Genomic DNA, 144,179 nt, shown 5'->3' on the forward strand with positions numbered 1-144,179 from the left:
GTAGCTCTGTATTTCGGACATAGACAGGTATAGTCAGTCTAGGCATTTTATGCTTAAAAATCATAGGTTGTAGAAGAACCCAGAGAACATGTGAATCTATCAGGTTTGACTAATAGATTGAGAAAAGTTGTAAAATTCAGTGAATTATATGTGTAACATTATTATTTTTTTTGGAAACATTTTTAAGTGGAGTGCTTATTAAAGGCAAGGAGAGTGTTAATAAAGAGCTTAGCTGGCTAGATTAGAGTAAAGAAATTGTCTCTCCCCATCTGTCCTAATTAGCTTATCTCTCCTGCTTTCATAGCATGCTGGTTATTTCAGAAAAGAAGTGAGAGGTACTTTGAAAGGACACCATTTTTATTTAGCCAATTTATAATGATTTTGGAATGGTTGTCAGTTTTTGAACGTAAACTGTTAAACATTAGACCTTTTCTGTAACAATTGGTTACTGGAAGTTTCAGGCCTTTGGGTGCTCAATTAAGGATTTTGGCCTCTTTCTTTTGGTTTTGGCTCAAATGATTATGTTTCCTCATTTTGGGAAGATTTCTCTGGGTATTCTGATATTTGTCCTGATAGAAGGAAACCTTCCGTCATTAACAGGTATTTAAAAATCTACATTATTTTTTTTCTTTAGATCTGCAGTATATTTTCTCTAAAAATAATATTATTTGATATGACTGCTGTAAGAAATTGAATCAAATATTACTCTAGTCTTTGATACTGCTTCATTTAAACTGTATGAAAATCTCTCCAGTAATATTGGTTTTCCTCTTCATTAGTAATTCTTGGTTCAGAGCTTACTTCCTCTTATTTCTTGTGTTGAAATTGGATGTATACTTGATTTCAATAACTAACAATCTTGAAATAAAGGACTAGGAATTAAATGGAGGAAAAATTGAATGCTTTACTTCTCCCTTCCTTAAGCACACATGTCTAAAATTTGAGCATTGAGTTCAAAATCCAAATGTGGTGCAAATGTCAGTTTTTCTTCATTTGTTACCTTTCATTCTATGTCTCCATTCATCATCAGAAGCTTTGTTTATGCTTTCACTCTGTAGCACAAACCTACTTATCTTTAGAAGAGAGCCAAGAACCCAAGAGTACAGTTTCTTTTCTCCTGGCCGACTCAGAATCCACAGACTCTTCTCTATCTATCAAAAAGAAACAACCTATGGACCACAGAGAAACTGAGAGACAGTGGTTGCTCAGAAGAAAGCGATCTACTCTGTTTCCTAATGGTGTGAAAACCTGCCCAGATGAAAATGTTACAGAGGCTATGGCAAACCATGTGAAATATTTTAAAGTCCGAGGTAAGCAAACATTCAAACCCTTGGGCTCCATGATAAAATTCAAACATAGTTCTAAAACAGTTGTTGTATTTGAACATTATAGTTCAAAATTTTTGATGCTTTGGATAGAGACTAAGCCAAATATTGTCTTTCTACTAGCCATGGAAAAAAGACTTGCTAAGAGTATGGTATTTATACAGCTTCAGAGGAAAGTTTACATTATTTTAAGAGAGGACATGGTTTAAAATTTTTGAAGCACTTCAAAAATACCAGTTTATGTTGCTGGATAAATTAATTATAACTTTTACTTCTGCATTACAGTAATTTGTCTAAATACACCCACAAAAGATATTAACTAAGATATACTTACCTATTTGGCTAATTAGTTATTTTATATACATGGAAATATGATCAATTTCTATATTTTATAGTTTAGCCATTCTACAGATTGAAGCTGATTCTAGTTGGTATACACAAAACTTTTTACCTCTCAAATGGTGGCACTTCTCACAATGGACCCTAAAGCAACAAAACTAGGAGTTTATTTTTATTTTTATTTATTTTCATTTTTAAAAATTAATTTTTATTGGAGTATAGTTGCTTTACAATGTCGTGTTAGTTTTTTCTGTACAGCAAAGTGAATACGTATGCATATATCCCCTCTTTTTTGGATTTCCTTCCCATTTAGGTCACCACAGAGCATTGAGTAGAGTTTCCTGTGCTACACAGTAGGTTCTCATTAGTTATCTATTTTATACATAGTAATGTATATGTGTCAATCCCAATCTCCCAATTCATCCCACTCCCCCGTCCCCCTTGGTGTCCATACATTTGTTTTCTACATCTGTGTCTCTATTTCTGCTTTGCAAATAAGTTCATCTGTATCATTTTTGTAGATTCCACATATAAGCAATATTATACGATATTTGTTTTTCTCTTTCTGACTTACTTCACTCTGTATGACAATCTCTAGGTCCATCCATGTCTCTGCAAATGGCACTATTTCATTCCTTTTTATGGCTGAGTAATATTCCATTGTATATATATATATCTACCACATCTTCTTTATACATTCCTCTGTTGATGGACATTTAAGTTGCTTCCATGTCCTGGCTATTGTAAATAGTGCTGCAGCGAACATTGTGGTACATGTATCTTTTTGAATTATGGTTTTCTCCAGGTGTATGCTCAGGAGTGGGATTGCTGGGTCATATGGTAGTTCTATTTGTAGTTTTTTAAGGAACCTCCATACAGTTCTCCATAGTGGCTGTATCAGTTTACATTCCCACCGACAGTATAAGAGGGTTCCCTTTTCTCCACACTCTCAGCAGCATTTATTGTTTGTAGATTTTTTGATGATGGCCATTCTGACTGGTGTGAGGTGATGCCTCATTGTAGTTTTGATTTGCATTTCTCTGATAATTAGTGATGTTGAGCATCTTTTCATGTGTTTGTTGGCCATCTGTATATCTTCTTTGGAGAAATGTCTATTTAGGTCTTCCGCCCATTTTTTGATTAGGTTGTTTGTTTTCTCGATATTGAGCTTCATGAGCTATTTGTATATTTTGGAGATTAATCCCTTGTCCGTTGTTTTGTTTGCAATTTTTTTTTCTCATTCTGAGGGTTGTCGTTTCGTCTTGTTTATGGCTTCCTTTGCTGTGCAAAAGCTTTTAAGTTTCATTAGTTCCCTTTTGTTCATTTTTGTTTTTATTTTCATTACTCTAGGAGGTGGGTCAAAAAAGATCTTGCTGCGATTTATGTCAAAGAGTGTTTTGCCTATGTTTTCCTCTAAGAGTTTTATAGTGTCTGGCTTTACATTCAGGTCTTGAATCCATTTTGAGTTTATTTTTGTGTATGGTGTTAGGGAGTGTTCTATTTTCATTCTTTTACATGTAGCTGTCCAGTTTTCCCAGCACCACTTATTGAAGAGACTGTCTTTTCTCCACTGTATGTTCTTGCCTCCTTTGTCATATATTAGGTGACCATAGGTGTGTGGGTTTATCTCTGGGCTTTCTGTCCTGTTCCATTGATCTATATTTCTGTTTTTGTGCCTGTACCATACTGTCTTGATTACTATAGCTTTGTAGTATAGTTGGAAGTCCAGGAGCCTGATTCCTCCAGCTCCATTTTTCTTTTTCAGGATTGCTTTGGCTCTTTGGGGTCTTTTGTGTTTCCATACAAATTGTAAAAGTTTTTGTTCTAATTCTGTGAAAAATGCCATTGGTAATTTGATAGGGATTGCACTGAATCTGTAGATTGCTTTGGGCTATACAGTCATTTTCACAATATTGATTCTTCCAATCCAAGAACATGCTATATCTCTCCATCTGTTTGTGTCATCTTTGATTTTCTTCATCAATATCTTATAGTTTTCTGAGTACAGGTCTTTTGCCTCCTTAGATAGGTTTATTCCTAGGTATTTTATTCTTTTTGATGTGATGGTAAATGGGATTGTTTCCTTAATTTCTCTTTCTGATCTTTCATTGTTAGTGTTTAGGAATGCAAGAGATTTCTGTGCATTAATTTTGTAACCTGCAACTTTACCAAATTCACTGATTAGCTATAGTAGTTTCCTGGTGGCGTCTTCAGGATTTTCTACGTATAGTATCATGTCATCTGCAAACAGCAACAGTTTTACTTCTTTTCCAATTTTTATTCCTTTTATTTCTTTTTCTTCTCTGATTGCTGTCTCTAGGACTTCCAAAACTGTGTTGGATAATAGTGGTGAGAGTGGACATCCTTGTCCTCTTCCTGATCTTAGAGGAAACGCTTCAGTTTTTCACTATTGAGAATGATGTTTGCTGTGGGTTTGTTGTATATGGCCTTTATTATGTTGAGGTAGGTTCCCTCTATGCCCACTTTCTGGAGAATTTTTATCATAAATCAGTGTTGAATTTTGTGAAAAGCTTTTTCTGCATCTATTGAGATGATCATATGGTTTTTATTCTTCAGTTTGTTAATATGGTGTATCACATTGTTTGATTTGCATATACTGAAGAATCCTTCCATCCCTGGGATAAATCCCACTTGATCATGGTGTATGATCCTTTTAATGTGTTGTTGGGTTCAGTTTGCTAGTATTTTGCTGAGGATTTTTGTGTCCATGTTCATCAGTGCTTTGGCCTGTAATTTTCTTATTTTGTGATATCTTTGTCTGGTTTTGATATCAGGGTGATGGTGGCCTCGTAGAAAGCTTGGGACTGTTCCTCTGTAATATTTTGGAACAGTTTCAGAAGGACAGGTGTTAGCTCTTCTCTAAATGTTTGATAGAATTCTCTTGTGAATCCATCTGGTCCTGGACTTTTGTTTGTTGGAAGACTTTTTACTTTATATTGAAGTATAGTTGATTAATAATGTTGTGTTAGTTTCAGGTGTACAGCAGAGTGATTCAGTTATACATATACATGTATCTATTCTTTTTTCAAATTCTTTTCCCATTTAGGTTGTTACATAATTATTTTATTTTCAATTAAACAGTGTTATCCTTGATCTCATACCCTTTTATTATATTAATTCATTCTCTGTTCCTTACATTTACTAACTAGAATTGCTTAATTGACCATAATATGTCCCTTAGATATTTGAAGGATTCCCAGACTTTGCTTTTTGCTGCTCAAGAGCCAATAAAAAGCCATAATATGGATGTGATGCTAGTAATTAAAGTGGATATAGATAATGAAATGATAGTGAAATCAAGCTTGTTCATTCATGCTTGTATTCAACAAATGTTTATTGATCATTTACTATTTTCCATGGACTGGGCTATATAAACCTTCAGTCTGAGCTGCCACTTTGTCTTCTTCTTTATTTTCCTCTATCTTATCCTTTCTGTCCTCCTTCCTTATCAAAGCAAATGCTTTTAAAATAAAAAATTTAATATCAGATATTACATATATTTATATGTTTGATTTTTTAGTTTCTTAAAGTGGCACAGTATGTTAGAACTTTTTTTTTCAGAGTGTATTTATATCTCTTGGTTGTATTTTGGGACTATCAAACTTACTAAGCAATAAGCTTTTCTTTCACTTTTTAAATGGAAATCCATTGACCTGGCCTTTTGTGAGTAGGGCATATGCCAGAAGTGGGAAATTCCAAAGAAAGTGGGAAGAGAAAAAGGAACTGAAGATGAATGAGAATGAGTGTGTAATTTATCAAAATATGATTTCTACTACCTGGATTTTTATGTAATATTACTTTAAAATAGGTAAGAATACCTAGATAGCCTCTGGTTGAATAGTGAAGAGGAAATAACCAATCATTTAAGGAATATGATTATGCCTTTTAATTTCTTTGCCCTTGTGTTTATACATTCAAGAGACGCTATTGAAAAAGAAGCCAACCAAAAGAAAAATAAAGCATTCCTTGAATAATTGACTTTAAAATACAGATTCTGTGAATGAGATCATTGGAAAGGGACCTCAAAGCTAAAATGATTGACACAGCACATCAAGATTGTAACAGTGTTGATATAGCTGTTACTGTCATGATAAAGAGTAAATATTTTATTTGTTATGTTTTGAAATTTAGGAAAAATGAATATTTCAACATAGGTCTTGATTTTGAAGAGATTTGGAAGAGATAATTGGATTATGCCCTTAGAACCAATTGTTTGGAGATTGGAGGAAAAGATCCACTCACTGTCCAACCAGAGATCTTTGGTCTTTCCACCAAGCTAATTCAGTGTAATGGTTTGCCCAATTTTTCCTTTGTAGATAATTTGTTACCAGTTGCTAGTTGGTATAACACATTTGAAAAATATCTCCATTTAAGCAAGAAGCAACTGAGTTTAACCTAATCATTTGTGAAATTAAAGAGATATTTAGGGTGCTTGGAGTAGGAAGTAACAGTATCCCCCTTTAAAAAATTATATTAGTAGTTGGACCTTTTAAAATATAGCGTTAAAAGGAAACCATGAACAAGACAAAAAGACAACCCTCAGAATGGGAGAAAATATTTGCAAATGAAGCAACTGACAAAGGATTAGTCTCCAAAATTTACAAGCAGCTCATGCAGCTCAATATCAAAAAAACAAAGCAACCCAATCCAAAAATGGGCAGAAGACCTAAATAGACATTACTCCAAAGAAGATATACAGAGAGCCAACAAACACATGAAAGGATGCTCAACATCACTAATTATTAGAGAAATGCAAATCAAAACTACAATGAGGTATCACCTCACACCAGTCAGAATGGCCATCATCAAAAAATCTACAAACAATAAATGCTGGAGAGGGTGTGGAGAAAAGGGAACCCTCTTGCACTGTTGGTGGGAATGTAGATTGGTACAGCCACTATGGAGAATAGTATGGAGGTTCCTTAAAAAACTAAAAATAGAACTAACCTACGACCCAGCAATCCCACCACTGGGCTTATACGCTGAGAAAACCATAATTCAAAAAGAATCATGTACCACAATGTTCATTGCAGCTCTATTTACAATAGCCAGGACATGGAAGCAACCTAAGTGTCCATCGACAGATGAATGGATAAAGAAGATGGGCACATATATACAATGGAATATTACTCAGCCATATAAAGAAACGAAATTGAGTTACTTGTGGTGAGGTGGATGGACCTAGAGTCTGTCATACAGAGTGAAGTAAGTCAGAAAGAGAAAAACGAATACCGTGTGCTAGCATGTATATATGGAATCTAAAAAAAAAGAAAAAAAAAAGAAGTGGTTCTGAAGAACCTAGGGGCAGGACAGGAATAAAGACACAGATGTAGAGAATGGACTTGAGGACACAGGGAGGGGGAAGGGTAAGCTGGGACGAAGTGAGAGAGTGGCATTGACATACATACACTACCAAGTGTAAAATAGCTAGTGGGAAGCAGCTGTATAGCACAGGGAGATCAACTTGGTGCCCTGTGACCACCTAGAGGAGTGGGATAGGGAGGGTGGGAGAGAGACACAAGAGGGAGGAGATAATGGGGATATATGTATATGTATAGCTGATTCACTTTGTTATACAGCAGAAACTAACACACCATTGTAAAGCAATTATACTCCAATAAAGATGTTAAAAAGAAATATATGGCTTTATTAGGTTATACACTGGTGAATTATAAACTGCACATACTTAAAGCATAGCATTTGATTAGTTTTGACAAAGGTATTTATCCTTGGAGTTATCACTACAATCAAGATAATGAATTTGTCAATTACCTCCAAACATTTTCTCATGTGCCTTTATAATCCCTTCCTCCCTCAGCACCTCCCTTGACCTCAGTGCTGAGGCAACCACTAACCTGTTTTCTATTACTATGTATCGTTTGCATTTTCTACACTTTTATATATGTATGTCTTCATACTGTGTACTCTTTTTTTTTTTTTTTTTGTCTAGCTTCTTTTACTCAGTTTGTTTTGAGACTCATCCATGATTTTTTTGTGTATCAGTAGTTTGTTACCATTTACTGTTGGGTATTATTCCATTTTATGGATATACTGCATCTTGGGATATTTGGGTGGTTTTCAGTTATTGGTGATTACGAAGAAAGCTGTCATGAACATTTTTGTACAATTTTTTGTGTGAACATATGCTTTTTATATCTCTTGGTTAATAGGAGTGTAGTGGGTGAGTCACATGATAGCTCTATGTTTAACTTTTTAAGAAATTGCCAAAACTGTTTTCCAGTGTAGTCGTACCAAGAGCTGTATATTGGGATTCCAATTTTTCCACATCTGTGCAACGCTTGGTATAGTCAGTCTTTTTAAACTGTAACCATTCTAGTAGATATGAAGTAACACCTTATTGTGGTTTTAACTTGCATTTTCTTGATGGCTAATGATGTTGAGCACTTTTTCATGTGCTCATCTGCCATTTGTATATCTTTTTTGGTGAAGAGTCTATTTGAATATTTTGCTCCTTTAAAAAAATAATAAGATTGTTTGTTCTATTATTGAGTTGTAAGTGTTCTTTATGTGTTCCAAATATCAGTTCTTTGTCAGATATATGTTTTGCATAAATTTTCTTCCAGTGTTTGGTTTGTCTTTTTATTTTCTTAACAATGTCTTTTGAGGAACAGAAGTTTTAAATTTTGATAAAGTCCAGTTTATCAGGTTTTTTTTGCATCATGCTTGCTTTTGGTGTTGGATCTAAATTTGCTTAGCTCAGAATCACAAAGACTTTCTCCTGTTTTTTTCTGATAGAAATTTTATAATTTTTAGGTTTTACATTCAGGTCTATGATCTACTTTGAGTTAATTTTTGTATTTGATGTATATGGATCAAAGTTAAATTTTTTTGCTTTTTCATAGCCAGTTGTTACGGCATCATTTATTAAAAAGATTATCTTTTCTTGCCGCTGAACCTTTGTTGAAAGTCAGTCTTCTGTATATGATGGGTCTATTACTTCACTTTTCATTCTCTTACACAGATCTCTTTGTCTGTTTTTATGCCAGTACCTAATTGTCTTGATTACTGTAAGCTTTATAATAAGTCTTTGAATAAGATAGTGCAAGTCCTTCAACTTTGTTCTTTTTTAAATTTGTTTGGTTGTGCTAGGTCCTTTGTCTTCCATATAAATATTATAATCATCTTGCCAATTTGTACACAAGAGGCTACTGGGATTTTGATTGGGATTGTGTTGAATTTATTGATCAATTTGCGAAGAATTATAACCTTAGCAATATTGACTCTTCTGATCTGTGGATATATCCCTCCATTTATTTAGATCTCTGTCAGTTTCTCTCAACAGTGTTTTGTAATTTTCAGTGTATAGATCTTTTTTTTTTAATAAATTTATTTATTTATTTTTGGCTGTGTTGGGTCTTCGTTGTTGCGTGCGGCTTTCTCTAGTTGCGGCGAGTGGGGGCTACTCTTCGTAGCGGTGCGCAGGCTTGTCCTTGCAGTGGCTTCTCTTGTTGCGGAGCACGGGCTCTAGGCACGCAGGTTCAGTAGTTGTGGCTCGCAGGCTTAGTTGCTCTGCGGCATGTGGGGTCTTCCCGGACCAGGGCTTGAACCCGTGTCCCCTGCATTGGCAGGCGGATTCTTAACCACTGCACCACCAGGGAAGTCCCAGTGTATAGACCTTACACATCTTTTTATCAGATTTATTTCACTTTTTTCATGCTATTGTTAACACTATTTTAAAAAAATTTGGTCTCTGATTGTTCTTTGCTAGCATATAGACATACAACTGATTTATGTGTATTGATCTTTTATTCTGTAACTTTGTTAAAATCACTTATTAGTTCTAGTAGCTTCTTAATATATTCCTTAAGGTTTTCTACATGGGTGATTATTTCATCTGCAAATAAAGATATAGTTTTACTTCTTGTGTTCCAATTTGTATGCCTTTTATTTCTTTTTCTTGCCTTATTGCACCAAATTAACTGTTCCTCATGCTTTGGGCTCCATGATTCTGAAAGGAAATTATATTACCCTAAAAAAAAGCCTTTGCTCCATTCTAGATTTCTGTGTACTAGATAAGATGCACAGCCTGAGTCCTAGTAACAGGATTAAAGACAGATTAAGTGCCGCCGGCATTTCCTTCTTCAGAATATTGTCATTACATTTACCCTTCCTCCACCCGTTTCCAGGACAAGTTTCTCTGCCAGAAGAGAGGCTTTTGTAGATTAGTTATCTTCTCAAAAATAGAAAGTTATCTCCAGTGGTATCTAAAGGCTACATGAAAATCATTTGACAAGGATAGGACTTCTGAACAAATAGGCCAAATAGTGAAGTATGTGGCGTTTGTCTGTGGTGGAGTTTTGCCCTCCTTAGTACCTCTTTCCTTGAAATAGTGCTGATTTTGCTCTTGTCTGTACAGCCTGTACTGTCCTATCTAGGTTTCCCCTCTCTGAGCTGCATGAATACTCCAGACTACCCCCCAATTCTCCTCCTGTATCAGAATGTAAGTGTTTTGAATTCTATTATTCCCAACTGGAAAACCATTGGATAAATTAAGGATGTGCAGTTGATCCTTGAACAACATGGGTTTGAAATGTGAGGGTCCCCTTCTACTCACATTTTTTTTCAGTAAATACATACTGCAGTGTTATATGATCCAGGGTTGGTTAAATATGTGGATGTTCAACCGTGGATAAGGAGGGCTAACTGTAAAGTTATATGTGAATTGACTGCAGAGGGTCTGTGCCCCTAACTGCCACATTATTCAAAGGTCAACTGTATTACCTTTTTGGAGGGAATTGCATTTTTTATAGTTTTATTGAGATATAATTAACATACCAATTAATTCATTTAATGTATAGAATTCAGTGGTTTTCCAGTATATTCACAGAAACGAGTAACTATCATCACACTCAGTTTAAGAACATTTCATCACCTCAAAAAAAACCCTCACCCTTTAGATATCACTTTCTTATCACTCTGTCTCCCCGTCCCCTCCCCCCAGGACTAAGCAACCACTAATCTACGTTCTGTCTCTATAGAATTGCCTATTCTGGATTTGTCATATAAATGAGAGAATATAATATATGGTCTTTTGTGACTGGCTTCTTTTACTTAGCATAATGTTTTCAAGGTTCATCCATCTTGTAGCATGTATGAGTAGTTTATTTTTTATGGCCAAATAATAACACTCTATTGTATGGATATACCACTTTTGGTTTATCCATTTGTCAGCTGATGGGTATTTGGGTTGTTTTCATTTCTCTTGGGTGTATATCTAAGAGTAGAATTTCTGAGTCATATATTTAACCACATGAGGAATTTCCTGATTGTTTTCCAAAGTAGATGTACCGGGCCCACCAGCAGTGTATGAAGGTTCTGGTTTCTCCACATCTTTGCCAGCACTATAATTTCCTTAAAAAAAAAAAATTACAACCGTCCTAATAGGTGTGAAGTGGCATCTTGTGGTTTTGATTTGCATTTGTTTAATGACTAATAATGTTGAGCATCCTTTTATATGCTTCTTGGATTTGAATATCTTCTTTCAAAGAATGTCTTTAAATCCTTTGCCTTTTAAAAATTTGGGTTATCTTGTTTTCATTGAGTCGTAAGCATTCTTTATATATTCTCAATACAAATCCCTTATCACACAAATGATTTGAAAGTATTTTCATTTTCTTGATGGTGTCTTTCACAAAAGACAAAAGGTCTTTTTTTCACCATGCACAAAAGGTTTTGATTTTGATGAAGTCCTTTTATCTATTTGTTATTCTTTTGCAAAACTGTTTATGCTATCCTGGGTCCCTTGCAATTTCATATGAATTTTAGAATTAGCTTGTTAATGTCTGTAAAGAAACCAGGGTTCTGATAGGATTGCATTGAGTCTGCAGATCATTTTGAACATACAGTTGGCCCTCTGTATCTGTGGGTTCTGCATCCACAGATTCAACCAACTGTGGATTTAGAATTGCCGTGTACACACTGCTATATTTAAAATGGATAACCAACAAAGACCCACTGTATAACACAGGGAACTGTGCTCAATATTATGTAACAACCTAAATGGGAAAAGAATTTGAAAAAGAATAGATACATGTATATGTATAACAGAATCACTTTGCTTTACACCTGAAACCAACACAACATTGTTAATCAATTATACTCCAGTATAAAATAAAAAGTTTAAAAACAAACAAAAAACAAACAAAAAAAACACTTGAAAAAAAATTCCAGAAAGTTCCAAAAAGCAGAACTTGATTTTGCCGTGTGCTGGCAACTATTTACACAGCATTTACATTGTATTAGTTATTATAAGTAATCTAGAGGTGATTTAACATATACGGGGGGGTGTGCTTAGGTTACATGCAAATACTACACCATTTTATATAAAGGAATTGAGTATCTGAGGGTTTTGGTATCTGCAGGGGTTGGGGGTTTAACAATTAAATTAAATCTTCCAATTCATGAACATAGAAAGTTTTTCCATTTATTTATGTCGTCTTTAATTTTTTTTCAACAGTGTTTCTTGGTTTTCAGAGTATAAGTTTTGTACGTTGTTAAATTTATTCCTAAGTGTTTTATTATTTTTGATGCTTTTGTAAATGGAATTGTTTTCTTAGGCTCATTTTTTGTTTGTTCATTGCTAGTGTATAGACATACAACTGATTTATATGTATTGATCTTGTGTCCTGACACCTTGCTAAACTTGTTTATTAGTTCTGTAAGTTTTTAAGTGGATTTCTTAGGAGATTTTTTCAGGAAATGACATTCCCCAGAGCATAATTTGTAGGAGGCAGCTTATGCTATTCTTCTGTGAATTCATGAGAGATGCCAAGGGAAGGCCTGCTATGAAACCTGGTATGATTTCTACACTTCTGGATGCCCCAGCTGCATTTTTTCCTCACACAATAATGTTTTTCTAAGATTTTATGAAAATATTTTAAACATATAAAGTAGTTGAAAGAATAGTTTAGTGAACACCGTAGTCTTACCACCTAGCTCTACAGTTAACATTTTATATTTGCTTTATCACATATCTATCTATCCAACCATCCTATTTCTTAGATGTATTTCATAAATTAAAGATATCATTTCATTTCCCTGTAGAACTTCAGCATGAATATCATTAACTAGAGCTTAATATTTGTTTACTTTTCTGAAGGTGGAATTTACATAGAGTGAAATGCGTAAATCTTAAGAATACCATTTGGTGAGTTTTGACTAATGCACACATTGGTGTAATCCAAACCTCTCTTAAATTTGGGGATAGTGCCACCACAGAAAGTTCCCTTATTCCCCTTCCAAGACAGTCCTCCCTTCTCAACCCCAACTACCAGGTGACCCCTCTTCTAATTTTTTTAAACCATAGCTTAGTTTCACCTATCTACGACTTTATATAAGTAGAATAGTATGAACTCTTTTGTGTAAGGCTTCTTTGACTCAGCCTTTTGAGATTCATTCATACTTTTGCATGAATTAATAATTTGTTCCTTTTGATTCCATTATGTGACCGTATGTTTGTTTATTTTCCTGTTGATGGATGCCTGGGTTGTTTTCTTTTTTAAGTTATTATGAATAAAGCTGCTCTACCATTGAACATAAGTCTTTCTGTGGATATGTGCTTACGTCTCGCTTGAAGGAATACCTAGGAGGGGGGTTACTGGGTCATAGGTTTGGTGTATATTTAGTTATAGAAGAAACTACCAGTACTTTTTCCAAAATGGTTGTACTATTTTTCATTCTTGCCAAAAATGAGGGTTGTGTGTGTTCCACATTCTCGCCAAAATTTGATACTGTCAATGTAAAAAATTTTAGCCTCTCTGGTTCATGTGTGGGTGGTTCAATTTCCATTTCTCTGAAGAATGAATGACATTGCACTTTTTCACATACTCGTTGACTCTTTGTATCTCGTCCTTTGTAAAGTGTCTGCTTCAGTCTCTTACATATTTTAAAAATTGGATTGTTTGCCTTTTTGTTAGGGAGTTGTAGAAATCCTTTAAATATCCTAAATACCAGTTCTTTGTCAGATATATGTATTTTGAATATTTTCTGCCAGCGGTATGGCTTACTTATTCATTTTTATTAATAGAATCTTTGTTGAGCAGAAGTTTTTAGTTTTGATGAATTCTAATATCAGTTTTTTGTTTTTTCTTTTATAGTTGTTGCTTTCTGAGTCCTGTCTATGAAATCTTTGCTTATCTTCAGGTCATGTATATATTCTTCTGTGTTTTCTTTTAGGACCTTCAAAGTGTTAGCTTTCATATTTCAAATTATTTTATTATGTATATTGTGAAGACGTTATTGAGATTTATTTTTTCTCATAGATATATAGTTATTTGGTCTCACAGTACTTTTAATACTTTCTTTGAATCACCTCATTTCATAACCAGATCTTGTAGATATTCGCTCTTCGTTTGTTTTTACCAACCCAGACTTTCATCTTTGCATTGTCTTCTGGTGTGTACTAAGCTGTCATTTGGAAGTTTAAAGAGGAAGAAAGGGAAAACTTGAATCTACAAGTGGTCACCTCTGCCTCAGCCAGTCTCTGTTGGAGTCTTCTGTATGCTGTAGGGTCAAAAATTCTAAAGAACAGGATTAAGGATGTAGTTAGTTCACTGAAAAAGAAACTAAGTTTGCAACCAAAGGTTCATTCAATTTAACCCTGAAAAATCAGTTGATAGAGAAACTTTCAATATTCATATATTTTAATCTCTGTTAAAGCCTAAGAGCTTTTTTTAGTCTGAGACTCTTCTTCCATCAAATAACTGTTAGACAACCAGAATCCAATATGATAATAACATTTAATATTCATGTAGCACTATGTAGTTTATAAAATACTCTCACAGATAAATTAAATAAAGCAGTTACTATTCATCTCATTACAAAAGAGAGATGAGTACATTGAAATGTTGACTGGCTAGGTCAGTTACTCTCGGTTATCAAGCTAGTACACAGTGAGGCTAGGGCTAGAATTGAGATCCTTCTCACTCAGTGAGTTCAGGGCCTCTATCTCGATACGCTGGTGGATTAGCATTCAGTCCTCTTGAGATGAAAAATAATTTCCTTGATCTCTGTCCACTTAAATCCGTCTTTCTCCCTTACCACCCTCTTCCTCTTCTCTCTCATCCCATCTGTTGTGCGCAGTGCCCTGCATCAGGACACTGAAATGGTTACAGGATAGCAATACACTTAGTGCTGTATAAAATGTGCAGACAGCCTGTTTAGTGTCCTTTCTGAGTTGATGCTTTGAAATAACTTAGCAGATACATTAAATTAGCTTTCATTTTAATACAGCAGTATGTTTCTTCTGAATATCATTTTTCTTTTTAGTTCTCACATCTTTTTTTTTTTTTTTTTTTTAGAGTAGCAAGTATTAAATTTATTTATTTATTTATTTATGGCTGTGTTGGGTCTTCGTTTCTGTGCGAGGGCTTCCTCTACCTGTGGCAAGCGGGGGCCACTCTTCATCGCGGTGCGCGGGCCTCTCACCATCGCGGCCTCCCTTGTTGCGGAGCACAGGCTCCAGACGCGCAGGCTCAGTAATTGTGGCTCACGGGCCCAGTTGCTCCGCGGCATGTGGGATCTTCCCAGACCAGGGCTCGAACCCGTATCCCCTGCATTGGCAGGCAGACTCTCAACCACTGTGCCACCAGGGAAACCCCCATCTCACATCTTTTTAAAAATGAATAGATTTTATTTTTTGGAGAAGTTTTAGGTCTACAGAAAAATTGAGCAGAAAATCCAGAGTTACGTATACTGCCACCCTTACACACACACACACACACACACACACACACACACACACACACACACACACACACACTTTTACCCTCTTATTGTGAGAACCCCAAAGTGCTTCCTGTAAAAATACCTCTCTGTTTGTTTTTCAGTATGCCAGGAAGCTGTCTGGGAAGCCTTCAGGACTTTTTGGGATCGACTTCCTGGGCGTGAAGAATATCATTACTGGATGAATTTGTGTGAGGATGGAATCACAACTATATTTGAAATGGGCACACATTTTAGTCAGTCTGTGGAACATAGAAGCTTAATTATGAAGGTAAATGTAGTAACAAGGGAAGAAATTACTGGACTGTTGTAGAAGCGCGTATACATAGCTCAGGCCTAAAGGAAGAAAGAGCAAATGCCAAATCCCTGCATTACTCTTTTTTGTTGAATTAGGTTGTTCACGTGACCTACCACAGGGTGGCTTAGTCTTTGTATCCCTAGCTCTGGCCATTATAATAAGCATTGTTAACCCAGCAAGAGCCTCACGCTTGTTTATAAATGTAAATATTTGGAAATAATACTCAGCAAAGATTTAGGCTAAGAATATAAATCTGTCAGAGTCAAACATTCTTGCCAGGGTTTTTCATCTTATCAATTCAGAGTGGTGCAAGCGACTCTAATTAAGATAGAGGATATAGGTCATTGGATAAATGTTTAGTAAAGTATAAATGTGATTCTAATTAATGAATTTGCTTACTTGTTTTCCTTGTTTTAGATTTAGTTTGCTCTTAGCAAAGGATAAATAAGCATGCATATAGACACATTTTCTGCCCACCTTCCCCTTTTCATGTTGCATGCATGTATTCATGACAAGAGAATGAAACTGTTTAGATATATGTGGTAGATTGCTTATGCTGTGTGATAGGCCCTTTATATCCTTCTTCCTTTTGTTCAAGTCCTACATGTCCTCAGCTCAGATGTAACCTCCGTTGTGAGGAATCAACCCCCAGCCTAGCAGATTTAGCTCCCATAATCCTTTGAACTCCATAATTCTTTATTCATTCTTTAATGTTGTACTTCTTACATTTTATTATTATTAGTTGTATATGTATATGTGGGCCAATATATCAGAAGAGTAGAATTGACAAGAGACCAGACTGGAGGGGTGGATAACTTAACAAGTTTATAGTTGATAGGAAACCATTGAAGGGTTGTAAGTAGGTAAGTCATGGGGGCTGATTGGACAGTTTTGAATTGTAAAACGGTTATTATGGTTTCTATACGCCCTGTGATAGATTAGAGGGGACAAGATGAGCAGAGATCAGTCACGACTCCAGGGCCGAGGGGATGAGAGTCCTAACTAGACCATGAGATAGAGAAAGGGAGCACAGGGGATATAAATAGGAAAAAGATTAGTAGGACTCTGTGATGGGTTGGATGGGAGTGGGATAGGATGAAGGAATGGCCCGGGAAGCCTCCCAGCTTCTAGCTTGGATGACTACCACTGAGAACTCAGGCAGAGAAGCAGCTTGTAGATGCTGACAGGGAGAGTGAGTTTGCTTTTTAATGTGTTGTTTTGAGCCATTTGTGAAATGTGAATTGCTTGATATTTAGGTATGAAGCCAAGAAGAGTGGTCTGGGTTATAAATACAGCTCTAGGGATCACCAGCCTTGAGGTAGTAATTGAAATCATAAGAGTGGCTGAGAACGTTACTTAAGCAATCTCTGGCTGTCCAAAATCTGAAGGAAGCTTGATTTTACCTTTTTTTTTTCTTAAATTGAAATATAGTTGATTTACAATGTTGTGTTGATTTCTGCTGTACAGCAAAGTGATTCAGTTTTACATATATATACATTCTGGGGTTTTTTTAGCTTGATTTTAAATGTAACAACAACTGTTTACACATAGGTGGTGAATTTATGTGGTTGACACCCTTTATCAGAACTCAGAATGCCAGCATTTGTACAAAGAACCACCATGCTGGCCTATAAAATTTTAAAGCTAATAGTATAACCTGATAAAATGATGATTTTGCTATATGCTTATATGTATCTTGAGAGAGATTAATTAAAGGAAATAAAATCACAGTTGAAGCTGCTGGATGGTTGAAATTAAAAAAGAAAAAAAAAGAGTGGCTGAGATTATTCTAGGGGAGTCTGTATAGTAAGAGCCATGAGTTATTTATAAATATTTTGGGAATTATTTAGAGTAATAGTCTCTCCATTTTACAGATAGGAAATTGAGGCCCAGCACCAGAGAGATTTTGGGATTTACCTCCATAGCTAAGAAAGAGAAAATGGAATTCTTCTGATTCCAAATTAGTGTTCTTTTTATCGTATTGGTCTCAAAATAAAACCACTAATTTAGAGGAAACTTGGAGACAATTTGCTTTGGAATGCCCCAGAGGAATAATCCAACTATTTATCAGACAATTTATCTTTTTGTCTGAATTCTGGAGAATCAGATTTCATAGTTATTTTATCCATATGATTATATTGGTCTATGATGAGAGTTTCTATAAATGTATTAGATCACAAAACAGTTTGGTTCTAAGTCCATGGAAGGTTAATGTAAAACTCTACCAATCTCTTACCTGTAGATCTTTTTGGAATGATTAGCAGGTGAAGTCTGTTAATCTTTGCCCATTAAGACAGCACAGGGACTTGAGTGTCGGGACATTCTTGCAGTCACAAAACAAACTTGGCATCATTAGTACCTTGCTTTAACTAGTTCTCTAGCCATAGAGAATAATAACATAGATTCTGTGTTAAGGCATTAGTGTTCTAGATGCAATACGTTTTGTTTACTGCTTATTAACTATCATTAATTCACATGGTCATTTTTATATCTTTGTTTTCCTTAGAAACTGTCACACACAAAGGAAACTGTAAGCAGGTGAGTGTCTTTTTTCCCTAAGTTCATGCTTGGCAACAGACATGTATCATACCTACTCCCAGACTCATCCCACATTTGATGATTCCTTCCTGTTTTCTTGCCAGTTCCTGCAATGACCAGGCCTGTGGGTAAGTCTCAAATGCTTTTCCTCATCTTGAGGCCACTCCCTTTCCCAGATGACCTCTGCAGCCACTGTGCTAGTTTACTGTCTGACCTTCCCAGGAGCCAGACTTGGTCCTCTCTCTTGGGTGAGAAAATAGATTTTTGGAAATGGAATACCAAATGATCTACTCTTGTTGAGGCTTACAGGCTAATGATAATATTTATCTAAAATGGTACACTTTAGTGGAGGGTAGTTTACTAAATGATGGGTTGTGGTGTGGGTCACTTTATTGTGTAATGATGATTATGATGTTGAAGCGTAGGAATAGCACAACCTTGATGAATCCTCCAGTGGTATGAGTCTTGGCTCTGTGGGCCTTTGGGCTTAGGATTAAGGTCATTTCTGGCTCCTGAACAGTAGCAGGACAAAGCAGATCATGGAAGGTGAGGGATTTTGAGCCTACAGGGACTAAAGATTTCCAATTCTATCCATACTCAAAATATCTAGATTATGCCGGCATGTAGGTGATTTTTTTTTGAAAAACATCACTAGGGCACGCAATTCAGGTCAGAGTCCAGAATTTTGCCTCAAATTAGATGGAAGGACAGATTGAAAAACCGACTAGGTGAGTCAGTGTCCAGAGGTCTAGCCTGGGCAGCAGAGTCCAGGCAAAAGCACAGCTGGAGTACACCTGTGGGTTGTAGTGGGGTATATGTAAATTTTAAATCAAACATGAGTAAACAGGAGGAAAGTGGGACTCCTTGTGGTCTCATTTCGTACAGCTAACAGTACCACTGAGTCTCTGCTGGGGCCTGGGATTGAGCTTCTGCTTAGATGTGGGGCCATGTGGTGCTTTAAATGTGGGTTCTTCACCTCTGAGAGCCAGAGCTCGGAGGTTACTTGTGATTGCCATTGCAACATGCAATGCAGTAGACTAAATAATCTTGTGGGTCTTACCAGTGCCAGTAATCTTCATGGTTGTACGCAATAAAAATGATAGCACATCTTACATATCTTGTATGGTTAAGAAGTATATAAAAACCATAATAAATATGGCTCTTAACCTGGAAGAAGCCTTGGAGTTTACCTGTGAAAATAGACATTGGAAAGATTGTAGCTTGTGAGTTATTATAAAGTGGTGGAAGGAAGGTTATCTGAAATAGGATGGAAAGTTGTAACACCATATGTGGATTGGTGTCATAACACATAACACATGAGGTGAACAGAGGTAGCTGGAAGATGTTTGAGGTGTAGTTTGTGTATTCCTACGTAGCTCACTTCAACTGGGTGCAGTTTTCTTCATTCACCTACTATTTCTTGTAATGAAATTGTGTATGTGTAGAGGAGAAATTCTTATTATGCTTAGTTTTCCTGATGTGTTAATCATGTTGAAACATTCATAAATAAACATCATAGAGAACTGACTGTGTCACCTATTTTTATTGATAAGGCACTGTATGTCCTAGATATACGAGGAGACTCAAAATACTATGCACCATCCTTAGAAAATAGGGCATGAGTAAAAATAGCAATACAGATGAACAAAAATATAACTAAATCTTGAGAATTTAAAAGTTGGTATCCTTCCCGTGAAAGTAGAGCAGACCAGGTCAGGGTGGGATGAAAAGTTGTGGTACTTGCTGAAATGGTACTTGCTGAAATGAGGGGACCTGGAGTTAGGTAACACTGGGAGTGAAACCATGGGAGTGGTGTAGGAATTCACTAAGCCCCTCTTTCTTTAAGCTGAATATTAGAGTCATCCCTTAAAACCCTTAATTTTCCCATCACTTTTCTATATTTAAATTTATTTTTATGATTTTCTTGAGATTACTCTCATTTTCTGTGTTGAGATTCTTGTACTAGTTTTCTATTTCTGCTGCAACAAATTACCACAAGCTTTGGTAGCTTAAAAAAACACAAATTTATCTTACAGTTGTGTAGTTCAAAAGTTTGACATGAGTCTCAAGGTGTTGGCAGGTCTGCGTTACCTTTCTGGAGGCTATAGGGGAGAATCTGTTTTCTTGCGGGTTTTAGCTTCTAGAGGCTGCCCACACTCGTTGACTTATGACCCCCTTCCATCTTCAAAGTTAGCAGTGGCTGGTCGAGACTTTCTCATATTCTATCACTCTGACACTCTTCTGCCTCCTTCTTCCACATTTACATTGGGCCTACCTGGATAAACCAGGATACGCCCTCTTCCTTAAGGCCAGCTGATTAGCAACCTTAATTCCATCTGCTACCTTAATTCCCCTTTGCATGTAACCTAACATAGTCACAGGTTCTGTGGATTAGAATGTGGACATCTTTGGGAGACCATTATTCTGCTTACCACAATACTTGTCTGTAATTTAAATTGCTTCTTCTGCATGAACTCTAACCTATCTGCTAACATATGGCTTGTACCAAATAGTCAGCTGTGTACCAATTTAACCTTCCCCCTACTATCATCTGGCAAGTCTATTAAAAAAAAAGCATTTTCCACCTTACTCAGGACCTCACATCCCATCTTACCTTTTAGACATCAACCTGTCATTGTTTTTCTCTCTCTCTCCTGAGTCTTCAACTTCTCCTGTTACTAACTGCTCATTAGCATTTAAACATGCTCAAGTGTTCCCAGGTTACCTGTTTTACAAAAAGCCCTCCTCCAGCACTTGTCTCCAGCCAGACATCTTGAAAACATCTCCCCTTAGCTCCAGTCGTAATTTATTGAAATACATTCTCCATCCCCTTTTCTCTTTCTTCTCCTTCTGGAATCCCTATTATGCATAGATTGGCATGCTTTTTATTATCCCATAGGTCTCTTATTTTGCTTTCATTTTTTTCATTTGTTTTTCTGTCTGCTGTTTTGATTGGGTAATTTCCATTATTCTGTCTTCCAGATCACTTCTTTCTTCTGCATTATTCATTCTGCTGTTCATTGCCTTTAGCTCAGCTTTTGTCTCAACAAATGAATTTTCTCATTTTTCTTGGTTCCTCCTTATAGTTTCTAGTTCCTTTTTACAGTAATCTGAATTTCTGTCGATAACCTTTCTTAATTCCTTCAGCATTTTCATTACCTCCTTTTTGAACTCAGTGTCTATTAGACTGAAGAGGTCTGTTTCATTGTTTGTTCCTTCAGGGGAATTCTCTTGGTCTTTTAATTGGGAGTGGTTCCTCTGCTTCTTCATTTTACTTATATTTCTCTCATTCTGTGAGTTTAGGAAAAACAATTATCTACTGTAGTCTTGGAGGGCTATTTATATGCGGGATCATCCCTGCATAGCTCGTGTGGGTTTAATATTTTTTTGGTGTGAGGGCTGTTTTTGGTTTGAATGCTTGCCGTCTCTTTCCTCAGCATGTGCTGTCCTTTATCCCCTTGATAGAGGGTGTGCAGGTGCGTGGCCCTACCCACATGCTCTGAGGAAGGCGGGGGCAGCGGGTCTGAGCCGCCTCTCGAGTCCAAGATGGCAGCAGCAGCTCGCACCTGGAGCTCGTGTAGGTGGTGCCCTGCTGCAGAGAAAGAAGCTTCTATGGCGGTCCCACCCCTCTCCTTGTGCGCTTCCCAACAATGGCACCTTGCCTCTGTGGTGCGCCCCCCAAAAATGGCACCTTGCCTCTTTTCCTAATGCCTCTGCATATAATATTTTATTTAGTTTTCATCAGCACCCTTGTGAAGTAGGTGGGGCAGGAGGTGTTCCTATTTTAGAGATTAGTTCTTGAGGCCCAGAGCAACTGAGGTATTTTCCCAAGTTATACACAAAGTTGGTGATACATCTGGGACTAGAACCCAGGATTCCTAACTCCTTGCCTTATGTTCTTCTGTTGTCACATGCTCGTTACAGTTAACAGATTCTAGAGCAAAGCAAAGTGTAGCAAATTGTAAAGGGGAGTAGTAATCTAGATATGAAAGTACTGTTGGCTTGTTTCACTGTATTTTTAAACATATATTCCATGTGGCTATGATATCTTTTGACACAATTCCATCTGAATTCCACTGACGTGATTAGGTAGTAGTTGTGAGGAATAAATTATGAGCTGGATAAACTGAGAAAATGAGACAGTAGGGGATTGTTTGCTACTGGTATTAAGCTAAAGGTCTTAGCTGACCAACTTCAAATTTGTGGGTTGGCCTAGAAATGAGGCATTTCTGTCTCCAAACCCAATACTACTCTGTGTTCTAGTTCTGTTGTGAGTCACATTTTAGGGTATCCCTGCAGGAGGCACACCTAATGAGAAAATGTGAAAGGATTCTTGTTACTGTCTTTTGAAGGAAGTGTGGGGGGATGAGGGATTAAGTGTTAGAGTGTTAGACAAACGATTTGAGTTACTGAGAGTTGCCTACTTACCATCATTAAAATAATGTTATTTTGAATTTAGTAAGTGAAATCTAGTTCTACTGAAGTGAGCAGATTTCTCCATTCTTAGTGTTTACTTAGAGAATTAGCTTAAATTTGATTTTAATTTGGGGCGCAATTTGACCAACCCCAGATGAGGTCTGGTTTCTCTGCCATGCCACCCCAACTTCCTATTCTAGCTAATGTAGTATTGTGCTTTGTTTTACTTTGACCTCTTTGCTCTTCATACTTGATTGCTCTCCAGCTTTGACTGGGTTTCCCTTCCTCTTTCTTGGTCCTTACACATTTTGACTTTTAGGTCTTTTAGTTTATGTACACCACTATCATTAAGACCAAGTAAAACCATCTTGGTTGCTCTTCTAGGGAATATGGGTCACATAAAGTCCATGTGATGTGGAATTAATGTGGGTAGGAGTGAGGTTTCTGGAATCAAATGGGCCGATTTTACATCACAGCTCCTTCATTGGCTAGCTGTGTGACCCTGAGCAAATTCTTAATCTCTTCTATCCTTAGTTTCCTCATATGCATAAATGGGGATAATAGTGTCTTCCTTTTAAGATTGATGCCAGAATTAAGTGAGTTAACCAAGATAAAGCACTTAACACAATGCTTGACACGATAAATTTAATTGTAGTCATTCTTGCTATTATTATCATTAAAAATCGAACTGGATATGGTTAGGAATTTTAGGTATGGCCTTGGGTCATCAAGTCTTTGTGTGACCCTGAGAAAATTGCTTTACCATTTGCACCTTGATTTTTCATCTATAAAGTGAAGGTATTGGGAGGGATTCTGCCTTGTGGACAGTTGATAAATCCTATTCAAGCCTGATGATGTTAATGTCTCTTCCAAATGCATCTGAATCCTAGTATTTTAAGCTCCATCTCCTGAAACCCAAGAAGCCTCTTGGTGCTTTTTCATCATCCAGGTCTTCCTCTACTCATCATTCATCAAAATGACTTATCCAGATGTCCTATTCCTTTAGGTTCTTTTGGATGACAGCTCACTTAGTAAGCAGTTTCCTGCAAGTGGATGAAAAATAACCAATAGTGATAGGTTTGGTGTACTGGTTTAATATGTTATTCTTTCTAGATAGTATTTCTAAAACCAGAAGAATCCTTATGGGGAGATTTTTTTTTAACCTATATTTCTCAAATTTTCTACCAAAGCCTGGGGCTTTAGGGAACATGGCCCTAGTTGACTCCCTCACTCCAATTCCAGTCATGAAATGGCTTTGAAACTATCATATTTTATCTTAATATTCATTTAAACTCTATATTCTACTCTATAGCCACCCTTGTTTTAATATTAAGATGTTTTAAATTCCATATCAGTTTTTACTTAGCTCCCTGCCTATGCTTCTACTTTTGAGTAAAAAATTGATGCTTCAAGATGTGTGCCATGTTTATCTGATGGCTGTGAGCAACCTGCCCCCCGCCCCACCATGATCTAGTTTAGAGCAGCGGGACAATTTAAAGGAGTGGTTCTGAAGTGAAGATGGGACTCACTGAGACATTATCAAGTCTGAGAGGGAGACATTTTGACTGTGATAAAGTCTCCTTCGAAAGCTGACTTGCGGAAAGTTGAAGAGAGTTTTCAATTACTATAATTTAAATTGTATATTTTGGGGGTATATGGAAATTTGGACTTGCAGAAACCCACCTTCTTTTCTTTAGAGCAAGGGCTTTCTCAGATTATCCTCTGATCTCTTCTGATCTTTGCTTGCAGCTGCAGGGCAACATGGTTAAAAGATAGTCGGGGGACCTGAAACCTGAGAGCAATGTGGCCTATAGCAAATCATTTCTCTAAGCTTGACTTGTTTTATATTAAAAAGTTTTATGACTCTGTGATCTCTCCAATGAGATGAGATTTGGGCTTATATGTTTGCCTTAGCAGCCAGTGCTTTCGTGTCTGTACTACTTGTTGAGTTTGTAATCATGTATTTGTTATCTGTTTTCTATTAGATGGTAACCTTCATAGACCATGGGTGTTTTGTTCAAAACTGTATGTCAAGTGCCTTCTACACTACACTGGTTGGCCAATAGTATTTATTTATTTATTCCCAAAATATCTATTCAGTGCCTACTAAGTGGTAGGTTCTTTTTTAGGGTGGAGATACAGCATGAATATGGCAGGTAAGGTCCCTAATCTCATGGAGTTTAGATTCTTGAGGCAGTCTTATTCAATAGAAATTTCTGTGATGATGGACATGTTCTGGGCTGTCCAATAAAGTAGCCATTAGCCACATGTGACTGTTGAACACTTGAAATGTGGCTAGTGTGGATAAAGTTCTGAATTTTAAACTTTAATTTTAAATTAATTTAAATTGCCACATGCGTCCACTGGCTACCATATTAGACAATGCCATTCTAGAGGATTAGGGCGTGGACAGAGATCAAAAAGTAGATAAATAAATGAGCAGAATAATTTCCCATAGTGATAAGAACTGAGAAGAAATGAAACAGTGTTATGAAATAGTAAGTAAGGGAGTACTTTATGTAGGGTGATTCTAGTTGAGTAGCATCAAAAAATGTAAAATAAATCAATTGTAAAGACTATTTTTTTTTTTTTTTTAATTTGCTACTCAGTACTTTGGTTTGGGAATCCTTGTTTGGAGATCTGGTGAATCCTTTTTGGAAAACAAACCCCAAAATAACCCCTCACATTTCTATCATTTAATAACTCCAAACAATTTTTTTCCTAGCCCTGAATTGTCATCTCCAGTTCCTGTTGGTGATACGTCAACATTGGGAGGTATGCTTTTGTGCCTTTATTCACTTTTCTTCTAAAATTTATTATTTAATTGAAAGGAAGCAAATTTTTCAGCTCACATTTTAAAAATACCATGTGTTTCTCTCTCTGTGTTGTTTAAGAATCTCAAGAAAAATTAATTCTTTTTTCACTTATTTTATGGCATTATGATGTGGGTACTTAAGAATCTTTAATTATTAAGTATAATACAAAATCAGAAAACTGCTTAAAACAAATGTACAACCTAAACAATTGTTTTATGGCAAACACCCTGTGATTACTGCTTATGTCAAAAGGTAGGACCTTTCTAGCTCTACCATTTGTCATTTGTCTTGTAGAGTAAGAATTTTTTCTGATTGCATTCTGTGGTGTACTTTAACATTTACTTTGACCTCTATATTTCCTATAAATTAGTAGTTGCTTTCTTTATTTTTAATTTTTTTTAAAAAAGCTCTTCTATGTTGGAAATTTCAAACATATACAAAAATAGCACAATGAGGCCCAGCTTCAGTAATTATAATTTATGGGCAGGAGGTGGGATGAATTGGGAGATTGGGATTGACATATATACACTACCATGTATAAAATAGATAACTAAAGAGAACCTGCTGTATAGCACAGGGAACTCAATGCTCTGTGGTGACCTAAATGGGAAGGAAATCCAAAAAAGAGGGGATATATGTATACATGTAGCTGATTCACTTCGCTGTACATCAGAAACTAACACAACATTGTAAAGCAACTATACCCCAATTAAAGAAAGATTTTAACTTATGGCCAATTCCAACCTTCACCCACTTCCCCTATCTGAGAGTGTTAGTTTTATTAGATAGCTCCTTAAGGATAGGGACTTAGTATCCCTGGAGGCTTGCATAGAGCCTGACATATAGTACGTATCAATAAATGCTTGTTGAATGAGTCATATTTATTTCTTGTGCTGAGGAGACTCTGGATAAATGTGTCTTGAGGTTAGAATGCACAGAATTTCTAGGATGAAAAAGTAAATGACTTTTAGAAATGCCTTGGAAATCAGTTTCTTGTTTCCTGATAGGAATTCTGATTTAGTCATGGACTGAATTCATGCACATGTCTTTGTTTTTCTACTTAGGTGCCAGTCTCAGTGTTCCATATCCAGGGGTGACCTTCTATGAAGGTATCTCAGAGAGCAGCTTGGAGAGGCCAGAAGAGAGTGTGAGTGATGTTCTGTTTTGTTATTTAGTTTCTAACATGGAGAATAGGGATTAAGAGAGATTTATAGTCCATTGCCCGACTACACAAAACTTCAGGTGGTTCCTTTTATGGAAATGTAGATTCTAAAACCAGTACAAAAAATCTGCGATTCCTTAGAGAGCCAAGTAAATCTGCTTTTGGCAAGGAATGGCTTCAAATTGTAAATGAAATGACTAGGGGCCTGGGGAGCTGTCATCATGGTATGCCCACTGTCTTTTGTGGGCTGTGTACATAATTTACTGTGAGGGTTTTTGCTTATGTTCTTCTGTCTCTTAATAAGTCAGGACTTAGTCTTCTTCAGAGGGAAAGTATATAGATTTTATGTAGTTTAAAGAAATACCATGCTTTTTAAATGCATCATTATTAATAGTAATCTGTCCACTAAACAACATTAAGTTGGCTTTCTATCACATTCAAAATTTTTAAAAAAGTATACACTTCCAGGAAGACAGAAACATTTTGTTAGAAATTTTGTTAAATATGCATAAATCCTAGATTACTTAATATAAGCAAACTCTGATTGAACGTACTCACTAGAAAGGTACAATTTTGTTACCTTACACCTTCTCTTACCAACTTAGACATTTTAACTTCTGAGAAGTCAGGTTAAGTCACCCCACTCTGCCCCACTAGTTTCCCTGTCACTGAACAAGGCTGGTGGTAGTTTGGGATCCTTGAATCAATATATTTACCCTTAGTACAACTGTGTCCAAATTAGATGGTACTAGAAAATATTGGCATTTGGTAAATATTTGAATAAAAAGTGATACTGTAGTTCTGAACTTGAGGCAGAATAGTTATGATTTAGGTCTGGAAACATTTACAGAGTGAGATAGAATTCACTATAATAGAAATGAAGACATTGTGTGTAATCAATTGGAACATTCTAAAACAGAGAGGGTGATTTGAAGGTGATTTATAGAATCAGTAGGAAAACAAAATAGTACAGGGATACATGACAGGAATTAGATTGCCTGTACCTCTAGTTCAAAGTGAAGCCTAATGTACAGTTTTACAGTTCAGTTTTTTCCTAACACATTTTCCAGATACCATTTTAGAAATTATATACTTTATTTCTGTTTTGTTAGTATTTACCCTGTGTGTTATTATGTGTATTTAATCTAGCAAAATTCAAGTTTTTCAGAATCTTTATCCTTATCCTGAGTAATATAGGAACATTAGAACATTAGAATGATTCAAATGATCACCCTACTATTATATATGCTATTTTTCAGTATTTTTGTTCTTTCCCTTTTAGTTCTCTCTTTTTAATCCCACAACTTTATTTTATTATATTTATTTTATACGGTTAAAGTTTGTTTTACATTTACCCAGATGTTTACCACTTTATTTTCTTAAAACTCTTTTTTGCATTTTAGACCTCTCTTCTGGACTAATTTTCCTTCTGAAATATATGCTTCTGGTATTACTTTAGTGAGAATATCTCACTGGTTCAATCTCAGTTTTTGGTCACCTGAAAATTTCTTTATTATCCTTTTATTCTAGAAAGATACTTAAAATCTGTATTAAATTCTAGATTGAGTTTTTTATTTTCAAGGTTTTATTTCACTATCTTCTAACTTTTATTGTTGCTACTAAGAGCTCAACTAACAATTCAGTTCTTATTCCCTTGTGGGTAATCTTACTATTTTTTTGTCCTACTTTTAAGATATTGCTCTCTCTCTCTGTCTATCTATATCTAATGATGAGAGATAATGACTGAGAATTTCTCAAAATTTATAATAGTCATAAAGCTTCATGTTAAGGAAGTACAACAAATCCAAAGCAAAATAAATAAACACAATCAACTCTTATCCCCATTGTTGTGAAACTGCAGAATCCCATATACTATATAGTATACTACTGTAAGTATACTGTAGTATAGTATACTGCTACAGGCATATCTCAGAGATACTGTGCGTTCAGTTCCAGACGACCATAATAAAGTGAATATTGCAATAAAGCAAGTCACACGAACTTTTTGGTTTCCTAGTGCATATAAAAGTTATGTTTAAACTCTACTATAGTCTGTTGAGTGAACAATAGCATTATGTCTAAAAAAAACAATGTACATACCTTAATTAAAAAATACTTTATTGCTCAAAACTGCTAACCATCGTCTGAGCCTTGAGGAAGTCTAGTAGTAACATCAAAGATCACTGATCACAGATCGCTATAACAAATATAATAATAATAAAAACATTTGAGATATTGTGAGAATTACCAAAATGTGACACAGGGATGTGAAGTGAGCAAATGCTTTTGGAAAAAAGGCGCTGATGGACTTGCTTGACTCAGGATTGCCACAAACCTTCAATTTCTAAAAAATGTAGCATCTGCAAAGTACAATAAAGGGAAGCCCAATAAAATGAGGTATGCTTGTGTATATAGTATCCCCAATACTATATCATTTAGTATTATATAGTATCCCAAATACTGTATCATATACTACTCTAACCATAACTATTATATAATAGTATATAATACAGTATTGAGGATACTGCAGTTTCACAAAAATGTGTATAGAAGAAATTTTCAGCTGTTACCTCGTATGATTAGATATATGTCTGACCTCCTCATTTTATACCTTCTGTCGGTTAACCACTGTTTCATAACTTTCTTTGTCTCTCTTTGTTGCATTCAGAAATGTCTTCCAGTTCACTTATTCTTCTTTCAACTTAGTCTAATGTGTTGCTCAAACTGTCTATTGAGTTTTTAAAATCCTTGCTTTATGTAGGAGTCTTTGATCTGACTTTTCAACACGTAGGGACCTGCTATTTATATTCTATCCCTTTGTGGTATTTAAAACTAAAGCCTAGGTCACAAGGGATCACTAGATATACTGTGTACACATAGATTACTGAATCACCTCTCTGGATTTTTCTAACCTATCTTTTTTGATCCCTTGGGGCTTTCTTTGTTTTCTTACAAACCAGGTATGCATTAAAAACATTAAAAATATTTATTTAGCATTTTAGGCATTCTGTAGCAGTAAGGTTACTAAGGATATTTCTCTTGTAGTAATAATGGAAGTGGAAGTTTCTGTTCAAATTTAGTGAGAGAAAATTTAATTTGGAAGAAGACAAAGTCTTGTACAAAATTCCTTAAGACTAAAGGTTTTTGTTAGTTGCAACATGACTCAGCAGTATGATGGGGAAGAAAGCTGAGTACTGAGGGGAAAAAAACTAGTAAAAGCAAGTGTACTTTCAGGCTGCATTAATAGAAATTAGAATCTACTATAAGGAAGGTGATGGTTGTACCATATTTTAATTGTACCATATTTTAATTGATCAGACCTCACTTATGTGTACCACACTCTAAGGAAGACATTAAGAGCTTGAGAAATCTCTAGAGGAAAGGAACTAGTGAAAAATCAGGGAAGATGACAGCTGCCTATACTTATTTGAAGGGCTGTCTGGGGACTACACTGTTTATACGCATTCCAGGTTGCAGAACTGAGATCAGTGGGAATTTACAGGGAAATATATTTGGGTTTTATTAAGAACTTTACAACCATGAGAGAGCTTTTTTGGAAATGTAATGGCCTGCCTTTGAAAGTCTTTCCAAGACTTTCTCATCAAAGCCATTTAAACTGAGGATAAATAGATATTTTGGGGGGATACTGTAGAGAGAATTCAGGCATCAGAAAGGATGGTGAAATTTTCGAGGTTCTTTCCAGTTGTGAAGTTTTGAAGGTCTGTGGTTATATGATCCATCAGGGAAGAAAGATGATACAGTGAAAAAAGCCCGGCATTCTCTTCCTGACTCTGCCATTGGCTTGCTGTGAGCCCTTAGGCTAGCCATTCTTCCATCTCAATCCCTGTTTTTCTTGTGTATTAAAATGGAGGGACTTGGATTAGATGAGCACAAGTGTATCTTGCATGCAACAATTATCACTGTTGGGTTCTAGTAGTGATATTCTATTTTCCTCATTCCTTCTACATTTGTTAATTGGGATTCTTCAGTAAGGAACTATTGCCACTTCTCTCTCATTTATTTATTAAATTATTTATTTATATCAGTACAGACTCATGGATATTTCTTTTATTCTTTGGACTATAATCCACTATTTATTTTGTTGCTCAAATTGTTCCAGCTTTGGCTTGTGGAAGACCTGGATTTAGATGTTACAGAGTACAAAAAGTTTGTTGGTGTGGTTTCAGATTCCACATAGAAACTAAGCTTTAAAAAACTTCCACTTATTGAGTTTGGCACAGTATCAGAAAAGATTATCCATGATTATCTGAAAAGGCTATTAATGTATTCCTTCCTTACCCAATACATATCTGTGTGGCTGGATTTTCTTCATGTACTTCAGCTAAAACAACATATTGAATGCAGAAGCAGGTATGAGAATCTAGCCATCTTCTATTAAGCCAGACTTTAAAGAATTTGTAAAAATATAAACATTACTCTTCTCACTAATTTTTTTATTTTGCAAAACATATGTTATTCATTTTTACAGGTAATGAGTTTCTTATTTTGAAATGAATTAATATATATATTTAAAATTTCTCTTTTAATTTTTTGTTTGGTGTGTATCTATAGATATAACCCACAAAAACCAAACTTCTTTGGGTTCATCAATGAATTTTAAGAGTTTAAAGGGGTCCTAACACCAAAAAGTTTGAGAACCATCCTTCTAGACTATTTTTAGATGATAATTTCAACTCTTTTTCTTCTTTAAAAATGTTTTCCTTTTATTTATTTACTAACAAAATTTTCTATCCTTCCCTGAACCAGTCATTGTGTATTCAAAGGAATGTACAAATACACAGTAATTTTAATATTAGCCTATGTCTTAAAGTCCACCAGTTAGTTTCAAAGTCAAATATTATATAAACAGTCGTCACCAGAAGTTGCCTTTGGCACAGTGTCTGGCATATCATGGGTGATCAATAAATATTTGTTGACTGAATGAGTGAACATTGACATTTATTTTTCTTTCTCTAAAAATCCAGATTAGCAATGAAATTGAGAATGTGATAGAAGAATCCACAAAACCAGCAGTGGAGCAGGTTGCAGAATTCAGTATCCACCTTTTGGGGGAACAATACAATGAAGAACTACAGGATCCCTCCAGCTTTCACCACCAGCGCCTTGTAGAAGAGTTTATTTCAGAGGTGAGTGATTTTTTTGTATGTTTTTATTCTTTTTTTTCTTTTTGTATACAAGATAGTTTGCTGGGGTTGTAAATTTCCCATATTAACAACACTGGTTAAAGGTAGATTTTGGATTTAAGCTTTCCATCTATTTGATTCAGGGAGTGGTGATTTAGCCATTTCTTTAGAAAGCTCTCTGAAAAGTTCACTGAAAGATGAACTATTTCACTGAAACAAAATTTTTTATGCATTTGCCATCTGCTAACAAATAAATGCTATTTCCAACTTTGTCTGCACAGCCAAGGAAGAATGTGTTCTATGGCATGGTTTTAACTTGACAATATTTGGAGAAATGAGCATCTTTGAGAAACTGTATTTAGTGTGTTGTTTTTCTTGAGGGAACATTAAATTTTTTAAATTTTATATTTGCTCTTTTTTTAAGTTGAAAAATTTTGAACAGTTAATAATAGGTAGTATGGGGCACCAAGTTCAAAGAACAAAAGGACATCCAGTGAAAAGTAAATTTTCCTGTTATCTCTGTTCCTTGGTTGGAAATATTTTAAAAAAGGCGTTTCTTTAAAAAATTGTGCATTAGACCATCCCACAACTTTACTTTCTGGAAGAATTCTATATAGGGACTTGAACTCAAGATTCTTTCAGTCAAAAATGACCCATTCTTGGCCCCCTTCTTGTGTGCCGTTGCTCTCGTATAGACTGTAAGGCACTGAGTGCCCATCTCCTCTCTCTGTCCAGTGAGAGGGCACATCATTCCTTCCTGTTTATTTCTTTTCCATCGCTCTTGATGGAGTTCTCTTTGGCTAAGTTTTTCAATTCCATTACCTTGGACTAATTTCCTTCTCTTTACACTGTTTAGATGAGAAACAAAAATGTGCATCTCTCAGCCAAGCAGCATTATTGCAGCCATCAGACACAGAGAATGTAGGCCAGACGATTAATTTCCTAGCTGTGTGGCCAAGTTGTGACGCTGTATGGTGTGTGGAAGAAATGTCAGCCAGGCCAGTGGCCACCTGGCATCAGATAGTGTCTTGGATCAGCTGTTTGGTTCTCTCTGACCTTGGATTAAGGAACCTTTAATAAGCCTCAGTGTTTGGGTAAACAATTGTGCTGAATGACTGCATATTTAGAGAAAGTCTAATAAACACTCTGAAAAAACATTTCCAGCAGGGACTTTATGAGGTATAGGTAGCTATTGGCTTGAGATGATTTGAGGGTGATGAAGGATCTGTTCCTTCTCTGGCCTTTTTCTATATCCCTGTCCTTTTACCTGGAGTAAAATGTCTACGAATAGCCACTTCTTTGTGTGGAACTGCAGAGTCAGGGTCATGTCTCTGAAAGGTCCTGTCTCCATGTTTACTGCAAACTGAAGGAGGCCCTCAAGCTCTCTCCCTTCAGGACACAGTCACAGGAATTGTTCCTTCAATATTATTTCTTAGGTAATATTGCAAGACACAGGGAAAAAGAAAGCCTGCTTGGGAGGATTGAGGTTTGGGAGCTGTTAAATTTTTTTTTTTTTTCATGAGGAGAAGAGTAAGATAAACTTGGGACATCACCAAGAATGACATCAGAGAGGGAAAGGCCATTGTGATAGGCTTGGGAGTGTGGATACGTGACAACAGACACGGAATCAACACAGTGTCCCTGCATAGTGCTTTGTGTTCTGCAGCCTGCTGTATGTCGGTTTGCTAACAGCTGCCGTGTGGGTAATCATCTCCATTTTATAGATGAAACCCAGGAGGGCAAGTAACTTGTTCATGGTCATTTCAGCTTCTAGGAGTAGAAGGGAAAATCAGGTCTCCTCCTTCCTTTGAAAGTGTTCCTTCCTTTATATCAATACAGAGTCCGCTTCATTTTAATTCAAGTGAGAAGTTGTGGTGAGCCTCACAGTTTTCCCAGTCCTGGTCCCAATTTTAAAACCACATTTATCAGGGGAAAGAGGATGAGGCATGTAATTCAGTAGAAAGATTGGGGATTGAGCAAATTTGGATTCAGTCACTTACCAAATGCATGATCTGGACAAATTAGTTGACATCTCAGAGTCTCAGTTTTCTCAACCATATAATGGGAAAGATATGTATCTCTTGGTATTGTTGAAAGGATTAGAAGTAATATTATATCAAAGCACCAGGTACATAGCAGTCACTCAGTAAATTGTACCTGTTACTAATCTTGATGTTAATAAAGTGGAATGACTTTATTACAACTGGGTACCTGTACATAGCTAACTGGGTATGATGAATTAGAATACATATATGTGTTTGAATCAAGAGATAGCAAAGCCCCAGATGAGATGGGTTTAGTATTAATAATAACATGCAGTTGTACAGCATTTTGCAATTAATGGACTACTTTCAGCTACATTCATTTTAATCTTACAAAAACTAATGTGGTTGGTGGGCAGGGCAGCATTAATCATATAAAAGAAGACTTGTGCCTGGCCACTCTGCCAGTAAAAACAGCTGGGACTAACCGTCAGTCTTTGGATTCCTAGTCCTGCAGATTCTATCCCCAGCCCCATCCTCCAAGAATTAATAGTACTTCTCAGTTTTCTTTCAGAGAATGAAACAAGGCAATTATTATAGCTAAAAAGTTTCACATGTTTGGATTCTTTATCTGCAAGGCATGAATATCTTCGGTGAACCAAGATTTTAAAAAAATCCCATTCTCCTGATTATATGTGGACTTGGTTTTAAAAGCAGATGCCCAGAGATGTCCCCAAAGTCCACTAACAACTTCTCTTGTTCTAGTGTCGGCCCCCTAGTGACTTATCTGGTGAGATCGTCACCTTCTGAAATGTTGTGGATAAAATGTTCGATTTTGTTAAATATGTATTTATGCGTAACTGATTTTTTTAGGTATTTGGTCCAATCTAGCATTTCCCCCTGCTCTAGTCACTAAGCTTATATTGATTTATGTGGCTTGATTTTAAAAACTCACTGATAAAACTGGTTCCTGCAGTTGTGATGCTCATAAATTGATCTTTTGACCAGTCACTGCTTTATAACCTCCTTCGTGACAAGCAGTCAGCAAGGCCTAAGCCCAGGTCTGTATCTTTCTTTCTTATGTTAGCTGTGTTCACAGTCCCTTGTGTTGTAGGAGTAGGAAACAGATGCCACCAGACATTTTACACTTAGAGGAAATGAGCACCTGACTGTGTGTTAGTTAGCGTATGTGCTGCGGCCAGATTTCTTTCTTTTTTTTCTTTTTTAACATCTTTATTAGAGTATAATTGCTTTACAATGGTGTGTTAGTTTCTGCTTTATAACAAAGTGAATCAGTTATACATATACATATGTCCCCATATCTCTTCCCTCTTGCGTCTCCCTCCTTCCCACCCTCCCTATCCCACCCCTCCAGGTGGTCACAAAGCACCAAGCTGATCTCCCTGTGCTATGCGGCTGCTTCCCACTAGCTATCGATTTTACGTTTGGTAGTGTATATATGTCCATGTGTGGCCAGATTTCTAATCCATATAATTACATTAAAAAATGTTATTACAGTTTCTTTGAAACCAGTCCTTTTTTCACATTTCATCACATAAGGGAAAAAACAGTGCTTTGCCAATAAAAGTGTGTTTTTTATAATTTGGAAAAAATTAATATTAAAGCACATCAAAACCTTAAAAAATCAAAATGAAAAAGGAAAATGTGGCAGTGATGTAAAAACTATTTTCTAACATTGTAGCAATTATAATTTTCTTAACTTTCTGATCCACATATATCCATGTGTGTGTACAAGCTTCTAATGGTTGTAAACAGTGCACTTTATATTCGACTCTTAAAAGCATTTTTTCTATGTACTTTTTTTACATTTCTACATAGCTATAAAGTTTATTTTTATTTTTAACAGGTGGAAAATGCATTTACTGGGTTACTGGGCTACAAGGACATTCATGTACTTGACTTTAGGTAAATAGACTTTAAAAATGCACATATTTTGTAGAACTCTTTATTTCAAATGGAATATCCTTTTGTGTTTATTATGTATACTCTAACAATGATTCAAAATGATGTGAATGCTGTAATTCAATACTATTTTGTTAAATTCATATTCCTTTTAAAAAAATTTATTTATTTTTTAAATTTTTATTGGGGTATAGTTGATTTATAATGTGTTAGTTTCAGGTGTACCGCAAAGTGAATCAGTTATACATATACATATATCCACTCTTATTTAGATTCTTTTCCCATATAGGCCATTACAGAGTATTGAGTAGAGTTCCCTGTGCTACACAGTAGGTCCTTATTAGTCATCTGTTTTATATATAGTAGTGTGTATATGTCAATCCTATAAATTCGTATTCCTAATGCTGGTTTTTCAGGTGAAGAAACTGAGTCAGAAAAAGGCAAAATAATATATTCAAGGAGATATATTAAATTGTAGTTGGGCCAGGGTAAGAACTTAGGAATTCATGTTCCCAGCTTGCTGCTGACAAGTCACAGTGCTTTTATTTGGCACTGAAGGGAGCCTGGAGTCAGATTAGATGTGACCTCAGCGTGCTCCTAAAGCTCGTCAGTGCTACACTAAGGTGACTTTGACGTCTCAGTGTATGGCCGCTCTGGAAGGGATGTGTTCATCAACATAACAGTTCTGGGTAAATCAGACACCTCTTTTTTTTTTTTTTTAATTTAATTTAATTTATTTATTTTTTGGTTGCGCCCTGTCATTTGCGGCAGACGGGCTCGTTAGTTGTGGCGTGCATGTGAGATCTAGCTCCCTGACCAGGGATTGAACCCAGGCCCCCTGCACTGGGAGCATGGAGTCTTAACCACTGCGCCACCAGGGAAGTCCCAGACACCTCTTTTTAAGACATTTCTTCCCTACTTAAGACCTGCAGCATAATACTTGTGAACATTTATTGAGTGAATACTTTTGGCCACTTCACATTCCTGAGCTCACATAATCGTCAACTCTTTCAGCAAAAATATTATTATTAATACTTATCTTGCAGAGGAGCAAACAGGTTTAAAAGGTTGAAGTATTAGCCCAAGGTCAGAGGGTTTTTAAGTTAGAGCATAGGAGGGATTTTGAAACTAAGTGGCTGACTTTATAGCTCTCGCTCTTAACCTCCGTGCTAGACTGAGTCCTCTGAAGGTTTGGAGCAGGTGGGTGGTAGCTGCGGCCCACCTATTGGATGCAGGGGAGCATGAGCATAATTAACAGTGTATGCATCTTTGGCATAGTCTTGTCACAACTTCTGGGTTTTCCAGAAATAATAGCAAGCACTTACGAGCGCAGTGTGCCAGTATTTATATTAATTCATTTAATCCCAACAGCCATGCTGTGAAATAGTTACTGTTATCCTCCTTTTTTTCTGATAAGGAAACCAGAGCACAGGGAATTTAAGTATTTTATCTAAGGACACTCGGCTAATTATTGGCGCAGGGGCCGGGGCAAGCATGATAAATTGACCCTCCACCTACTCTCACACCATGACCTGTCTCCCAGTTCAGCCTTAGCCCTTTGCACAGGATACTTGCCTCCAGCTGTGACTAAAGCTCACATGAGAGCCTGAGAAGGTGAGGCTTTTGAAGTCCTCTCTCATTTGGCAGCACTTGAAAGGCAACTTGGCCTTTGGGATCAACTTGCCTAGGTTTAAATCCTGCCTTTGGCACTGCTGGCTGGATGGTTTTGGATAAATTAACAAGGCTTAACTTCTCCTTTGTATAAAAAAGATAATTTATACAATTTATATTAATCCTGCTTTATTAAAAAATACTTTTGAAATGCTTTGGGTAAATTATTTAGTTGTTTTGTTTCTCAGTTTCTTTACCTGTAATATGGGGATGTTCATGGTCCTTAATAAGTTTTCATGAGGATTAAATGAATTAATTTTTGTAAAATGCATAGCACATGGGAAGTTCTACATTAAATAAATAAATAAATATTAAAGGCTATGCAATATCCTATAAGTTAGTCAGTCCTGACCTTTCCCAACCCCTTAGAACCTTACTATATACCATCTGATTTTCTTTTATTCATTTTAATACCACATAACACATTGTATCCCCCCAAAAGTATTCCCAATTTTGTTAGTGCGAACAGCTGGAGTTCTCTGCTGATCTACTGAAAAAGAGTTTATTTATAAAGAGATAACCATATATTAATTGTTTAAAAGTATTTTTAACAAGTTTGAAGACAGTAAAGACTATCGATTTTAAAATAGAATACTTTCTCCACCTTTGCTATCTTCCTTCAATGTATAGGAATTTGTCGTTATCTAGTATATACAAGCATTTTCATTTAAAGAAACATTTCAGAGGAAATACATTAAGAACTTGTACTTTGATGAATTATATGACAATTATAACGCTCTTAAACTCTGCTTAACACTTTCCATTTTTGTTTTCAGGTCCCCTAAGGAAAATGGCAGGTAGAGTAACTTTTGGCACTTTCTATACTGTCCACCTAATGAGGAGGTAGTTCAGAAAATATGGTAGCCCGAGGTCCAAGGGAGCGTGGCTTAATTCCTTTATTACTTCCAATATCACTGTTCATCTCCTTACAGATGAGTTGGCCAACATTTTTTTAAGAGTCAGATAGTAAATATTTCAAACTTTTTCGCACTATACAGCCTCTGTCGCATCTACTCACCTCTGTCACTATCAGATGAAAGTAGATGTAAGCAATATATTGAAAATGAATGAGCGTGGCTGTGTTCCAATAAAACTTATTCATGGACCCTGAAATGTCAATTTCATGTGATCTTCACGTCACAAAATATTGTTATTTTGATTTTTTTCAACCATTTAAAATATAAAATCCATTAACTCATGGACATGGGCTGGATTTAGCTCACAGGCTGTAGTTTACAGACTTCTGTCATAGGCTGCTGACGACAAGTACTTTTATTTTATTTATTTATTTATTTATTTTTAAATTTATTTTTATTTATTTATGGCTGTGTTGGGTCTTCGTTTCTGTCCGAGGGCTTTCTCTAGTTGTGGCAAGCGGGGGCCACTCTTCATCGCGGTGCGCGGGCCTCTCACTATCGCGGCCTCTCTTGTTGCGGAGCACAGGCTCCAGACGCGCAGGCTCAGTAGTTGTGGCTCACGGGCCCAGTTGCTCTGCGGCATTTGGGATCTTCCCAGACCAGGGCTCGAACCCGTGTCCCCTGCATTGGCAGGCAGATTCTCAACCACTGCGCCACCAGGGAAGCCCACAAGTACTTTTATTTTTTAATCTATTTTTATTTATTTATTTTTAGTTTTAAATTAAAAAAATTTTTTTGAGGTATAGTTGATTCACAATTTTATATAGGTTTCAGGTGTACAACATAGTGATTCACAATTTTTAAAGGTTATACTCCATTTATAGTTATTATAAAATATTGGCTATATTCCCTGTGCTGTACAATATAGCCTATGACAAATACTTTAAAATATTGAGTTATACTTAGTTTAAAATTGTAATTAAAAACTGACATTAATGAAAACACTTTCAAGTATACTATTGTCATTGAATAATATAATCAAGTGTCATTTTAAGTGGTAAATGAAAGGGAGAAAGCTGATCTCTATCATAGTTCATTTGCGAAAACAGCTGCTCTCTGGAACTTCTTAGAAGCATAATATAAAAGCATAGTCGATCCCCCTTGTGAAGGTTGCTTGTCATTTTATCTTTGAACTCAAGTTTATTTAAAATTTACTTTCTCTTGAAAGATTGATAACCATAATATAGAAAACATGAAGCAAATTCATAAGCTAAGTACAGAGATGTTTAGAGATACGGTAATATTTCTTCACTGTAATTTCTTTTTAGAATATTTTTATTTTTTTATTGAAGTATAGTTGATTTACAGTATTATATTAGTTTCAGGTGTAGAACATAGTGACTCAGTATTTTTATAGATTATATTCCATTTAAAGTTATTATGAAATATTAGCTATATTCCCTGTGCTGTATAATATATCCTTGTAGCTTATTTATTTTATACATAGTAGTTTGTATTTCTTAATCCTCTACCCCTATCTTGCCCCTCCTCCCTTTCCTCATCCCACTGGTAACTACTAGTTCGTTCTCTATATCTGTGAGTCTGTTTCTGTTTTGTTATATTCATTCGATTATTTTATTTTTTAGATTCCACATATAAATGATAACATAGAGTATTTATCTTTCTCTGTCTGACTTATTTCACTAAATGTAATACACTCCAGGTCAATCCATGTCATTATGCCTTCATTTATATAAGATATAAATATAATATCTTATATTTGAAAAGGGCTTTCTGACTTCCTCATTTTCATTTATATTATTTTAGCAAATATTCACTAAGTGTCTGCTAATTGGGCAAACCTTGTGTCTGCAAAAATGAATAACTGTTGGTCTCCATCATCTAGGAACACACAGTCTAATTAAAAGTGCTTTCAGAGATATGTCAAAGTACGGGTTCTTTTGTTTTTTCATTTTATTTTCTTATATCCCTGTAAGATAGTGAAAATGAGAATATTCATTCTCCTTTTGGAGGTGAGGAAATTTTGCCTTAGAGAGGCAAACTGATTTGCCATAACTTACGTGACTAGACGGTATCAGATATTTTGCCCAAAGTAATCAGGATTTGGGTTTCTGTACTCTTAGTATATGCAGACTGCTCTGCGTGTTTATATTATAGGTATATGTGTTGATGGTCAATATTCAACCAAAAGACCTGATTGTTTAATTGCTGCCCTCTTGGGGAGATTAGAATGTTAAAACAACCCGAATTCTGATGTTAATCCTGTGATCAAAGAATGGTATTCAGTTGCTGAGTGCTAAGTTCTCTATAGGGACACAGACAACAATTCAATATGAAACCATTAGATTTTATGATAGAATTGTTAACCTAAGTACAGTTTCCAAAATTGTTCAGTATTGTCAGATATTAAGCAGTTGGTGGAGTTTATTCATAACTTTCTGGTATACTTTTATTTTGAGCTGTGTGTGAATGAATGTGTGGAACAGAAATAGTCTATTTATATAATATGTAACACCCCTCTCTCTCTCCATAAGCATTTATATACACATGAAATTTTCTATTTGCTTTGTACCTCTTTCAAGATGCACACATTATTTTAAGTTAGTAGGACACATTTGAAGTGAATCAACAAAATATCTGCCTGGTATACACACTTACTCCAGGTCTTGTAAGTATGCACTTCTTCCTAAGAGAAATATGAGAGAAGAAGGGATGTCTGAGTTTCTCTGAAATATCTTTAGTTTGATCAGTTGTCACGAGATGTGATATCATTATTTTTTCTATTTAAAACCTGCACACGTCAAACAGCCAATCAGGGCATTAGAGGTGAGGAATAAGGGTAAATTTCACCTCCACATGATTGATGTCTCTGGAAATAGCAGTCAGACAGAGAAACTTTCCTCTATATAGCAGTTGTTTCAGTTTAGAAGATGAAAGGTGACGCTATGGTGATGGATGGTTAACTTGGAGTTGCTGAGTGCAGAGAGCCAGCACAGCTTTCTTCAGTCAGATAATGTTTTGTCACCAGTGTGCATTCTGCGTCTTATGTACTTCCTTTTTCCCTTGGCTTTCTTTTATTCTGTTCCTCATCCTGAGATGTCTCTGTACTCCATTTACCATGCCAGAACTAAGTCTGTTCTGGGTCATGCTGAAGTTCTCGGATCTGAGAATAGATGGTTTTCTGATACCTCAAGCATTACTTTGAGTTCACTTTCCAGGACAAAAACTTGGTAATAAGTTGCAGTATCTCTGTGAGGCATTTTATCTTCTTTAAAGAATTTATCCTTACTAGACAAGGTAGATGATATTAGAAGTGTTATTTTTAGAAGTCCAAGGGAAACATTGGGAGACAAATTATATTTTGCCAGTAAAAAGTAAGGCTAGTGATCTAACCCAGACAGCCTGATTTGCACAGATTTCTTGATCCAGGAACATTTCTCGTGGTCTTCTCCCTATGCTATTTAAAAGTCATGCAAAGCACATGGTAGTCTCTCAGTAAAGGCTTGACTCTCCTTGTCTGATTTTCTTTGTAGCCCGGGAAGCAACTCGAGTGCTAACTGGCACAGCCTTTTCTTCTTCTCCATTTTTTCCCTTATCACAGCTTCCTTAGAGCCTTAGAGTCTTAGAGCCATATTAACATGTTAATAGGTTGGGCACAGATCCCAAGGAGAAGCTCACCTTTCTGGAGATGTAGGCATGGTCCATCCCACAGAGCTTGGGAAGAGCCTACACATCCTCACAGAGTTGGGTTCCGGCTGTGAAGCAGTGTCCCTAAAATCATTACCCAGAAGACACAAATGTATGAGGATAATATGAGTGCTCTTTAGGGTGAAAAATTACTCTTTCATATTTAGAGACTTAAAAACCCTTCAGATTAAGTCAGGAGTATCACATACTGTCATTTAAGTGGCACAAATTCAATGGTCTTATCTGCCTGCGTTACTGAATAAAATTGACCATTTGTTTTTTCATTATTTTCAAAAGTATTTAGTGAACTGCTATGAGCCAGGCGTTGTGTCCTAAATGCTTGCGACACATGTGGTGTGGTAAGTTCTGACCAGTAAGTGTCCCTCATACTATTTTATTTCACATTGGGGCCATCATTTGATTATTTTAGCATGTTTTACTGAATTTATTTCTTTACAAAAGGAGATCAGGAATTACTCATGAATCAACATATTCTGATATGAAAAATTAAGGGTTTGGCGGAATTTACAGATGACAAGCAGATGTCTCGCCACTTAGTAGGGCATCCGGGTGTCAAAATGCTCAATTACCACTCTAAAGCTCCCTAAACCACCCTGTTGGAAGTGGTAGCTTATCAGATCTGGGAGGAAAACCTTACTGACCTTAGAGTGGGACAGGAACATCATATCATGCCTGTCTGCTTCTGTGGCAGATGAGGGGTAACACCTTCATGGCTTCCCCTGTAGGCCCTGGACAAGACCAGAACTGCCAGTGTTCCCAGGAAGGAGAGGTCTCTTGAGACCAATTTATGCTTACCAAACCACAAAATACAATGCCGATTGATCTATTTAAAGCAAGAAATATATCTGCCAACTGACTAATTATTGCATTGGCTTAGCTCATGCATTCTTTCCCCATAGGACAATCTGTAGGGAATTATAATCAAAAGTTCCTTTTGCAAGCTTGAGATCAGAGAAAGGAAGTTGGCTGATCCTAATGGCCAGTATCAAAGTCATGCTAGCCTGTTGTAGCTGTCTCCAATCTAGGGATCTGTGTTACAAGGAAGCCACAATACACTGATCAGAAACTTTTCACTAATGGTAGCATAAATTAGTTGACTAACCCTTTTTCTAGACTCTATGAGACACTTCTCATTATCCTGACACTTTTTTTTGAGATATATGAATACCTTAATTAGGCTGCAGTTTTCTCTTTATATTCAGGCAGGTATAGATTTCTGTTAATTTGATAGGCACTTAATGCCAGGTACCAAGCCAAACATTGGAGACAGAAACTCAAGGAGAGACTGCAAGGCAGTCACTATAAATAGAATCTTTTTACAAAACAGCAAAGGCTATAATCAAGGAATATGTAAGTGAGCTCAGAGGAGGAAGTGCTTAATTTATTTGAGTGCTTTGCTTTGGGCATCATTTTGCTCCTACAGAATGTCTGAAGGTGGCAGATTATTTCCATTGCACATCTGCCTTCAGTGGTTTATCTTTGGGAGGGTGGTATTCTCCTTTCCTCTGGAGGGATCTTGGTGTGGCTTGCTGGGTACTGCCTCTGATGGCTGTGTCTCATAGACTGGCTGGAAGCCAGAATGATGAGTAGAGCAAAGCCATTCTCATAATGACTTTTTTCTGGTAATAGTTTAATTAAAGTTACTGAGAGTGTGGCAAAGTAGTTCAGAATACAGGTGCTGGAGTCAGGTAGATCCGTGTTTGAATCTTGACTCTATCTATCCCTTATATATGGTGAAATTTTAGGCAAGTCTTTTAACTTCTTTAAAGCTCGGTTTCTTTTTTTTTTTTTTTTTTTTAAAGAAAGAAGGTTGTTCTCTTCCACTTTATTTTTATTATTAGTATTTGTTAAATTAATTAATTAATTAATTAATTTTTGGCTGTGTTGGGTCTTCGTTTCTGTGCGAGGGCTTTCTCTAGTTGTGGCAAGCGGGGGCCACTCTTCATCGCGGTGCGCGGGCCTCTCACTGTCGCGGCCTCTCGTTGTGGAGCACAGGCTCCAGACGCGCAGGCTCAGTAGTTGTGGCTCACGGGCCTAGTTGCTCTGCAGCATGTGGGATCTTCCCAGACCAGGGCTCGAACCCGTGTCCCCTGCATTAGCAGGCAGATTCTCAACCACTGCGCCACCAGGGAAGCCCAAAGCTCGGTTTCTTAATAATAATCTGAAGGTAATAAAACCTTCATAAGGTTTTTATGAATATTAAATGAGATTAAAGCCTGTGAAATAGCTGTCACATTGTAAGCACTTACAAAAATGTTAGTTTTTAGCTGTTAGATAAATCTGAGTTAGTCTAGAAGGAGTAATTTTATTGGCTTAAAAATTTTATATTCTGATGTTTCTTCAAAATGACTATTTAAGAAAATATCAAATGACATATCATCTCCTACTAATTATTTTCACTTTATCCTTTATTCCAAGAAATCTTCTCTTTGTTTGCTTGTGGAAAGATTGTGAAAAGGCCCCATTCCCAGACAAAGTTATTTCTTAGCACTTATCAAACTTTTATTCAGCGCATTAAGGAGGGAACCAGCAGAAAAATGAGAGCTAGTTTCTAGAGCATTTGAAAGAAGTATATATAGTTAATTGGGAAAGGATTGTTAAGTTAGATACAACATTGCTAAATGCCCTACAGTTTAGTAAAATCATAAACTTTGGAGTTATCGTTCCTATCAGGCCAAAAAACCCATCACGTCTTAGTAGTTTATTTTTACAATTCACTATTAAACTTTATAGGACTGTAAATTGTCTGTGCTATAAAACAAAAGTATGTCTCCTGAGAGACTTAGATAACTGTCATATTAGAAAATATTCTAGCATGATATTTTAAAAAACTCACATCATCAATTTGCTTTATCTCCAAATATTTCGTATTTTCCTTTCACAATAGGCAACTATGTTTTAGTTCATAGTAATTAAGCTTCTTCATTGCTTCACTCCGCATTGTGGAGTACATAATTCATCCAGCAACAGTAATAAAGAGATATGAGAGGATTTCCCATTGTTGAGTAGAGTTAGAGGGTTTTGTTTTGTTTTATTTTTTTAAATCAGGTAGGAAAAAGGCTAATAGGGAAAGAAGGAAGCAGGCTGATAGGGAAAAGGAGCAGTTGGCTTTGAAGGGGTGAGAACATGGGGGAAGAATACGCTCAGGTATTGTGCAGGGTTGACTCTGCGGCCTCCTTAGACCCCTTTCCATGTTCTTAGATCTGTTACCCTCTGTTCTCTGGGAAGAAGGGGATGGCTAAAGGTTGCCCAGAGTCTTCAGAGAATGGTGATGGAATCCATGCTTTTTGAGACTCTCCCTCTAGGTCTAATGTTTGTTCTTGGTGGGTTCAAAACTCCTTTCTTTGTGTTTCCTTGGCAGGACCTAATCTGTTTCTCTTTTCATCCATAGTGGCATAGATGTTCACTACGCAGTTACCTTCAATGGTGAGGCCATCAGCAATACCACCTGGGATCTAATTAGCCTTCACTCCAACAAGGTGGAGAACCATGGTCTGGTGGAATTGGATGATAAGCCCACTGCTGTTTATACAATTAGTAACTTCAGAGATTATATTGCTGAGACACTGCACCAGAAGTTTTTGCTGGGGACCTCCTCTTTGAATCTGGATCCTGACTCCCTTCAGCTTATTGATGGTAAGTTGGATAACCATTAAGTCCTTGTAAAGTTTTAGTTTCTTTTCCAGTATATTCTGGGAAAACTAATTTCCAAAAATATATATGGTTCTGGCACTCTCTAGACTGCATGAGACAGAAGCCATCCTGATATGAATGGCTCTTTAGCCATGCAGATAATTTGGGTAGATCAGTCAGGGGTTCCTGGTGGAAGAATGGCATGAGGATTAAGATATGCCATAGGCAAAATGAGGTTGTTTAGGAAACTAAATCCATAAACAGCATAGCGAGGTCTTCCTTTTATGTGGAGCCTGGCGTGGAGCTACTTCCTAGAAGGTGTCCTAAAAAAGAGGTCAACAGTTCTCTCAGAATTTCCAAGCAAGTTTAACAAAAGCTTTAGGATATCCAGTACAAACTAATTCAGGTGCTTTGACCTTTCAGTAGATGTATGTTTCAATTGCTCAGAATTTTATTCCTAAAATCCATTTCTGTTTGTTATGCCAGCTTCAGAGTTCTGAATGGCTGCAGCTTTCTAGGTGACTCAATCGTCTTAAAAGATATGTTCATCTTTGATCTCATGCTACTTGTTTTCCATAGAAGACAAGATAACTGAATACACAGTTGAAAAAGAATTTTGGAAAATACTTATATTTTCCAAAAATAGGGTCTTTGACTTCTGTTTGATCCCTTTATGTCAGTGAACAGGTGAATAAAGAGAGATTCTGCTTCTATTTTTGGTGTATGCACCAGATCACCTTTCTGACAATCCTTTCTTTTTAGCTTTTATTGATTCCTTCTCTCCTCCAGGCAAAATCATTTTCTTTTTTGTCTGTGTTCACATACATTATATAAATGTCCCTCGTATTGTTTTATAATATGTATTTATCTGTGACATAGGGAACACTTCCACAAAAGAAACTTGGCTTTATTAATGTTTATAGACTCAATCTCATCAAAGTCCATGGTAACTAGCAAGGATTCAGTAAATCTTATTGAATTAAATTATACGATCTACTCTGTTAACTTTATGGCTTAGTATTGGTATAGTGATAAACTCTCTGGTGTCTTACCCCATTTTTCAAAGGCACTTTCTGCCGAAAAGGAAATAGTTTTGCACAGTTTTCTCCATTTTTAGCATCAACTAAATGAGTTGGAATTTCAGTTCAACTTTCTTATTAAAATGAAAAAAAAAAATCGGTTTTAGAGCAACTACTTCATAGGAATCTTGAAAAGAGTAAAAAATTGCTTGAGAAAGGAAAGAAAATAATATAGGAGTGTCCTAAATGTAATGATGGGGAGAATATTTATTTTATGTTGGAGTCTTATAGTTTAGATTGTGCTAATATAAGTAAAATATTTGAATAAAGTATCAAGCATTTTCTAAGTGACTCCCCATCTGTTCTACCCAAATGTAAGCTATAAAAAGGAAAAACTTGGTTTTTAGTTGTCCCTGAACCTCAAATACAATTGTGTCTCAACTAAAAATGTTCTTTAATGTTACTCTTTCTTCAGTGAGAGGAGTTTTACTTCCCCAAAGTGAAGACCAAGTTTGGAACACCCAAAGTTCAAGTCTTCAGGAAACCTTACCATCTATTCTGGTAAGTATGTTTCTGTGTTTTACTCCAAGAACCAGGCCCTCAAGCTTTTCTTCTTTGTACACTTACCTGCTTACTTTGGCATCATGACTTTCCCAAGCTGTTCCTATTACACATATTCTCTTACATCATCCTTGGGACATTATTCATAGTTGTCAGCTCATGGGACCCAAGTATTGGTTCAGATAATTCAAGCCTTCCGCAGTGGTTAAATGAAGTCCACACATTTGACATTGCCAAAGTCCACACATGGTAGAAAGCTTATTTATGGTTCATACTTCTTGGTAATAATTAAGCTATAAGTGCCCACTGAGTTGTTCTCTAAAAGTTACCCAGAAATAGTTTTTATAGCCAAGATTATAAATTTGATGTACATAGATACAGAGTATACATTTTTGTTCCAAGGATTGTATTGAAGAAAAAGTTTAGACTCCAAAGCATATTGAACAGTGTGTGTATGGAAAGGAGAGAAGGCAGAGTAGAAATATTGGCTAGTTGACAGGGATGGTATATCAGGCCTGCACTTTTTTTTTTCATATTTAAGTGCATTTATTTCCAATGTTATTTATCCTTACATGTGTGTTTTTTTAAATTGCACTTTGAAGTTGTAGAATTTCTTTTTTTTTTTTAACTGGCTTACAGTTGCTTTACAATGTTGCGTTAGTTTCTGCTGTACAGCAAAGTGAATCAGCCACACGTATACGTATATCCTCTCTTCCTTGGATTTCCTTCCCATTTAGTCACCACAGAGCAGTGAGTAGAGTTTCCTGTGCTATACAGTCTGTTCTCATTAGTTATCTATTTTATACATAGTAGTGTATATATGTCAACCCCAATCTATCCCACCCCCACCTTCCAATCAGGCCTCCTTTTAACCTGGGCAGAAAGCATTCCCATTTGCACAGAAACAGCATGGAATGAACTTTCCTATTTGTTCTTACCACTTAACTCCCCTGGACACTCTTCCGCCCCCTTCAAACCTCCACTTGCCACGTCATCTACAGGGAGGCATCCAGTAGAAAAGAAAGTGGCTTCCTCAAGTGCAGGTAAAAACAACAACCACAACACCTGTAGAGACTAAGCTGTCTACAACACGACTACACGATCTTTTATTATCACATGGTCACAGAATGGAGATTCCCTTCTTCTTCATTCCCTGCTCCTTCCACCCTCTTGAGACTTCTTTTCTGTCTCATATGGCAAAGAAGAAATTAATGTTAATTAATTTCAAATACTTGTTTCCTGGCTTTAATCCAGCAATTGAAATTTAGAAAATCTGCCCCAAATTGGCTTAACCAATATATACAGCCATTACTTCTGCTCAGGTATAGAGCAACTCAGTTTTGAAATGTGGAGTCACTGGAAATACTCTTTTTCACCAAGTTCCGTGTTGGAGAAAAAAGGTTAGAGGGGGATTGACATCAGAGATTACATTCATTTGGTGTTTGTTTATTCATTCACTTACTAATTCAAGTATATTTATTTTGTGCTTTTCATGTGCCAAGTGCTGGGGAAACTAAGATGAATAAGGTGAGGCCTTGCCTACAAGAAATTTCCAGTCTGGTGGTTGTAGACAGACTTCTACACAAATAAAGTAGTGCTGTCATAGGAGTTCATCCAAGGTGCGGTGGCAGGGAGTGGTGATCCACTGCGAACATGGCACATTCCGTTCCTTCTAATCCCATTCTACTCAGGGCTTCTGTAACCACAGATCTGTGATGATATCTTAGAACGATGTAAAGACAGGAATTTCTGCATAAGCCAGGGGTTGCAAACTGGAGACCAGCTGACTGGATCCAGCTATAGGCATGTGCTTTGGGGCCAATTTTTATTTATTTATTTTATTTTTATTTTTTATATTTTTATAAATTTATTTATTTATTTTTGGCTGTGTTGGGTCTTTGTTGCTGTGCACAGGCTTTCTCTAGTTGCGGCGAGCGGGGGCTACTCTTTGTTGCAGTGCACAGGCTTCTCGTCGCGGTGGCTTCTCTTGTTGCGGAGCACGGGCTCTAGGCACGCGGGCTTCAGTAGTTGTGGCTCGTGGGCTCAGTAGTTGTGGCTCACGGGCTTCAGTAGTTGTGGCGCATGGGCTCTAAAGCACAGGCTCAGTAGTTATGGCACATGGGCTTAGTTGCTCCGTGGCATGTGGGATCTTCCCGGACCAGGGCCCGAACCCGTGTCCCCTGCATTGGCAGGCAGATTCTTAACCACTGCGCCACCAGGGAAGCCCCCAAATTTTTTAAAAAGCCAATATTTAAAAGTAAGGAGATTTTTGCATAAAAATGCAGATTTCCAACTTCTTTTGAAAACCGGAAGATCTGATATCATTAGGTTTACATTTCCCGTTGCAGAAAGTGGCTAGAGCTTGGCTGAAAGAAGCTACCCCTTTAATTATGGCAAACACTGACTACCAGGACTCATTTGTTCATTTATGTTGCCTCTTCTGTGGTCCTATTTGCATTTAAGCCAACTCCTTAGTTTTTCAATTTGAGGAGACATTGCAATGTTAATGGGTGATAAAAAAACATGAAAGAAAAGAATGATTGATTAGAGGTGTCTGATTATTGCTTCTCCTCCTCCCCCTCCTCTCCCTCCTCCCCCTCCTCCCCCTTCTCTCCCTTCTCCCCCTTCTCCCAGTCCTCCCCCTCTATTCTTTAATAGAAATGAGATTTTTTTTTATCAGATTTTATTTTTAGAAATTATTTTAGAGGTAAGAATGTTGGGATATTGAATTTGACACCTTTTGGCCTCCTGGTTTGGAAAATCACTTGTTGCACAGTATGCTTCCTATAGCACTTAGCAAGCTTTTCAATTGGCATTAGCAGAAGTGAAACTGGCCAATATAATATTGAACCTGTTAATATACTACATTGAACTAAAAGAAGAATTCATGAGTTGAATTTGTTACTATGGGAACATCTATTCATATAAAAATAAATAAAGTGCTATTCCTGGCATGTATGTGTTCATCTTTCAAAATATATGAGAGAGCTTCATTGCCCTGCCCTTTTTTTTAACTGGGTACTTGTTTGGCATAGATGGTCTTCCTTCTTTATTTAAAAAGTCATGTTGTTTACTTTCACATTTTATGTTGTTTACTTGTGGCTTAATTTTAATTAAAGATATTGTGTATTGTTTTAACTTTTATGAACTGAAAAGGAGTTTAGTTTATAGGTATATGAAATCATGTATATTACTTGAGGATTTCTTTTTCATTGAGGATTCAGCTGCTTTCCTAATGTGTGTCAGATCATAGGCTCTGTCTGATAAAACTCAGTTTCTTAAGTATAGTTCGAAGAGCTTAGCTGTCTCTCTTAGAATTTCGAAAAAAATGCACACTTAGAATTTACAAGGATGTAAATATGCCTGACTCAGCTGGAAGCACAGGTGGCTTTAACACATCTCTATAAGTGGTTTTAGGTAATTCAGAGGAAAACAAGTGAATTCCCTGGTATGGTATGACTCTCATCATCGTACCAACATTATTGAGGGACAGAACTTAGTATTGAGTATTGAGTAAATGGCCTTCTTACTTTTCACTGAGTACATATATAGTTTTAGATAATAGAAAAAAAATGAGAAAGAAAGAAACTTTTCCTCATATGCAAACAGCCTCCATATTCAACATAGCAGACGTTTAAATATTAGAAAATGGTTTTTCCTCCTTTCTCTCCTTTGTGTTCACCTGGGTCTTTCAGATTTGTGCATATATGCTAACCTGAATGAGTATAGACTGCCAAGTCTGCTAGCTCCGGTTTCTCCTCTGGAAATCCTTCTGCCCTCTGGGTTTATACACTTGTATGTATTCCACAATGAAGAGTCTGGTATAGTGAGTGAAGCACGGGGACCGAACTCTAGAAACTCAGAATCTGGTTCTGACTTTTTTTTCTCTATTTTTTGTGACTGTGGACATTTCACTTCTATGAACCTCAGTTCCTTATTTTCAATAGGCAAGTTTGGACTAAATGATTCTTAAGAGTCTTTCTAGTTATAAAATTTGATAGTTTTGTTACATTCAAGCATATATGCATGCTCAACCCCACTTCCTAACATAAGATTTTTATAAACCAAAGGATGGCCTTATAAAGCACTGAGCCTTTGGCAAAACAAAAGCTTCTATTTGTTTTACTTCTACATTCTGGACTTCAGTTTGTTGTCTTTTCATTTATCTGGAATTGAGCTGTTGCTCTCTCCATCTGGTCAATTCTTTTTATTCCCCCTAGCTTTATTGAGATATAATTGACATCCAACACTGTATAAATTTAAGGTGTGTAGTATGATGATTTGATACACATATATTGTGAAGTACTTATCACAATAGAGTTAGTTAACACCTCCGTAACTTCACATAATTACCTTTTTTTTTTTTTTTTTTTTGGTGGTAAGAACATTTAAGATTTACTCTTTAGACAAATTTCAAGTTTATAACACAGTACTGTTAACTATAGCCACCACATTGTACATTAGCTACCCAGAACTCATTCAGCTTATGACTGCAAGTTTGTACTCTTTAACTGACATCTCTCCATCTCCCCATCCCCAGACCCTGGAAAACACCGTTCTACAGTTGTTTTTATGAATTTGGCTTTCTCAGATTCTACATATAAGTGATATCATACAGTATTCTTCTGACTTATTTCACTTAGCATAATGCCCTCAAGGTCCATCCATGTTGTCACGAATGGCAGGATTTCTTTCTCTCTCATGGCTGAATAATATTCCATTGTATATATGTAACACATCTTTTTTATCCATTCATCCGTCAATGGACACTTAGGTTGTTTCCATATCTTGACTATTGTGACTAATGCTGCAGTGAACATGGGAATACTGTAGATATCTCTTTGACACACTGATTTAATTTCCTTTAGCCATATACCCAGAAGTGGGATTGCTGGATCACATGGTAGTTCTATTTTTAATTTTATGAGGAAAAATTTTTTTTCCACACACCATTGCCAGCACTTTTGTCTTTTTGACAGTAGCCATTCTAACAGGTGTGAGGTGATATTTCATTGTGGTTTTGATTTGCATTTCCCTGAAGATAGTGATGTTGAATATCTTTTCATGTAGCTATTGGCCATTTGAATATTTTCTTTCTGTTTTTCTCAGACCTCCTATGGATACACCTTCTCCACACTTCTTGCTGCCTGTTGTGGCAGAATTCTTAAGCTTGTATGCCTTCTCTTGATCCTGCAGTGCACCAGGCTAAGTACTGACAGCTTTCCTTTTGCTTTCCCAAAGGAAGTGCAAAAGCTTAACTATGTCGTCTCTCCCTGGCCTATAGGTAGATTCAGGCTGGCTTTTTGGGCCTGCTCGCTAGCTGTCTGCCAAAGTTAGCTCTCCCTGCCATGGGGAGTGCATACGAGGAGCTGGCCGTGGGGTGGAGGAGGTGCCTATGGGGGTGAGGTGCCCATGGGCCAGTTGAGGGGGATCCGTGGGCAAGGTGTCTTGGCAACTCGTGGTCAGGCCTCCTGGTGGAGTCAGTCATGCAGTTAGTAAGATCTGCATCCCTGTGATATGTTCAGAGTCCTGGCTGCCGTTCTTTCAGCCACTTCCCATCCCCTGGTCGTGCAGCTTACAACTCAGTTCTCTGGATAGAGTGAGAGAGAAACAGACCTCTTTAGCAAGGTCCTGCACAGCTGGGGAGGCCAGAGACTCACTCACATGCTCTCACTTTCCGCTGTGCAGAAATCATGTACAGAGAGGGTTTCTCTTGGTCCTGAGCTGTGCTGCCTTGAGGGAGGGATGAGGTGGGTAAAGTGAAACTGTTCCTCTTACACTCGCCAGTGTGTCTAAAGTTGGACTTTTTTGCTCAAATGGTGTGTTTGGAGCTTCTCTGTTGCACTCCTGGACTTCCACAAAGGCTCTGTCATTCATGGGTGGTTGTCTAAGTCATTGTTCTCCAGGGGCTCCCAGACTGTGTCCAAGAGGGGCTGGAGCCAGTTCACAGGCCGCCTCAGGGTCCACAGCCAGGACTGAGGTCTGTATGCTTCTTACCCAATGCATGGGTGGGCTAGACTCCTTCTGGGTCCCTTGGTGTATGATGCTGGATCCCACAGCTCCCACAAAGGCACTTTTGTCCATGGAGGATGCCAAATTGTTACTGTTGAAGGGGAAATACGAGTGGGAGATGTCTTACTCAGCTGACATCACTCTGGCCCATTCTTGAGGACCCAGAAAGTTTTAGACCCTCTAGTCAGAAACGTTAGGCAACTTTGTGTGTCTGTTTGGTGCTAGGTTATATAGGAGCACTGTGTACACAGGTCAGTGATTGCAAGCTGCCTTCACTACATAGAGTTATATAAGGTTACCTTTGCTCCTTGTGATGATGTACTCTTAAAATATTAAAATTTACTAGAAAAATGCCAGAAATCTTTCCCCTGATTAGATCATCTTTTTGGCCTTACTCATGAATCAAGTCTTGACATCCTCATGTTCACTTCTGACGAGAGAATTCCCAAGAGGTAATTTCTTATCCTGAAATGGTTCTTTTTTTTTTTTTTTAATAGATCATTTGCAGTTACATCCAGTCTTTTGAGGATGGTCTTCCTCTTTCTTTGACATATATCTTGCCTTTCTCTATATATTTCATTTCATCAGACTCCAGTCACAGACTCCAGTCTAGTGCTCAGATGTGTCTTCTTCTATTCCATTTTTTGACCAAAGTCACACTGGCAAAAATATTCACTAGTACTGCGCCATCCACTTTTCATTACTTCCCTCTTAACTGTCTAGATTCTTTATTTCTAATCAAATTTAGCAGAATGATACCATTTTTGGTCCATGTTGTTATTTTAATTGATTCTCATTCTTCCTTTTCTGGCCATTTGTATTTCATTACAAATTAGGTAATCATCTTTTGACAGAAGTGATTCAAACTTTTATGGATTTTAAAAATACATTGCACTACAAAACATGGCACGGCCAGGGTTTCAATAGTAACGGAACCACCTGTTCTGTTAAGGGGTTAAGGGAGTGAAAAAGGGATCTTGAAGTATGCTGAGACTAATAACAGTGAGAAGCCATTCCCATCCATTGGATTATAGGGCAAGGGGAGGAAATGCAGTTACCAGAGCCCAGTGAGAGCTGAAGTTGCAATTGTAGAGGGATGCAGCTACGTCTGCAGTATTGAGGCTTGGAGGGAACTGGGAAGAAATACCCGAACCTCTCACTCTTCCTGTCCTTTGATCTTCTGCTTCTAAAAGTGTACACTCAGACAGAAGACAGCTCGTAAGGGAGCAGGGTGATGAAATTATCAGGGAAGAGAAGGAGATAGGGTGGTGGCAGATGAAAATAGCCAGCAGGATGGCCCACTTAAAATAGGACCTAATTAAAAGAGCATGAACAAGGTAGGAAGTGTTGGTGTCACTGAGTTCCACAAAAGAAAATTAGTTACTTGACTTAGTGCTTTTAGTTTAGAAATAGTAGATGAAACTGAGAGTATCTCCATATATATGCAGTGGTCTACTGTGCATTTGTCACTAGAAGAGGGGATAAATTGGGTCATGCTCAGTGACTTCTTGCCTCATGTTCCCTCCCTTGTGACTGGGGGAGTGTGCTGTCTAAGGCTTCCTCACATGGACCCTTGATGGAGAGACAAGGGGAAGTGTGTAGGCAAAGCATAAAAGACTAATTAGGTCATGAAATTGGGTTGAGTCCCTCCGTAGGCTAGTAGGTTGTTTTAGTTCCTGGCCGTGGACTGAAGTGTAGTTAGCCACCTTAAAATTGTGTGCTTTTGTTTAAAAATCACATTAGGTTTGAGAGTATATGCCAGTGAAAATTCACTACCCTTGGCAGGAATCTCCTGGAAGAGCGGGGAGAGGATTCTATTCAGTTTCTTAGTTTTCATGGGCTTCATTTTGTTTATAGCTATTCCATGAATTCTAGTCTTCAGGCAGGTTTATGCTTGTGGAAAATTTCTTAAAGGTTCCAGTTGATGAGAAATATAATGATTTACCAACTAAAGAAGTATTTTAGAAACCCAGGCTGGAATAATACAACCAGCACATGATCAAGCTGCATCCTCTACTGAGGAGCTTTTAAAAGTACCATGTCTAGGTCCTACCCTCAGACCAGTAAAGTTAGAATCTCTGGGGTGTGGGGTGTGGGCATTGGTGTCTTTAAAAAGCTTACCTGTGATTTTTTTTTTTTAATTTATTTATTTACTTTTTTTTTTGGCTGCGTTGGGTCTTCATTGCTGTACGCAGGCTTTCTCTAGTTGCGGCGAGCGGGGGCTACTCTTTGTTGCAGTGTGCGGGCTTCTCATTGTGGTGGCTTCTCTTATTGCAGAGCACAGGCTCTAGGCGCATGGGCTTCAGTAGTTGCAGCACGTGGGCTCAGTAGTTGTGCCTCGCGGGCTTTAGAGTGCAGGCTCAGTAGTTGTGGCCCACGGGCTTAGTTGCTCCGCGGCATGTGGGATCTTCCCGAACCAGGGCTCGAACCTGTGTCCCCTGCATTGGCAGTTGGGTTCTTAACCACTGCGCCACCAGGGAAGTCCTTGTATGTGATTTTGATGCTACTTAGAGTAGAGAATGATTGATCTTTTCTATTTTCCTTTTTCAGTTTTTATCTAGGAAATATTTTGTGAATTCCTTCTATGCATATGACACTTCTTATTTTTTGTTATTCAGCATAGATTGGAATATATAAACTCCTATCCAGTGTTATGGCTGTTTTACCTATTAACATCATTAAACTTTTTTACATGGACTAACCTTCACAGGATTAAGTAATTAGTATGTTCAATGGTTGTGTTTCTGTCTACTTTTCTATTCCTGAAGCTAAACTTTAAGATACGATTAGTACTACGTTAGTAAAAAGTCACTGGAAAGAGAAAATTTTATTTTGTAAGTGTGATACCAATTCACAGATGTTCCTATTTGCTCGAGGTAAGAGACCACATTTTGATGTGTTGCCATTTCTTATCAAAATAAAAGACCTTAATTTAATACCTTTCAGAGTGATGAATAAAATTACTGATTGTTCTTTCTGCTGTGGGCAACGTGCTTAGGTCTTTGACAACAAATTACAGATATTAGTAACATCTATGTATTTAAAGTATTTAAGCTAATAAGACAGAGGGAAAGGAACCATCTAAAGCAAGGCAAACAATATTTTCTCTCACAAACTCACTTTGTTTGGGATCTTTTAAATATATTATCTCATCTATTCCCACTTTCCAGGTGAGATTCAAGTGATACATGATTTTTCTCTAGATTTTCCAACTAGTAAGTGGTTGAATTAGGATTTAATTATGGATCTGTTTGATTCTAGAGCCCATACTCCCCTTCCCTCCCCCAATATTACATTGCCTTTTTGTCCCTAGAAAATCCAGGAATGTAGATAGATAGATGGTATTTAAAATTATTTTTATGTGTTTCTTTTATCTATGATATGATTTAGCCTCTTTTTGCCCCTCCAGGATAATACCCCTCAAGCTGAATGGCCCTCAGCAGATGAATTCACCACGAGCAGTATTTCACCACTTGATTTCAGCTCTGGTCCTCCTTCAGCCACTGACAGGGAACTCTGGTCAGAAGGCCCTTTGGGTGATTTAGTGTCTGCACCCAAATTAGCTTTTCCCTCGAAGGTGAGCCTCAGTTCTTCCCCAGAGGTTTTAGAGGTTAGCAGCTTGACTCTTCATTCTGTCACCCCAGCAGTGCTTCAGACTGGCTTGCCTGTGGCTTCTGAAGAAAGGACTTCTGGGTCTCACTCATTAGAAGATGGTAAGGAATTCTAATGACTTTTTGTACTTCTTCATTGTATCAGATGACAAAGGTTTTGAAGAGAGCGAGAGACTAGGGTTAGGAGAAAAGCATGGCAGCATTCATTAGGAGGAAATGTCTTGGGAAAGTTGTGTGAGAAAGGGAACAATCAGCTTTAATTGGTTGAAAGGGAGAGTCCAAATAGGTAAATAATTAGAAATGAACTTGTGGGCTGGGATGGGATCACCTAATAGATATTTTGAAGGTCCTGTTAAAGAATTTATAATTTAATTATATTACTATTTAAGAACTACTCTACTTACTTGAATATTTGAGTGGTAAACAAACAGCCTCAAAGAAGATTATTCCAGTATCTTTTAATAGGATTAATTGGGGGCCAGTAGAGATTTTTAGCTTGCATTAGGCTTGAGAAGGGGAAAACCTGAACTAGGGCAGCTACAGCAGAGATTAAGAAATGAAAGTCAAGTAGCTGATTTAGCTGTTGTGGGATGTGACTCAGGGATGGAGTGTATGTGAAAGAGGAAGATGAACAAAGATATAAGTAATGAGTCTAGGATTTTGAACATTGGGTGAACCTGAAGGCTGATGGATAATAAACATAACAAGGGGGAGTTCCCTGGTGGTCTAGTGGTTATGATTCAGCACTTTCACTGCTGTGGCCTGGGTTCAATCCCTGGTCGGGGAACTGAGATCCCACAAGCTGCACGGCGCTGCCAAAAATAAAAAAAATAAAATAAAATAAACATAACAAGAAGATGGGAATTCCTTGGGAATTTTCCTAGGGAATTCTCTTCCCAAGTTTTTACTAGATTCACTCTTTGTTGTCAGTATGGCTACCAGCAGTTCTTTATTTTCAGGGAGTAAAAATGTGTTTTGAAGATGAATTTTTTCAGTACCTGATGTCTTGTTATCCTCAGTTAAGGGGGTTATAATCATGAGTGACTGTACTATATCACAAAAACATAATCATACCTTCTTGCTGTTTGCTGGATTTGGCAAAGTAAAAGTCAGCAACTGTCTGTTGTAATCTAATGGGGAAAAATGGGTAGCTGGTTTTATTAGGAGGACTGGGAATATATTTTGGCATCTATGTAGATTAATTAATGGAAAACTCTATTTTTAGGATTAACTAAAGTTAAAGGGTCAGAAGATTTTCTTTCTATTGATCCACTGCCTTCAAGCCCATTTAGTCGTCCTGTGCCAAAAGAAATAATACCATCCATGGAAGACTCTGGGGTGTCTTTGACATCCTCACCATATCCGGTCTCCTCTGTCACATTCGATATTCTTGCTAAAGAAGTAACACCTTTTGGCATGGACTCTTTGGCCTCCAAAGTCAAAGGCCAATTACAAGTGAGCACTTGGATGCCAGACACATCTATGGAGAAAGAGTTCATATTTGAGAGTGGTTTAGGTTCAGGGTCTGGGCAAAAGGTAGGTCTGATTACTTGGCCATGGAGCAAGACTTCATTAGAGAAGAGCACTGAACCATTTTCCAAGTCATGGCTTGAAGTTGAGGATTCAGAGGATTTACTTTTGCCAACTGAGGATATAGATGAGAAACTAGTTATAGATGACAGAATAGATTCCATAGACCAAAGTACTGAGCATTCAAAATATGGGCATTTTGATAGATCCAGAAGCTTTGCAGAGGATGAGACCCTTGGTGGACCTACTGTGTCCATCTTTGCAGAGACCACAACTCAATCTGCATCTCCAGTTCTATCCAAGCACACATCAGAAGTACCTGACATTGACTATTACTCAATTACCAAATCACCTCCTCTACTGACATCTGCAGCAATCCCTGCTTCTACTGATAAACCAGTTCAAGAAGAACCCTTTCTAAAGGAGGATATGGAACAAACTACAGAGTCATCCAACCGTGAATGGTTTGACAGCAAGATTTCAGTAGTGAAGCCGGATGTGCAACCTTTGTGGACCATATTGCCAGAATCAGATGTAGTTTGGGCAAGAACTTCTTCCCTAGGGAAACTGTCCAGAGACACATTGGCAAGTACACCACAGAGTACTGACAAGCTCTGGTTGAAAGCTTCCATGACACAGTCTACCAAATTGCCTTCAACCACAAGTTCCACCCTGCTGGAAGATGAAGTCATTATGGGCGTACAGGATATTTCATTAGAATTGGACCAGATAGGCACAGATTACTATCATCCTGAGCTAATCCCAGAGGAAAATGGCAAGGTTGGTGGTTATGTGGAAATGTCTACAAGTATTCACTCCACAGAGATGGCTATTGTGGCTCAGCCAACAAAAAGCGATGACTTGAGTCATACCCAAGCCGCAGGAGCTTTGGTGGTTTTCTTCAGCCTCAGAGTGACTAACATGATGTTTTCAGAAGATCTGTTTAATAAAAACTCTTTGGAGTATAAAGGCCTGGAGCAAAGATTCTTAGAACTGGTAAGCATAAGAAGTGAAATACGGGCATTAGTGAATAATCGTGTATGAACCACCCCTCTTTCCCCCCAGAGCATAAGATCTGAGCCAAGGAAAGTGTGGTCTGCTATGGATTTTCATTTCCTATCATCTACAAATACTGTAATGGCCTAGGGTTCATAGGAAAATAATGAGACAGGTGGATACAACAAAACGGAAAACACAAAATGGTATGAGCCACACTTGGATGTTGTATTCTTGGATATTGTAACTTAGATACTGGATATTGTATTCTATAATTTCTGGGACTGATACAAGTTTGAGATTTATATTCACATTTTATTGTGAGACCAGTGCTTTGTGGGTACCTGTAATGCCTTCACTGTCACGATCCTTTAGTGAAACAGAGAGAATAAACTCTCTGATGTCTAAAACTGTCTGTGAGTTCCATGGGGTTCTTAAATAACACTGAAACCTTATGACTCATAAATAATTCACAATTCATACTTTTGTTGATGAACAGTTTAAATAACATAAATAGAATACAATTTGGAAAAGTGGAGGGGTTCATCTTTGTTTTCAGTATGTATTGAACAAAATGCAAAACTTTGTCAATAAACTGACCAATTTTTGTGTATTGTAGCTGGTTCCCTATCTCCAGTCAAATCTCACTGGGTTCCAGAATTTAGAAATCCTGAACTTCAGAAATGGCAGTATTGTGGTGAACAGCCAAATGAAGTTCGCCAAGTCTGTCCCTCCTAACGTCACCAATGCTGTATACGTGATTCTGGAAGACTTTTGCACCACTGCTTACCAAACCATGAACTTGGCTATTGATAAATACTCCCTTGATGTGGAATCAGGTAATGATATTAAATACTATGGTGGTTTCTTAGTGGAACCTAGTTATTATTCTTGTGTATTTTCTTCTACACTGAGTCAAGATGAATTCAATACTTATAGGTAAAAGAGTACTATGTCTGACAAATTTTCCACATCTTGATAATTAGTAAAATATATCTTCCAAGGATGTCAATATCATTCTCTTCTCAAAAGGATTGTCCACATTTGCTGTCTTTACATGTTTACCTCCCATTTCCTTTTCCACCTGCTCTATCTGGCTCTCCATTTTACTTATCCATGGATCTGTTCTTATTACATCTCTACGTTGCCAAGCCCAATAGCTTTGGCCTTTCTTGCCTTCTATGTTATTTTCCTATGTTGTTTTATCAATTTCCATTATTGTAAGCCTAATATAAATGTCAATAACTCTCTACATTTTTATATGCAGATCAGACTTATCTTCTGAGCTCCAGAATCAATATGTAACTATGTACTTGATTATCTCAACTTGGATATAGTCTATGTATATCAAGCTTAGACTAAGCCCTTAAGCTAAGACTGAGCCCTTGTTTTCCATATCTCCGTACCTTCCAACTAAATCTACCTCTCTCAGCTTTACTATCTTGATAAATGGAAGCTGTATCCACTCAGCTACTGAAGCCAGAAACCTGGAAAGTCATTCTGATATATCAGTTTCCATCACCCCTAACTTTCAGTCACTCACCAAACTTACATTGATTCTGAATTCTAAATATATCTCAAATCTATGTGTTTTTCTCTGTCTTCACTTCCCCTACTTTAGGCCAAGCCATCATCATCTCTCATTTCTCCGCTACCAGTTTCTCCGCTACCTCTCTTTTTCCCTCACTCCCATACCCTCCCATTCATTCTCCAGACAGTAGCCAGGGTGCTCTTTCTAAATAATCAGATTTTTTCACTTTTCTGCTTGAAATACTTTCAATGGCTGCCTGGTTCAGTAGCCACAGGCCTGGTCCCTATCTTCTTCCCCAGTATCGTCCAGTGAAACTAACTTCTTTCCTCACTATGTTCTAGTCAAACTAGCTCATTTTGGGTTCCTTAGATTTCCAAAACTTTTCTTGACTTGAAGCCTTTTGCACATACTGTCTTCTTTGCCTGAATCTCTTTCCCCTCTTGGCTGACTTCTGCTTACCCTTTATGCCTCAGTTCAAATGTCTCTTCCTCAGGACTTTCACTGATTCACCCATAATCTAGGTTGGTTCTTTTCCCTCTGTAGAGTTTATAACTATTGTAATCATGGTAACTTATGCACATACTTGCTAAATAGCTATTTTGCCCAGTTGAACTATCCACAAGGACTGAGACTTTGTCTGTTTTATTAACCACTTGGTAGCCAAAACCTCGCACAGTGTCTTGCATGTAGAATGTACTCAAAAATACTGTGAATGAGTGAAATGAACCATTGTTTTTATTTGGAAGACTTGGATGCAGAGGGTACTGCTGCATCCTCAAACCTTTGTTCTTTTTTACCTTCTATATACTGGAGGACGGTGGTTTTGAGTAGGAGTAAGGTGGAATGTCTGGGTTTGTATTTCTCCAGTGCTTTTCACTCTCAAACTGGTTTGGAAGTCAGCCCTATTCTTTAACCGGGAAAGAAGCAAACATTCTTTCCTTTGAAATCCTTGAAGGACCATTATTCACTGAAAGTGAGGAAGATGATTTAGCTAATCCCCCTATAGCCAAATCTCTTGCCACTTGAGTTCTTTAAGGACATTTGCACATTCTTTGCCATGTGGTGTAGTGGAAGAATCAATTAATTATAATTTGGAAGGCCTGGTTTCTTGCCTCTGCTCTGCCGTTTATCATTTGTGTGATCCTAGGTGAGCTGTTTTATCTCTGAGCCTTACGCCCTCATATAGCACATGGGGATAATGTTACCTGGCCTATGTATTTCATGGGACTATTCTAAGGATTAAACAAATAGCATGTATAAAAACATTTGACTAGCCATACAAATGCAAGCAGTGATGATCATAAAACTTTTGCAAAAGTCTACCCACTTCTTTTTAAAGGGAAGTACATAAATAAATGCATTTACCCCAGTTTTGTATGTAACTCACATGTCAGCTGTATGCCAAGACATCCAGGTTTATAGGGTCACCTTGTTCCTTAATATTCAAATGAATTTGCATTAGTCCCTCCCATGTACAGTGTGAAACCTGCATCCATGGCCCTCAACCCCTAATATCTCTAGGAATTATCAAGGAACTTAACTGTCTCTTAATCATCTCCAGCTCTGATTTCCTTCTGCTCAATTTCCAGTCTCACATTTGTCTTGACCCTTGTGGTTGTTCTTTATGTTAATCCAGCACAGATCATGGTCCCATGTTTTTACTTTCCCAAAGTACCTCTAACACAAGGCAGTTGATTCCATCAGATATTTGTTGATGATATGAGGACGATGGAGGGATTCTTATTGTAGCACAGGAGATGGGTTAAAAATATTACTGTTAAGCGTAAATATCCAAAAATTTCTCAGCCACCCTGTCAAAGGTGTCTTGTAATGGCCAATTTTTTCTCCAGGACTAAGTCAGCTACCATGTTACTCTGGCCACTCTGGCTGTATTTCCAGACCTTCTTCACATTTCCTCTACTCTCATTCTCCGGGACCAGTCAATCCTTCTCTTAGCCTGTCCCTGGAAAACCAGAGTGTAATTCATTCTACAATTTAGATCCCTGTCTCCCATCCCAAGATTAGCTCCAAGTCTACCTTTGTTTTCCCATAAAGTCATTAAAGTACTCTTCCAAACAAAGAGCTATCTATTCTGGGCCTCCACCTTTAACCTGCACAAAAGACTAGAAATCGACTTTAAAACTCCAGTCTTTTATTCACATGATTAAAATATTGGTCTTGGTCTCTCTCCTTGATCTGGAATCAAAAGGGAGCAACATGTATCTTTTTCCTCTTATGGATTCTGTTTTTCCTTTCCCTAGACACTCACCCACACCCATGGAATGGTCACAAAGTTTTAGAATTTTTAAATAGAATTTTCCTATTTCTTGTATATTTTTAGTTAAAAGCCTTCAGATTAAACTATTATTTTATCTGAAGGTTGGCTAAAGATAAGATTGACTTGTCTCTTGCTTAATTTGTTTTAACATGTAGTGTCTCAGAAATTCTTGAATTTCCATCAACAAAGGGGGACTGTGCAATATCATCCTTCCCACCCCCTATATACACTTCTATACCTCGCTGCTAGGCCAGGATTAGATTATTTTCTGATTAAAAAGTCACAGAATGAATACCAGGGTAAGGATGTGAAGACTTAGGAAATACACAGTCGAATCCTGCTGTGTAGTTCCCTTGTAGAAACTGCCATCTGTCAGCACATTTGTGTGCTCTTCTTGTTATATGAGCATCTTATTATTGTCCTCCTGTATTAGTTTCCTAGGGCTGTTGTAACAAAGGACCACAAACTGGGTGGCTTCTAACAACAGAAATTTATTCTCTCATAGTTCTGGAGGCTAGACATCCAAATCAAGGTGTTGGCAGAGCCGTGTTCCCTCTGAAAGCTCTAGGAAAGAATCCTATCTTGCCTCTTCCTAGCTTCTGGTGTTCACCAGCAATCCTTGATGCTCCTTGGCTTATAGATGCATCACTCCAATCTCTGCTTCTGTCTTTATATGACCTTCTTCACTGTGTGTCTGTGTCTCTGTGTCTCTGTGTCCAAATTTCCCTCTTCTTATAAGGACACCAGGTATTGGACTAGCAGTAACCTAATCCAGTATGACCTCATCTTAACTTGATTACATTTACAAAGACCCTATTTCCGAATAAAGTCATATTCTGAGGTTCTGGGTGGACATGAATTTTGAGGGGATACTATTCAACCCAGTATCTCTCCCCATTCCTACATAGGGCTAAGAAAGATCAGCTGCAGAGATCCTACAAACTCCAAGGCCACAGATTCATGCAAAATGTCTTTAATTTTCACAGTAGCAAGGAAATCATTGACTCTGAGAGCAATATTAATTTATCTGGAAACTGAGAGACTATGCTCTTTGTTTTTTAACCTCCCCTTTGTCTTCTGGCTAATTCTTATGCTTTTTCATACAGATGAGTTTATGGGTCATTTACAGTTATTTCCTCTATTTGTGGTATCTTTGTCACCATTTGCAATTCAGAGATTGCCATTCACCAGTGAAGAACATACAGTGGAACCATGGTAGGATGGAAGGCCCATCCATGGTCAATGTCTTTTATCATTTTTGACTGGTTTGTGTCCTAGTTAATTTTTTAAAATGTCACTTTCTCTCATCCCATCAAATGAAAAATGAAATTACTGAAGCTAAAATACTGTTGGGAATGGCCTGAGGAGGTGCAGGGCTGATTTGTTTTTCTGACATTAGCTTTTGCTAATCTCCAATGCTCTTAGGCTGCTCTTACTGGGCTATACCCATCCCTGAGGCTTCCACCAGTTCTCCTCTGGATACTGTCTCTCCATCCATGTTCTCGGTGGGGTGGGGTGGGCTGGGGGTGGGGCATGTGGCATCATGTGCAGAGTGGAGGAGGATGACAGAAGGATAGGGTTGGTGGAAATGAACGGTACATGAAAACTGTTTAATTTAGATCTACATGGATTTTAAAGCTTCTACATGCTTCCTACGTAAAACAGGTAGAGGCTCAGCCAGGTCATTGAATTTTATGGTTTGGCTCTGAGTTTCAGAGAAATTTGACAAAAGCTCATCAATCAAGGATGAATCCGAAATTTTTTGTGGTGTGGATGGTGGTGTTGTATTTCATTGATTCAGGAAGGGGGTTGGATGTTCACAGTACTTTGGATGGGGGAGCCTTAGTGGAGGGGTTTCATGTACCCCAATTCCTGTGTTTTGCCTTTCCTTGTATCGTTCTCTGGTTTGCTTGATGTTTTAGGTGATCAAGCCAACCCTTGCAAGTTTCAAGCATGCAATGAATTTTCCGAATGTTTGGTCAACCCCTGGAGTGGAGAAGCAGAGTGCAGATGCTACCCTGGGTACCTGAGTGTGGAAGAACTGCCCTGCCAGAGTCTCTGTGACCTACAGCCTGACTTCTGCTTGAATGATGGAAAGTGTGACATCATGCCTGGGCATGGGGCCATTTGTAGGTATGCTGTAGTTAGAGACTTTGGCTTCACAAGATTAGAGATACTTCCTCTGAAGAAAAGGGATCTGCGCCTATGATGTTAGGATGATCACGACAATATTTATTATAGAAGTTATATCTAGGAAATAGATGGGTGCCATCTAGTCCTCTTGTGAGGACTGAGTCAGTTCATAGGCCTGAATTATACCCAGTTCAATGGATTATTTTATCTTATGCACTTAGGGAGCTGTAAGAAAAACATTGCCTAGCGGCCTACGGAGAGTACTTAGAGTAGTTGGGGATTTTTGTGTTATGGTTCTTAGTGGTGATAACAAGGCAATTGTGATCAAATTAGGTTTATGCATATGATCAACACTTTACACTGTATCTGAAACAGAAGAGTTTTATTGTTCTATTTGAATTATGTTCTTTACAGCTTTGGGCTGCTCTTGGTCCTACTGAATATTCAAAAATAAAGAAAAGCAAGTATTTAAAATTGTGACAAATATATTTTAAGTATCTAAGATCTATTTTTTAAAGGTAGAGCCAAAGAAAATGCAGCAGGCAAATGAGCAGATTCAGGTAGCCTTCCCTGGTCACTCCTTAAAAAGAGCAGAGCAAATCAACCTCCCAACCACATCCAACCAAAGTCACATGATGTGAAAGGAGAGAATGCTGAGAATAAGCTGGGGAAACATCAATAAGAGGACAATTTGTGAATTTCAAAAAGGGCAAATGTTGGCATAGATGCCAAAAACAGAAGAAATAGGTGGAAATGATTCACACTTTTCTATGTGTAAAGTTTAGCTAGAAAACTAAGAGGAAAAATAGTCTCTTGATTTCCAGAGAAATGAATATGATTTTGAAAAGCAGTGATTGCTGCTCTGGGAATTGAAGATATTTTTGCACAAGTGGGTGGCCTTGGGGTTTGGAGGATCTCTGCAGTGTGATGGAAGGACGTGAGGAGTCTAGGGACCTGGGTTCTAGACCAGCTCTGTTGCTCACTAATTGTGTGATCCAACACCAGTTGTTTTCCTTCCCGGGCCTGTTTTTCATTATCCATAAATAAGGAAGTTGTCTTTAAGTCTAGTCAGTATTTATTCAGTCTTCACAAGTTGTCATTGAGGACCTCCTGGGTCTGTGCCAGGTCTCATGCATAGCCTTAAATCTTACCATTTAACCTGTATATTTACCTCTTTACTGAAGCTTCACGTGGTCAGCATTTCTTTCTCTACCTGTTCTCAGTCCCACTGTAGGTTCTGCTGTTAATTGTTACTTTCAGCAGAGTGATTCCACTTGGGGGCTTGGTCGCCTCTCGTTCCAGGTGCCGGGTGGGTGGGAACTGGTGGCATCGAGGTGAGCGCTGTGAGGAGTTTGTGTCCGAGCCCTTGGTGATAGGCATCACCATCGCCTCCATGGTTGGACTCGTCCTCATTTCTTCTGCTTTCGTCTTCTTCATCATCAGGACTCTTCAAGCTCAGTATGTTAGGAGAGAAAGAGAGAGACCCTTCAGGTAAGTAAGGACAATTGCTCTCTGATGGACTAAAACATTCCTTTTATTCATTCATTTTGTACTTCCGGTGTGCCAAATACTGGAAAGGATCAGCGTGGAGGGGAGAGGGCTATGAAGTTGAATAAAGACACGGTCCCTGTCCTCAGAGTGTGTCAGATTGGAAACAAACATAAGCAACAGTTTGAACAAGCTGCTAAGGTGCCTAGATGAAGAATGAATTTGTTTTGCCTAGGGGAGGACATCTTAGAAGTTTTAATGACTGCTATGGTATTTAGCTGGACCGAAGAGTAGATGTTTGCTGCAGTGGGTGGGTGGGAAACTTTCTAGCTAGTTGAATGAACATTAGCACGGTCAGGGAGGCATGCATGAATCTCACTGCACACTGAAAGTCATGGTGGGGGGAGGGGTTGGAAGGGTGATAGAGATGAGGGGAGGCCCTATGTGAGGACCAGATCTGTTAGTTCATTCCCCTTTGGCTCATTCCAGTGGTAATTAGCCAGACTTTAAATCTAGATAAGAATCAGACAAGAAATGGAATCTGGTTCTCTTTTGAGTTAAGCATAGCTTCATTAGCAAAGGAAATAAAACTGGTTCTACTTGCTAGACTAGCGATCGAAGGACCTTTTGGGTTGTAATATGATCACAATCCCCGGCTGTACTTTGCTTCTGTGCTTCCAGGTCTGCTTCAGGTCTAGGTTACCTCCCCTCATCCTCTGGTTTAGGCCCAGGAGGCACCTCTCCTAGGTTCCTAGAGCACCCAGGACATAATTCCATTATTGTTCTTATACTTTCTGTTGGGTTTGACTTTGCATTAGACCGCAGTCTCATTCTGGAGAGATTCCAACAATTCTTTGTATCATCAGCATCTAGAATGTTCCTAGGCATATAATCAATGCTCAGCACATATTTGTAGACCTGAATTGAATTTAATTGAAGCCCATTCTCCCCTGTATTTTTATTTCTAGTAGATTCTTTGTGTGGTTACACACTGATTTTGATTTGTCTACCCTGGGAATAATGGAGCTGTGTTCATTTAATGAAATACTATTGGCAGACATATTTCCCCATCAAAATTTATTGGGTGCCAGGCACTGTGGGGCAAATAAAGATGAAGGAGACATGGAACAGTTCCACAGGCCCTTACCAGATAGTTGAGGAGATAATAATGATAACACGTGGTAAATAATTTTTGAGATTGATCTGGATATTTTTCACAGTCACCTCTCCTTGTCCCCCATTTGTATCAAGTTAGCCTCTTTTTCTTCCTCAATAGAAATCTTGCTCCAGGTAAATAGTCTTCCAAGTAGTTGAGCATCCAAAGAAGAACCTGATTCAATCATACTTTTCTTTCTGTGGCTCCAACAGGCAGCCTGACAGCCTCTCATCTGTGGAAAGAGCTGTAAAGCATAACCCTGTGTTTGAAAGTCACGGGGCTGATCTCGAGCAGTACGAAGGACCCTACCCTCAGTGGCCCTTCTACAGCTCCACAGGCAGAGAGGTGATTGCTGGTCTGAGCAGGGAAGAAATCAGACAAATGTATGAGAACAGTGAGCTTTCCAGAGAGGTAGGAAACTTGGTTTTTCTGTTGCTGCTCTGCTGGTGTGTGTGTGTGTGTGTGTGTGAGTGTGTGTGTGTGTTTTCATGTGTGTACAGTAGGTTGCAAGAAAGGTTGAAAATTATTTCATGATTAGTTTTTTACCTCATGCTATCTCCCAGTCGACGTGATATGTAGAGGGTATACAATTCTGCGCTGTACCTTATTTCCCACCCAGTGGGTCCTTTATCATTAATAGCAAATGCTCTCTCCCTCCACCCCCACTCCTTAGAAATATATGTCTGGGTTATTCAGAGCAGTTCGTGTAGTAGCCACACCTTCCATTTTTCTGAAAAGGCCATTGTTTTCTATAGCTCTCCCCTGGATAGTTCAGAAAGCCACAATCTCTTATAAAAATTAGACCTCTTTTTTAAAAAGCTGTTAAAGTTTTTCTAATGCAATGCAGAAAAACTTTCTTTTCCTTTTCTTTCTTCTTCTTTTTTTTTTAAAGGAAATTCAAGAAAGAATGAGAATTTTGGAACTGTATGCCAAGGATCCTGAGTTTGCAGCTTTTGTGAGAGAACATCAAATGTAAGCGTTTGAGAGAGCGCCCCTACCCAGATTCTTAAGTTTGCCTTAGAGTAGTGCCACAAGCATGAATACTTAATTCCTGTCCCTGTGACATGGGTTATGTTGGTAACCAATGTTTGTTGAGTTCTTTTCAGTTAATACACATCCACACAGATTACCTCATTTATTCCTCCTAATGCCTTTATAAGTTGAATGTTTCTTATTTAAGTTTTATGAATGAGGAAAGGAAACCTCAAAAAGATAGAGGGACTTACTCAAGATCACGATGACAGCAAATGCTGGAGAAGATTGAAAACAAAGACACTCTGTTCTGGCCTAGAGCTTCCTGGCTCTGTCATATTTTCTTATTAATATAGATGTCACCCATTTGAGTAGCCATAAATCCTCACATATTTTAACATATACTTCCTTTTCCATCTCTGTAGATACTTTTAAGTATGCTTTGAATGAGACAAATCTCATTAAAGTGTGTCTCTTGCTTTTATTAAGTTCATCTTTTCTTTTTTTTTTTAATTTTTTTTTTATTGGGCTATAGTTGTTTTACAATGTTGTGTTAGTTTCTACTGTACAGCGAAGTGAAGTAGAGTTCCCTGTGCTATACAGCAGGTTCATCTTACTTTTCAACCTACCTTTTTCCATTACTTTTTTCAGCATGCATTTTGGGCAAGTGTCTGTAGTTTTTTTCCCCTTGTTCCTCAGGATCCATAACCAGACTTAGGTTACAAAAATACAATAATCTTGTAAAGAGAACATTTATAGATGTTACTTGAATTTAGTGGGTGGGATTATAATCTGGCTTTGATATTCGGTCCTACAGCTGCCCTCACAAAGGTGCTTCCTCATGGATGGGTCTCACCCAGGCCAGATGATGGCACCAGGTTTTTAGAAGAGAAAAACCAGAGCAATTCATGCCTGCTTATAGAAGAAATTGATCAAGGGTCAGGATAACACATGTGGTTCTGATTGGAGCCTCTGCCCCTTTGCTCCAAATCCCCTTTCTCTGATAGGCAGCCCCTCACGCATGGTTCCTCTCATAGGAAGGGACGAATTGACATCAAAGGAAACTAAAGAAGACGCTTTTCTAATTCCATTTGCATGGTAGAGACTCCTTTAAACATCTGACTTAGCCCATGGGAGTTGCTGCCAACCTTGCTTGAATGCTATCAGAGCAATAATACTGGGACTGTGCCTTTTAGACCAGGATACCTGCTAATCTCTGCATCTCTAGCCAGCAGATGGCCTATGGCTCCACTTCCGTGGTATCCAATAGAAAGAACATGACTGATGTTTTTTTATCTTTCCTAAGACCCTTTTATAAGCCCCTCAGAGCCATCTGCGTTCCAGGAATTACAAATGCATCTCATCTAGGCTAAGAAATCCGAAGAGAGGATCCAGGAGAGCCTAATTAGGGACAGACAGATGGACTACATGTTTCACTTTCTTCTGGTAAACTGTTTGGCATTAAAATATATATTAAAAAATTCATGTAACAAAGAAGATTTAAACAAGAAGATCCAGTGAAACAAAAGAATGTTCACACAGACACTATAAGGGGGTTGTTCATAGTGGGAAGATGGCATTGAAAAAATGTTAGGTACATAGTCCATACAACATTTTCAGTTTTCACATAGTCCAGAGTTTTCATCTACCAGTAGCTCAAGAAAATATTAATGGACTTGATTTAGGATTCAGTAAAAGTATTACATAGTCTCTGTAGATTGGATTCTTTTTTTTTTTTAACTTAGCAAAGCACAGGACAGCTTTCCTGCAAAGAAAGAAGGTACTGGTGATTTTAGGACTATAGCTTGATGATATATTACAACAAAAGTGCATTTCAGTACATTCTGGATTTTTTTCAATTAATTACTCTTTGTTTTCTTCATGGCAGGGAAGAGCTTTAACCAAAACTCCTATTTTACAACTGATTAGAAGCCTAGAGAAGATGGAGATCACTCATTACCTATGTCATATAATTAACTTGGATTTGGAACTCTGTTGGAAGAAGAGTTTTCTATCAAAAAAATTAAATTTGGGACACAAATATTTTTTTTCTAGTTTAAAATTTATATAGTAAGAGATGTGATGGTTTTTATACCCACAAAGACCAAAAGCTGTATTTAAAGGGAATCAAAACTGAATGGGGCTTCCCTGGTGGCACAGTGATTAAGAATCCACCTGTCAATTCAGGGGACATGGATTCGAGTCCTGGTCCGGGAAGATCCCACACGCCACGGAGCAACTAAGCCCGTGCACCACAACTACTGAGCCTGCTCTCTAGAGCCCACAAGCTACAACTACTGAGCCCATGTGCCACAACTACTGAAGCCTGTGCGCTTAGAGCCCGTGCTCCGCAACAAGAGAAGCCACTGCAATGAGAAGCCTGCACACCACAACGAAGAGTAGCCCTCGCTTGCCGCAACTAGAGAAAGCCCGCGTGCAGCAATGAAGACCCAACACAGCCAAAAATAAATAAATAAAAGAAATAAATTAAAAAGAAAAATTAAAAAAAAAACTGTATGAATTCTGGAAAGTATTCTATAAGGAAAAAGCCGGGCCTGGGAGTTGGGGCTGCATATGCTGTCTGCTTCTGAGTCTCTAAGGGTGTCTCTTAATAACTACGCCTCAGGTTTCCCAGCAAGAAGATAAGGTGAGACTCTTACAGGAGGAGGTAGGCTTAGTAGCTGAATATTTTGTAGCATGTTTGTTATTTTCAGGTGGAATGAGAAGACTTTGAAGTAGTTTTAACATAGTTTATGGTCAGACATTCACCTAACTAAAATATTAAGGCTTTTTTGGATCAAACTGCTGAAGAAAAAGCAACCTTTTTGCTGGAGGATAGATTTAGGCCTGCGCTTTGTGCTTCTACCAGAGTTTTAAAATTTCCTGAGCCTATTAATCAAAACCACATTATTATGTTAATCATGTTAATATCCTATTTTTTTAGCTGTGAAGGACAACACATATGTATAAAGTTTAGAGGGTTCTCCTTAGACTACAGACGAATTTAATCAAGTGGACAGGGAAGGAGTGGGTGTCGGGTCAAGAGCACAGTGCTAAGAATATACTTTGCTGATTGATGGGTGGGCTGAGTCAGAACTAATGGGTTCCCTGACTCTGCTGCTGATACCTGACCACGTCCTGGGCAAATCTTGGCTCTCCTCTAGTTCCTGGTGTATTAATTTTGAAAACAACACCGAATTTCCTCATGTAGTATATAGGTTAGCTTCTCCTTTGTGAATACCTTGTATCTAAATTCACTCCTGCTTGTATGAAACATGGCAGGACTTTCATTGCAATTAAAAACTTTTTTTTTTCCTTTTTTCCTTTATAGATTGGAAAAGGCCACATCTCATATAAAGGAGGATTGTTCTTTTCCAGAAGCCAAGCAGAGAAGTGGGAATTTGAGAATTCTGACACGTCTCTGTCTCTAATTTCCGTTTGTGTGAACTTTTCAGGCAAGAGCAAATCTCTTGGCTCTATATGAATGTCTGCTCCGCATCTATTAAACGGAAGGAACTCCTGAACTCTCAGGGAGAGACCTGAGGGCCTCAGTTCAGGAATAAAGACTTTGGCCCAACTTTGTTATAACTGAACAATAGTGAGAAACATCAGAGAGTGACATTTCTATGGTGAAGATCCACGGATGAACACATTTAAAGGGCTGAAAGAGCTATCAGTCTGACAGGACGAACTACCCCAAAAGAGCTTCTTTTTATTTTATTTTATTTATTTATTTATTTTTGACTGCGTTGGGTCTTTGTTGCTGCGCGTGGGCTTCCTCCGGTTGCAGTGAGCGGGGGCTACTCTTCGTTGCGGTGCACAGGCTTCTCACTGCGGTGGCTTCTCTTGTTGCGGAGCACGGGCTCTGGGCGCGCGGGCTTCAGTAGTTGTGGCTCACGGGCTCTAGAGCGCAGGCTCAGTAGTTGTGGCGCACGGGCTTAGTTGCTCCGCGGCATGTGGGATCTTCCCGGACCAGAGCTCGAAGCCGTGTCCCCTGCATTGGCAGGCGGATTCTTAACCACTGTGCCACCAGGGTTAAGAGCTTTTTAAAAAAGCTCTCCCCAAGGTAATTTAATGGCATGTAGTCATCTAAAAGTATTAGGATAAGCTCTTATTTAGGCTGTGTGATTGAGGAATGAAATGTTCTGATTATTAGGACATTCTTATTGATCTAGCAATATAATATTTAATACAACTGTCACCTTATTTAAAAATAATATAATGCAGTGCATGGTAAAGAACTCAAACTTTTTTTTTTTTTGGATTCATAGATATCACCTTTATAGTTGAGTATACAACCTGATTCTTATTTTCATGGGTTGTGGATAATGGGGAATTTATTTGATAAATAGGTCTCCATTTCCACCATGGCAATGTTTTAAGGATATTTGTTCACATTTATGTGCCCTAAAGTCCCATTTACTTTACATAATAAAACAAGTGCAGGTTTTACATGATTTTATTCCCACCTCTTCTTTTTTTTCCCTGCAGTATCTGGTCATCATGGCTTGGCTGCTCCCCTCCCCCTGCTTTTTACCACATAGTAAATTTTAATATAGTTGAACAACCTTGACTTAATATTACTTCTGACAAAAAGATGAAAATTGCATAAATATTCTTTGTAGGCTCTCAAACCATGTTGGCTCAAATACGATACCTGATTTAGTTATTTACTTGCATGCTTGTTTTATAAGTTTGCCTTCTTCCATTTCATGAGTTTTAGGCAGCTGGTATCTTTGTGTCATTTCCATGTTTTCAATAATGGATACTTTGACATCTATCAGCCCGTGAATTGAATTTTCATTTTGAAATGGGAAAAGAAGGTAACATATTTACTCCATAAGAAAACTGCTGATTTAGGAGAATAACTTATCTTTATTAAATTGAGATATTTTAGCCAAGGAAAATATGGGTCTTTTTTTTTTTTTTCCTCTTAAAATGTTTCTAACAATTCCCAGTAGGATGGGTGGGGCCAGCCTTTCAGATTTACAATCCAGCTGCAGTGAGTTATGCATCCTAGCTCATTCTATTCCCAAGTGTGCAATGAATGTAGAAAAATGGTGTGAAGGTCACAATCCTAAAATCAGTTGCATTGTGTTCCACAGAAGATCCTGGCTGGAGGTGGGAAGGTGAGAGGGTACTAGAAAGTAATTGAAGTAACGAATCTACCTAGAAATTTCCTTGAGTCATGCATTTTGTAAAACCTTATACTATCCCTATGAGTTAACAAGATACAGGTTAAATCACTCCCCTCAGGGTAATAAGACACAAGTTAGAACACACAATTTGTAGCTACAGCCAGGTTTAAATGATTCCTTATCCTGACTCTTTTTTCTTCACTTGTATATAATTGGTTCTTTAGTGATTAAGGGAATAAATAGGAAAAATGTAACCACGATATCAGAGAATAAAGGTATAATTATTTATGTATTCAGACTGTGTGATGATTCTGAAGTGACCATAATATATGTTCAATGTGGAGTATGGATAATGAAGGATTTTTCTTTTTCATCTTGTTTATAATGACACTGTACATAAAGTATGGGTCAGATAAGCTCATGTTGCTGTACTGTTTGCTTGAAATGCTCTAGTCTTAATACTAGCTAATTAGAAATAAAAATTTAACAGTCTTTATGTATATGAAAGGTCTTTTTTCTCATATATATAACCGTGCCATTTTCATTATTAATAAACTTCTCTTTCAAGAATTTCCCTACTTTTTTTTGTCAATTAGAATAAAACATTGTAGATTGTAGCAGTAGTTCAGTTGTAATTACCACTCAAAGATACACCCACCCAATGTGAGCATGGTGTGGGAAAGATAATCATTCTTTGATTAACCTTTGTGTAGTGAGGATCCTGGAGAATTGGAGACAAACCCAGAGCCCGATTGTTGCCCCAAATTTTGTTGATAGTTAATAATGCTGAGTTATTATTTGGCCTCTCTTGAACTTTAGTCTTTTAAAGTCTTAGAAACTTTCATTTTTTCCTCATTTGCTTAAGGCAGGGGTGGAAGGAAAGCTGATGGAGTTGATTAAAGAAAGACTAGGGGTGAGTAGCTAGCACCAGCTGTCCTGTAACAAGAGATGGAATTGGTGACCTGTCTAAAAGAGAACAAGAAGACACAAACATGGTATAACAGCAGTATGATGCAAATTTGCATGGGAAGGTCAGCTACCACTTACTTAAGCATCAGCATCAGAAACCTCAACTTTATGGGTTTTTTTTCCCTACGTTTGCATGTTGTTTTGCTGGCAAGAGGCCGTGAGGAAGTCCTAAATCAGTCTTAGGAAAGAGAAGGATGGTCTTGATTTGGCTCTAAAGACTGTATTAAAAAAACACAAAGTTGGAGAAATGTGTCCAATAAATACCTATTGATAGATTAATTAGTGACCTAATTTTAGAAGAAACTGAGTAATAACCCTGTTTTTAATAAGTCTGGTCAGGACAAGCCCGAGTTACTCTTAGGTCATGTGTTCACCATGCTGGTCCACTTTCTAGGTTCTTCGGGATGTATGTCTCTTCTGAGCTAGTCCTTGATGGACTGTGTCCCATGACGTTTAAGTTATCCTCTCACCAAAACACACACATATCTTGTGTTCCACTTTTTTTTTTTGTACAAATGAATCTATGCTAATATAATAATCAATATTAAGGAATCATGCTTTTCCAAGTAATATGAATGTTGTATGTAGGATTTCTGGGAGTAATTTATTATTCCAAATGAATAACTCTAATTGTCAGTATTGCACTCACCATGGCAGGTTTGGGGAAGAGTCTGCATATTTTAAGCAGGTGGGCCTTTGAAGAAGCCTCCAAAAAAAACCCCTGTCTTTTATGCCTTTTTCTGTACCATTTATTTGCTTCCACTCCGCTATTCACCAAGGCTGTGTTGTAATTTTTTATTTATGTCATTGACTTCCCACTAAACTGAATTCTTTGATGTTGTGGCCATATCTTGCTCATTTACTATTCACAAAACTAAAGAGTGCTTGAAGCAGAGTTGTTCTACGATATTTATTCAATTAGCTTGAGATAATGGGTCATATGTGTTTAATGACTAGCAAGCAGATTAGGTGCACCTGTGAGTGGTTTACAAACCATTCTTAAAGAAATAGTTTATAGAGATTTAAAAAGAACCCTAAATGTTTCAAGAGATCAGATTCATACGTTTATATCAATCTTATTCTCATTGAGTAATTCGCAGATCATAAAGTAGTAAGCGTTTTACAAAACCCTATCAGAATGTATGGACTACTACATTGAGATGTAATAAACTGTCTGCATTTCTTAACCACAGCCTCAAGGAGGAAAGCAGGATGAAGAGGTGGAATAGTGTGGGGAATGGTGCTGGATGGTAGAGAAAGCTTCAGGTGCTATGGCTGGCAGAGGAGCGAAGACTGGGGAGCTTGTGGAGACAGGTGGGTTTGTAGGAACAAATTCAACTCTACTTTCTTTTGGAGTGGGGAGTATGACACATAGAAGGCATCGTTTAATCTTAAAAAACAGTTTTTTTAAAAAAAAAGTAATTCCTTTTTTATTTCTTTGTTGCGCAGGGCAGAATAAAATAAAGGCATGAGGGAGCAGGGCACGGATGAAGGTGTGACTCAGTTCTTCCCATTTTTTTAAAAAAACACTACCATGAGGAAGGATGAGTAGTTGGTTAAACCTGTCAGTTTTATTTAAGTTCTAGTAATTATGTTTTGTGAAAGTTAGAGACGGTGCACTTTCAAAATTGATCTTCTTCATCCTGTACATAGCAGCAACCAATGTTGGTATTACCTCTCAGTTTCCCAACGTTTACCATGAGGGGAAGATTGCTTGTCTTCCTATTTAAGTAACTTAATCCCAGCAGAGTGGCTGGTATCCCTGTGCCCCAAAGGAAAGGCCCTGAAAAGAGAAGGCATCACGCCAGGTTCCTCCAGGATGAAGGTTCCATCCTTCCCCTTCTGTGATGTAGGTGCTTGGAAGCATCTATTTGGCTCCATGCTCCTAGGGGATGCGTATTAGTTTTGCTCAGTGTCACATAATTGTCAAATACTCAGTGAGGGTGGTATTGCTGCTCCTATGAAACCGTCAAAAGTTTATGTGATAACAAAACAAATGTTAAATATTTTCTTTCCTATAATGAATGAGGGAAACTCATTTTTGATTCAGATTTTAAATTGCTATTGCTTGGAAGGTACAGAAAAATGAAATAGATTAGAAAGATTTCAAAGTTTGAGGAAAGACTAAATTGTATTGATCTAAAAACAGATACTGGTTTAATTTCTAATTGCTTTTCAGCGATAATTGGTCAAGGTGACCCTCTCCCTGCCTTTTTTATTTTGCTATGGACACGTTTTTAAAGTTTTTATACAGAAAGCTTTTGTGAAATATTTTTTTTTCTTAAAGAATCTGTGGTTTCTGGTGTCTTAGTACCTTATGAGAGAAGGTTGATGATCTAAATTAAAGAAAGAATAGTTCTTTACCTTTTCTTCTTTAATACTATTTGGATTTGGAATGCCACAGATAAAATGAGTGTTCTACCATTCTACCATTTAGTAGACAATTCTACCATTTAGTGACAATTTCATTTTAGATGAATAATCAATCAATAGTTCATGTTGCAGTTACTACTGGGAAAATGGATTTAATGGCCTGTTTCCAGGGCACATGATACTCTTGAAAGTATCTAGATAAGGAGACTGTTGGGTTGGAATTGCCCCTTTAAAATGCTGCCTGTTTCTTTTAAAAATGTAAATGTAAATATAACTTATTTCTGGAGAAATTTATTTTCCTTATGAAGTGCTCTCCATGACAGTAGTGGAATGATCTCTCTTCCTCATAAAAGAAAGTTCAAAAACACATGTTGAGGATTGGAAATACCTTCTTGAGCCAGGGAAGATTTTTTTTTCCATTGCTCCACTTTTTCTTATTTTACTTTCATATTTGTCAGTGATGTTTCAAGATCAGAATTTAACTTGGAATTGCGAAGCTGCGAGCTTAAATGGACTTTCCATTAATGAACAGGTTTAGACATTATTCTATTTTGAGGACAGTCTTTAATTTTGGCTTAAAATATAAAATTGACAGTTTGGAAAGATCTATAAAGTCAGGTGATTCTTTTCAGTTTTATTAAACCAAGATGGAGAGAGCAGGTTTATAATAATGTTAGTGAACATGTTATAAAAACACTGGCTTTGCCAGTATTTCTTCAGTGCTGAGGTGGGAGCCACACTGATTGATGGCATTTCATCATTTCTTCTTGTCCCTGGCCTGTGATACACTGTGCTGCTCTCCACGTACACGTTTACATCAGGACCTCACACTGACCCCCACTTGGGAGGGCTCAGCTGTGCACCAAGTGAGGGCCAGGTCCTTGCTGTCTGTTCCAGAACTCACTGGGGAAAGATGAGAGTTACATGGCAACCTGCAGAGACAAACATGTTAACTTGCAATTTGGTTGCTCCAGGGTTTACATCTAATTGTCTTAGAAAGTTTTGTCCCCAGTACAGTTTGATTTGGAATGGAAGGTTGGGTTAAATTATTACCTAAAATGTTCATTGTTGAGACCACCTTTTATTACTGAATTATGTCACTCAAAAGATGATGTTTTTAACCTCTCAACTTTTATACGGATTTAAGGGGCAGATAATCTCATTCCCAAATTATAAAACTATTCCTCAGAAGCAGAAACAGCAAGTAAAATATCTTGAGAACTTTCCTGCTTCAAGTTGCCTTTTTATTTTCTAGGAGACTGGAAAATACAGTAATTCTAGCCAACAAAGGTGTCATGAGACTCGATTTTCTAGTATTAGTCTACTTGCCAAAACTTAGACCGTGTCATACAGAACTCACAAGCCACCCAGGCCTGGAAACCTAACTCCTGTTTCAGCCATCAGTGGGGTGGGAGGTGCTTTTATGTTGATGGGTACATGGAATGTCTCTACCTTGCCCTTCCCCTTAATGTGCTTTCTTGTCCCTCCACATGTTTTGAGTTTCTGATGGCTTGTAGCTCTGGCATCCTCTTCTGCCCCAGCTGTAGTGACCTGTGTGTACTCATGGTTACTATGTGAGCTCAGCATCTGTGCTTCAAAGTCATCACCTTCACAGAAAGCTTGTGTCTGAGGCTGTGCAGCACAGTGTCGGGTAGACGGGAGAGCGTTCGGGCTAAATGACTGCAAACAGAGGCTAAAAGTACATTCTGTTGTTAAAGTGGTGAGTAAAGATATGGCAGATAAATAATGACATCTTTCCTCCTAGCCCCTAAACTAGACACTCCTCTTAAGATGAACACTAAAAAAAATCAGCTGGTCTACACGTGAATATTATCATCAAATTTACATTCCCAAAGGAATTAAGTTTTTTGTAACAATATTGTGGTTCTCTTTGATATGCCTGTCTTTGAAGGTCTACTACTTGTTTGAGGGTCCTACGTGATTCTGGAATTATTGAAAAATATGACCACAGGCAACCCTCATTGACCCATGGTAAAATTTTATACCTTCCTGACATGGGTTTGGAAAATGCAAAATAACTTCTTTATTTGTCTAATCAAAACATAAAGGTAAATATAGGTGAATTTGCTTCATGAAAAGTCACCTGGTTATCTCAGGATTAATCCACTGTCTCATCTCATTTATTCCTGAGGATAAGAGAACATGCTCTTCTAAATCTCCAAATACCTTTTCTCCAAAGAGTTCCAGAATGGTGCAGAGTGGAAAATAAAGATTAGAATAAGTCATAAACATTAGCTAATTGGGGGCAAAAAGGGAAGAAGGGAAAGCAGGCTATGATAAACACACACTTTACAAACTTCCAGACAATATTTGAACGAAGCTTCCCTGAAGATGTTAGAATCACATTTTTATTACTGGATTATGATAACCAGGGGTTGGGGGCTTGGTCAAGGAGAACCTGGAAGGGATCAGGAACATGGTTTCCTGTCACACGTGATGATGAGAATCTGAAACACAGGTGGTGATGGGGGCAGAGGAAGGAGGTGGGGAGTAGGTTCAGAAAAGCTAGTAACTGAGCCGTAGATAATGGTTTCAGAATCAGGGTGAGCTGAGGTCAGCATACAAGCAAGACAAGGTATTTGGCAAATACCAAAGGCAGGTATTTCGGAATACCATTTAGTGAGTGTGTTTGGGCTGAGTGCTTTATATGTATTATTTCTTTGCATTATTTTCATAACTGCCTTCAGCAGTATTTCCAACCCGTTAATGATATTAAATTATTCAGCATTATAGCAGTTCACAATTTTAGGGCGTCACAAACAGCCCTTTACATACAAGATTTAACATGATGGGTTGGGAAAAAGAAGAAATGTCAACCTTTCTGAGTTGCCCCCTTTTAGGGACATTGCCCAATTAGTGATGCAACGTTAATGTTGAACCAAAAGAAAGGCTGAGAAAATGCATGTTTTTGTTTTTTTAAGATAGTTTTAAAATTATAAAGTAATAAATACTTATTTGAAGAGAATTTTATTTATTTATTTATTTATTTATTTATTTATTTATTTATTTATTTATTTATTTATTTATTTATTTATGGCTGTGTTGGGTCTTCGTTTCTGTGCGAGGGTTTTCCCCAGTTGCGGCAAGCGGGGGCCACTCTTCATCGCGGTGCACGGGCCTCTCACCATCGCGGCCTCTCTTGTTGCGGAGCACAGGCTCCAGACACGCAGGCTCAGTAGTTATGGCTCACGGGCCTAGTTGCTCTGCGGCACGTGGGATCTTCCTAGACCAGAGCTCGAACCCGTGTCCCCTGCATTGGCAGGCAGACTCCCAACCACTGCGCCACCAGGGAAGCCCGAAGAGAATTTTTAAAATACAGAAAAGTGTAAAGAAAACAAATCATCCCACAGTCTCTCTCCAGATACAGCTATCGTGATTTTGATGTTTTCCCTGCTGGTCTTTTTTCCCACACATACGTCTCTTAAGTAATTAGGACTACACTCCCCTTCCTCCTTCTAACCTAATATTATACAAAGAGCATTTTTATTAAAAATTCTTTAATCACATAATTTTCAAAAACATTTCACCACAGAGATCAAACTGGTGGTGTGTGGCTAAGTCTGGCCCGTAGACATATTTTGTTTGGCCTTTGTGATGTTCACAAATATTTGAATTACTTGCCAATATATTTTAAAGTCAGGAGATTTCACGTCACCTAGCCTACTTCACTTGTCTAGGTGACCTGTCTGGCCACTTTCAGCACGTGCTTTGAGAGTTCTGGGATGGCTTTACCAAAACTTACATTAGCCATTCATTCACGTATTGTGATTACTTTTAGATTATTTCTGATTTTTAAAATTGTCAGAATGAATAATGGAAGGAATACCATTGTATTTTCTGTATTTCTGAATGTTTCTTTAAGAAAGATTTTTAGAAGTAGATTTACTTCATTGAGGTTTCAAGGCTTTTCTTATCACATTTTCTTGGCAATCAAACCACAGAACCTTCTTTCCATTGACCAGTCTCCTTGTGTCTGTAAGCAGGGTCTTGGACTGACTGCATGGACGCTGGCCAGGCTGGGCCTGCTGCTGGCATGGAGGGGCTCTCCGTGGCCAGCATGAGAGCGTGTCCAGGCCTGACTTTCCATTCACCTCTTTGCTAGAAGCTTGGTGCAAGTTAATTTGGCCAGAGTGTCCTTTAATCTATTATTTTTTAAATCCGAGGTGAATTAGTACAAGTCAGTTTTGTGATATTGACTTACTTTTTACTTGAATATAAGATCTTTTTTTTTTTAAGTTATCTTTTTAAAAAAAGTTAATTAATTAATTAATTAATTAATTAATTTTTGTCTGCATTGGGTCTTCCTTGCTGCGCAGGGGCCTTCTCTAGCTGCAGTGAGTGGGGGCTACCTTTTGCTGCGTTGCGCGAGCTTCTCATTGCGGTGGCCTCTCTTGTTGCGGAGCATGGGCTCTAGGCCCACAGGGTTCAGTAGCTGTGGTGCATGGGCCCAGCTGCTCCGCGGCATGTGGCATCCTCCTGAACCCGGGCTCGAACCAGTGTCCCCTGCATCTGCAGGCGGACTCTTAACCACTGCACCACCAGGGAAGTCCCAAGATCATTGTTAAAAAATGAATTTTTACTTCAGTTATTTAAAAATATTCATAATTTTTTATTCTGAGTTACAAACTTTTGGGTGTTGAGTATATGGCCATACTTTAATGTTTAGAAAAATATATGTTTCATTTGATAAAAGTTTGTATTGAACTAGGATTTATAAACACTCTATACAAAATGAGAAACCCATAATAATTATATATAAAATATCAGTATAGAGCGATGAGTAATATTCATTTGATCTTGATACTTTTATTAAAGGAGAAACTATGTTTATCTCTTCCCCTCAGTTCATCCCCATTACTTTAGATTATATCTCAAGACTCACCTTTCTTCAGAGATTTTCCCAACTCATTGCTTGCAGAATATTTTTAAAAGCAACTATTTATTAAATACTTGCTACACACTCAGCATATTGTTGTGGGAAAGGCAAAGATGTATGAAGCACAACCTTTGCTCTTAAGGAGTTGCAATCTAGTCGGGAAGACAGGGCACAAACACAGAATAAAATCGAGTACACGATTGGGTGGAGCAGACTACCTCTAGTGCTTAGGAGAGTCAGAGGAAGAAAGAATTCATTGTGGGGTCAGTAGGCTGAACCAGGCAGGTTAGTCCTGAACATGGCCCTAGATTGAATTTAGGTTCTGGTGGACATTGTGGGTGAGTAGTACAAGAGTAGCTGTTTAGGGCAGGTGAGGAGACTGGCCTACTTGGGCAGAGCATTTAGGCTGGGAAGCTGGGGGCAATACATTCAGATGGGTAGGAGGGGCGGTGGCTATAAGATGTGGAGCACCAGACAGAGCGTTGTAAACTTACTCTGACAGACACTGGGAAGCCTTTGGAAGTAAGAAACATGCTGATGGCAGCACTTGGGGGACTCTTCTTTCCCTTTCCCGGGACTTTTCTTTCCCTTTCTATCAGAATAGAAAAGGAATAGAGGCAAGGAGGACAGTTAAATGGCTGTTGCCATAGTCTAGGCATGATGTGAAGAGGGTAGGGATGTGGAATATTTTAGAAAAATGAATGCATTGAAGAAATTTTATATGGGCAAAGTTGCCAATATTTAAAGAATGGTTGGATATGGAGCAGAGGAAAAGGAAAAAAAAAATCAGATGACTAAAATTTCAAGTTCTAGGCACAAGGAGCATTATGGAGTCTTTAAATAGAAACAGAAATGCTTACAGAAATGCTTAGACTGTGTACTACTTTATGGCAGAAAGGGTTATATGTCCAGCTTTAGAAATGGTTTCTGCTTGTCCATCAGCCCATTCTTCTTTTGAGGTTTTGTTTTGTTTTGTTTATATTAGAATGCTAGGTGGCAAATTTAAAGGTGAGAAGAGAATAAATAGTAGGTTAACAGTTTAGTCTTGAAGGATATAAGGCTTTATTCTAAGATTAAGGAATTATTTATGTTCCAGCCTCATAATGTTACCAAGACAAACATCATGAGTTTTGTTTTTATTGTTGTTCCCATGTGAACCGGTTAGCTTTGCTCTGCTCTTCGGCAACAGACTTTGCTTCTAATAGTGAACTCACCAATTTCAAATTTATGCTGCTGAAATGGGGGAAATTGGGAGTTTAAGAGAATGAATAAATGCAAATGAATTTGCTTCCAAAACATGTATGTGAGCATCCATGCACCCACATGTGCACACGCACTACATGCATGTACACATACACACATACATACACAAATCCAGGTCTATGCCTTACCTATAGCGGGTTAGTGTATTTTTTTAGAGCCTTGACCATATATTTCTTTACTGACTTATTTACTCTTCAACGATAGATGTCAAAGAAGGAATAAGAAACACTCCTTAGGATGTTCATTCCTTAGAAATGAAGAGAATAGTTTCTTAATGTTTAAAAGGTTGGGTTGGGTTGGGTTGTAGAGCATGGGATAGAGATAAACAGGTCTTCCTTTGCTGCAGACGTTACTCTGGGGAATTCTACCTCAAACATTATAACAAATGATTGCACACACTTAAAAGAAATTTTGAACTCCTTGGCAAAGAAATTAAGTAATAAGATTAATTCTTTTAATAAGCCTGTTGGAATCTATTTTTGAGGCTGTTCCTAGATTATCAGATGAGTATAAAAGGGACATCAAGTATTTCTATTACCGTCACCAGTTGTAAAAGGCAGAAAACAATGATTTCTTTCTTCACATTTGTGGGTGAGATGACCTCTTGGTTGGTCTATGTGAAAAAGCATCAACAAATAGTAATGGTAGCCAAGTTTCCCTGGGAGGGAATAATGACTTCCCAGCCCATAAACATGGAATTACCACATACCTGTCAGCAGCCCATAAACATGGAATTACCACATACCTGTCAGCAGCCTTCATATGATATATTCCTAAATCCCTCTCTGTAGGGGTTTGGATTCCAAAGGAATGGCAAGAGAAAGGGTGAGTTAAGGCACTTAGGGCCAAGAGAAACCAAACAGTGAATTGATTCTTTAAAGTGCAACAAAGATACCAAATTGGTTAAGACAAGGTTAATCATAGAGTACAAATGGTAAGAGAAGGGTTGGAAACGCCCAAACTGGGATAGAGTGGTGCAAGACCAAGATTAAGGAACAAAACAAGGGGATACCAGGTTTATAGAGTAGGATCACCTGTGACTTGTTTTTATAGACTGCTGGCTGAATGCTGCATGGGTAGTTTGGTTTGATTTAAAGGATAGAGTGGACAACACAGGATCTGGAAACTTAATTGTAATGATACAGCTTTACACTGATTTGATTCTGGTCTCTTGTGTTGAAAGTAAGCAAATAATAGATGTAGCAAAAAACTAAGACAGTATATTATAGTTTGTGTGGAATGTTCTCAGCCAGATCTGGGAGAAGGTAGTTACCATAGCTGCTGAAAACTGTTCCATTGTAAGTCAGTGGAACTTCTTCCTGTTGCTGAACATGGAGAGGCTTTTTGGTTAACTTAGTTGGCCAGGGTGTTCTCACAGTCCAGACCAGGATGTCCGTAGTCTTCTACATCCTTCATTCATACTGGTACTTTCCTTGTGTGTGTGGTGATAAAAATAGAAATGAAAGTATCTGACCAATCCATGTATTACAAATGGCAAGAGCTATGAAGAAAGAGTGGGAAAAGCACTAGTTGGGGAATGGGGCTGGTTAGGACTTAACTTTCCGCCATGGATCAGCCACAAAATAACTAAGTAACCTTGGTCAAGTTACTTCTTTGGGTTTGAATTCCTCATGGAAAAAGGTAAGAAGGTTAAAAGATTGGCAACTCAATTAGATTGATTGGTACTCATACAACGGAGTTTATTGTCTCCCTACCTTTAAGTGTGTTTAAAAATGTAATAAAATGTAAAAAAAGTTGGAACGCACATAAAAAAGACACAAATGTCATCCTGCCTCCTTCCCGTCCAACTAAAATGTGGAGGTTGAACCAGATGATAAGGTCTCTTGTATTCTAAAGTCTGTGACTCATTTTCTAGTACTGCAAGATGGAACCAGGATTGTTTCAAGCTGTTTTGAGTAGGAGTCTTATGCAATCAAAAATGTCTTCCATGGAATGATTTTTCCAAATCAATATTACATTCTTGATTATCCTTCCTTGGTCAATTTACATAGAAATGTATGTGTATTTCATGGGCTATACTGAGTGGCCTGGCATGTTTTACAGTGATTTATAGTCTTTTCATATCAAAATCAATGTCAGGTCTGCAGACGTAGTTTGAAGGTAATATATTCATGTGAACACTTCGAAAACGGGCTAGAAACAACAGCCTCTTGGATAACTGTGTAACTTCCCGTGAAAGACATCCGTAATGGAAAGGTGATTCTTGCTCAGTCTTTGTCAAAATTTAAATTTCTCCACCAGTTTTTCTATCCACACCCAGCTTAAGATATGAGACAATTAACTAATGATTTGATCAGCTTGCAAAGGTGAGTTGGATAGTTTTTCTTACATAAAAATTTCCAGCAAAGGGCTGCACTTAATATGGTAATGTTAGTGGTATCAGCGAGCAATTCTGTCCTTTGAGGTTTATATGTAAGTAGGGTTCATGGGTACTGAGTAAAAGACTCACAGTAGCCTCCATAGTAATAGAAGCGACAGAAAAGGCTTATTTTTAGAGAAAAGACCTACCAACAGCTTGATGATAGAATAAACAGTCAAGGCATGATGTTAGGATTATTTTGGAAATTCTTGCCTTCTGTGATAACCACAAAAGCTCCTTTGTCAATTTGAGTGCAGTTCTTTTCAGTATGGGACATTATTTATGAGCAGGGCTCCATGACAGCCGGTATTCTGTGGCAAAGCTCAGTTCCAGCATTTTTAGATGGAATGTCAGTAGTAAGAAACAGAAATTTATATTCATACTAATATGCTAGCCCAGAAGTCTATTGACATTTTGGAAATTGTCCTCCAGCAAAGATCTCCCAAGGAGGGCCTTTCTTGTTAGGTAATGATGACTTGGCAGTACCTGACTTTTATGAAAGGAGAATACGGTAGAAATAAAGTAGCAGCAGGAAGCCTGAAAACTAGTTTTGTTTTGAGAGAATGAGTACAAGTTGCATAGTTATGGTTTTATATATCTCTTGCTTTCACTTGTATTTTGAAATATTGTATGGCTGCCTCTAAAATTTAAGCTTTGATCTCCTCATCATTGGTCAGAGAACATGATGTAGAAAAAAGGTCAAAGAAGTCATACTCAGAAAATCCAAGTTCAAGTCTTGACTTCCTCATAGGCTACATGATATTGGGGAAGATAATTTACCCCTGTGAGCCTCAGTGTCCCCATCTGTTAGTTGGGAATCATGATAAGACCAACCTCACAGGTATTAAATGAGATAATATTTATGAAAAATTATATCACAAAATGCAAAAACTGTATAATAGTAATTATTGATTATATCATTAGCAAATCTGGAATCTTAGCAAGGTTTCTATAAAGCAATAGAATATTTAAGGGGCAAAGGGAATTTCTAAGTGAAGAATTCCTTAACTGGGAATGCTCTTCACAGATTGAGAAATATTTGTGTGTTCATTATAGTGCCCTGTATTTGTTGTTCTACTTGGGCATGGTCACACTTTGCAAGGATCTTAAGAAGAACAAGACAGAGTTGTTGCATTAGGAATATATACTACTTTAGGGCCTCATTCTCACGGCTCATTGCCCCTCAGTCTTGCTTACCCTCATTTTTCGTGATTCATAACATTATTCATTGTTCATGGTATAACCAGTGTGATCCTCTGGGTACATACAATCGATATCCAGGTTCTGTTTCAACCAACCTCCCTCCCTCCCTCCCTCCCTCCCTCCCTCCCTCCTTCCCTTACTTTTTCGTTTTGAGAAGATTAAGTGAATTGAAGAAAAGGCTTGATCCAGGTAGGCTGACACCATTTCCTTCTTTTGTACGTTTGGAATTCTTCTAGAATATGTTGGGGAATTTGTTAACAGCTTCTATAGCTAGACTATTTCACTATTATGCACAGAGCAGCACTAATTACTAGTACTGTGTAATTGTTTCTCTCAAGGAAATACCTCTTATAAGGGGGCTTTTCCATCTGGAGGAGCCATACTGTATAATCTCACCTCTGGTTTTAGCCATGTGAACAGGAAGAGCTTTGTAATCCCTTACAAAGAAAATGGCTGGTGATCTCAGCATCTTTGATATACAGGTTTATGAAAAAATGTTGTAAAAGTTATCTTTATTGAGTGTGGTTTTATCACTGCTAGAGTGACTTCCACTTTACTTATGGACATTTATAAGTACTGTTCCAAATTCAGCTTTATGTTAGGCAGTCTGCTTGGCTACATTCAGGACCCCTCACTGCCAGGTGAAGGGCTGTGAAAATTCTTGACATTATTCTGGTGACTGTTAAGAGCATACCTCTGTCAGGGTGGGCTTTCCTTCCTCTTTTAAGCTTCCTTGCATATGTAAGCAGAGCACTGTATGACCTTGCTCAGTGTGACTGAGGGCTGGTGTTTCTTAAATGATATTCAGATGCCCTGTGTTCTGCTCACCCGGCTGGCTTCTGCGGGCAGCATTTATGTTAGATCTTTCCCCATTACTTTCTGTGAGGTGTAATGATTGTGCAGCAGACCTTTCCTTTGGTCATTACAACTGTCAGATTGGTTTCGCCAAGTGGCCCTGACTAATGAACTCTGTGTACAAGGTACTCTCTTAACCATGTTGTCTAGGAAAGTCTTCTCATTTTGCAAAATGACTTTGAACCTATGCAACCCTAAACTCATGGCACAGAGGAACAGAAACACAAAACTATTGAGCCTACTAATGATTCACCACATATATCACAGTAATAATAAGTAATAAACATCAACAGAGTCAATAGGTACTAGGGTGGTTACCATTTTGTCTCACATTTCCTAACTTATTCTTTCAATAATTGTCAGAAAAGCATATAAAAGTTTTTTTGATTATCACTGGCCAAATGTAACAGACTGTATATAGATACGCATGTGGGTGTAGATGATTCCTCAGTAAGGACATAAATGACAAAGAATTACAACAAATGACACAAAGAATTAGAAAGTTATATGGAGATCTAGACAGACACTGTCTTAGGAAAAGTGTTTTTTTTTTTTCTCATCTCCTCACCAAAAACCTCATATACAGTTTATAGAAAAAGAATGGGCTTCAAGAATATCATTAGGAAATAACAAATTATTGCTGAGGAAATTAATCCTGATGGAAAATATATGCTTTCTTGTTTTTGCAGTTTGGGTAGGTTCTGTGCTCTGGGTACTGCACGTACTGTTTGAAGCAGAAGGAAATTGTTGTTCTGAAGTTTAAAAGAGTCAGATTTAGTCATGTGCAGGGGTGGGGAGTTGAGTGCTCCCAGAGCCTCATGTCTCTGGAAGACGTGAAAGAACAAGAGATTTTGCCAAGATTGACTTTGCTTTTAGACTTTCCTTCACCACATTCCAGAGCAGAGAGCGTGTGGTGTTGGAACCGACCCGTTGGCAGGATGTTTAGGATCACATGGCAATGTGTTGTGGGTTAACACGATGGGCAGTTCATGGACTGCTTTTATTTATATCCCATTGTGACTTTTTAGGTGTTTTGGAGAGTTTTGGTTCTTTCAGAACAGGTTTTATTCAGAGTATAAAGTGTTAAAACTTTTCTCCTGCAACGAATGATAGTTGAAATACTTTCTCTAATTGCCTAAGCGACTCCATGGCTATAATTTAAGCCCATTTGGAAGCTGTCTTATTTCTGTCGTGCCATCAGGTTACTGTTTGCTTGCTCATCAAGTTTTTATTGAGTTACTAAAGGAAAATTAATATTTTGGTAAGTACTTGGACAAATGTATTAAAGGTTAATAAGTCTGGGGTTCTGAAAGATACCTCAGTTTTATCCAGGGAAGAGCTTAGGCACTAGAAGAATCAGAGCTGGTAATCACGCAAACGTGCTCTTCTGGTAAATGAGCAGGTGGTGTTAATTTTGACATAACATGGCTGGACTGCAGTATCATGCCTCTTCCATGGGTATGAATCGAACTACTGGAAAGTAGTTCATCTGGAAAATGTGGCTGTGGAGAATGTGCAGGAGAACTCACAGAGCCATGGCCTGGGAGCCTAGGAGGGGAGGTCACGCGCTGGGAACCAGGAACTTATCCAAACTTGATACTGTGCGTTTAGAATACTGTATTCACCCAGAAACTTAAGGTCCACTGAGTGACGTTTCCAGTATAATCACAAGAATTCTAAAACTTCCAGGACTAAATATTAGCTAGGCCCTTTCCTGGAGGAATTGCCCCACAGGTAGAGAAGGAGCCACGAGCCCAGGTCAGGCCTAGCCCTGAGTACCTTCATTCAGCAGGTGTTTATGGAATGCCTGCTCTATGCCAGGTGCTGGGCCAGGTGCACGGGGAACAAAGACAGATGAGCCATAGTCTGACCTTGGGGCGCTCACACACTAGGTGGGTGATGGATATGTTTATAACTAATGATGAGAAACTGAGCAACCCTGCCATAAGGTTATGAATGAAGTGCTGCAGAGCACAGGAGAGAGAAAGTGAAGTGCTAGTTAACAAGGGTGAAGAATTGTTGCACGGGAACGGTCCTTACGGGTTACCTAGTTCTACCCAATGCAGGATGCTCACCGCTGCTTCCCTGGCAGATGGTCATTTAGCCTGCGCTCAAACCCCCCTCTAGAGGCAGCTCATTGCATTTTCAGGAGTCTCTGTTTAATTAATTGATTCAAACCAATATTATGTGAACACTTATCAGGCATTGTGCTGAGTCTGTTGTACCTGTTATCTCATTTAATCCTTACCCAGGAGTAGGTACTTCTAATATCCCTCTTTTCAGATGAACAACTGAGGCTCACAGAAGTTAACTAGTTTGTCCAAGTTTATATGTTCAGCAGTGGCTGGAACAAGGTCTTAATTCTATTGCCTGACTTCAAATCTGTGTTCTTGATCTACCTGATACTCTCATAGGTTCCTATTCTTTCACCTGCTGAGAAAAAGATCGAGTGTAATTTCTCTTCCTTGTGACAGCTCTTCAGATATTTCCAGGGAACGTGTATGTGTCCCTGTGTCCCTTCCCCCCGCATCCAACTCTTTTCCCATCATTCTAAGTTCTTTCAAATGTTCCCCCAAAGACATGCTTTTCAGACCTTCCACCATCCTGGTCCCCTCCGGGGGCTCTCCTGTGTGTTGATGACTTTCCTAAGATGGAGTTTGCAGCATTACCGCAGCATTCCTGCAGCAGTAGAAGAAGTAGAAGTAGCAGAAGTAGCCTGTCTCCCATTGAGGAAGATAGGCATGACATCTTTTTACCTGAGACGTATTCATGTTAGCAGCAGCTGCATCACTTTTATGACTCAGGCTTCGTTTGTTGTCCATAAAATTCATAGGTCTATTTTTCTCCCCCCTTTTTGGCCTTAATTACATTTATTTATAACCATGCGTCATTTGCAGCTTACTTTTTTTGAATTGTGCTCAGGTCACATGATGACCTGAAAAGAGATACAGCCAGAAATATTTCGTCTTCACATAGGTAGAAGCTGGGTAGGTACACTCCAAAGAGGCGGCGGCCAAACAGTTGGCAAGGGCTTTCCTTCACCCCCTCGACCCCTGTGAGTTTTTCTCACATGCAAGAGGGCATCCAGTCGACTCCTGATGAGAGCCTGGGTCATCGTGCTCTTCGGGGAGGAGAGGATATGTTCTCCGCAGGCACATGGCTCAGGCGCTTCATCTTGTCCCATGGGATCTTGTCTTCTTGAGCTCCTCGAGAATAGGGAAGCTGGAGGATGAGGGAGTGTGCTCTTCTGGCAGGAAGAACTTGGCTAAGTGTCCTAAAAGACCTTTTTTAGAAAGATCGCTTAAACATTCATTAGAGGCTTAATTGGTGGCATCGGTCATCTTAATGTTTATTAGTGGCTTGTATAAATGTTTTAGTGGTAATTAATATTTGAAAACCTGGATATCTAGTCTTTTAAAAGTTGCGGGGCGTCTGGTAATCCTGAAGTGCCACTGAAAGGTTTAGATAATCTAGAAAATTATTAGATTTTTCAAGGGGAACTAGATTTTAAATAAACTCTAGGTGCGTTTGATAATATTTCAAAAACTTTTTTACAGTTACTTGAAACTGAGTGGATTTAAGCATGAAAGTGTGTATTAGGAGCACAACAACAAAAAAGCCATGTAATAATGAAATGGCAATTTTTTTACACTGATTAAAATTTAAGGAATATAGTTCATTTTTCCAGGGCTTTCCCTAGTGGAAATAATCACCATGGAAAATGACTATATTTCATATCAAATGTTATGCTCTGCATTCACAAGTTGTTTAATCAAGCATAGAAAAACCATCTTTATGAAGCCGATTTTGATGCTTAGGTTTAATATTTTGAAAAATGACCCTAGTAAGTTGTTTGAAAGTATTTTAGAGGGGAGCTTTCAATCTGAATTCTGAAAGAACAGCTCTTGCTCATGTTTATCTTTGCATTTCTTTATTGGAATAATCTGTTCTAGATCAGTGATTCTCAAAGTGTAGTCCCTGGACCAGCAGCATTAGTACCACCTACGAACATGTCAGAAGTGCAGATTCTCAGATCCCCCCATCCCCGACCTGCTGAATAGGAAGCTAGGAGAGTGGATCACACACTATGTGTTTTAACAAGCCCTCTGGCTAATTCTGGTGCTTGCTAAGTTTGAGAACCACTGATCTAGATTGTTTCAGGCTTTGTAGAATTATTCAGTATTCCACGTGGTGGCCAAATTCTGTTAGAACGGAATGAGGAGAAGCCTCTACTTCTACTGCAGTTATTACAAGTGGTCAGAGAACTTGGTCCATATAAGAGATGTGTGCATGGCAAGGAGAAATCTCACTGCTGTTTTTTTCCCTCACTCATATAAAAGAATGAATTATTTTCTCTTTCCTTAGGAAATCAAACTAGATTTCCTGGAATGCCTAGAACTTATCCTGATAGAAAAATGCTTAACTCGGTAGTTCAGTCAAACTCTCTGCCCTAAAATAAAGAGAAATACCCCAAGAAAAGACCCCCGAAGATGAGGAAATTCTTACCCTTGAAGGGCTGCATGAAACAGCTTAGTGACCTAAGTCTGTGTAGCTGGATAGAGCTGGGAGAACTTTTATTTCATTGCCCTAAAAAGGAATATTCTGCTCAAATAGTTAAGGTTTTTCTCTGATCTTAAAGACCTCCAAAGACAAAGAGAGTCACAATTAATTATCGTTTTGTTATTAAATTTGAAGTTAATAGCCATAAATGTCAGAAGATGCATTTTTACATTTCCTATGTAAGTAATGTTAGGATCACATGGCAATTCAAATATTGTCTAAAATCATTTTTCACAGTTGGCAGTTCTGACACATCAGTTGCCAAATTCTGTTGTTCCAGGCTTGGGAACAGATAACCCTCCAGGGCTTATGAAGAGGGAGAAGTGACCCTTCCCAAATCAGTATAGACCCCTCTCGTCCCAACGCAAATCTCTTTAATCTGAATGGTGGGAAAGAGGAAATCCTTGGAGTTGGGTCACTAGCCTGTGTATGTGTGTGTGTGTGTATGTGTATGTGTAAGGAGGTGGTGCTTCCTCTCTAAAGCTAGTGGGAGTCACTCATAAAGCCTGCACATACTCATGATGGAGTAAAATGAGTGAAGTGAAATGATTTCATATTTAACCCACTGTCTCCAGACTATTCAGCAAACCATTTTAAAAGGTTTAAACTTTTTAAAAATATGTAAGTTTTATTGTATTTTAAAATTTTATATAGTTGATTTACAATATTATATTAATTTCAGGTGTACAACGTAGTGATTCAGTATTTTTACATGTTATATTCTGTTTAAAGTTATAAAATATTGGCTATCTTAACATGTGCTGTACAATATATTCTTGTAGCTTATTTATTTTATACATAGTAGTTTGTACCTCTTAATCCCCCAGCCCTATCTTACCCCTCTCCCCTTCCCTCTCACCACTGGTAATAACTAGTTCTCTATATCTGTGAGTTTGTTTCTGTTTTATTAAATTCATTTGTTTCAATTTTAGATTTCACATATAAGTGATAACATACAGTGTTTTTCTTTCTGTGACTTATTTCACTAAGCATAATACCCTCCTGGTCCATCCATGTTGTTGCAAATGGCAAAATTTCATTCTTTTTTATGGCTGAGTAGTATTCCATTGTATGTATATGTGTTACTTTTTCTTTATCCAATCATCTGTTGATGGACACTTAAGTTGCTTCCATATCTTGGCAATTGTAAATAATGCTACTATGAACATTGGGGTGCATGTATCTTTTCAAATTAGTGTTTTTATTTTCTTTGGATATATACCTGGAAGTGGTATAGTGGCTATACCAATTTACATTCCCACCAGTAGTGTACTAGGGTTCCCTTTTCTCCACATCTTTGCCAACATTTGCTATTTGTGTTCTTTTGATGATAGCCATTCTGACAGGTGTGAGGTAATATCTCACTGTGGTTTTAATTTGCATTTCCCTGATGATTAACAATGCTGAATATCTTTTCATGTACCTGTTGGCCATCTATATGTCTTATTTGGAAGAATGTCTATTCAGGTCTTCTGCCCATTTTTGAATTTTTTTTTTTTTTTTTGATATTGAGTTGGATAAGCTGCTTATATATTTTGGGTATTAATCCCTAATTGGTCATATCATTTGCAAATATTTTCTCCCATTCAGTATGTTTTCTTTTCATTTTGTTGATGGTTTCCTTTGCTGTGCAAAAGTTTAAAGTTTAATTAGGTCCCATTTATTTATTTTTGCTTCTGTTTCCTTTGCCTGAGGAGACAGATTTTTAAAAATTGCTACAATTTATGTCAAAAAGTGTTCTGCCTGTGTTCTCTTCTAGGATATTTATGGTTTTAGGTCTTATTACATTTAGGTCTTTAATCCCTTTTGGGTTTACTTTTGTATATGGTATGAGAAAATGTTGTAATCTCATTCTTTTACATGTAGCTGCTCAGTTTCCCCAGTACCACTTACTGAAGAAGCTATCTTTTCTCCATTGTATATTCTTGCCTCCTTTGTCATAGATTAATTGACCATAAGTTTGTGGGTTTATTTCTGGGCTCTTTATTCTATTCCATTGATCTATATGTCTGTTTTTGTGCCAGTACCATACTGTTTTGATTACTGTAACTTTGTAGTTAAGTTTGAAGTCAGGGAGCATGATACCTCCAGCTTTGTTCTTTTTTCTCAAGATTGCTTTGGAATACACTACCAGATATAAAATGGATGGCTAGTGGGAAGCAGCTGCATAGCACAGGGAGATCAGCTCAAAACTTTGTGATGACCTAGAGGGGTGGGATAGGGAGGGTGGGAAGGAGGCTCAAGAGGGAAGGGATATGGGGATATATGTATACATATAGCTGATTCACTTTGTAGTACAGCAGAAACTAACATAATATTATAAAGCAATTATACTCCAATAAAGATATTTAAAAAAAAAGATTGCTTTGGCTATTTGGGGTCTTTTTGGTTCCATATAAATTTTAGAATTATTTGTTCTAGTTCTGTAAAAAATGTCCTGGGTATTTTAATAGGGATTGCATTAAATCTTTAGATTGCTTTGGGTAGTATGGAAAGTTTAACAATATTAATTCTTCCAACCCATGAACATGGGATATCTTTCCATTTCTTTGTGTCATCTTCAATTTACTTCATCATTGTTTTATAGTTTTCAGAGTATAGATCTTTCACCTCCTTGGTTGTTTATGCCTAGGTAGTTTATTCTTTTTGATGCAATTTTAAATGGGTTTTTTTTCTCTTTGTGATAGTTCATTATTAGTGTATAGAAAAGTAACAGATTTCTGTATATTAATCTTGTATCCTGCAACTTTACCAGATTCACTTATTTCTAATAGTTTTTTTTTTGGTAGAGACTTTAAGGTTTTTTATATATAGTATCATGTCATCTACAAATATTAACAGTTTTACTTCTCCCCCTCCAGTTTGGATGCCTTTTATTTCTTTTTCTTGTCTGATTGCTGTGACTGGGACTTCCAATAATATGTTAAATAGAAATAGCAAGTGTGGGTATCATTGTCTTGTTTTTGAATTTAAGGGAAAGGCTTTCAGCTTTTCACCATTGAGTATGATGCTAGCTGGGTTTGTCATAAATGGCCTTTATTATGTTGAGATACGTTCCCTCTGTACTCACTTTGATGAGGGTTTTTTTTTTTTTTATCATGAATGGATGTTGAATTTTGTCAAATGTTTTTTCTGTGTCTATTGAGATGATCATATGATTTTTACCTTTCCTTTTGTTACTGTGGTCTATCGCATTGATTGATTGGAAGATATAGAACCATTCTTGCACCCCTGTCAAATGATACTCAAATGGATTTTTAAGAACTGAATTATCACTGTATTACCTAAGGATTATGCTTGTCCTAAATATCATATGCATTTTTAACTGAAGGGTTATTACTCATGATTACATGTATAAGCTATAGTCATATAGTAAAATAACAGTACATTTTATAATAACTGATTAAGATTTTTTTTTTTTTTCTATCATGGAGCTTCTAAGAACTTTTTCTTTCCTTTCCTATTTTTAGCTGCTATGACATTTTAGATACTATAAAATGTAGGATTTACCTGCTGTCTGGGATAGTGTCTAGCCAAGTTGACCATTCTTATTCTGTTAGAAGATTCTTCCTTTTACTGAGCTGAGGCAATTCTTCTTATACACCATCTCTAGCATAATGGGAGTCTATAATTATGAGAGGCTCATAATGAGTCTATGGCTGTCTGTGGAGGTAGAGAGAATAAAATATTATTTCCATTTCATAGGCAAGGGAACATACATAGACAAAAGCACCACAAAAGTGTGGACAGGATTTAAATTGTAAAGTAAAGATTTTGATTTCCATAGTAAAAGTGGACCAGGGTTTCCAAATCAGTGTCTCCTAAAACCATCACTTTTATTTGGCTAAACTGAGAAAAAAACAAAATGTGTTTTTTAGACCAGTGCTATCCAGTAGAAATATAATGTGGGCTATATATGTACTTTTAGGTGTTCTAGCAATCACATTAAAAATGTAAAAAGAAACAGGTGCCATTAATTTTAATAATGTATTTTACTTAACTGAAGGTACACAGGATAGTATGATTTCACCATGTAATCATTATAAAGAATGAATGGAATATTTTACATCCTTTTTTTTTGTACTAAGTCTTCAAAATCATAGCATACCTCAGTTCGAACTTGTCACATTTTAGATGCTCAATAGCCACTTGTGGCTACTGGCTACCATATTAAACAGCACAGCTCCGGAATCTTCTTTTTCTACCCTTGCTGGCTGCTCCAACTCCCTTCCCCACCCAAAATACAAAATGTATTTGCAGATGTTGAGTTCCCTGTCTCTGGAAGTGTTTGAGCAGAGGCTGGGTAACCAATGCTTGGTGGGAATATTGTGAATAAAGACCATCAGATGGATTTTTGGACAAGAAAAGCCTTAAAATCCCTTGCAACTCCAATGTTCTGTGATACTGTGATACTGAGAAGTGAGTCATGGAATTATGAGTTTGGAAAGAACTTCCTTCCATATTAGCCATGCCATTTTCTGTCATTATCTCCTGATTTGTTATTTACCTCTTCTCTACTTCTAATATGGATAAAATGATCATTTGTAGAGTACTATGTAGTTTATAAACCACTCTCATAAACACTAATGGTTAATTCATTTATTTCTCTACCGATTCAGTAATGGTGTATTGAGTCCCTACAATGTATTAGTCTCTGTGCCGGAGCTGGAATGCATTAACTGCAGTGTGTGGAAGAGCATGACCCTGGTGCTCAGGGTATTCAAGCTATCCTGTTCCTACTATTCCTTATCCATGGCTTCTGCAATCCCTTTCCTCCTTGTTCGGCTTGAGTCACTAGGAACCACAAATGTGCTGATATGAATATAGCAGTCTGACTTTGTTTTCTGATATGAACTGTGAATCCCTCACCAAAGGGCAGTTTTCAGTGATGAGAAAACTGCAGGTGGGTTCTCTGCTCCTCTGGTGTGATTAAGCCATTAGAAATAAGGTATCTTTTTTTTTTTCAGCATTAAAGAGAAGTAGAATCTGCTGTCGTTTAGCTACATGTCACCTGGAATTGTAATTTCCATTAAAAACTCCTTTGCTGTCAGCCAACTGCCAGGTAGACACTTAATCTCCTTTGACTCTATGCTGCACTTTTTTGTGCCCTATCCAAAAATTCTGAAAGAATTAAAGCTGCTTCTGAGCCACGGTTTATCAATTATGATGCTCCTGCTTTAGAGAAAGAAAAAAATACAGAAACTTCTGGTGTTAGAAAAACTGGTTCTTGGCCTGATGGTAAAAAATCAGGATTTAAGACCAAGGAAAACTATTTATAGAAGTACTTTAGGGATTTGGTTATAATTCTGCCTAGTAAGTTTGAAAATTCTCCATCTCACTCTTACTTAGTTCTTTAATTGTCCTAGAGTATTTTAGAAATTCAGTTTCTAAATTCTACTGTACTCAACTTTACTGGAATGTCTTCTAACAGTTTCATGTTACCACCAGAGAGCAGCAGAGATTTATAGGTAGTTAACGAGTACCCTAAATACCAAAAAACACAGAAGCTTGGCCACTTGATTTGATCTCATTAATTAAATGGCTAGGAGGAAAAAGAGGCAGCTGATTCATAACCAGAACTTTCACTCATTGGCTTGTCTCCCCACCCTTTCACACTTACTTTCTCTGAGGTATGTGTATAAGTATGTGATTTTAATAATTTATGACATTGGTTGGGGAGAGTTTTTTGACTTTTCTAGAGGCTTTGGGGAAATGGGTCAAAATGCAACTCTTATTCCACACTCACACATGCATAGATGGAACAATGAATCTGAAGGCAGTGAATCCCAAGTTGTAGGAAGTGCAGTGCTGTTCCCCTAGAGCAGGAGGGGTCATCAAACTACTGCCCACAGACCAAATCCAGCCCAATGCCTGTTGTTGTAAATAAAGTTTTATTGGAACACAGGCACAACATTTGTTTATGTTTTGCCTTTGGTGGCTTTCATGTGACAGTGGCAGACTTGAGTGACCATAGTAGAACATATGGCCTACAAAGCCTAAATTATTCATTATCTTGTCCTTTACAGAAAAAGTTTCCTAACCTTACTCTACACCATATTTGCATTTTAAATTTAAATTATGGAAAATATGGAGAAGCTGAAGGAGTCCTGGAATGGGACTTTCAACAACTATTTTTCTATTCCTAATTCTGCTACCTGGGTGAGTCTTTCACCATTTCTAGCCCTAGAGTCCTCATCTGCAAGTAGGGGTGGGGGTGGGGGGAGGTTGAACTTGGTAGCATCTAAGATCCTTTCCAGATCCAGAGTTCTATGACTTTTTTGGTTGCCTTTGTTCTTACATGAATATGCTATATAGTGAACAAGTTGTTTTATTTTTAAAGTTTTTTTAATGAACAGTTATTTCTTTTTTTTAAAGAATCATTGTTATTTTATTTACTTTATTTATTTATTTATTTATTTTCGCTGCGCCAGGTCTTAGTTGCAGCACCCAGGATCTTTTAGTTGCAGCACATGGGAATGTTTTAGTTGCAGCATGTGGGCTCTTAGTTGCGGCATGTGGACTTCTTAATTGCGGCATGCATGCGGGATCTAGTTCCCCAACCAGGGATTGAACCCAGGCCCCCTCCATTGGGAGCACGGAAGGGGAAGTCCCATGAACAAGTTGTTTTATGGGGGCATCATTTTTCTTGGTCTATGTTCCCCAGGCTCCACTTTTAATCCCACAGGATTTGTCAGATGACTGGGCCACTTTGTGCTATACATCAGGGAAGTCTGGTGCCACACCTACATATCCTTAGAAATTATGTTAATGTCACCTAAGAGAACAAGGGAAAGCATAAGGTCAGTGCTTAGTTTCCTAACTCTAGCTAAGCAGGACTATATTTTTCTGGTTTTGAAGTCTCCATTTTGACTACATTCCTATACCTGCCTTTTTTGACAAGCTCTTTTTTTTGCAGTAGAGTTATTAAATGTTGTACTAAATATTAACTCAACAGTATCTACAATTTTGCCTTTTAACATCTTGTTGGAATGTCTGGTAATCTGAAGCAGTATTGATTTCCAAAATGTAAACATGAAGAAAAGTATGTGAAGTAAAAATTTAATACTATAGACAGTTTGACTCCACATTTTAGTTTATTATTCTATTTTTGATTGATTTATTTATTCATTAATCTAACAAAGATCCACTTAGTACTCTATTTAGTGTTGGGAATATAGCAATGATAAAGCAGATGATTAAGTAGAAGATGCTCACTGTGAAAAATTTGGAAAACAGAACAAAGTGTAAAATAGAACCTAATTTAGTTTAAGTATTTGTACCCGTGCATTCTTTTTTCAAAATGTAAATATTTATGTAGCTAACATGCTTCAATAACAAGCCTAGTGTTTGTGTTTCTTGATTTATTTACTGTTAATCTGTAGAATATTTATTAGCAAGATGCCTTTTTAGGCACTTGAAAATCACTGTTTAGTTTTTTATGCCCCACACTTCTGATGTCTAAGAGGTTTTACAGTACAATTATTTATAAATGTGTTATTGCCTATATCATCTGAAGGGTCTTTAAGTCTGTGTTGGTAAGATGCTACTCAAATTCTCTGTCAAAGAGAGAGGGAGCTTACTTTAAGAGGTAGACATTATCATCTAACCATGTGATCCTTCATATGTGGATTTGAAGCTGTTGACACCCTTAGCCACTCAAATCCTTTTTGGAACAATTGGCTGGACAAGTCACCTACAGGAACACTCCTTTCCTAGTTCTTTACACGCTCAGAGATGTGTGTGGAAGATTTGGAGTTGAAATAGTGAGTTTAAATCTCTGCTCTGCTACTTCCTAACTGGGTAATTTTGGCTGAATCACTTAACTCTCTCTCCTTTGTCCTCATCTATAGAGTAGAGGTAAAATACCCACCCTGCCTATCTCACAGGGTTGCTGTGTAGGCAAAAAGACAATGTGAGGGTTTAAATAAAAGCATGCTATTAAACCCAAATAACCAATGCTTAGGCTGGGGTTAAAATGAAGCCCAGCAGTCAGCATGTTACCACAGCTCATAAGGATGGATAATTGACTTTGGAGCCTTCAGACCAATTTAGTCAGTTGGACTGACTTAGCTTTGCCAGTTAAAGTTTACGAATTCACTAAAATGGACTATCGAGTTCTTCCATTGGTCAAATCAACAAATACGTGTTTGGTATTAACTACGTGCATGCCACTGGGCTTGTGTTGTGGAAGATATAAAGAAGCTCTCTGCCTATAAGAGCTTACTGTTTAGAAGGTAAGGATGTCAATCAAGTGTACAGAAAACAGAAATCACTTTAAGCTTTCAACAGAGGAGTTTATTTATTTCTTTTTACTTTGAAACAACCATAAACTTTCATGATCTTGTCACTTTTGAAGATTCTAGACCATTTACTTTGTAGAATGTCTCTCAATTTGGCTTTGATGTTTCCTCATGTTTAGATTCAGGTTATATAGGAGTGATGTTGTGTTCTCAATGCATCCCATCAGGTGGCACACATTTTTGGTTTGTCCTGTTATCGATTATGTTTCCTTTGATCACTTTCTTGTAGTCTGTCAGACTTCTCTACCATAAAGCTAATCTTTCCCCCTTTATAGCTACTATTTGAAGAGATAGTTTACTTTGAGACTATGTGAATATCCTGTTCCTCATCAAACTTTAATTAATGAATCCATTCATATCAGTACAAAATCTTGTTTTCATAATTTGTTTAATGAATTATAATGTTACTATCATTATTTTGATGTTCAAATTGTCCCTATTTTATCCAGAGGGAGCCACTTCATTCTGGCTTCTGTGTCCTTTTGACATGTCCCCTTTATTATTTGAGTACTTTCTTACATTCTGACACCAAAAGATATTCCAGGCTCGTCTTAATCTTTCCCTACCACAGCACTGAAATCAGCCGTATCTCTAAATATCTCTGACTCCTTTTAGTGGAGAATGACTTACAGAGACCAAGACCTGGCTCTGAGTGTGCTCACTGCCTTTGGGGTGTTGCTGCTTTCAGATTCTAACAGAGGAGATTTAACTCAGGGAATTGATTAAACTGTTGATGGGGAAGCTGGAGGCAAATAGGGGTCAGTAAGGCAACCCAGAGAAACCACTAACACCCTTAGGCTAGAGGGCCAAAAGGGGGATGTAGTGTGCTCAGGAGGTCAGGTCATCTGGAAGAAGTTTGAGAAATACTGGACTGTCTAGAGGGAACCTGAGCCATGGAGGATGTGCATCTGCTACAAGAGAAGCCACGTGAGGAGGAGAGGTGTTTCCCTTCCTCTTGCACTCCCATCTACTCTCAGTACCTCCCGTTGGCCTGACTTGGCCAGAATCCACCTGTCACAGGATCCTGGGAAACAAAGCCTGCAGAGTCAAGCCCCCTGAGATGGAATGTAGAGGAGTGGAAGGGATAAAGATAGAACTGAGGGTAAAAGGTCCAAGACTCGCACAAAAATATATACATCCTTGCATTCCTGGTAATTGCCATTTGAACAAAACAAATAACAAGTGTTCTTGTGACTTGAGATGGGTAACATCTTCTCTGATGTGGCCACTTAACTTTAACATGTTCCCAAGAATCCTCACCCTGCCTTTTAGAACTCAGGCATTGACTGGGTCACTTATTACTACTAGAGGGCAGATAACTGCACCTTAACTCGTGCTCTGACTCACTCTCCCCTTCCTGTTTACAGGCAATCTCTATTTTGTGAGAAGGGAGCCTTTAGGCTCTAGGCTGAGTCATAGAGTCCAGTTCACCTCTTTACAAGATATTTTTATCTCGCATGTTTTTGATTGAATTATGTCCCCCAAAAGATGTTGAAGTCCTAACACACCCGAATATGTGACTTTATTTAGAAATAGGGTCTTTGCAGATGATCAAATTAAAATGAGATCATTAGGGTGGGCCCTAATCTAATACAACTTTATAAAAAGGGGTAATTTGGACACAGACACACCCAGACACACACACAGGGGAGATACCACGTGAACATCATGGCAGAGATCAGAATGATGCATCCATAAACAGAAATGCCAACCACCAGCGCAAACCACCAGAGTCCAGGGGAGAGGCGTGGAACAGAGTTTCCCTTCCAGTCCTCAGACGGAACCAACCCTGTCAGCACCTTGGTCTCAGACTTCTAGCCTCCAGAACTGTGAGACAATAAATTTCTGTTGTTTAAGTCACTCAGTTTGTAATTCTTTGTTGTGACAGCCCTAGCAAACGAATACACTGTGTTAGAGGTAGATGTCAGGTATTCAGTTATCTACTGATCAAGTGCTACTTGGTCTCCAACAGTGGAAAGTGGCGTACTAAAGGGGCTGGAAGGAGTGCAGGTGTGACCTGAAGACCTGCATTTTCTTCTTTACTTCTGCCTGGGAACAACTTGGTTAGTATTGAGTTTGTGGCTCCCTGTTCCTCCTCTGCATTCCCTGGTGGCAGGCCTGCCTTTGCCCATTGCTGACAAGGCACCAGTGGCTGGTCAAAGCTGATAGCCAGCTCTCTTTGTGATGGTGTTCAGGCCTGGCCTCTGCAGCTGGTCAAAGGCTGGGAGCAGGGTTTCCACATGTCATTTTACTTTCCTCCTATGTGAGCAAGCTTGGGTTCCTGCTGTAGGCCTCAGGTTTGTGTAGGTCTGGCATTGGCTCAGCACTTGGATGGAGGCGCAAAACCATATGTAAACAATATGTTGCTGGTACGACAGTCAAAATGCTACCGTCTGTTCATGGGACAACGTTCCTGCACTCTTGGATACAGAAACAGAAAAAAAAATGTTGTTATTCTGGTTGGTTACTTGGTTTATTTGATTATTTTGTCTATATATAGAATGTCACCTGCTAAAGCCAACTAAAGGTCAGCCTTTAGGTTTTCAGTTTATATTGGCCAAGTTTCTCACATAGGATTAATTATATACATTTCAGAAGGTTACTCATCAAATACTGGAGATTAAGATCACATACCTTAGGAGATGACACATAACTGAAAGTATGCGATGTTGTATCATGTGGCAGACACAATACAGTTCTAGAGAGTTGACTCAGAAATCTCCAGGGAATTGATCTTTATGGAATTTGGCCTCAGTATTGAATATATTACTGACATATGCTATGTGTTATTTCATGCTTGTTAATTATATGTAATTTGCTACACAACGCTTTGTTGCTATTAACCCTAAACATTTTGGCTTATGGGGATTTGAGATGACGTAGAACTTTTACCTCCAAGTACTTAGATGTGAAACATGTCACTGATGTTAGGAAAGGTGACAGGACAAAGGCTCGAGGGTCTTGAACTGAGCAATAAGAAGTGAGGCCTAGAGCTCTAAAAAAACTATTTACTTTCATGACCATTTATATGACCCAACTTAATGGCTCCCTGTAATTAATAATGACTATTTCTTTTATTTTCTCTGTGAAAGTAGGAAGTGATTTTCAAATGCTGTCAATCTGTATATTTATTATAAGTGAAAATATTTATTTCTCTTTTTCTTTTTGCCTAGCCCTTCTTTCTTTTTTGAACCCTCCACCCCATTGTTCATAGAAACACATGTGGGATGGATGGATGGATGGATGGATGGATGGATGGATGGATGGATGGTTGGCTGGCTGGCTGGAGAACATCATCAAGTCATCCGCTTTCTGAGTTCACAGATTTTATCATTTGGTATAGGTAGAGCAAAATCAAATGCCCTGTTGCTGTTTCTCTCACACTGTACCTGAACTCCTGGAGGAAGTTCCTCAGGGAACAGAGCCTCAGGATAAATATGTCACCTCTTGTTGGAGTATCAACTTTACTAAGATGTTTGGGAAATAATATAATTTTTATATTGAAACAAACACTCAGATTTATTATAGAGTAGAATATGTAATCTGCATGACTTAAAACCATAGGACACAATTGTGCCTGACTGCTTTTTCCAAGATATAAGCAATAAAATGTAATATTTAGAGTAGAAATTCTGGACTCATGTGAACCACTTAAAACCTTGCTAGACCTTGGGCAAGTTACTTAACCTCTTTACCTCTCAGTTTCCTCCTCTGTAAAATGGGGCTAATAGTCATATGCAACTTACAGAGTTGGTAGAACATTAAAGGTGCTTAGCTTAACGTCTGGCACATAGTAAATATACAAATTTTAGCTGTGCTGCTGCTGGTGACATGGTCAGAGCCTTGGAGCTAAAACTTGATGCTTCTCAGTCACTAGGGGTAGATATGCAGCACTGCTCTGGAGAAATTAAGCCCACTTCTGCCGTCTCCTTTTTGGGTCTGGGCATTCAGAACATGCTGAGGAATTAGCCCTAAGCACAACTGTGAAGAGACAATTGTTGCTCTTGAATTCAGAGTCAGTGGTGCTTGCTGGATGGTACATAGTCTCTGGGCCACTAGGAGTTAAACATTATCACAAAGAGAGAAACTTGGACCAGATGGCTGGATTGGTCAGTGAGCGGGGAAAGGATGAAGCGTCGAAGTCTTTAGTTTGAGGGTCTACAAATGGTGCTGCTTCCCTCAAGAGCAGCATATGGGGCTGAAGTCAAAGGATTAGATCAGGATAAGAAATATGAGGCACAGATCCTGCTACTCTTCTCTCCTGTGGTCTTACCTTACTAATGGATTACCACACTTTTTTTAAAACAGAGCTCAGGTGTGGCTTCAGAATCCTTCTCAATATGATGCTCTGGGTAGACACTAGTAAATGATGATCACTTGAGAAGTTTCTTTCTGGGTAGCTCTTGAGAAATTCTAGGAGTTTTGGACACTATTAGCAAGAAAAGTTAGCAACAGAAGTGGCTTCAAAGACTCATCTGCTTGAAGGAAAGGCCTTCCATGACTCACCATATTTTAATCTCTATTTCTCCCAAACAACTCTTTTAATTCAGCTTTCAGGATGAAAAGCAGTAGGATAAAACTAATGCATATGGAAGCTAGAATGATAGATACCGATGTCCTAACTTTCCCACTATGTTTGCATTTTGAGAAGAGCTAATAAAAATGAGAGGATGTTATGCTGGAATTCTATCCCATGTGTTTTTTTTAATAAACTCCTGCCTGATTCTGTCTAGTTGGTATTTTCTGTTCTCAGATGGGGAGGGGTATATACAGGCTACACCAATGCACAGTCACTCATACCAGTGCCAAGAGAGGCTCAAGGGAAAAAAGCTCAGCTCATGGGTAAGAAGGGTAAGGCCACCTCCCTGTGGTCAGTGGGTGGAGCACAAACAAGAAATAGTTTTACTTTTTGCCCATCATTTCCACCAGCTTCATTGAATTGAATCTCCCTTCCCTGCTGTGTAGTAAAGAATTTAACTTTGCTCAGAGAGAGGTCTGGCCTTTGACCTTGACTCCTGGGAGGTAATCTCTAAGCCTTTGAAATATTCTGCCTGATAAAAGTTTCTTTGTTTATCTGGGGACCTTGGGCCACACCAGATAGTCTAACAATGTGGTTTGTGGTGGGGACTTTGGGTTGTGTGGTATCAGCTCACTCTCAAGAGGGGCTGGAGGTGGAGGTCAGCCATGTGAGCCTCAGTAAAGGCTCTGGATACCAAGGTTTGGGTGAGCTTCCCTGTTGGTAATACGCAGTGTGTACTGTCACACATTATTAATGGGAAAGTTAATGTTGTCCGTGAATGCACTGGAGGGGACAACTGGAAGCTCTGTGTGTGGAGCTTTCCTGGACTCTGTCCCATGCATCTATTCAATAGCTATTAAAATGCTATTTTAATCTGCATTAACACAGTAAGACTGTAACAAAACAAAACCATGTGTATAACAGCTTTCAGTGAGTTTTTTGAGTCCTTCTAGTCAATTATTGAATCTGAGGTAGTCTTGGGGATCCCTGAACTTGCAGTTGGTGCCTTAAGTGACAGTGGTTTTGGGGACTGTCCCCTAACTTTACACCCTCTGAGTAACAGATTCCTTCCTGATATATTGGCTAGATCATTAACTTTCCAGATCCTTTGGTTAGTGAGAATCTATCAGATTCAAAGTTCTAATTTTAAAGTTGCAGTCTCCTCCATTACTAGCCAGATTTGTGGCTGGAGGAACTTGAGGTGGGATGGGTCTTGGTCTTTCTTTCTAGTCCTGTACCCTTCTCATTTTGAGGGTGTGTGATCTTCTTCTGGATTTCCCCCTTCTCCTTCTGGATTTCCCCCTTCTCCTTCTGATTCCCTAGCTCCTCAGGTGGATTGGGACCCTGGTAAAAGAGAAGGAAAGGGACAAATATCACACTGTGTTGGTTGACTTTGCCTTTCCCTGGACCAGTGCTGATGCCTTCTATGTGGCAGGTGTCACAGGTGCTGGTGCCCTCGTGGGGGAACATGACTCTATTCTCCCGGGGTTTGGTAAGGGGATGCTTACTGTACTGTGTCCTGCCTACACCTCTTCAACCCCTTTCAACTGCCTTGTGCTTGTTCCCATCTCCCTGGGGACAGGGCATTGAGAAGATGGTGTAAGTTGCATTACTCAGGGTCACTTGAAATCATTATTAGGGTTCACTGTGGCTCCGCTCTACCCTATCATCTCTTCACTTCTGTTTCTTGCTATGGTAGGTTTAGGGTAGATGAATGGTTCTTGGTGTCAGGACCACTTTATTCTCTTAAAATTATTGAGGACTCTGAATGTCTTTTGTTTATGTGAATTATAGCTCTCAATATTTACCATGCTAGAAATTACAACTGAGAAATTGAAAAATATTTATTAATTCATTTAAAAATAACAATGATAAACCCATTACATATCAACTTAATTATTTTTAATGAAAAATAACTATATTTTCCCAAACAAGCGTCAATGAGAAGAGTAGCATTGTTTTTCATTTTTGCAAATATCTTTAGTGCCTGGCTTAATAGATTATAACTGGATTCTAATATTCTCCATTTAGTCTTTAAAGTTGTGATCTTTTTAAAACTGAGATATAAAAAAAAATCTGGCATGACACAGATACACAGTTGGAAAGGGAGGAATATTCTGATAGTGTCTTCAGGTAATTGTGAGTAGTCTTCTTATTTTTTCTTTTTTATTTATCTTTTATATTGGAGTATATTTGATTTATAATGTCGTGTTAGTTTCAGGTGTACAACAAAGTGATTTAGTTATACATATACCTATTCTTTTTCAGATTCTTTTCCCATATAGGTTATTACAGACGTGAGTAATCTTCTTAAATACTATACCAAAATTTGAAAGTGGTAGTTTCTTAGAGGTTGGTTGCAATGTGGAATTTAAAACCATATCAACAAACTTTTCATACTATGTTGCATTAAAATCCATTGATCCCTCTTGCACATTGAATAATCATTAACCCATGCATGATTTCATAATATGCAGTGACTACTTGAAAAATATTGGTTCACCTAATCAGATCTTCCAACTGTGAACATATTTTATTATGCAATATCCAAAGTATCACATACCAATCTCATTAGAAAAGTCCTTAAGTATCAGGAAGTTGTCAAGTTCATTGTGGTAGACACAAATTTTCCAAAATTTTAATTTTCACTGGAGAACTTGAATTTTATTTTTGGTAACAAATACTATGAGCTGTTTTCCTAGAAGTGACAGGCTTACTTTACTGATTTTGAGAAAGTATCTGCCAAATACCCAAGTCTGAAAAATGATAGTTTGTCTATTATTCATTCTTTCAAGTAAAAATAATGTTTACGGAAAGCAGAATAATGGTCCACCAAAGATGTCTGTGTCCTAATCCCTGGAACCTGTGAATATGTTACTTTGCTAGTGAAAGAGACATTGAAGACGTGATTCAGGTAAGAATTTGAAGACAGGACGACTGTCCTGGATGACCAGGCTGGGCCCAGTGTAATCACAGGGGTCCTTATAGGTGAATGAGGGAGGCAGGGAATTTGGAGATGCTTTCCTGCTGGCTTTGAAATTAGAAGAAGAAGCCATGAGCTGAAGAAAGCAGATGGATTCTGCAAGCTGGAAAAGGCCTCCCAAAAAAACAAAAAAAGGAATTTTTTTCTTAGAACTTCCAGAAGGAATTTACTGCTGACGCCTTGAGCCCAGTGAGATCTACATCAGACTACTGCCCTCCAGAAATGTAAGATAGTAAATTTGTGTTGTTCTAAGTTTGTGGCATTTTGTTATAGCAACAATAGGAAACTAATACAGTATTCCATGAAAAGAGCAGCTACCTCAGCTCACAACTCCATCTCATAATACTTTTCCTGAAGACAACAGGGTACTTCAGTATGCAGCTGAAGTGCTTTACGTGTACTTCCCTTCATTTTCTTGCAGGATATTAAGAAGACAGGTAATCAAGTGACAGGGTATAATAAAATTAATAACTTTTACTACTTCATCCTGGACATCCTTGTGGGTATCATTTTTCTCCTTCTAACTGTGAGTGGTGGAGGTTAAGAATACAATGATTAAGTTTGGTGCCACTGCCTTGATTCATGCTAAGGCACCCGTGGGTTTTACTCTCCACTGCTTTCGTACTATCTGTGCAAAAATCAAAACAGTGAGAAGGCAAGTAATGTCTTAGGATTCTTATGAAACGGGTTTTGACCTTGTGAACCCCCTGAAAATGTTTAGGAGACAGACAGGGGCCCACAGTGTGAAGACTGCTGAGGTTAATCCTCGTATTACAAGACATTCACTTTTAGCAATACTGCTCCTGCCTCTCAAGGAAGGGGAGGAAAAGCCAAAAAACCTCTCCATAGACTTCTAGAAAATTCCCACTCCTTCCCAACTGTCTTTTTATACCCACAGGAAGGGGGTGGTACTGGATTGATGGCTGAGGGTAACAGGATTGGCCGTTGAGAGGGCATTTGTGCCTCAAGGATACAGAATATCTTTTCTCTCAAATTTGAGGTCACTCAGTAGTCAGTTCTAAAGGCTCTGGATTTTGCATTGGGGCTTAAGTTACAAGTGGCAGTTCTATTTTCAAGAGAATTCCCAGTTCTGCTTTTAGTAAAAGTTAAATACTCCAAACCATGTTGTGCTTTAAAAACTGAATACAAATCAGGAAGCAATTTGGAAAAAAGTTTTATTATAACCCACTATTAGCTCTATCCAGAAGGCCAGATGTGCTCCTGCAGAAGTGAAAAAGTCAACTGGTACAAATGAAAAGTACTCTCAGGCCTTAGAGTGTCCTGAGCTCCTGTAAGAGCAATTGGGGGCCTTTGAGTTCCTGTATTTGGCCTTCTGAAGACAGCAGGTGCCAAATAAATGTCACTAACTGACTGATGGAAGGACTAGGAGAGAAATTGGAGCCACTTGATGGTGGCAAACTTTTAAGTAGGAAAAGCTGATTCATCCCACTTGGACCCTTCAGGGAAGCAGTAGGATTGTGTGCCTACAGGCTAAATTTGTGTCTGGCTCTTCTACTTTCTTGCTATGTGATTTTGGACAGTTAACTATTTTGAGCATCATTTCAATCTCCTGTGATATAAAGGTAATAAAATTACCTGATGTTTATTATGGGGGCATAATAATCTAGTGGTATACATTAAAGTATATATTGCACCATGTCGCTCAAATTTTAATTCCAATATAATCTTAACTTAGATAGCTTTCGGGGCAAGTGCAAGGGCAGCCTGACAGTGAGGAGCAGGGCAGAGGAGGGAGAGTCAGGCCCAAGAGCCCGGACACCTTCCTTATCCCTCATCTCAGTCCCCAAATTCTAAGCTGAGACTCTGCTGGTTTTGTTTTCATGACTCTGGGGGTGGTTTCAATATCTTTTCATAGTGCAGTCTGGACACCACCTGCAACAGAATCACCTGGGGTGATTGTTAAATATGTAGGTTATACCCTCCTGCAGGCAGATTCCTGGCCCTCCCCTCCAGACCCACTGCAGCAATCTCTGATGCTGGAGTTGACACGTCCCAGGAGATTCTGATACACGTTCAGTTTGAGAGCTGCTGCCTTAAGCGCTTTGTGAGTCAAGGTCCTCATCTATAGAAGAGCGTGTTTTATTAGATGTCAGGTCTCCTGCATAGCGTCAGAAGAATCAATTTCACTTATTTTTTTTCATGATTTCAGAACTGTCATACTTTTACCCTCAACCCAAGCTATCAGCTTATTTATTTTAAAGATTAAATGTATAGGTCCATGGTGGAGAATAAACAATGAATGGAAGTAATTTTTATTTTCTGTAATGATTTTTTAGAAATGGAAATATTCACTGCTTTTGCTCTGGCCAAAATATTCATCTGCTGATGAATTAATTTGAGATGCAAAGCACGAGATGTAACTAACAGAATCGGCAAACATGCCGGAAAGTCCATCTCGTGGTTAGGTCTGTTGGAAAGAGACCTCAGACATCCATGGAGCAGCACAAGTATGCTTAGGTTGGAAAGGAGGGCATAGGGGCCTGCTGACAGTAGACCAGGGACTGTCTGAATGCAGTCAAAGGAAATTGGATCCGAGCACATGCTTTGCTTCAGCCTGTGGAATCATTCTTTTCTCATTATCATCACCAGATGATAGTTAGGTCTTCCTTGGCACATGAGGCCGAGCTGGACCTTGCACTCACAGAGTGATCAATTTTCTGGAGGTAAATTCCTCTGCTGCCAGAAACAAGGGACAGTTTCCAGATGATAGCTGCTCTCTCCTCTACAAAGCCCAGTTTTCCTCGTCTGATGACCATATGTCCTGGATTTTCTTGCCAAGACTCAGTTTCATGTAATTTTATTCTTTTCAGTAAAATGAATAAACCTCTAATTAAATCTGACATAATTGATCCTCATTTATAAGACTATAAATATATATACATTACACAAATAAATTCACAGATCAGAAAAAAAAGTCTCCCTTGTCAGATCAGACTTTCCAAATTTGGTTCAGAAATCACGGTCATCTAAGAGGTCAGGTGAAAGGCAGAAATACTCAGTGATGCTAAAATGGGCAGGTAGAACTATTTAACAATGAACATATCAAATGGATACAGGCCAGTCCTGCCTGCAAAGACAGCATCAATTTGTGTATGTATAAATACATCTGCTTTTGGTTGATGTTCTTCTAAAAGTGGTTTTGTTAGCAGAGTACATTTTTTACAGCTGGGGAGCCGCTCATGGTTAAGATAATACTGGCAGATGGATTTAAGAGAAGCAGCAAGGCATGCCCAGCTACCATTGGAATCCTTTTCACGGATCTCGCTTTGCTTCCCATCTATTGCTTTCTTCTGCCAGTTTCATTTTTGTGGGCAAGACTGACCAGCTCTTGTTGGTCTGAGTTCCTTTTATGCTCTTATATCCTGGACAGCATGCCAGATACTTTTTGTTTCTTCTTCTTTAGATATGAACTGAACAGTTGATAAAAGTTGAATCATCGGTACCAAGTTTCAGCTCTAATTCAATTTTAGTTCCTATCCTTCTTGGTGCTCTTAGAAACACTGAATAATTTTCCCTTTTGGTGGATTTTTTTGGTGACTATGATCTCTGAACCCAAAATTGAAATTTGTGATCTGACAAGGGATGTATTTTTCTGATTCGTGCATTTATTTATTTGAAATGTCTTATAAATGGGGACAAACTATGTCAGATTTAGTAATCAATTTAATGAATCACTTTTTTGGTTGCTGCGTGTTGGGCAAAAAGCCCCTTCAATTCTTGGCTTTTGTAGGTCTCCGTTGAGGTGACCCTTAGCTGTTCACATGGCCCTGGGCCCTCTGCTGATGCTGGGCCACACCTGGGACAGAAATACCTGTGAGGCTGTCCATGGTCTTTTCTGCTGCAGTTTTTCCCTCACTGGCATCTGACCCCCTCCCAACCTGAGTGGGTCTACCAGGCATCAGAAAGTAAACCCCCTTTCTCTTTTTTCTTCCATCCCAATGCCAAAAGAATCCTTCTCACATCTAAGGGGCAGGGATGAGGTTCTGCCTCCAAATTTTTGCCCAAGGTATTGCGGCTACGCACCTAATCTTCTTCTCACTCTGGAATACAAAACCCAGAGAAGCTGACTCTCTACTGCTGTTTTCTGTGCTGCCAAAAAACTTTCCTTGAGGCAGCCAGCTGGCTGGATACTGGCCCAACAATGAACCATAACACATCTTAGTATTTCAGAAGTACTGCACTGAATTGCTATGCCTGTGAGCTCTTTCTTCATATCTTCAAATTCCCCTTGTGTAATTTTTCACAAGTGTCTTCCCTCCCTCTGATACATACTCTGGAAACTAAGAACAGATCTGTAGCCCTGACTGAGGATTTTCTGAGGAATCTCCTTGCAAATAGTTTATTTACTGCTGACTGATATAAAACCTTCCAGACACCATTTCCTTCATTTTGGTTCCTTTTGCAGAACTTAAATTTTTGGAAGAAAATGTAAACTTTTATGGGTTGAATCATGTCCCTTCCAATTGTATGTTGAAGTCCCAACCTCCAGTACCTCAGAATGTGACCTTATTTGAAAATAGGGCTGTTGCAAATGTAATTAGTTGAGGTCAAATGGGAAGAGTGGGCCCCTAATTCAATATGATTGGTGTCCTTATAAGAATACGGCCATGTGAAGACAAGAGACACAGCGAGGACATCATATGAAGACAGAGAATTGGAGTGATGCATCTGTAAGTCAAGGGATGCCAAAGATTGCTGGCAAACCACCAGAAGCTAGGAAGAGGCAAGGAAGGAGTTCCCCCTACAGGTTTTAGAGGGAGCATGGCCTTGCTGACATCTTGTTTTCAGCTCGTGGATTCCAGGACGGTGAGAGAAGAAAATTCTGTTGTTTCAAGATGACCGGTTGTGGTACTTTGTTATGACAGCCCTAGGAAATGAATACATAAACCACTGATTTAGAACTTGATTTTTTTGGAGTTTTTAAAAAAATCAAAGGACAACATACAACAGCAAAGTACATAAAGTAAAAGTACACAAATTTTAAATATATTGTTCAATTTTTTATATGTACATTTCAATAGTTTCTTCCATATACCTGTGCAGCTGTCATCCAGACCAATAGATAGAATATCTCCAGGACCCAAGAAGGCTCCCTTGGGCTGCTTCCCAGTCAGTCATCTTCCATGACCTCAAGAGGTCACCACTATTTTGACTTCTCTCCCTCTCTATTAGTTCTGCTTATTCTTGAACTTTACATAAACAGAATCATAAATATGCGCTCTTTTGTGTCTGGCTTCATCTGCTCAGCACAATGCCTGTTGATTTATTCATGTTGTTGTGTGTGCCTGCACTGACTTCAGATTTAAGAGTAATACAGTTCTCTATACTACTTTGGACAGAAATGAGCTCTTTCTTGCTTTTACAAGGTTTAGTTGCTTTCATGAATTGATTTAATTTTGCGATACAGTTTAATGAACTGGAAATGACTGGAGCTGTCAGCATAAGAAGGTTACGGTGACTGATTTTTTAAAAAATTTAATAGACATGTGTTTAACATCTGCCACTTGGTAGAATGAAATTAGAAATTGTAAATGAATTATGCAAGAAGAAATATGCTTGTAAACTGCATATATCACCAAAATGGCCCATGTGGAGATCTTGCTTAATTCTAGAAAAATTCAGGAGGAAAACAGAAACATTTGGTTCAGGAAGCATAGTAAATTCCCTTTGACCCAGCACTTACACTTCTAGGAATTTATCTCAAGGAAATAACTAGATGTGCAAAAAGGTTAGCTACAAGGATGTCATATTTATTATTGCTAATGGGGAGAGAAGAGAGAGCGAGAGCAAGGGAACTGGTGTGGGGAATAATCTAAATTCTTGGTAAATGAGGAGGATTGGTTAAATAAATTAAGGCACATCTGTAAGACAAAATCAATTTATTGTTTTGTTCTCATCTCTTCTCAAATTTAGTGCCTTTTCACTTACGTTCAGTGTGCAATATTTTACGGTGCTTGATTAAAAGATACACACTACTACATATAAAATAGATAAAAACAAGGACCTACCGTATAGCACAGGGAACTATACTCAATATCTTGTAATAACCTATAATGGAAAAGAATCTGAAGAAGTATGTATAACTGAATCACTTTGTTGTACACCTGAAACTAACACATTGTAAATCAACTATACTTCAATAAAAAAAATTACCTATGTGTTTTAGAAGAATATTTAATGATGTAAGCATGTTGCCTGTATATGTTTATTGGTAAAGTTGTTACTAAACAATAAGCACAGGATGATTTCATTTTTATAATAACATTATGTAAATACAGAACAAAGACTAGGAGGCTAAATAACAACATGTAAATTAATAGTAGTTACTTCTAAGTGATAGGATTATGGGTGATTTAAATTTTCTCCTTTGTGCTTTTGGTTTCCCAAACTTTTGATATTGTTTTGTTTTCGTTTTTAAATTTTTATTTACTTATTTATTTATTTATTGGCTGCACCACAGGGCATGCGGGATCTTAGTTACCCAACCAGGGATTGAACCCGTGCCCCCTGCATTGGGAGTGTGGAGTCTTAACCACTGGGCCGCCAGGGAAGTCCCTTGATATTATTTTTGAAATAAGAAAACTATTTCTTAAAAAAAAAGAAAGAATAGGAACTAACCACCTGTTTTAAGGCTGTGTACACTTTGCAGCAGATGATTTGATCTGAAAGCATGGTTTCTAATGAAGCTTTGGTTCATAAGAACATCCAACTGAGATTATTTTTAACATGGCTCACCTCTATTGTACATTGTTTCATACAAGCAAAGCATGACTTTCCTTTTTTTTGGTTATATGTTTTGGAATGTCTCCAAATAACCCTACTTTTTAATTGCAAAAAAAATGCAACATATATATTCAAGTCTAGTGTAACATATGAACCTCATGAGTGAAAACTACTTTTTATTTTAACTTGATGTGAAGAACTGGGTGGGAAGATCAACCTACATGACCCACCCCACTGCTGTGCCTGCTTCTGGAAAGAAGAGGCTGTCTCCATCTTGGAACCCGGAATGAGTATACTTAGTTTTATTGCAGGGGAGGATGGATTGAAAGGGGTAGGGAATAGGAAGAGGGGGTTTTAGGCATTTCAGCTTTGAATAGTTCAAAGCTGGTCTCTAGACTATAATTTCAGATTGGGATTGAATGTGAAGAACTGAGACTACCAGGTACTGTGGAAGCTCAGGAGTCTGGGGCAGAAGGCTGGGGGTAAGGAATATATGGACAAATGACCATGCGGGTACCTCTCGATTTGAAATCTGAGGCTGCGCCTTTGCACTCTGTCATCTCTAATGCCTCTTTTTTTGGTATCCTTTAAAAATATTTTGTACATCTCTCTTGTCTCTTAGAGATGAAAGCAGATGTCTGGTTTGGTAAGACTCTTTTTCACCATCTGGTGTTCACTACAGTCCTATGAAATTTATTGGTTTTGTTCTCATCTGCCCTCAAACTTAGTGTATTTCCACTTAAGGTCAACAATTTATTCAAGTTGCAGCAGAAGAAAAATATTCTATCTTCAGTCTTTCTCTTGTGTCCATTAAAAACTCAGGTTTGCTACAAGCCTATCTATGGAAAATTTATTTATGAATAAATAAATTTATTTATTCTTCCCATTTAATTTCTTCATCAAACACTGCTGTTCTTCATATCAGGACTAAGAAAGCAGAAATCCTTTTTGCTCCCCATTCCCGGTCTATTTTGTTTGTTTTCTGCTGTTGTAAACTTTCCTCCTCCCAGTGGACATGCGGTTTCTCATCCATTTCCTTCAGAGTCAGAGGTGGGGCCTATGTATTGAGACTGGACCACAAGACATGGGCAGAAGGCTCTATTATAATGAGCTGCCAGAAGACAAACACACATGTATTTAGATGTGCTTTCACCCACCAGAATTCTCAAGAACCACGATGTGGTCACCACCTTGTCTGTGTGTGACCGGGAGTCCAAGGATGGCTGACCCTGCTGTTTGATGACTGCAGGTCTCTTTTCTGTTGGTATCAGTTTCATTGGCTGGACTGAAAATTACTAGTGAGTTGGGGACTCAGTCTTAGGGGTCCTTCCTCTGCAATCCTGCTCTTACAAAGTGCTTGTGGCAAAGAACCCTCTATATGCTATTGTAAGACATTCTCCGTGGGTTTTAGTTACTTAGAATTCAGACAAGGAAATTTGCTTGACCTGCTGTAATCTTTATTTCTGTGAGTTGCATTTTTTTTTTATGTTTTTACCATTGATGTCTGCTTTTGTAATCTTATCTCTTCTTTTTCCAATTGATTTTCCAGTGAATGTGACCAAGTTTTTGATCATTTTCATGGTCTATGGTTGCCAGATTTAGCAAATAAAAATATAGTACATCCAGTTAAATTAGAATTCCAGATAAACAACAAATAACTTTTAGTATATACCATGCAATATTTGAGATATTTGTACTAAAAATTATTTTTTATTTTTTGAATATATATATGTATATATATACATATATATGTGTGTATATATATATATATATATATATGTATATATATATATATATATATATAATCTGAAATTCAAATTTACCTGGGCATTCTGTAGTTTATCTGGCAACTCTATTTCCATCTGACTTCAGAGCCTGTCCCTACTTAATTAACACCTCAAAAAAAACCACTCAGAAGAACAAGCCCAATCAGCTGTTTTTTCCCCTTTCTGATTACAAGTTATTGGTGCAGAAAGGTAAAACTTCTGATGGAAGTGAGTCTTCTGGGATTATCTTTGGAATTCTCAATGTTCTACCTAACCTCTGAGACTTTGTATATGATGCTCTTTATGTCTGGAGTTGCCCCTTCCTTGCCCCACCTCCCAGTACTCTCTCTCTGCGCCCTGGCTCTTGCTCTGCCTTGCCTGCCCAGCTCCTGCTCCTTCTTTTAGTTTCCGTTCTGAGGCCGTTTCTTTCCTCTGAGAACCACTCCTTGACTACACACATATGGGAGGAAGCGCCTGTCCTTTGCGTGCTCACAGCATCCTCAACTTCCCCACCAGAGAACCTGCTTATGGCACTTGGTCTATGAGGAGAAGACTGTACCTGTCCAGCCCATCGTTGTATCCTCAACAGTGCCTAACTGTTGAGTGAATGAATGACTGAATACATCTGGAGGACTAGGGGTAGGGAGGGGTGAATAGGTAAACTGAAGAGTCTCCAATAATAAATTTCATAGGAGAAAATGAAGACAAAAATGCTTGATTCTGGGAGAATGGTGCAAAGCCAGAGAGGAGGGATGATCTTAAACAGAGCAAATGCCTTTCATCCATATAGTTCTCCAGCTCAGAGTCATGGAGTCACACTTAAGTCCTAAGATAAGGTGACTCCAAGAAAGAGTCAAAAGAGAAACCTCCACGGGTATAGACTCTGTCAGGCAGCATTGGCTGTGTAATAGCAGCCACTCCAGGCATAAAGGTGGTGATGGTGTAGCTCACAACTCTGGAGTCCTCCAAAACAGACACTTTCTCTTTATTTATTTATTTAGTTAATTTATTTTTTATTGGGGTATAGTTGTTTTACAATGTTGTGTTAGTTTCTACTGCGCAGCGAAGTGGAGTTCCCTGTGCTATACAGCAGGTTCTCATTAGTTATCTATTTCATACGTATTATTGTATATATGTCAATCCCAGTCTCCCAATTCATCCCATCCCCGCTTTCCCCCCTTCGTGTCCATACGTTTGTTCTCTACGTCTGAGACACTTTCACTTTAGTGAGCTTGAGCAGGACAGAGGAAAAGGGCAGACATCCATAACAAATACAAGCCTTAGTTCCTGTAGCCCCTTAAGACTCCCAGAATTCTTTGAGAGTTATTTTGAGGGAACCAGAGTTTTGGCAGAGTTGATGGAGAACAAAATCAACAACTCCTGTTTATAACGTATGTGACCCTCTTTTTACCCCCGGTTGGTGTGGCCTGGGAGATATCGACTGTGTTCATATTTGCTAGCTTCTTTGTTTAGAAACTCATAAATAAAGATGATGGCTAATTCTTCCACATTCACTCTGCAGGGTCATTTATAGTTTCTCTCTGCAATTAAATTGCAGGCTCTGAAAGGAGTGGAGAATTAATGAGGCAGATGAAAATCTGATAAATTGGCCTTGTCCTCCCTTGGAGCAGGGTTATGACTATATGTCACATAAGGGTGTTATTTACTAGTATTTTTAGGAGAAGTGACTTGCTTCTTATAATAGAAGACCTTTCAGATAATTATCTATGCTTGCTTCTTATTAAAATAGCCTATAGTTGCACAAAATAGGAAAATTATGACCCCTTTTCCTGCTGTGAATTTAGGTAAAAATGAGTGAATAGAGGACAAGATTGCATGATCAACACATTCTAATGTCACTTGGAATGGTGTATTTTCTCTCTTTATTATAATAATGCAATGCCAACAGTTACATCTTCCTACTGAGGCAGTAAATGGAAGGAGAAAATGTTGTTTACAACAAAATTCTTTATATTTGCTTTTGGCTATAATTGAAAGGGAAATAGTTGTAATAGGTGGGCAGAGAGGGTTAAAATCCCTATGGTGAGAGGAATTAGTCAGTATCTCACTTTCCTCCCAAATCTATTTGCAAATATGAATTTACATAGAGATTGTGGGCCTTTTGGAAAAAGAGGCTGGAACACTGACCCCCTCCCCACCTCCCCAGGTTCTCTTGACCTGGGCCATACATCATAGCCTCCTGGTGACTAATCCACTGATCCTAGACCATTCCCAGCCAATCAAACCAGAATCTCTAGGATGGGCAGGCATCACCTTTTAAATAAAAATTTCCAGGTGATTCTAACATGCACCCAGGTTGAGAACCACTATTCTAGAATGTACAAAATTATTTGTAGACCTGGAGTGTTGACAATAGAGATCAGACTTCAGGAAAGACTGTAGGTCCCTGAGAGACAATTCACTGTGAAGGCCTGGAGACCCAGCAAGGTGGTGGCTGGTGACATTCGTGCCTGTCAGCCATCTAGCCAGCTCTGTGCGTGTGTGTGCTATACCCACAGACAGAGCAAGAGGACCCTGCATATCATAAACATTGACACACCATGAGGCCAAAGCTTTTTTCCCAGTGTCTTAGAAGAGTTTTTTTTTTTTTTTTTTGATACTTGGTAACCTATTGAATGAATAGAAATTATGGAAAAGGAAATAATGAGCCAAATCAAGCCCTTCAAATGCATACATGCTTGCGTGTGTGTGTGTGTGTGTGTGTGTGACACAGAGAGAGAGAGAGAGAGTGAGAGTGAGAGAAGGAGAGGGAGGGAAAGAGGGAGAAATTGTGAGAGTCTTTTGAGACTCAGTTTTTCTGGGAATTCATGCTGACCATGTATAAAATAGAAGAGAGGGAAAACTCTCACTGTGGCAGTTCTGTAGCTCCGGTGGCTGTGACCCTTGGTGGGGAGGATAGCAGAAAAGGGTTAATGAATTGTGGAGTCCTCTCCATGGGACTCATGGTGGCTGGGTGTGAAATCTTTGCTCAGCTAGTCTTGGTGGTAGGTTAAAGAGTTGTTTCATCAGGATCTAGTGGCCATTCCCCTTTGGATTCTGGGATAATTTAGGGGAGGCAATGACTTCTTGGCTTGGAGAATCCCTAAGATTTTTTTGATCACGTGGATTCCACTATTCCATGGGAGGCAGACAATGTCCTGGCCCAAGTCTGACTCAGAGAGGGGAACTTCCATGAAGACTTTGTCTTGATAATGTAACTTCCCAGTTCCACCCCCTTAGTCCCATCATAACTCATATTGTATTAACAAGAGAGGCCAGAGGAGGAAGTGTCTTGTGTGTACCTTGTCCTAACAGCATCTTTGACAGTTGGTCCATAACTGCATTCAAGGTTCTTCCCTGCAGCCAGTTAGCTTTCCTACATTTTGCAAGGAGGTGGGTCATGGGTTCTTACCTGAGACTCCTGAAAATAGGTACGTAAGAAGATATGATGATAACAGAGTTTATCTAAAGCCATTGGCTGGGAACAAAGAAGGAAGAAAAGAAAGATAATTTGCAAATATCCATTCAAAGCCATTCCACTCTGAGAAAATGTTTCCTTCATGCTTGCATCACAAAGGAAGATTGGAAGATTTTTCTTGAGGTCTGTTTCATTCATTTTATTTTACTATTAGTCTTCTCTTTGATTAATATCAAGCTCAGCAACCTCAGACCTCTGCAACCTAAATGCATCAAAGATCTTCGATATCACTATTACTATAATGCTGTAGGAATTATAGCTTTGCTGTGGTAACCTTTCATAGATCCCCTTTTTATTTCACAAAACGATGACAAAGTGACAGTAATAGCTTTTTGGGTGGAATTTTAGCCCTGAGCAGCACAACAGGGGAATGACCTGGGCTCTCATTCATTCCATTCTAACTGGGTTATAGCAGTTCAGCCTGTGAGATGTAGAATCTGGGGAGGAGTCTGCAGCAAGGTCACTGAGATTTGGTTTTTAATATCGGTGGTGCTACAGCTGTGAGGCCCATTACCTTGGTTTATCTGATGCTATGCAGTAATTAAATATGTCTTCGTGCTTGCTAAGTTTAAGGTTACATAAGTGCAGCATAAGAATCTGCATTCATGGAACTTTCAATTTGTTTAGGGAAACAAGACATAGAACCTTAAGTAGTACGAGAAGAGTGTATATAAATATATATTGCGATGAACAGTTAAGAGCATAAGTGGGTAGGAAGAGCTGGAGAAAATTGCTTGGAATAAGTAGGACTGAGAGAGGTCCCGAAGGCTAGGCAGGATAAGTGGAAAGGTGAAAGGTATGACATTTGGGGTGACGGACTAGTTAAGCAAAGGTGTGGAGGTGGGAAACAGGTTGATGTATTTCATGAACAATGAGGAGACTATTAGCTAGAGTATTCTTCTCTAGGGCTGCTGTAACAAAGTACTACAAACTTGGTGGTTTAAAACTCTAGAAATGTATTCTCTTACAGAGGCTAGAAGTTTAAAATCAAGGTGTTACACAGCCTCACAAGAGCTGAGGCTTAGCATGCAGCTTCACATGGAGCCCTTAATATTTAGATTCATTTAATGTTTCAGCATTTTTCCTGGGAATAACTAGAAATAACAAAATTTTTTGAGAACTAGTGTTTTCTTGGAAGTACCACCAAAACCTAAGTGCATCTTTCTCAAAATTAAATGTCATATTATTGCAACAATGGAGCAATACAAAGGATACTTTTTTTAAAAATTAATTAATTTATTTGTTTTTTGGCTGTGTTGGGTCCTCGTTTCTGTGCGAGGGCTTTCTCTAGTCACGGCAAGCGGGGGCCGCTCTTCATCACGGTGCGCGGGCCTCTCACTATCGCGGCCTCTCGTTGCGGAGCACAGGCTCCAGACGCGCAGGCTCAGTAGTTGTGGCACACGGGCTTAGTTGCTCCGCGGCATGTGGGATCTTCCCAGACCAGGGCTGGAACCCGTGTCCCCTGCATTGGCAGGCAGATTCTCAACCACTGCGCCACCAGGGAAGCCCAAGGATACTTTTTATTATGAAAAATATTTGTCCATAAATTGTGCCATCTTGGTGTTTAATATCATCATTAAAGAGCAGAGAGGTTTTGCACAAAAAAGGAAACCATCAACAAAATGAAAAGGCAACTTACCAAATGAGAGAAGATATTTGAAAATCATATACCTGATAAGGGGTTAGTATCCAAAACATATAAAGAACTCATACAACTCAATAGCAAAAAAACAATCTGATCAAAAAATGGGCAGAGGATGTGAATGAATGCACATTTTTCCAAAGAAGACATACAAAGGGACAACAGGTACATGAAAAAGTGCTTGACATCACTCATCATCAGGGAAATGCAAATCAAAACCACAATGAGATATCACCTCACACCTGTCAGAATGGCTATTATCAAAAAGACAACAAATAACAAGTATTGGTGAGAACATGAATAAAAGGGAATCCTTGTGCACTGTTGGTAGGAATGTAAATTGGAGCAGCCAATATGGAAAATAATATGGAGGTTCCTCAAAAAATTAAAAATGGAACTACATATGATCCAGCAATTTCACTTCTGGGTATTTATCTGATGAAAACGAAACACTAGCTTGAAAAGATATATGTGCACCCTTATGTTCATTGTAGCATTATTTATAATAGCCAAGACATGGAAACAACTGTGTCCATCAATGGATGAATGGATAAAGAAAATGTGATTTATATATTATTCAGCCATAAATAGGAATGAAATCTTGCCATTTGTGACAACACAAATGAACCTTAAGGGCATTATGCTAAGTGAAATAAGTCAGACAGAGGAAAGCAAATACCATATAATTTCACTTCTATGTAGAATCTAAAAAAAATCTATAACTGAACTCATAGATACAGAGAATGGATTGGTGGGTGGAAGAAGCAAGGTGGTGGAGGGTGGGCGAAATGAATGAAGATGGTCAAAAGGCACAAACTTCCAGTTATAAAATAAGTCCTGGCAATGTATAGCATGGTGACTATAGTTAATAATACTATACTGTACATTTGAAAATTGCTGAGAGTAGATTTTAAGTTCTCATCACAAGAAAACAACTTTTTGTAACTATGTGTGGTGATAGATATTAATTAGACATTGTGGTGATCATTTAGCAATATATACAAATACTGAATCATTATGTGTACACCTGAAACTAATATAATGTTATATGTCTGTTATAACTCGAAAAAAGAAGGAAATGAATAGCTAAAAGTACACTGGAGAAGTATTTTAGCAGGAGCGACTACAGTAGTGGTTCATGGTTACTTCTGCCCATTTCCTTTCTTGAGGTAAGGAGAATTTATAAGCTGTTAACTTTGTATGCTCTGCATAAACTGTTAAAATTTTCAGGTGTGAATTTAGCTTATTTTTTTACCTACCAAAGATTCCAAAGAGAGTGGAGAGATTAACCAGAAAAGTTTATTTCAAAAGCAACTTTTATTAAAATGTCGTTAGCAGTAGTTCAGTATATAAAGTTAATAACTTCTTTAATAAAGCTATTCATCATTTATAGATCCCCCCCATATTTACCTGAGTAAACAACTCTGTTTTCCCTTCAGTTTCACTTAGTGTTAGGGGCAAGCATAGATTTTTTTCTTCTGGCTTATGTTTATAAAATAACTCCTTTCAATCTGCTTTATGTGCATTTACACATATGAAAAGAAGTAAAAATATATTACAGAGCCTTTATTCTTATATATTAACTATGTGAAATTTAATTTTCTACCCATCAAAATATTTTCCCCTTTAATTAATTATCAATTAAACTCTCTTGTTCTTCTTGTACTATACACCTGAATTACCTTCCTACCTGCTATAAAATTCTATGAAACTTTTCATTAGGTGTTAGGAAAACATTATTCTGGATCCAGACCTCCAAAAACTTTTTAAAAAAGCAATTTATCATCAAAATTTAAAAAAAAAACACTTTTGTGCTTCAAAGGACACTATCAAGAAGATAAAAAGACAATCCAAAAAGGGAAAAAATATTTGCAAATCATATCTCTGATAAGGGACTTGTATCTAAAATATAAAGAGCTCTTATACTCAATATAAAAAGGCAAATAATCCAATTAAAAATGGATGACAAGTTCAAATAGACATTTCTCTGAAGAAGATATACAAATGACCAATAAGCACAAGAAAAGGTGATCAACATCATTAGACATTAGGGAAATACAAATCAAAAATCACAAGATACCGCTTCCCACCCACTAGGATGGATGGTTATAATAAAAAAGACAGACAGTAAGTGTTGGTGAGGATTTGGAGAAATTGCACCCTTGTATATTGCTTATGGGATTGTAAAATGGTGCAGCCATTTGGGAAATCGGATTGGCAGTTCCTTGAGTGGTTAAACATGGAGCTGCCATATGAACTAGCAATTCCTCTCCTAGGTATATACTCAAGAGAACTGAAACATGTGGCCACAAAAAACTTGTACACAAATGTTCATAACAGCATTATTCATAATAGTCAAAAAGTGGAAATAACCCAAATGCTTGTCAACTAATGAATGAATCAATGAAATGTAGTATTGTTTGTACAATGGTATATTATTGGGTCATGTTATGGACTGAATGTTTCTGTCTCCCCTACTCCCCCCACCGCAACTCAAATATTGAAGCCATTACCCCCAATGTGATGATGTGAAGAGAGGAGGTCTTTGGAAGGTAATTAGGTTTACATGGGCTCATGAGAGTGGAGCCCACATAATAGGATTGGTATCCTTATGAGGAAAGGAAAAGACATTAAAGCATCTTCTCTCTGCCATGTGAGGATCCAGTGAGAAGTTGGCCATCTGCAAGTCAGCAAGAGGGCCCTCACCAAGAACCAAATCTCCAATCTGCTAGCCCCTTTTTCGTGGACTTCACAGGCTTCAGAACGATGAGAAATAAATGTTGTTTAAGTCACCCAGTCTATGGTATTTTGTTATAGCTGCCTGAAATGACTAAGGTCATGAAAAGGGATGAAGTTCTGATACATGCTACACGTGGATAAACCTTGTTAAGTGAGAGAAGCCAGACACAAAGCCCACCAAAAAAATAAAATAAAGTAAAAAAGAGAGAGAAAAGAAAAAAAGAACAAAGAGGGAACAAAGAGGGAACAAAGAGGTGCATTAGAACCACCCCAAAATCAGCTGATAGAGATTTAATTGGCATTGCCAGTGATTTCTGTCGTAGGAGAGGAGTTAGAAGAGCAGTCAAAGTAGACAACTGTTTGCACCTGCAACACCACTTTGTGTCTGCCTCTCACAGGTTGGGTCAGTGGCATGTGCTTAGACATGTGAACCAGGAAGAAATTTCAATAAACAGAGGCTGAAACTGGTGTGGTAATACCTGAATGTTGTGAACATTGCTTTGTTTTTTAGAAAAAAAAGATCCAACAGGCTGTTTTATTTTGAAAAGAAAAAAAATTTTTTTTTTTTATCAAGAAAAAGAGTCCAAGGAATTAAACTTAATCCAATAGACAGTTGGCCCTTGAACAATGTGGGGTTAGGGGCGTGGACCCTCCACTCAGTGAAAAATGCGTGTACAAGTTATAGTCAGTCCTTCATAGTTCCTCCGTATATGTGGTTCCTCCATATACGTGGTTGCACATCTATGGATTAAATCAACCACAGATTGTGTAGAACTGTAGTATTTACTATTGAAAAAAAATCCACATATAAGTGGACCTGCGCAGTTCAAACCCTTGTTGTTCAAGGGTCAACTGTACTAGCTTCTTAGTTCTAAAACACTTGCAACAAAAACCAATTTTCTTTTAGTGTGGAGGGTAGCATTTCCTAATTACTGGAATTCCTTGACCCATGAATGAGTAAGGGCAAGTGTCATGAGGCCTCTTAAAGTTAAAAAAAAATTTTTAAGTCTTTTATTGTGGTAACATATAGCATGAAATTTACCATTTTAGCCATTTTTAAGTGTACAGATCAGTGGCATTAAATACATTCACATTGTTGTGTATGAAGCTACTTTTTGAAATGTACTTTTTACTTGGTCATTTTTTTCTTTCAAAATATAAGAGTGACACTCAAAGTCTCTGCACATCCAGTTAAGTGAGGTCAGTATCCTTGTAGAGAGAACTCTGACACCAATAAGATAATGCTGAATTACTTCATTTACTACTTGTTAGGTAGGTAAATTCTAGATTAGCAAATTCTGGATGAAAAAAGATTTCAGGTTCCAAAGATCTGTCGTAACCAACGTCAATGGAAAATTCTTTCTTTGAGATTGCCTTGATTCTAGTATACTGTTTTATCTACTTGGCCCCTCTGTGTCATACTTGTTAAATTCTTTTAGTAAATCTGGGCAGACATAACTGTAGCACTACTTTACTTCCATAGCTGTTTCCAGGGATTGCCCTAGAGGAATTCCTACTTCTTGGCCTCTCAGTAGTTGCTGAATGAAATACAGTACAGCTCACCTTGTGACTGGAATGTGCTTACCTCAGCTGCCAATCACATGTCCTGTAACCACAGAAAGGACAGGAGTGACAGCACCTTAATACCAGTCACTATCAGTTTTCCTACATGTCTTGTTGCTCAGGATGCTGTTAATGCAAGCACAGCCCGCATGGCTATGTACAAGCCTGGAATATTGAAGTACTCAAACCATATTTCAGTAGTATATTCTATTTTCAGGAGCATTTAGTGGAGATTTAATCAAAAGAAAGTAATGACATTCAGGTTGTGCTTTAAGTATTGAGAGAACATTTGCTCTATAAACCTTTCCATTAGGTGACAGCCTTAAACTATACCATGGTGGACCGGCCACTTCATGGTACCTGTGGCTTTTTCTATTACTTCATTCTTTTTCACCTCTAATTTTGTTTATTTGGCCTCTCTTTTTTTCTTAGTGAGTCTGGCTGAAGGTTTATCAATTTTGTTTATATTTTCAAAAAAACCAGCTCTTAGGTTCATTGATCTTTTCTATTGTGTTTTTTTTTTTTTTTTTTGGTCTCTATTTATTTCTGCTCTGATCTTTATTATTTCCTTCCTTCTGTAAACTTTGGGCTTTTTCTAAGTCTATTAGATGGAAAGTTAGGTTGTTTATTTGAGATTTATCCTGTTTCTTGTGGTAGGCCTGTATCACTATAAACTTTCCTCCTAGAACTGCTTTTGCTGTGTCCTATAGATTTTAGAACTTTGCATTTCTATTTTCATTCATCTCAAGGTATTTTTTGATTTCGTCTTTCATTTCTTTGTCAATTCACTCTTTTCTTAGTAAGATGTTAGTCTCTACATGTCTGTGTTTTTTCCATTTTTCTTCCTGTAATTGATTTCTAGTTTCATACTGTTGTGGTTGGAAAAGTTGTTTAATGTAAATAATTTAAATTTTCTAAATTTATTGAGACTTGTTTTGTGGCCTAACATGTTATTTATCCTGGAGAAAATTCCATGTGCACTTGAAAGGAATGTGTATTCTGCTGGGGTTTTTTGTTTGTTTATTTGATAGAATGTTCTACAGATATCTATTAAGACCATCTGGTGTAATGTGTCATTTAAGGCCACTGTTTCCTTATTAATATTCTGTTTGGTTGATCTGTCCACTGATGTAAGTGGTATATTCAAGTATCCTACTATTATTGTATTACTGTCAATTTCTCCCTTTATGTCTGTTAATATTTGCTTTATATATTTAGTTGCTCCTATATTAAATGCACATATATTTATGAATGCTATATCATCTTCTTGGATTGACCCCTTTATCATTATATTATGGTCATCTTTGTCTTTTGTTACAGACTTTATTTTAAAATCCGTTTTTTCTGATATGAGTATTGCTATCCCAGCTTTCTTTTCATTTTCATTTGCATGGGTTATTTTTTTCTATTCCTTTACTTTCAGTCTTCTGTTCTTCCTTGATGAGTTAGTGTCTTAATTCCTTCTTCTTCCCAGTAAAAGCCAATTCTCATAGCCTTCATTCATACTAAGTGTAAATAATGTCAAATACATTATGGTATTATTCTTCCAAGGGTATTTACATTTTCTAAATTGAAGGTATAATGGCTTAGTATGGCATTTGAATAATTATTTTCACAATGAGAAAAGATTTCTTTTTCAAAAATAGATTGTTTTGTTTTGAAATTCTTATTGACATTTAAAAATTTGAGAAATATTATGCAGTGGTTTGACATACATTAGAACTCTGGAGAGAGAATAAAACTGTTAGCAGAAAAGAGAAGCTATCTATGGGCTTACACAGGATAGTATCTCACTTTCTTCTTTCCTCTTCTTTTTTGAAGAAGTGGCAAAGAATGCTTGCTTCCCTTTTCACCTTGGCTCTGAAGGACATGTTTTATGTGTTGGCAAGTCTTACCCTTGCACATAATGAATTATACTAATAGTAACCAGAATCTCATAGCATTATTAGTGTTTGATTTGATTCTGGGGAGAATTAACCAGGTACCACTCCACAATCAAACAGCAAGCAATGGCATTTAAAGTAGTTGCCTGTCTGTAGGCAAGGTTGGCCATAAATTCCAAATATTTCATAGACCACCCACCCAGATAACTCTGGTGGGACACACACATACACAGGGAACCACCACTAAGAGACAAGCACTCAGGATTAGGCAGGTCATGGTCACCAGCCACTGGCAGGCTTTGGCAAAAGCATCAGTTGTCATTTTCTACTATGGGGGTTTGCTTTGTGTCCAGAGCCCATATCAAACACATTGCTGCAACTAAGCAGATTGTCAACCACAGTAAGTTTCATGGATACGTTTTCCTGCACTTCTCTGATGCATATAAATAAAGTGAAAATCCTGCTTTTCTTTCTTCAGAAACTGAAATGTAAAGATTATAAGGGACAGGTATGATCACAACATAGCAGTTCTTGAAAACATATTCTATAGCTTAAACCATATCGTTTTCTTCCCATGAGTGAATTGTCTAGCAGTATAAGTTTCTGAAAAGCCTGTATAATCAGAATTCCAGAAATACCTGAACCCAGGTGAATCCTACTACAAAGCATGTTGGGACTACATATCATAGTCCCCTTGACAGGGGCACATATATAATTGATGTTGAAGTTTGGTCTTAGGTTGTTTGTCTTCTTATTTATTTCCCCTGTTATTTCTTGGTGAGAGGGAGGATCTTAACTCTTTCTTCTTCCCAGTTAAAGCCAATTCTCCTTCTGTTATTTTTAGTTTGAAGTTGTGATATTCACTCCCTATCTTCCTTTCAAATGGGAAAATTGGTGAAAATACTTTGTAAACTATGATGTGCCATTCATTTTTTAAACTATCATGATTTATAAGGTTTTTAAAATTGCATTTGGCACTATTTACAGAAAGGATTTTTTTAGTGGTTATGGATTATGTTTCTGGTAGTATCTCACCCAGAAGATGTCTCTTGTCCAGGGCATATGTCTATAAGAAGCAAATTATTCCTTCTGCTTGCATTGCTACATGCTTTGAAGAAAGGGCTCTATAGCTACCAGCAGAAGCCAGAGCTAAATCTGTGATTCAAATAATGCCAAGAGCACTTCTGCTTAGATAATTATATGAAGCCAGATGGGATTAATTAGGAACACTATATAGTCACAACCGAGGCACCAGCTTTGGTTCCATTCCTGTGGCTCCCTGGTGCCACTATTAATCTCAGAATTTTAGGTAGTGATGGTAGAGTCCAGACTCACCACCACCATCAGGGAACTTTGAGGAGAGTTTTAAGACACTTTGAGGAGAGTTTTAAGGGCCTAGGCTTCTCCCTGCTACTGCTGTTTTGCCCACATTTGCAAAAGATTTGGTTCAGTAGGAGGAACAGAGCAGAGAGAAGCCCTGTACTGAGGGCAAGTGATGGTGAAAGGGCCAAGTTTTCTGCATGGTGGTCAGGTTGGGGTGGCAGCTGCTGCTGCCACCAGTTTTATCCAGGTTTTCCTCCCAGATCTGTGGGAGACCTAGTCCTCTGACCCAGCCTCATGTCTCGAGAGGTGGGACCTGGACGGAATGGGCTGAGGCCAAACCAAGAATTTTGGGCAAGGAGAAATTTATGTTCCTGTTAAAGGCAAGGTTGACCTGGGATGCAAAGAAATGTCTGAATCCTGCAGTCCAAGCAGGGAGGTGGAGAACAAAAACTCTGATGTGAAAGGTTAACAACAGAGAATGGGAAAGATGGAATAAACTATGCAGACCCTGGAAAACCCTTCTGAGGCAACAAAGCATCCATTCCTTCAATGCCTTTTGGCCTGAAATGTGATTGATGTGAAAGCAATGTTCCTTTTACTTTAGGTTTTCATTGCCTGTAGCTCCTTACCTCTGAATCGTTGGATCTGAGACCTTGTTGAGCTATGTAAGGACTTAGAAACCCAGTCTTTTCCTTCTCACCCTCACCAGGTGATATTTGATGCACTTGTCTGGCGAGTGTTCCTAATGTAGAGGTCTAGACATCAAGCTTTAGGAGTAGAAACTCCCATGAAAATATCATAGCAGGTTTGTACATTAAATGATTATTTCTAAAGACAAATATGTACATACTAGTTCATGTGTGCAATCAGAATAAATTTGTTAATGATGAGGAAGGACTTAATGTAACTGAACTGTGACCCAGTTTGCCCCTGACTACCAGGGGACGCTCCACCTAGGATGAGGGGGAAGAAGGCAGGTAACCCAATCCTAGGCAATGTGATTCTGGACCTTTAGGTAATTAGGCTAATGATCTATGCTAGCAGGAGTGCTCTTAGTAAGATGTCCTTGAAAACTGACATGAAAGCTAGGGTATAAAACAGAGATGTATCATAAATAAAATGTTCCCTTACTCTGTGAGATAACCCCATATATCCTCCGTTGGAGAGCTCATCTATCATTTTGGACCAGAGAGTGAGTGCTCATCATAAGAAGGGGAGCCACCTCAATATCCCCAAATCCTCTCTGCTTTGTCTGAGCCCATGGATTACCTGACTCTTTTACAGCATTATGAAAACTTGATACTGGGTAAGATCTTGATTTGTGTGAGTCTAATCCTTTGTATTAGCACAGGCACTAATCAAATAGAGCAAAGAAAACAAAGAAAATGGTACCAAGTACATGTGCCTGTCTTCTAAGATCCACTTTCTATACTTAGCTCTTGTTAAAATTTTTAATTTATGGGGAAGAATAAAAAATTAAATGAAAGAGAAAAAATTTAAATCAGGTTCTTTAAGTATTCAATGGATTAATTTTTTTCTATTTTTTTTATTGTGGTAAAATACATATAACTTAAAACTTACCATTTTAAATTTTAAGTGTACAATCCAGTGGCATTAAAAACATTCACACTGTTGTGCAACCATCATCACTATCCATTTCCAGAACTTTTTTATCATCCCTGACAGAAACTCTATAGCCTTTAAATAATAACTCCCCAGCCCTAGCACCTGGTGTCTTCTATTCTTCTTACTGTCTTCATGAATTTACCTACTTCAGGCACCTCATGTAAGTGGAATCATATAATACTTGTCCTTTTGTGTCCAGCTTATTTCACTTAGCATAATGTTTGCAAGATTCATCCATATTGTAATATGTATCAAGATTTCATTCCTTTCTAAAGGTCAATAATATTCCATTTTACATGTATACCACACTTTGTTTATCCATTAATCTGTTGATGGACAGTTGGGTTGTTTCCTCATTTGGGCTAGTGTGAATAATGCTGCTATAAACATTAGTGTATAAGTATCTGTTTGAGTCCTTGTTTTCAGTTCTTTTGGGTATATACCCATAAGTGGAATTGCTGGATCATATGGTAATTCTATATTTCACTTTTGAGGAACTGCCATACTGTTTTCCACAGTGGCTATGCCATTTTACATCCCCACCAACAATGCAACAAGGATTCCAATTTCCCCACACCCTTGCCAACACTTGTTATTTTCTAGTATTTTTTTATGATTTCTACCTAATGGATGTCTTACCTATCTTTTAGCCAAATCTCATTATTAAATAACAATAAATTTAATAATATTTTACTGCTTACTAGCTTGTTCCTACAAGCAGCTAGTTGCAACTTTCTGGCCAGTCTTGCCTCTGGAACAACCTTGCCCCTGAAACAAAACTGCTGAGACTGAACTGCTTAGCTGTCTCTTTGGGGGATCTTTGCTGATGTCATTTCCCTCTTGTCACCTCCAGCCAACCTCTTTGGGAAACTGATGGGTGAATAATAGAGAAGCTTGTTGGACAACTTGGAATAACTAGCATTACTTCATTCAACAAAAAGAGTTTAGGAATAATAAGTTTGCATCAACTTTCTTTACAGGATCTTTCTATAGTGTGTCATCTTACTCAGCTTTGACTATTCATGCAGGTGAAGAGGGATTTGACATATCTGGCCTGATCCATTGCTCTGTTCATTATTCTCTTCTTCTTGGTATGGTTTACCTTCTAGAAACTTAAAAGGTATATTTGTGTAAGGAAGGTGATTTTTATTTCCTAACGTAATGATTACTGATATTTCAAATACAATATTCAGTAAATATCACTGAGGAATTTATATTACTGATTGCTTAAGCCATCATTGCCTTAAAAGTGCATGCACATTCTGAATGTCAGAGATTGGTTTTTTCATTATTGTTGTTAGTAAAAGCAGTATCTGTTCACTTTAGATCTTTAGGGCCTGTCTGCTTCTGTTACTGCTGAAGCCCAAACATTCAAACTGCAGTTGGCACTACAGAGATGGGAAGCCAGGCTGGGGCCTGTTCTGCCTCCTGGTTGTTGATAAAGCTGTCAGCCAGGTTGCGGGGGCAGAATTCTGGCAAGACTAGTGTTCAGAATATCTTAAGCTTAGCCAACTGGCAATGGATGTCGTCCAGGAGATGAATATGACACCCTAATTCCCTGCTCCATAAAAATACACACATCCATCATAATATTTCATTTTGATTTTTCTGTGATACACTGTGGGCTGCAGAAATCTCTAAATAGGATCAATTAGGAGAAGCTGAATGCAATGTGACATTTTTAACATTTTTTTGTTTGTTTTATGTTTTTTGAATTATTGAATTTTGTTTCATTTATTTTTTTATACAGCAGGTTCTTATTAGTCATCCATTTTATACACACCAGTGTATATCTGTCAATCCCAATCTCCCAATTCATCACACCACCACCCCCACCCGCTTTCCCCTCTTGGTGTTCATACGTTTGTTCTCTACATCTATGTCTCAACTTCTGCCCTGCAAACCGGTTCATCTGTACCATTTTTTCTAGGTTCCACATATATGCGTTAATATACAATATTTGTTTTTCTCTTTCTGACTTACTTCACTCTGTATGACAGACTCTAGGTCCACCCACGTCTTTACAAATGACCCAATTTCGTTTCTTTTTTGACTAATACTCCACTGTGTATATGTACCACATCTTCTTTATCCATTCATCTGTCAGTGGGCATTTAGGTTGCTTCCATGTCCTGGCTATTGTAAATAGTGCTGCAATGAACATTGGGGTGCATGTATCTTTGTGAATTACAAAGGTTTTCTCTGCATGGGATTGCTGGGTCATATGGTAATTCTATTTTTAGTTTTTTAAGGAACCTCCATACTGTTCTCCATAGTGGCTGTATCAATTTACATTCCCACCAACAGTGCAAGAGGGTTCCCTTTTCCCCACACCCTCTCCAGCATTTATTGTTTGTAGATTTTCTGATGATGCCCATTCTGTCCGGTGTAAGGCGATACCTCATTGTAGTTTTGATTTGCATTTCTCTAATAATTAGTGATGCTGAGCAGTTTTTCATGTGCTTCTTGGCCATCTGTATGTCTTCTTTGGAGAAATATCTATTTAGGTCTTCTGCCCATTTTTGGATTGGGTTGTTTGTTTTTTTGATATTGAGCTGCATGAGCTGTTTATATATTTTGGAGATTAATCCTTTGTCCATTGATTCGTTTGCAAATATTTTCTCCCATTCTGAGGTTAGTCTTTTCATCTTGTTTGTAGTTTCCTTTGCTGTGCAAAACCTTTAAGTTTCATTAGGTCCATTTGTTTATTTTTGTTTTTATTTCCATTACTCTAGGAGGTGGATCAAAAAAGATCTTGCTGTGATTTATGTCAAAGAGTGTTCTTCCTATGTTTTCCTCTAAGAAGTGTCCAGTCTTACATTTAGGTCTGTAATTGATTTTGAGTCTATTTTTGTGTATGGTGTTAGGGATTGTTCTAATTTCATTCTTTTACATGTAGCTGTCCAGTTTTCCCAGCACCACTTATTGAAGAGACTGTTTTTTCTCCACTGTATATCCTTGCCCCCTTTGTCATAGATTAGTTGACCGTAGGTGCGTGGGTTTATCTCTGGGCTTTCTATCTTGTTCCACTGATCAATATTTCTGTTTTTGTGCCACTACCATATTGTCTTGATTACTGTAGCTTTTTAGTATAGTCTGAAGTCAGGGAGTCTGATTCCTCCAGCTCCGTTTTTTTCCCTAAATACTGCTTTGGCTACTTGGGGTCTTTTGTGTTTCCATACAAATTGTGTAATTGTTTGTTCTAGTTCTGTGAAAAATGCCAGTGGTAGTTTGATAGGGATTGCATTGAATCTGTAGATTGCTTTAGGTAGTATAGTCATTTTCACAAAATTGATTCTTCCAATCCAAGACCATGGTATATCTCTCCATCTGTTGGTATCATGTTTAATTTCTTTCATCAGTGTCTTATAGTTTTCTGCATACAGGTCTTTTGTCTCCCTAGGTAGGTTTATTCCTAGGTATTTTATTCTTTTTGCTGCAGTGGTAAATGGGAGTGTTTCCTTAATTTCTCTTTCAGATTTTTCATCATTACTGTACAGGAATGCAAGAGATTTCTGCGCATTAATTTTGTATCCTGCAACTTTACCAAATTCATTGATTAGCTCTAGTAGTTTTCTGGTGGCATCTTTAGGATTCTCTATGTGTAGTATCATGTTATCTGCAAACAGTGACAGATTTACTTCTTCTTTTCCAATTTGTATTCCTTTTATTTCTTTTTCTTCTCTGATTGCCATGGCTAGGACTTCCAAAACTATTTTGAATAATAGTGGTGAAGGTGGACATCCTTGTCTTGTTCCTGATCTTAGAGGAAATGCTTTCAGTTTTTCACCTTTGAGAATGATGTTTGCTGTGGGTTTGTCATATATGGCCTTTATTATGTTGAGGTAGGTTCCCTCTATGCCCATTTTTTAGAGAGTTTTTATCATAAATGGGTGTTGAATTTTGTCAAAAGCTTTTTCTGCATCTATTGAGATGATCATATGGTTTTCCTTCTTCAGTTTGTTAATATGGTGTATCACATTGATTGATTTACGTATATTGAAGAATCCTTGCATCCCTGGGATAAATCCCACTTGATCATGGTGTATGATCCTTTTAATGTGTTGTTGGATTCTGTTTGCTAGTATTTTGTTGAGGATTTTTGCTTCTATATTCATGAGTGATATTGGTCTGTAATTTTCTTTTTTTGTAGTATCTTTGTCTGGTTTTGGTCTCAGGGTGATGGTGGCCTCATAGAATGAGTTTTGGAGTGTTCCTTCCTCTACAGTTTTTTGGAAGAGTTTGAGAAGGATGGGTGTTAGCTCTTCTGTAAATGTTTGATAGAATTAACCTGTGAAGCCATCTGGTCCTGGACTTTTGTTTGTTGTAAGATTTTAAATCACAGTTTCAATTTCATTACTTGTGATTGGTCTGTTTGTATTTTCTATTTCTTCCTGTTTCACTCTTGGAAGGTTATACCTTTCTAAGAATTTGTCCATTTCTTCCAGGTTGTCCATTTCATTGGCATAGAGTTGCCTGTAGTAGTCTCTTAAGATGCTTTGTATTTCTGCGGTGTCTATTGTAACTTCTCCTTTTTCATTTCTAATTTTATTGATTTGAGTCCTCTCCCTCTTTTTCTTGATGAGTCTGGCTAATGGTTTATCAATTTTGTTTATCTTCTCAAAGAAGCAGCTTTCAGTTTTATTGATCTTTGCTATTGTTTTCTTTGTTTCTATTTCATTTATTTCTGCTCTGATCTTTATGATTTCTTTCCTTCTGCTAACTTTGGGTTTTGTTTGTTCTTCTTTCTCTAGTTCCTTTAGGTGTAAGGTTAGATTGTTTAATAAAGATTTTTCTTGTTTCTTGAGGTAGGCTTGTATTGCTATAAACTTCCCTCTTAGAACTGTTTTTGCTGCATCCCATAGGTTTTGGATCATCATGTTTTCATTGTAATTTGTCTCTAGGTATTTTTTGATTTCCTCTTTGATTTCTTTAGTGATCTCTTGGTTATTTAGTAACGTATTTTTTAGCCTCCATGTGTTTGTGTATTTTACGTTTTTTCCCTGTAACTGATTTCTAATCTCATAGTGTTGTGGTCAGAAAAGATGCTTGATATGATTTCAATTTTCCTAAATTTACTTAGGCTTGATTTGTGACCCAAGATATGACCTATCCTGAAGAATGTTCCGTGCGTACTTGAGAAGAAAGTGTAATCTGCTGTTTTTGGATAGAATGTCGTATAAATATCAGTTAAATCTATCTGGCCTATTGAGTCATTTAAAGCTTGTGTTTCCTTATTAATTTTCTGTTTGGATGATCTGTCCATTGGTGCAAGTGAGGTGGTAAAGTCCCCCACTGTTATTGTGTTACTGTCGATTTCCTCTTTTGTAGCTGTTAGCAGTTGCCTTATGTATTGAGGTGCTCCTATTTTGTGTGCATATATATTTATAATTGTTATATCTTCTTCTTGGATTGATCCCTTGATCATTATGTAGTGTCCTTCCTTGTCTCTTGTAACAATGTTTATTTTAAAGTCTATTTTATCTGATATGAGTCTTGCTACTCCAGCTTTCTTTTGATTTCCATTTGCATGGAATATCTTTGTCCATCCCCTCACTTTCAGTCTGTATGTGTCCCTAGGTCTGAAGTGGGTCTCTTGTAGACAGCATATATATGGGTCTTGTTTTTGTATCCATTCAGCGAGCCTGTGTCTTTTGGTTGGAGCATTTAATCCATTCACGTTTAAGGTAACTATCCATATGTATGTTCCTATTACCATTTTCTTAATTGTTTTGGGTTTGTTTTTGTAGGTCCTTTTCTCCTCTTGTGTTTCCCACTTAGAGAAGTTCCTTTAGCATTTGTTGTAGAGCTGGTTTGGTGGTGCTGAATTCTCTTAGCTTTTGCTTTTCTGTAAAGCTTTTGATTTCTCCATCGAATCTGAATGAGATCCTTGCTGGGTAGAGTAATCTTGGTTGTAGTTTCTTCCCTTTCATCACTTTAAGTATATCATGCCACTCCCTTCTGGCTTGTAGAGTTTCTGCTGAGAAATCAGCTGTTAACCTTATGGGAGTTCCCTTGTATGTTATTTGTCATTTTTCCCTTGCTGCTTTCAGTAATTTTTCTTTGTCTTTAATTTTGCCAGTTTGATTACTATGTGTCTTGGCATTTTTCTCCTTGGGTTTATCCTGTATGAAACTCTCTGTGCTTCCTGGACTTGGGTGGCTATTTCCTTTCCCATGTTAGGGAAGCTTTCAACTATAATCTCTTCAAGTATTTTCTCGGGTCCTTTCTCTCTCTCTTCTCCTTCTGGGACCCCTATAATGCGAATGTTGTTGCATTTAATGTTGTCACAGAGGTCTCTTAGGCTGTCTTCATTTCTTTTCATTCTTTTTTCTTTATTCTGTTCTGCAGCAGTGAATTCCACCATTCTGTCTTCCAGGTCACTTATCCGTTCTTCTGCCTCAGTTATTCTGCTATTGGTTCCTCCTAGTGTAGTTTTCATTTCAGTTATTGTATTGGTCATCTCTGGTTGTTTGTTCCTTAATTTTTCTAGATCTTTGTTAAACATTTCTTGCATCTTCTCGATCTTCGCCTCCATTCTTTTTCCGAGGTCTTGGATCACCTTCACTATCGTTATTCTGAATTCTTTTTCTGGAAGGTTGCCTATCTCCACTTCATTTAGTTGTTTTTCTGGGGCTTTATCTTGTTCCTTCATCTGGTACATAGCCCTCCGCCTTTTCATCTTGTCTGTCTTTCTGTGAATGTGGTTTTTGTTCCACAGGCTGCAGGATTGTAGTTCTTCTTGCTTCTGCTGTCTGCCCTCTGGTGGATGAGGCTTTCTAAGAGGCTTGAGCAAGTTTCCTGATGGGAGTGACTGGTAGTGGGTAGAGCTGGCTGTTGCTCTGGTGGGCAGAGCTCCCATTTTCTTTTTTTTTTAGTAGAAAAACTGCTAAATGTCTTGGGCCTGTCTTTCTGGCACTTTAGACGAGTAACTGGTTTTATAAAATAGATTTGATGGAATCAAATAAAAATTTAGTTCCCTCACTTGAGAAACTAGGATGTTGAGTTGAAGTAAAAGTTTCTAGAGACATTGGCGATTTTAAGATACTCTAAAGTGGTTTGTCAGCTATTCAAAATGCTATTCAAAGTGTGGTCCAAGGGCCATCAGCATTACCATCACGAGGATCTTGTTCAAAAGAAAAACAAACAAACAAACTTAGGTCACTTCCCAGACCTGCAGGAAGAAGAATCTGCATTTGAACAAGATCCCTAAGTGATTTGTAAACACATTAAAATTTGAAAAGTGCTTGTTTAAAAGCGTACAGTTGACCCTTAAACAACGTGGGGAAATAGGGGTGCTGAACCTCCACATGGTTGAAAATCCCCCGTATACGCGGTTCCACTGTATCCATAGTTCCGTATTCGCTATTCAACCAACGTATCCATGGTTCCGTATTCGCTATTCAACCAATGGCAGATCGTGTGGTACTGCAGTCTTTCTATTAAAAAAATCCAAGTATAAGTGGACCTGCTCAGTTCTAACCCTGTTGTTCAAGGTCAGGAAACTGTATTTTTATTGAAATTTAGAGGAAGATTTCCTTTAAATCAAGTCAGAGACTCTTTAAAATGCACAAGATGCTCCTTCTCCTCTTACCATGTAATTGAGTAAAAGAATACCCTAAGATGAATTTTAAAATACTGTGTCTTCATTAAGTGGCTATTAATTAAATTTTGGTAGTATCTTTTTTTAAAACATCTTTATTGGAGTATAATTGCTTTACAATGGTGTGTTATTTTCTGCTTATAACAAAGTGAATCAGCTATACATATACATATGTCGCCATATCTCCTCCCTCTTGCGTCTCCCTCCCACCCTCCCTATCCCACCCCTCTAGGTGGTCACAAAGCACCGAGCTGATCTCCCTGTGCTATGCGGCTGCTTCCCACTAGCTATCTATTTTACATATATTTGGCAGTATCTTAATTGAAATACTATTTCCAAGGCCTTCAAAATTTCTCTATAATATACTCTACGTCAGTTGTAACAGTAAAGTGAGTTTTCAGGGATATGCTCCATTTCATGTAGGTTAGGGTGGATTATAAATTGATACACCTTTCTGGAGTATAGCCTAATTTCAGCTCCTTCACAGCCTCTGGAGAGAGACTGAGGAAGGTTATGAGACACATTAATAGGTTACTGTAACATCTTTATTCTTAACTAGTTTAACAAATATAAAGATTTAATTTCTTTTATTTAAAAATTTTAGGTTTATTATTTTTAAGTTTCATTTTTAGATTTTGTTTATTCATTCATTTATTCACAAAATATTTATTAAGGGCTGGAGGATTTTTTTCCCCTATTCTAGAAGTGTTTTAGAATTCAATACAAATACAATTTGAGTGAAATAAAAACTTAGCAAATTCATTAAGTATGGAAAAAATATGTTTTACTTCTTGTCCTATTACTACTCAATACTGTGTTTTCTATAGAATTGTTGTATAAAACAATCATACATTAAAACATACATATCAAACAAGGTAGTATTTAATACACATCTTTTAAATTTGGAATGGGAATTTGCATTTCACAATATTTAGAATTTTCACCATTAGGTACATGTACATGATTCATTGCATTTAATATGAAAAGTGTTTCATTTTTATTCCACAGCTTCAATAAATAGCTCTGACATTAGAACAAATGTTTATGTCCACGTGTAAAGTCTGGCAATACTGTGGCTTGACTTTTCCAACTATTTTTCCCACTAAAAGTGTCTAAGGATGTTGAGTTATTGAAATATCTTTGCTACTTCGATTTGGTAAGTGTTTCATAGTATGCTTTGCAGAGCAATTTCCACGTCTTAGGAGGAGTTTATTAGCTCATGAGGGAAAGTAAAGTTCTAACAGGTACAGAGTTGCTTTGATGTTTAACTAGAAGATCAAAAGTAAAATTGAACACCATGTTCCCTTCCTCATCTTTTTTTTTGTAATTATCATCATGTTTTAGCAAAATTAAGAAATCTCAGGTTGTTTCATGTGCTGACAGTACTGTATTGTGGCCCTAAACATGTACACACACATATGTCCTGTTCTTAGAAATAGAGAAGAGGATATGAGGTCATTTGTGATGAACATTCTGGTCCCAGATTATTCTAGAGTGTTTGCTGACAAAATTCACACTAGAAAAGTCATTTGGCCGCCATTACAGGTGTGTGTGAGCTGCTTGTTTTTTTTTTTGTTTTTTTTTTTTTGAAAAATAAATTTATTTAATTAATGGGCTCTAGGCACATGGGCTTCAGTAGTTGTGGCACACAGGCTCAGTAGTTGTGGCTCACGGGGTCTAGAGTGCAGGCTCAGTAGTTGTGGTGCACGGGCTTAGTTACTCAGCAGCAGTTGGGATCTTCCTGGACCAGGGCTCAAACCCATGTCCCCTGCACTGGCAGGCGGATTCTTAACCACTGCACCACCAGGGAAGCCCCTGAGCTGCTTGTTTTTAAGAAAATATTCGCAGACATTAAATTGATGCAAATTTCAAGATATTTTCATTGTTTTGTGCAATGGACAATTAAAGTTTGATGTGACTAGAATTTTTGTGTTTAGAGAAGGGATAATTCATAAACATTCCCAAGTAGAGTAGCATGGTTTTATTTGCTCTCACAACCTTTCCTAATATCTCTTTCCTGGAAAAAGTAAAGCAGCCAGACAAGCATAAGTTAATTGCTCAATTTCATATTGTTAGACATTACAAGTTAGAAAACAAATTAAGGAGTTTTCAGGTCTCACTATTTGTAAACTACTTAATGTTTACCATGTTGAAAAACCCTGGAATCTAGCTTTGTCTAACATAGTGGGGCTCAATGTTGAGAGTATGAGGAAGCCCCAAATATGAGGAGGCATGGAGAAAACCTGTGTCCTAGTGCACACCTCGACACCTCTTGCATCATCTCACCTGAGGAGGATGAAATATAATTCATAACCTCTTGGGTAATAATGAAGTTACTGAGCACAGATTCCTTGACTCTTCATATTCCTGTGGCTTGCTGGGGTGGAGGTCATAAAGGTGTGACAGTGCAACAAACATGAGCTACAAGCTTTCAAGTGTTGTTCATCTCTAACTCAAGGTTGTTCAGCTCTAACCCTCTGCACATAAATATTACCAGCATGCCAAATTTTTGTATAAACCCAAACAAGAGAAAGACACAGTCAGTGTGAGACACCTAGAGAATCAACAGGCATTTTTTTGGTTGTGCTTAAAAAATAGTTTTCTTAAGAAGATCCACATTGCTGATATGAATTCCAGAAGTGGAAAAGCAATAGTTCTGGAAATCAACCACGTAAAGACAGTCAATAAGATGTATTACTATATCTTGTCCCTTTAGGAACACTGCCACTTTCCCCTCAGGTCCAACTCTTTAAAGTTAATATAGTTTAAAAATTGAATTTTGGGAAGGACTAGGTGACATTTGATAATTAAATATATATATATATGATGAAGCAGGAAAAAACCCCAAGAAGGACAATCACATTGCTTTATTTCATGGAATAACAGCTGGGATGTTCATTTACTGTCTTTTCTAGGCTAATAAAATTTATTCTAAAACAGCCTTCCAAATACCGCTAGGAAAGCCAAGAATGTATATATTTTTTTGCTAGAAATCAAATGACTTCTTGCAATACTATTTTATGGAATCTGCTGATTATTTTACCATTTGGGCATAGAGATATAGTCTCAAGAGCTGTAGAAATTTAACTACAGCAAATTCAAATCACCACTTCTTATGCTGTGTAGTTGAAAACATACAACTTTAAATACATCTTCATATTCTTGTTCACTAAAATCAACCCACAATTATTTAGAAAGTGATCAGGTGACAATTATCTGGTGTTTTGCCTGGTTTTGGGTGTTCATCGTTTGCCCATACTTAACACTGTTTGTTTCTGAGCCCCAATATTCCCCTCTCACCTCTTCATTTTTCCCTAAAAGACTGTTGGTATAATGAGGAGAATATGCCAGACCAGCCACTGATATTATATTAATTAGCCTGTCCAGAGTATGATGGAGGATGAAAATACTAGATAAATTAAATGTTAAAGAGCTCTCTTTGGGGGTGACATGAAAAGTCATACATTAACTTTTTTGAATAAAGATATTTGGAACTTTTGCCAGATGAATCTGGTAAGTACAGATCTGGATTTTATTACTTTTATTTGAGTTTTCATGATTACGTGTGCAGATAGTCCCAAGGAGAGTATCTGTCTGTCTTCTTGGTGTTGTTGATTTCAGCATATGTCTCTTCATTAATTAAAACAGTAATAATGATAACAGTGAAAACTAACATTTATTTAGTGTGCTTACTACCATGGTGGCCAGTAACTATCATATTTTATGTAAATAGAGTAATATCCTTAAGATATTTACAATAGTGGGGAAAATCAAGGTGAGTACTATTATTATCCCCTTAGAAGAGGTGAGGAAACTGATGCACAGATAAGTTTAGTCATTTTCCCAAGGTTATACAGCTAGTAAGAGGTATAGTCAGGATTTAAATCCAGAGCATGTTCCCTTCACCGTTAGGCTGTATAGCCATTCACTTGTGGGCAAAGCACATGGTGTTTTTTACCCCTGGCTGGTATGGGTATTGTCTGCTGGCATACTGTGGAGATTCATAGTGGACATTGTCAAGGGGATGATAATAAATAGAATAAATTTCCTGCGTGATATTCTTGGAATGGAAGTCGTAGGATATCATCAACACGGTCACATGGTGACCTCAGCTCCTCTTGTCCCTCACTCAGACTGTCAGCTCATGGCAGGTGAGTCACAAGTAGGCTCTCTGTGGCTAATGGCATGTGCATGGATATTTCTGGTTCATACTGCCTTGGACAGTGTGCTAAAGATCAAGAATGTGGACACCGTGACACGGTTTCAGCCAGTCTTCCAGCTTTTGCTTGGCAAAGTCTCAGGAGGTTAGACCAACGATTTTGAAATAAAAATTATGAAAAGAAAAGAATTGGTTTTGTCATTAACCTTTTCGGCTTAGAGATTCACTTTTCTTTTGCCTACTTAATAGCTGTTGGGTAGACTGTGGTGTAAATGACTGTAGAATTTGTCAAATTAAGAATGTTAACCTTCTATTTTAATACAATATCACTCCCCTGCCCCAAACCCTTTTTTCTCTAGCTTGGCCTTTTTGGATTCAATTCAGCCAAAGTTATTCACCAAGATTCAATATAAGCGAAGCTCTGTGAAAAATGTCATGGGTATTTTGATAGGGATTGCATTAAATCTTTAGATTGCTTTGGGTAGTATGGCCATTTAAAAAATATTAACTCTTTCAATCCAAGAGCACAGGACATCTTTCTATTCTAGCTCCCGCTTAAGGAATATTCATTTTATATCTACCAAGTCATGTGTATACATTTCTTTCTTGCCCAAGGAACTTATTAGTTAAGGCAAAATTGACTGTTTCTAGGCTTAAATGATTTCATTGTTGAAGGAAATAGACTGATTATTTAAATAAATCAATAAAACCTATTTTGCACAACACAAGACATACAGAATGTTAAGGGTCTGAGATTTTTCACTTTTCAATTAGTGTTGATATCATCAATTCATTTTTTAAACTGTAAATGGTGTATTCTGATCACAGAGTGCATGTTAGAAAATGGACTACTACCAGCAATTTCTGGATTTAGGTATTTTTCATCTAAGAGGGTGAGTGGTCTTCTAGTTCTAATTCTACATTCCTAAGAAAGGACTCTTATAGATCAGGTGAGGGAGCTGGTGTCCAAAGATGATCTCCCAATGAGCTGTATTTCCTGGTATTCACGCTGTATTAGTTTCTTTTTTAAAAAAATAAATTTATTTGTTTTATTTAGTTTACTTTTGGCTGCATTGGGTCTTTGTTGCTGTGCGCGGGTTTTCTCTAGTCGCGGCGAGTGGGGGCTACTCTTCCTCGTGGTGCGCGGGCTTCTCATTGTGGTGGCTTCTTTTGTTGTGGAGCACAGGCTCTAGGTGCGTGGGCTTCAGTAGTTGTGGCATGAGGACTTCACTAGTTGTGGCTCGCGGGCTGTAGAGCGCAGGCTTAGTAGTTGTGGCGCACAGGCTTAGTTGCTCCGCGGCATGTGGGATCTTCCCGGACCAGGGATCA

General features: G+C 37.8%; 1 protein-coding gene and 1 pseudogene across 1 annotated transcript; one reads left to right on the forward strand and one right to left on the reverse strand.

Moving 5' to 3' along the window:
* Positions 1–515: 515 nt before the first annotated feature.
* IMPG2 (interphotoreceptor matrix proteoglycan 2) lies at positions 516–71,022 on the forward strand. The gene is made up of 19 exons (XM_068545580.1): positions 516–600; positions 1,059–1,310; positions 15,533–15,699; positions 18,233–18,264; positions 25,406–25,455; positions 26,561–26,643; positions 31,644–31,805; positions 35,652–35,710; positions 38,155–38,175; positions 45,356–45,600; positions 47,092–47,177; positions 56,599–56,902; positions 58,026–59,326; positions 59,946–60,165; positions 65,058–65,268; positions 66,571–66,758; positions 68,112–68,323; positions 68,805–68,884; positions 70,773–71,022. Exons 1-19 carry the CDS (start codon positions 516–518, stop codon positions 70,783–70,785), a joined length of 3,771 nt encoding a protein of 1,256 aa, XP_068401681.1. The 3' UTR covers positions 70,786–71,022.
* Positions 71,023–125,781: 54,759 nt separating this feature from the next.
* Positions 125,782–126,602, reverse strand: LOC137765933 (actin-related protein 3 pseudogene; annotated as a pseudogene).
* Between the last annotated feature and the right edge of the window lie 17,577 nt (positions 126,603–144,179).

Source organism: Eschrichtius robustus, chromosome 6 (assembly GCF_028021215.1).
Source record: "Eschrichtius robustus isolate mEscRob2 chromosome 6, mEscRob2.pri, whole genome shotgun sequence".
Taxonomy (NCBI): domain Eukaryota; kingdom Metazoa; phylum Chordata; class Mammalia; order Artiodactyla; family Eschrichtiidae; genus Eschrichtius; species Eschrichtius robustus.

What these genes read in the sequence shown, in the direction of transcription:
- IMPG2 (XM_068545580.1), top strand. Translation starts at nt 516, where the DNA reads ATGATTATGTTTCCTCATTTTGGGAAGATTTCTCTGGGTATTCTGATA. An exon ending in ATAGAAGCTTAATTATGAAG is followed by an intron (nt 15,700 to 18,232) that starts GTAAATGTAGTA and finishes TGTTTTCCTTAG; the next exon opens with AAACTGTCACACACAAAGGA. An exon ending in TGGAGAGGCCAGAAGAGAGT is followed by an intron (nt 26,644 to 31,643) that starts GTGAGTGATGTT and finishes CTAAAAATCCAG; the next exon opens with ATTAGCAATGAAATTGAGAA.